This window comes from Haliotis cracherodii, unplaced genomic scaffold (genome assembly GCF_022045235.1).
Source record: "Haliotis cracherodii isolate W230 unplaced genomic scaffold, xgHalCrac1.p SCAF_1, whole genome shotgun sequence".
Classification (NCBI taxonomy): Eukaryota; Metazoa; Mollusca; class Gastropoda; order Lepetellida; family Haliotidae; genus Haliotis; species Haliotis cracherodii.
Window position 1 is genome coordinate 57,940,387 of NW_027266264.1, and position 106,970 is coordinate 58,047,356.

The window sequence follows — 106,970 nt, forward strand, 5'->3', positions numbered from 1 at the left end:
TAATGACAGCATGCCCGTTTGTAATAACTTTCCTATATTTGCACATACGCATTTTAACGATTGTCATTGCTGATTGCTCAAATGAAGATATACAGGTATGTCGTCACATTGCTTCATGGTGAGACAAATACGATATGAAGTCATCCACTTTTCATGACTTCATAAATTGATTACATTACGTCATTTGAACAACAGGCTGCCTTCAGTGAAGTACTAGTATCTCTGCATGGTTGACATTTCATATGTTTCTTCTTCATGTCTGCACTTAAAATGTCCACGAGTAATATATAGAATAACCAACTCGTAATTGCGGATTATCTGTTCCTGTGAATGGATGCTGTTAGTCCCTCGCCAAAGTTTCTGGATTAACATCTCTCACTCGGGACACATAATACGTAATTCTCCGCAGCTCGTTGGTTATTCGCGAATTGATTTTATTGTCGCAATGTTTAATGTCATTTGTTTGCACAAGCCCTTGCTGCGTGAGAACTACTTTTATATTATCCGCTTGTGTATATCTTTACACAGAATGTGTGAGCAATGCACGTATACCACGGCGTGCACCACCAGGGTATCTTAAAAGTGTTCGTGGATCACAATCATTTACTGACTATTCCAGGGTGTTACCGAAAAGGCACCTTACAAACACATGCAAAGGCTTGTCGAGTGTCCACCTCAAAATGGAAACATGTGGTACAAGTAAACATAAGCTCAAAACAGAAAATTACATGGACATATCAGACCTAATTAATCAACTTTAAGTGTGTGACTCAAGTTGGTTAGTGATATATATATATGTCTATCACATCCCGTTTACGATGCTAGTATTCTAATACAAAGCTGTCATTTCATGAATTGGAACTAATCCTTGTAAGGTGCTATATTTCCTGATACATTACAGGGATTTTCGTTAGGTATAGGTTGAGAAAAAATTTCCTTAAATGATAGTTTATGGCATTGACACTTTAACTTACTCGATTAAGCTGAAGACGAGTATCCGGACCAATAATAGTTGAACACCCGTGTATTGCCACTGGCTGTGCTATGTCAACTGATTTACATTAATATGAACCATTCTAAACCCAACGTCATTAAATATTCATGTGAGGGTAATTTTATTTAAGGAGGAAATATGACAAGGCTTCACTTAATTTGGACATCTTAGATCTAATTACCTTCATGTAATTTAGCCACGTTCACCTAAGTGAAGACATTATTATTGAATAATTTAGTCTCCTTAGTTCAGAAGTGGAGGCCATATGGCCAAGATTATAATATAGAAACAGGTTTTACAGTATGTGGACACCTTTCTTCACAACAGTTATCATAATTCTATATTTTCAAAGGTTGTTTTTAGTAAGATATGTTCATATTTGTTGAAGAAATAAGTTCAGTTACGTTTTGTCGTGAAGGGTACTTGTCATAATAACTCTGGATAACCCTTTTTCTACTTTCTGTATAATGAAGGCAACCCAGAAGAAAATGATCCTCATCTTTGCTATGCCTTTGCTAATAACCATGCTCTTCGTCTGGGTAACTCCACACGTGAGAAGAGTTGTCCCAGTATCACGAGTCCCTTTGTTCAGATAAGACTCCATTTAATTACATCATTACAAAAAGCAAACATACTTTACTACGTTCGAAACTTTCTAAATAAAAACATCATATGAATCGGTGACATTCAGTTATTAATGAGTTTAACGCATATTATATGCATGTAAGCCAAAGAGGTTGGAAAAGATATTCAATGCATGCAATCTGAACGATGGTATACGAAATATTTGTCAGCATCAAGAAATATAATTCCTGGACAGGAAAGATATAATTTGGGGCATAACATTGTAAATTGCGAGACATAACATTGTAAATTGCGGGGCATAACATTGTAAATTGCGGGACATAACATTGTAAATTGTGGGGCCTAACATTGTAAATTGCGGGACATAACATTGTAGATTGCGGGTAAACTGGCCTTTCTAACACAACAATAATATGTTGTCAAGGTCATGCTCATGAAACATTCCGAACTTAGATGACTGATTATTGAATATGTGTATAACGTTATTTTACAATATTCCCAAAGCAATGTGTTACATACGAGCCGTTGTCTAGGTTATGAATTATCAACGAATAATTATAACATAATATCTCATATACCTACACCTGCTCATGCAACGGTGGTTAAAACTGACTAAAGGCATATTGTTAAGGCCCGATGTTTCGCTAAGGGCACGTAAGCTGTTTGCTAACACCTAATTCGTCTTGTGAGCATGCTAGGTTGCTGATCTTTGAGGGTTTAAAGTACTATATCGTGTTAACGTCATCTCTGTAGGAAGGTCACAGCGAGCTCTTCCCTGAAAGTGTCAAAGTTAATTATCCTGCAATGCCTCGGCGAACAAATTCAGCTGCTTCAATATGGCAGGCGTTTGTTCTAGTTAGGTGGTAGAAAATGAACTCATGAACACCAATTTGAGATGACTGCCTGTTTATAGGAAAACAAAATGGAACGGGAAGCCGTAATTACCTTCATGTTGGTATATATTGCCCGATAGGCAATGTCGACGGATAAAAACCTGTCGTTCTGTTATTTATCAAGCTTTGACTTTGACACGTTTTTTGTCTGAAGTCTGATGTGAAGAGAGCAAAACAACTATCTATGTAACCATACGCTACATACATGTATATATTGCAGTGGACGTGGTGGCTTCCAACATGATGTTACGGTCTTGGTTCTTCAGGATATGTTCTGAAATAGCGGACATAGTCCTATCTACCACCACCACCAACAACAACTGGCGACAAATAAAACTACAAGAAACCATTGACATCAGGAGACACCAGACAGCCATGATTCGAACCGTGGCCAGAGAACCTATCTGCCCAGAGCGTGCGACGTAGTTCTTTGATTATTTCCTGTGATAATTGTCCATCTGGCTTCCATTTGTCCATTGCTATTTCCATTGCTATTACCTGTCAGTGCTAATTACCCCCTGCCTCCCGTTTGCCCATTGCCTATTACCAATCAGTGATAAGTTAGGTCCTGCTATTACCTGTCAGTGCTAATTACCCCTGCCTCCCGTTTGCCCATTGCCTATTACCAATCAGTGATAAGTTTGGTCCTGCTATTACCTGTCAGTGCTAATTACCCCTGTCTCCCGTTTGCCCATTGCCTATTACCAAGTTAGGTCCTGCTATCACCTATCAGTGCTGAGTAACTGTTAAGTGTTTGCTTCCATTTCTCCATTGCTAATGACCTATCACCGACAATTAACTGTTGGCTTCCCTTGTCATCTTATGTTATCTTATTACTTGGGTTGTTCTTACATATATATGTTCTCTGCTTCATGGCACTAATTGACCCGAATTCACTGAAGGGAGTAAGTATATACTCCGAAACGTTGTGTTCCTCATAATAAAAAAGTTGACATCCATAAATTCTTTCATATTTTTCAATTGAGCAACCACTTTAGAAAATACATAGTGACCTTAAGATAGATACCTATGGTCACTGACGGTCGATGATTGGAAACAGTGTATCATATACATGTAACTATTTAAATTTTGAGCACAGCAGCCAAAACGCATATCGCATTTCTTCTTATATACTCGCACCAACCTCATTATCAGTTAACGACTGTAACTATGTTTGTATAAGAAATTTAGTGTATGGTCAATTTGAAAAAGACGCAAAATTCATATAAAATGTCACTGGGATTAACAAAAATAATTTCACTGGGATGAACAAAAATAAATTCAATGTAGGTAAACGAGAATACGAGTTCAGTTCGACTGTCTGTCTGATTACCCTATAATTATCTATATGAACCCAACTGCTAAAAAGGATGTGTATTTTGAGTAAGACAACAACGAGAATGTCATTGAAGTTTGTATCATTGGTAATAACTGTATCATGTTCATATATACCTGATGCTTTTCGTGCATGAATATTTCGAATGCATTGCATTGTAGTCTTGAATCGCTTGCATCACTGCACCCTTACATAAACACTCTGAATACTGCATCTTTGATGACATCGGGGGTTGTTTATTCATGTTCTGATTGTAAACTTGCTGACAGCGGCATGACAAGTTCCGCGATTGTGATGCTGGAAATGTTCACGTTTCTCTCATTGTGTTTGTGAGTGAGTGAGTATGATTTTACGCCACGTTTAGCAATATTCAAGCCATGTCACGGCGGGGGACACCCGATATGGGCTTCACACATTGTACCCATGTCGAGAATCGAACCCGGGTCTTCAGCGTGACGAGCGAACGCTTTAATCACTAGGCTACCCGACCGCCCCGCATTTTATTTGTAGGTCCGGGGTTCGATCCTCGGCCGCGTCATACCAAAAGACGTTAAAAGATGGTACTTGTTGTTACCCTGTCTGGCGCTTGGCATTAAGGGGCTAAAACAAGGACTGGTCGGAATCAGTAATACTGTGTCTGAGTGGGGTATTAATGTTAAACTGCGGCATGGTATCTCAGTGTGCTAGCACCATAAATCGGCACCAGTCCGGACTAGTACAAGCAGCCACACACATGTGCATGCACGTCGCTATATAAGTGCAATAATCTTGGACGCGACCTTTAACCCCATTTCACCTCACCTACTAGTATACATGACCTATCTTCTCGAAACTAACAAGAATAAGTAATGATTTCCCCCAAAGTTACACACAACACTACCTGTAGCTATATGTGATTTTGGGGTTAATGGCAGAGCGATAGCGAGGGTAATGTATAATTTCTTACACGAGTTTAAAATCAATATGACACAGATGCGAGTGCAATAATTTCTTTATTACCCATTATTTCTTAATCGTTTTGCGCTCCCCTGTAGAAAAATACACTGATCACGACCGCCGTCTTAGAAAAGCACAGTTGTTGAATGACGTCCATAATCTTCATGACGTCGTTTATAGTTTGACGTCGTCCTTACGTAACAATAACATTCGACAATGCCGTCCGCATGACGTAAATAAAATACAGGTGCTAGTGAAGTGACATTTGCGCTAGATTTTTTTAAACTCGTTTTTTTTCTAACCCTACTGGTAATAATAGCGTTTAACCAGGCAAGCTAAGATGACGTTGCGCAATTTTATATTTTAACGTCACCACCATGACACATCACAACATCCTTTCTGACATAAAGTACATTTATGTGTGGATACATGATATATGCTTATAGCTTTGGCATCCACATACGGGCAGATTCACTGACACCTCGCCGATCGGTCAGTCAGAGATTTCATATCACAGGATACACATGTGATTTAAATAGTTGATTTCAGGGCCACATTACCGCAGAGGCATTGAAAATGGTATGAATGGATCACTGAAAATCAGTGAAGACATATCCTGGTCCACTTGAATCACATTCCACCCACGAAAACCCCATACATAACAGCATCATGGCATTCTGGAGGACATGTACACGATGAACACATGTGTATTTTCAAACAAAACTGATACTGTTTTGGGGAGCATGTCCTGTATCATTTATGTATTTGACAAAAAACAATTTGATCGCATGCATATATGATCGCATATGAACGTCGTCGTGACTTATACAACAGATTAAGATAACAAACATGACTGAATGTTTAAACAAACCTCTGCGTGGAATAACAATTATGTCAGTGACATTATTATATTACCCACAAGAAAAAGAAAAATATAGACGCATCCCAGCGTGAAGGATGATTGACAAGCAAGCAGTCATTCAGAGTATTTAAACAAAGTAAGGGGGCCATAGCCGTCACCTGCTACACTTCGATGACAACATGTAAACAAACATTCACTGAAATCATTACGATTTGTCTGGAAATCGTCAAGCCTAAAACCAAATACAGACAACCATACCACCAATGTCGTCAAGGCTAGTGAAAGCAATTAATTCCTAATCAATCATTTGAATGGGCGCTTCTTTGCCTGCGTGAGGGTATTGTATTATATTTCAGGTGTACAATATACTTGTGTGATATCGGGATGCTTCGTTCTGTGGTCATTGATGCATTCATTTGATTTCCTGTTCGTGCGCGAGCGCGAGAGGTGGTTTCAACCAGGGTTGTTCGGTGGTGCTATCAGCATAAAATCTTAATCAGATAGACTTAACAATGGCCAAAAACGCAATGAGATTCACCGAATTCCTGCACGCATTGAAATGTAACGTGATTCAAATATTCCCCAAAGTAAGTTTTAAAAATCAATTCGTCTTCGCTTAGATTAACACAGCCATTGATTATAGTGTTGTGGCATTAAATGAATCGCTTGTCATAAAAAGTACTCAACTGAACATTTTTGTTGGTTTATTAGTCTCATTATTCTACAACTGCGTCCTAGAATAAGTGAGTGAGTATGGGTTTATGCCGTTGTGAGCAATGTTCCAGCAATATCATTGTGGTGGACACCGGAAATGGGCTTCACCCACGTGGGAATCAAACCCAGGCCTTTGGTCGTGACGAGTGAACGGTTTGACTACACGGCTACCCCACCATCATTCTTCCATGAAGACAGAAAAACAATTACTACATTTAGGCATTACTAAATGTCTAAATTACTGAGGCAAAAAGTGAACTAAGACGAGAATCGGAACTATTTAAACATGCTTCTTAGAATGTATTAAATTTAGCAGTGTAAATAAAACTGATCGAAAAATCGGACCGAATCCCTGTATTGATCTGCACGAAAGAGTAGCTATTTTAAACAACTGTAATTTTGTCTTTTCTTTTCAACGATCTCCCTTGTTAATGGTGATGATTATTTTAAATTACCGTGTACGTGCTCGTAGGCGGAAGTTCTCGATCTCCCTATGGACCGACACTTATTGTCAGAAACTTGATGATAATTGTAACTCATACATGAATGTTGTGCGTTTTGTACCTAAAATTATTACATGCATTGGCGAAGCAGGTATATAATCTTAATATTTTGAAATACATTTTCATATCAAACTGATCTACTGATTCTTATTGACACATAAGTTGATACTACATCTTTCTCCGATCTGGGACTAGTTTCTGACCACATCGATCCCTTCGTGTTGATAACATATTCACCTTCTGAATGTTGCTTGCAAATAATCATTGAGGTCACCAGGGATTACAATTGGATGATCCATGGTCTGTTGCCCATTTTCAGTACAAGTCCGGACATTGTAATTAGTGCTTAATGCGAAACTAAGGCAATACTCGGATATAGTTAAAATATTCATTAACTGCATGCTAGGTTCGTTGTTGGGGTAACATGAGTTTTGTTTCAGATCTTATTAGTCCCTATTCATCTTTTAGATATAGCACATCTTCAGACCTGATTGGAAGAAGCTTGTATTGCCATAGACATAGTTACACATGTTGATACATTCTGCGTAACACACATGTACATGGAAGGTATGTACCACAGTGACACGATAACGCATTTAATAGATTCCAATATGTCTCTTCAAAATAATACTTATACATATTGACACGTCAGTACATTGTTAGTCATTCCTTCACAGAAAGTGCAAGTGCATCGAGTAGCGGTGATCAGGAAGAACTCCTGTGTTCTCTCTTTGTTTGGGAAGCACCACTGAATATCGAATTGATACATGAAGGGTCTGGCACTTCATCATGTTATCATTCTTGATCGATGGTTTGTGAAGGTTCATGGTAGAATGTTGGTTGGTGATATTTTAAAGCTTGATGGTATTTTAATGTTATGGTGATATTTTGCTGGTGGATTAGGTTTTGTTTCATTTTACCATCCTTGGTCGATTATTAGGAAAATATGGTTATTTTATCAATGTATTATCCTTGGTCGATGGTATTGAAAGGTTCGGTTATTGTACAACGTTAGTGTGATGGTGGTATCTTATGATAAACATCCTTGGTCGATGATTTGAAGGTTAAGGTAATTCATCTTGTCAGTATGCACGTTCGCTGATCTATGAAACTATAAGACTGGGTTTTTTTTATCTTTAGACAAATGTCACACACACAAGAGTAATTGAATGGCATCTTTGGTGAGGAAATATAGCACCATTATAGTGATTGCCTTAATAACATGGCTTCATATACATATAATGATAGCTGCTAAATTACGGTTCAGTTTCAGTTGAATGCGAATATTGAATTTGTCTTGTTGAGGAGACGTAAACATTGGCTGGAACATACAAACATCTCAATGAGTTATTGACATCACAAATAAGTAAACCAATATTATTCAACATTTGTTTTATTGCATAAAATACACAGTCTACCGTTCCTATTTTCCCCGATGTATTTGCCGGTCTCTATACATCTAAACTGAGCAAGGGCCCGTCTATGAAAATGTTGATTTTGGGTTCAACCACATCCATACGAGCGTATTTTGGAACGTTGTGTAACGAAATGTTTTCGGACGAATGTCAATCTTGCTCATGTGATAGTTTCAGTATATTTAAAATCTCCTTAAAAACATCAACATTTCTGAAAAACTTTTTTACCAAACAAATCCAAATCCAGACACTGATAATTTATGTTTAACTTTAGATGTTCAATTTCTTTTACCATTTACATTATATATATAAAGCAAAACATAACAATGTTTCACACCTGTGGTCTTGCATGCGCACTCTCTTACACCACTATTTTATGGTCTTCCATATGTTAGAGACAGCGAATACTTACAGACTGATAAATGTACCACTTCGACTTCATTTACAATGTTCAATATCCATATAACAGTATTATAAGTTGATACCAACTTCCCATAGGTATCTTCGGACTTGTTCTCACAGATGTATATTATAGTAACAGCAGTAAATATATAGCAGTACACTGGTGGCACCCGAAAATGCGGTAAATGTCCTTTCAAGGACAAGCCATGGAAACAAGAATTGGGACATGCGTCCACATATGTCGCTATTTCAAATACTTGTGTTGGTACCCAAAGCTGGAGCAACAGTTTTAATGTTCTGTTTAAATAACAAACGCTGACCTGAAAATTGCTTGCTTTTAAACAACATTCCACAAATATTATTCATTTGATAAGGCAAACAGCACAAACTGCATGTGTATCCATCGTCGTGTTGAGTATTCATACGTCCAGGTGCACAATTAACTAGCCTTTGCATGAGGTTAAAATAAAGCGATTATATACCTATACTCATAACAATTCTCCATGGTACGATTCCGATAAAATATGAAACTTGTGTTTATGATTCCAATGAACTCATCATGATATCAGGTCTTCGCGAAAGGGTGAGCGTAACCTACCCTCCCAGTATCCCCATCACAAACACATTCAAAGGTAAGTCAATTGTTCACCTTAAATGTTCACCTGAAACTGTCATTTACGGTTTATACATACTGAATACACGTATACATTCTTTAGATAAGACTAATTGTCGAAACACGTAGACATCGCTGTAGTTTCTGCAAGGAGACTTGAATAGACAGTGCCTGCCTTCCTGTCGACCAGATGTAACGACCAACGCTTACTGATTCACATACGAGATAATAAGACAACAAACAGATGAGAATAACAAACGGAGACGCTGTTTTAGTCTGAGCGTTTACGCTATTGAACATGAAGTATTATTTGATTGCATCATTATACCTTCAGAGATCCTATATATTGATTTGGTTTGTTGAAATCGCCCCATAGTCATAATGTGGTGATAGGAGTGCAACATTATTGTAAATACCATCGTTAAGCGTGATTTCAATGAAACGTTTGATCGGGTTTTATGATCATCTTATAATTCTCTTGCCGGGGATAGAATTACGTTGTCATTGTGGGGTCTTAGATTCAGTATCAGACAGGATAAATGTGCACACAGCCGAAAACCTTTGTAAATATGCACCTCGATCATATATAATAATACTTATCTATTGAAGGGATATTGTCCTTCACCAAAGAACGATGACAGCTTTGCACTTTTCAAGAATATTCAAAGTAAAAGTAACAGAGATCGTATAATAATAATAATAATAATAAAAATAATAATAATGAACGACCACTGCATCGAGTTTATGTGCAGTGTGTTGAGAAGATCAGCAATCCCGTAGAGTCCTTCGCTTGGATGATGTCGTCTGGCCTGTAAAGTGAAACAGAAGGCTTTCTGTTGGCTGCTCAGGACCAGTCACTTCCCACTCGAAACAGTCAATGTGTCATTTTGCATCAAAATGTAAATATGAAATGTAGAATATGTCATAAATTTAATGAGACTGTCCAACACATTGTCAGTGGGTGCCAAGCTTTGGCACAAACACAGTATCGTAAACGACATGATGGTGTAGCTCAATCATTTTATTACCGTCTTTGCCATGCTTGTAGTGGTCCATCCATGGTACGACCCAGAATATGTAGAGGGCGTCATGGAAAATGATACATACAAAGTTCTTTGGAATAGGCCCATTTACAGCCTCAGACGTATTCAGGCTAACAAACCTGATCTTGTCCTTTTTAATAAATCCAATGAAATCATTTATATTATTGAATTTTCTGTCCCTGTTGACACCAATGTGATTGCCAAGATTGAGGAAACACATATGCAAATATTCGGACCTCACTTTCGAAATGTCACGCTTGCATCCCAGGACCAAGTTGTCCGACTCCCCATTGTTCTCGGTGCCTTTGCTTTGGTACCTCCCTATCTATTGAATGACATTGGGAGAGTACGCGGGTTCGCTACCAGGAATACAGCCCTTCTGACAATATGGGTAATACAGAAGGCTGCAGTGTTGGGGAATCTTCACAAACAAAATTTCGTTGGGTTCGACTGGTCCCATTCGCTGTCTGAGCTGCGTGTAGAGGGGGCAAGGGCCTTGAGCTGATGATGAGACTTAAAAGCCTGACTGTGACAGGATCACCCAAACCCTCATTGCTGTATTTATTTAATATACATGTACATATAACACAAGAGAAACAACTTCTGCTGTTGGCATATAGTACTAATACAGATGTTGCAAATAACCAGATTTCTCACAATATCTTATGTAAGGCATTACATGAAAGTTTAGAACAAAATTCTCAAGAATACCTATTATGTCAGTGTTAAGCTCAAATTACCACAGCACATCAGTTACACAACGTATTGCTTAATAAGAATGTTTTGCCATTTCGGGTATATGTGTTGCCTCTATGTTATGGTTCTGGCAAGTCGTTATTGATTACTGAAATAGAGCACACCCAGATAGACTAGCAAGAATATGTACATCCATGACGGCAATGATTATGTCCGCTTTTTAAGCTTCCCTATATCGTACAACTTTATAGACTAGCAATATAAATCTGACACAATGAAACATCGAAAGGCAATTTAGGATAATGTAACAATTTACTAATATTTACGATAAGACAAGACGCATTTGTAAACTATTTCACATGAATGTGTAGGACGTTACCCTTGTACATGCATTTTCATGATTAATAATGCAGTTCCTTCAGCCAAAGTTTAAAGATATGAAAACAGCCACTCAAGATACAAGGTGACAAGATGAGACACTGAGAGGGAACTGTCAGTAATTAAAGTCACCATGTCGGAACAGTCATGACTGGTAATAGATAACGTGTGTACTGAGGCTGCTATAGTTCAAAGTTACTTCGGAACAAATATCAATATGCTTGGAGCAAGGACATTCAAATTGTCAGACAAACTCTTTTTAGATACAGGAGCAGCATTTATTGCACATCTCTATGGACAACAAGAAGCATATTTTTTCATAATTCATCAGTTAGGCGCCAGTGTACATCCCCTTTATCCGCTTTGCCGATAAGCGTTTTGGGGGATATAACATGAATCAATACTATCTATTTCTGTACAGCGTCAAATGGCTAACACACTTACGCTGAGGTTCTCTTATGTCAGTAGTTCCCCAGTGTACGAATATCTATATTTTCCATCACATACATCTACATGATGGTCCTCTTTAGCATGAGCTGACATTGCAGAATAAGAGATGTCCAGCGGATTTTTTCCTATCAATAGTTTATGAGAAACGGATTAATTTCCCGATTGCGATCGGCTAGGGAATGTAGATTCTAGCTTGGGAAGGATGTTAGTGATGTGCCGTCATGATATCTTTGATAACGAGCGCCAGGGGAGTCGAGAGCCTGCTCGTTACATGTCTTCACAATAGTAATGGAACATTCTACAACCACCGTGTAGAGGTTATCTTGGAGCAGTTGAGATTCTGTTGGCTGCTTGTCAGTTCATTTAGCTGTATATCTGATAGGGTTTGAATCGAAATTCCATTGTTAATAACATATAGAGCTTTCTTAAAGATTGGTGGAGATGTTGTTATGATGCAAATGGAAACTACGGCGGGAAAAAAACGGTAATTCAGAGTAAATGTACATTAAGTTTATATTATCATTGGCATACGTTATTTCTAATTGCGTAACCGGGGATGCTGTTACTTGATATATATGAAACCATTCAGAGAAATTGTGTGTGCGTGTGTGGAAATTTAATCAGCGGAGAAGTTCAAATCGAAGCCAGACAAAAACGGAAAAGCAAACCATCTTCTTCAAAGGCTTTGTTTGCAAACTCAGGTCACACGGGGCGTTAAATCCCTGCCTGGTACACGGGGGTCGCCATGCATTTCAGCATCCTTTCTCACCATACACTGAGTGAGCTGGCACAGATTCGTGTTTGCTTGTTGCTCAACGTAATTAATGAAGATTAATTGATCAGAACTTCGTTTTGTGCAATGCATTTTTGTAGGGAACAACTGTTACATGCTATTTCGTGTTGGATGGGCGCAATGAACGCTTAATTATTGTGAGAAATAAGAAACTAATACCATAAAACATAAGAAATATCATCTCGGAAAGTAATCGAAAATGTGCCAAAATATTTTCCTTACATTCAAAAAGAATAGATTGATTAAAATATGAATAAACAAGGTATTGCTGTGATTTTCTTAATCAAATCCTTACAATAGTGACACTTCAAAGAATGCACTGGATATTTCGATTAAAACTAATCAGCTCCCTAACATTTAACTGTTTCATATTGTTCACTTTGCAAAATGTTTTTCTTTTCAAGAGTCTGTTAGTCTAGATACCCAAATCAGAATACGAGAAAGGAAGGTATCATTTAGAGTTGTTATTTGTATTTGTAATATTTGTAAAGTAATGCCGTATTAGCCTTATAAGATATTGACCATTGATCATTTCCTGTCAAATCGAAATAAGAGAAAGGAATGAGATAATTAGAGTTATGCTATTATTTGTAAAGTAATTCCTCATTTGCCTCATAGAACATTGACCAATAATCAGCTCCAAGTCCATATATAGCTTAAGATGATGACTGACTATAAGGTGACTATAAGATTCCATCCGTATCTTAAGCAACTACAGAAATAGAAAACAAATATCTTTCTCTTAAATTACTACTAATATCATGGCATATATTTCTGGGACATGTTGTTTATTATGTTGTTCGTAAACATTCTCTTTTAATAATGATTAGAAGGACATTTCATAATAGTCAAGACTGTTGACGCACTGTAGATGTTGTCCCAATTTGAAACGCAAAGGTTAGCCCAAAAATCGATGCGGACAGAACTGTGAAATCAGTAAAACAAACACATAGTGAAACAATCAACAAATTAAATGGGTACAGCCAGGATAATAATAGCAACAACAATAAATGGCAATAACATAGGTTAAGATATGTGGCAGGAGCAATAATTAATAGGCCCTATTACAAAAGTCATTGTCACACTGGAATGTCCTGAGTGAGGCACGTACTCCGTTCTTGAATCCGGAAATTAGTGTTTGAACAAGGCAGAAACGTAAGTGTGTTCCGTTATGTATTCTGCCCGCATTGAGCAAGTGGATAAAACGCAAGTCAGGACGGACTGTAATCGGCCTCGTCCAGCACTGTTTGAAGGAACAACCATCCTCCTAGAAACAGCTTCCTCAAACAACGTAGTTTCTTCCGGAAGTTGATAACTGTAAACAACTAGATCTTAACAGTAATGCTCTCTATAATAGGAGGTTAGCGAAAGTGTCAAGCGTTGGGCCGGAGTTTGGACTGTAAAACAACCACGGGGGGTCACTCTAAATCAAGATTACCACCACAACTGAACATTGTATGAACGACTCAAATTAATTGCTGCCACTTACTCTCATCAGAAAAAAACCCGTTGCAATATACACTGCCATATAACAGTATTCTTTTCATGTTCAAAATATACGTTAGATATCCCAATGACTATTATGAAGACACGTTTTACAGTACATGTTCGTTGTAAATCCCTGGATTGCATACAACTGACAACATTGACTACATACAGCGAACTGGAAACTACGCCTCCGTTGTCTTGTGTGAGAGCGGAAGTTCGGGTGTTCGATCCCCGGCCGTATCATACCGAAAGACGTTGAAAATGGTACTTATTGTTACCATACCTAGCGCTCGGCATTAAGGGATCAAAACTAGGACTGGTCGACTCGGAAACCCCATTTCACCTCACCACCATGTGCGTGAAAATACTAAGCTAAACGTGCACACATAGACCGAGTATGGTCCAGATGGGAAATCATTTCTTGTATACATGTAGTTATTATAATTATTCCTTATTTTCTATCAATTTCGTATTCATAAAAGATTAATATCTAAATGAATTATGAGACAGACAGGCTTTTTTTTTATCAAAGTAGAGCTGTGTTATCTGTTAGATCTGACGGCGTTAAATTGAATTTGGAAACAAAAGCGCAGCGATATCTGAACATGTCTGATAATTTCCATACCCATATTTCAAACTTTCTGTAACTTTACAAATTGACAGCGGGCCATGAAGAGCTCTTGTTCGATATAGCCGTTTAATCTCTCAGGGGTTCGCAAATTTTGAAATACATGGTCTCAGTCGATTTCTGTCGTATTTTCGATCAAAACTGAATTTGCACACATGGTACTTTTAAATAACTGCAACTCTGCATTTCTAACACCTTCAAGTGAACATTTCTATACATATGTATCCGCTGCAGTGATGCGACCGTCAGATCAGCAGTTCCGATCAGAGGTGAGTATTGTGATTTGAAACTTCTGATTGAGCAATCGAAAACGAGAGTTTTGCAAAGACGTGCCTAGTAATCAACTGAATGTTGCTAATATTATTTAACTATGGAAGCAATTAAATCGTGAATTTTTTTCATTAATGAGCTGCTGTGGTTGCTTCACATTTTAAAGAGATAACATCATATTACCTATACAGTTTGTAAAACCGCCCCCGTTGTTTAGTGCACAGAGCGTCTGCCCGGAGAGCCGAAGATCGACGGTTCATAACAAAATACATTAAAAGATGGTAATTGTTGTTACCCTGCCTGGCGTTCGGCATTAAAACGATAAAACAAGGACTGGTCGGCTGGGAATCAGTACTGTGTCCGAGTGGGGTATCCATGTTAAACGGCGGCATGGTAAGTTCGCTTGCACTATAAATCCGGCATAAGTCTGGATGAGTACAAGAAGCACACATTCATGCACGTCGCTATATAAGTGAAATATTCTTGCACGCGACGTAAAAAAAACATTTCACCTGACCTCACATCAAGTTTTAAAGCATGATAATTTAGCATACTGACACTGTCACAAGGACGTAGCAATCATTGAAAATGTATCATTCCGGCTTGACAATCGGACCTGAGGGTCTTTTTATTTTATTGTTTCAACTTGCCGTCATTCTTCACCAGTGTTACTGTATATTAAGTGATTTCCATTTTCATACTTCAAAGAGTATTAAAGCCTAATATATATAATATATTTAATGCCCTTGAAATCAGAGTGTCTTAATTATTATATTTTAGGAAATTTATATCAATGCAATTTTTGATGATGATGATGATGATGATGATGATGATGATGATGATGATGGTGGTGGTGATGATGATCAAAGATTAATATGAGTCAATAGTTGGTTGCAATTTAAATAACCTTGAATATAAAACACATTTGTGTTTTATTGTGAAATTGCATGTTTATCTGATAGTGTTACCTGACAAAATTGATATTTTCATGAGTTAAGAAGGTCACCTTAGTCAGGCCGATAAATGATGTAAACATGTAGTTTGAGAATGTCATGTTTTATTATTTATGCATTTTCGTACTGCTCTTTAAAACCACAGTGTTATTGAGGCAGACTTGAAAGTAGTTATAGTGTTTTTTAAAGAGTTATTTCGCTCGAGTGAGATATTGATTTATTGTTCAGAAAAAATACGTCTCTGAATAAATAATAACGCATTTATATGTGGCAACTTTTTACAGTCACGTCTCAAATTACTTCTGATGGGACAAATACAAGAACTGTACTTCCCCAGACAGAGGCTTTTCAGTGATTAAAATTGCTATGCCTTGTTATCGACACAATGTCCCGAATTCAAATGGCTCAAATTTGGTAGAATGTGCCAGTAAACGTTGTCCTGGCACTCATTATATGCGGCTACTGCATAAATGAACGTCTACATACACGCTCGTGACACAGTCACAAACGTCACCGTGACAATGTCAAGAGATGATGTTCCAAAACATTAATACAGGAAATCAAGAAATTACTGATGACAATCCGCCTGGTGGGGATCCTGGAACAGAAGGAGTCCTTTGTAACCCAAGCTGTAGCAAGTGACCTTTTACAGTCCAGACTAGGCGTTACTACCACGATCGCACCGGATCATTCACTGCCGATACATTCCCTTACGATACATTAGGCCAAAACAATAACTATTTTTCGGGCATAGCGGGGTAAATGTAAAGGTCCAACTTACACGAACGTTTTCGAGATGAAAGGTATTTACCTGGTAGTTTTATGATACACAAACCACAAATAGCAAAATCTGTTTTCGTTAAATAGAATCATTTTTCTCGCATTGACAGTGCGTTCTTTTTCCATAAAATAAACACACAATGTCACTCGCAATATGACGTTATTGGTGTCAGTTGATAAACATAGGGCATCATTGGCTTTATAGAATCGTTCAATGTGTTGTATGTGCAAGTTTGTGATTATAGCGTCTCAGATTCTCATCTTACTGTTCTGAACATGGTTCACGTGGTTTAGTGAGTGAGTGGGCTGGGTTTAACACCGTTTTTAACAGTATTCCAGTTATATCACAGTGTGTAAGCTTAATGTGGGAGGAAAGCCCGAAGTGATGCAGGTCACAAGCACGGGTATGGTGTTTACAAACCTAGAAACATAATCGGGGCGAACCGGGATTCGAACACACAATCATAGGTTTCTGGCGAGCCCACGGGACGCAACTCTGCACAGCGAATCGCGGCGCCTGAGACGACTCTAAGGAGAATGACTCTACAATTAGTTATTTTAATGTTCCACGGAGATGACACCACTGAAAATGTACTTTAAGATTCACGATGAAGGCTATGAGAGAGTCCGTTGTGTGAATCGTTTGACACCTGCTCTCGTGTTCCAAGAGCGATGCCTGCTGATGTGAAACTGATGGCAAACAATTACTCCCGGATGCTGTATTATCTTATATGGAAACAGTCTAAAGGGACAGCACTCTCAACGAGACCCTGATCACTCTACTGTTTTTGGAAACAAACTGGTCAGTAAATAATCCTGTCTGGACCAGACAATCCAGTGACTGCTATCATGAGCATCGATCTACGCAATTAGGATACGGTGACATGCATCAACCAAGTCAGCAACCATCTCGGTAGTCGCCTCGTACGACATACATGGCTTGCTGAAGACCCTATGGTCAATTCACAGATACAATTTAACCACCGTAACCATATTAGGGATGTGTTTTAGCAGACGTAAGGCAATATTTGTTCACAGTTTACTAGATAATACTAAACAACCGCAAGTACAACAGATGTGTTTCTCATTCACCTGTTCTCTTCCTGGTTGTACTGGTACTCCGTCATCAGGTGATCATTGCAGTAGATGGATGCTGCTAGTTTATGGTATTGCAATGGCGAAACGTTTGGTAATTAAGCCACTTTGCTTCGGTTGTTCTTTAGCGCCGCACTCAGCAATGTTCTAGCTATATGACCGCGGTCTGTAAATAATGGAGTCTGGACCAGACAATCCACTGATTGACATCATGAGCATCAATCCACGCAATTGGGATACGATGTCATAGATCAGCCAAGTCAGCGAGCCTGACCACCCAATCCCGTTAGTCGCCTCTTGCGACAAGCATAGTCGCCTTTTACGGCAAGCATGGGTTGCTGAAGACATATTCTAACCCGGATCTTCACGGGTCGCCTCACGTACACGTTATCGTTGTCTTAGAGGCTACGTGGTAAACCACACAGCTAATATACACGGTGGTCATTCGTCAAGTTTTCAAAACGCTAACGCCAGAGAATAATCAGTCTTGATTGTCCTCCAAAACACATTCCATCAGGCATAAAAGGCAAAACTCTAGCGGTAGCAACCGCCACGCATGCATTTTGCATAGCAAATTGCCCGAAACAACACCCAGCTGTACGCATACCATGTGGCGGCGGCATGACAACAGTCGAGTGTGGACAAGTCAATCCAGTGTGACTTTCGCGCGATTACTGATTTTTACTGAAATTGAAACGAAAGTTAAACTTTAATTACTTCTGCAGCTGACAAACGAAGAGAATGGAATATGTTCGTTTGCAACACACTGAGGGTAAGTTTTAAGGTCTTGGCCCAAACATAGTTTTAATTGTACTTGTGTAGCACCACAAATGATACATTTCACTGCGCTCATGCACGGAGGATGGCACGGGTGGCCCAGTCGTCTGAGGCGCCGCGATTCGCTGTGCAGAGTTGCGTCCAATGGACACGCCAGAAACCTATGATTGTGGGTTCGAATCCCGGTTCGCCCCGATTATGTTTCTAGGTTTGTCAGAACCATACGCGTGCTCGTGGGTTTCACCTAAGTGATAAACGTCTGAAACCTGCATCACTTCGGGCTTTCCTCCCACATTAAGCTGACACGCCGCGATATAACTGGAATACTGTTAAAAGCGGCGTTAAACACAACTCACTCACTCAATCACTCATGCACAGAGAAAATCACGACAGAATTTTGACTGCATTGCGGTGTGGCATCTATTTTTGGGCCTAACAAAAAATGAAACGTTTCTCCGGCACTGGTGCGTCACTTTAAATCCCGCATGTTAGTGATTTTTTATTGCCAATAAAAAAGAAATTCACATTCGCCGTTTCATACATACTGTGTTACTATGCTTGCCACCTGGCAGTGTATAAAAGAACCACGATTGCGTGCCCTGTTGTCTTTGGTCGTGCATATGGTGGACAAAAATAATGGTCTTCATTTTTGTTCAATACAAATTAAAACAGCCCTTCCGCCCTCTTCTAAAAAAGGTATGCACGAGAAACATCAAATTATTTATGCAGCCTAAGATAAATTACAATAAGATGATCTTACCCGTTTGTTTTATTCTCGTTATGCTTGCCACGCTGTAAGACTAAAACTCGGAGGTAATAATCAACATGATAGATAAAATGTCACGACAGCAGACCAATTACAACATCAAATAAGTACACCATTGCTGGACACATTGCCGTGGTAAAGGTTAACTCAATTCCAACGGTCGTAATTGTTCTACAGGCCATGTGCTTGTCCTATGAAGCGTACAGGAACATTAGTCATAAGGGAGATGCCTGACGGGAACTTACTTGTTCGCCTACCTTCAGGTGGCATGCATCTTTGATCTTAACATGCACTAGAACTGGTCATTCGTAATTGGTAAAGAAGCAGTACAGACACGGCTGATTGGTACAACAAAGGGCGAATGATGACCACGTGCCGTATCAGCGTCTACTTCATGCACCTAAATTATTACAAGCACTAAACTAAGCCTTTTTCATTACTTATTCTGTTTTCTGATAAGGAAGATCATTATGAATTACTTATGTACTGTAAGAATAATGGTATTCGTTGACACATAAACACATGCTCATGATAAACATGAAATCGGAATCGTACAATGGATGCTACTTTTTTGCAGAGATTTCTTATGATTTGGGAATGCTTTTTTCGCTTTTATCTAGAACAGTTATTTGTTCCATCGAGTTTCAAGAAAACAAATTTACATCACGCATTATGTCAGAGCTATCAATGGCATCGTACTGCTGCTTTGTTCAACATGTTATTTGACGTTCATGTATTATGGAAAATTATATCAACGGTTTACTACAGTAACTGGAACACTGATGATTTTTATGTTCATTGTGCTTTTTATCGGCAAACATTGCAGCAACTGGTCTTGTTTGACATAAAATAATGTTTGTTTAAGAATAATAAATATAACTTTTATTCGTTTTTTTACGTATCTCTGAATTCATGCTTTTTTGTGAAATATTAATTTTGTGTATATTTGTTCTGATGGTTTATTCTTCCAGTACCAGGAGCTCAGAGAAACTACCTTGACAACGAAATATGTCACAGAGTAGCTATTCTGAAAATCTACCTTTGAACGGATGTTTTCTTAATATTACACGAGTATGATGACTTATTGATCAATGATGCAGCAATTCTGGAAGTCACAAATGTCATGCAAACTGTTAATAAAAGAAGTGTACGCGATTTTGTAAATTATTGATTTATTCGTTTCAATATATTTAAACGCTGTCTTTGTATGTTTTAGGAATGAAACGTGCTTCTTTTGAACGAGGGGATGCTCATACAAACCATTTTGCGCGCGTCTCCAGAGACATGTCGTGGCATCAACTCATTCATCTACATCAAAACCGTCATTTGGTTAGAACGATTACTGAAGCAGTAAATGAACAATTTGACTTTGACTACGTGTGCATATCTGTCTGTAGATGGTGCACTTGTGGTCCCGGTATGTGACGTCGGAGCGTATTACATACTGTGCAGCCATTTTCATAAAATATCCCGAAGCCAATATGATCAGCCTGATTGTTAAATGCTTTGTTCTTCCGATGCATTAGTTTAATGCCTGCGCCCATTAGGCAGAGTGTATTCGAGGCGTATCGCTTTACCCCTTAACGAGACATATCGTCACAAATCTGTCATGGAGTTCCGATGACCATACGATAAATTATATCATAAATCAGGTACTAACAAACCGTCAAAGATTGATTCGAACAGATTAGTAAAATGGACAGGATTTCACGTTGGGTATTTGACAGAACGGTGCATATTTACTGCTGTGTGCGTGTCAGGCTTGTGGTACAGTCAGCTCTGGTTACGTGGTGCAAGGTATTCGCACACGCTGCTTCTGTTCTGTATTGATGTTAAAGTGCTCAGATTTTCCGTATTTCATATTGTAAATGTAATTTAAAAATACCCTTCATGATTAGATCTTTGTGGAATAAAACAGAAGATGATTGTATTGGATTACATGTTGATACACCGATCAGGCTTCATGTTGCATTCGAACGTATTCAAGCACAGGGAAGGTTTACATTGACATGTAATACTTGTAAATATTAATAATAGGATGTGAATACACCTAAAAATGATTGGTGTTCTAGCAAGCTTGATATTCATGAGGGTGTCTCTGTCGTCTAAGCCCCCGCAATTAGCGGCGCAGAGTTGCGTCCCTTAGGAACGACGGGAACCTGTGATTGTGGGTTCGAATCCAGGTTCGCCCCGATTATGTTTCTAGGTATGTCAGCACCACAGAGGTAAACGTCTAAGACTAGGGATTTTTTCCCACATTTAGCTGACACGCTGTGATATAACTTGAATACTGTTCAAAGCGGCGTTAAACCAAATTCACTCACTCACTGTTATCCCTGAATAAATTAATACCTTTAAAACAAGGATGAACAGAACATTAATAATACATACATATTTGATATGCAAGAAACGTACGATGATCTTCAAGTTTAAATTGATATCACACATTTATGTAGTCTGCTGTATGATAAAGATGCATAATTTAACCGAGTATGCGTATTATTTGACTCCAAACTCAGAGTGTTCATATCATAATACAGATATCAAATTGTGTCCTTCACAAAATTATTTTTTTGTGTATGAATTATTTGGGACAAAGGTCTAATGTTACCCGTCAATCAATAACAGTTCTCACTGCGAAACATTACCATAGCAACCAGGTGATGACTTGTTGCTGATAAGTACCTGGTGCCAGTATGATTCAGCTGTTTATGTTTTAGATTTATCGATGTGTTACACAAGTAAGAATGTGCGCGTCGCAATATATAACTGATACCTTGACAATATATCAAAAACATTCATCAAGAGTGTGCAATCAATCAATCATATGGACTTTCTTACATATCGATGAAATCAAGCCATAGAAAAGCTATGATAGTCAAATGTTTTGCAATTAAAACTGTTACCTCGAATATTGCAACGCTTGTGAGTGAATGCTGATTAACGCCGCAGTGAGCAATACGCTAGCTGTATCACGGCACCCTGTAAATAATTGAGCTGGGGTCAGTCAAATGGACGACAGAAAGCATGAACATCCAACCGCGCCATTGCCCACAGTAACATGCAATCAAATTACAGAGCCAAACCATCCGATCCAATTTGGTCGACGCTAACGACCAGCATGGGAGTCCTTTAGACTTCCTCGAACCTGGGTGCCCCGGGGATGTGGGCCAATATAGTAGACTTACCACATATCACCATGTCACAAGATGTGTTCATATGAATTGTTTTGTTGAACTTAACCTCAAACACCTTTCAGTAACAGAGCTATGGCCTCCGTCCTTTTCACCAGTACACCTTATATGTATCATATGGGCTTCGTGTTTATATTTACAACTTGCTTTTGGTCAGTTCCATCTGTCACTTTCTGGGACAGACGTTACTTTATAACATACCGGTGGGGAGACCGGGTTAGAATTGGTCCCAAGCAACCCATGCTGGTGTTGTAATTGATAAGGTTGTCAGGCACGGTAACTTTTTGATTGCGTGCCTTGGCAACCGACGGCAATTTGTCAAAATATCAAACCTGGATTGTCTGGTCCAGATTCGATTATTTTCAAGTCGCTGAATTTTTGTCTGAGTGCGGCATAAAACGACAAGCAAACAAACTTTATCACTTAAACTTTCCGTCTTTGTCCATAACAGTCCAACCAAAAGTAGTCGCTACTTGAAGACTGATCCGTCATTAACGACCCATATGTTAATCAAGTTGAGCGAAAGTTCATAATCAGCGGGCCGAAAGACATTCAATGCTGTGTCATTTCAAAATATGCACATCACATAATGAGCAATTATAAACACGTAAATCTATTTTGAGTATACTTTTTGTCTCATGTGTAATTCCCTTACATATTACACGCAAGAGCTTTTACTTGAATTAAATTTGATAAGTCACACTACCGAATGCCTTGGAAATGCCAAACAAACGAATCCCGTAAAGGTCCGCGTTAGAATTTGTCTTTACCAACCGATGCTTATCGAAAGAAGCGGCTAACGGGTCCTGTGGTTGGGCTCGCTGATCTGGTTGATGCTTGCCATCGTATCCTAATTGCGTAGATCGATGTTGATGCGTTTAATCAATGGATAGTCTTGGTCCAGACTCGATTATTTACAGGCCTCAGTCATACAGCTAGAATATTGCCGATTGTGACGTTTATATACAACAAATCTGACAAACAAACAAAAGAAAGGCAGATAAATCTTCAGTCGGCGTTATAGTAGCAGTGTTTGGCCACGTCTCGGGACACAATGCGTCCATGCATGGTCGTTGTGTGCCAGGTGTCCAGTGCCAGACAGTATGTCATGTTCGGAACCGCTGCTTTACAGGGGCATGTATGTATGTCCATGAAATCGAAATGGCCTGAAGAAATTCTGGTTCCGTTGTGATGTCTTGGAAACTGGGGCAGGTGTAATCCGACAATCATGTATAGTCGCAGATTACATAAACATGGCTACCGCAGCTGCTTTCCCCACAACAACATTGATATGATAGGGTAATAGTTGGTGGAACGATGATGGTAGCCTACTTGCTGGTGGAGGGTGGATAGGGGTATCGTATTGATTAGTAGGGCAATGGGGATGCCTGCTGGTTGGCAGTACGATTTGTTGGTGAAACGATAGGGTAGCCTCTTGGCTGGTGGAAAGATGGGACAGCCTCTTGGTTGGTTGAGCGATGGGATAGGCTTCTGGTTGGTGGAAAGATGGGATAGCCTTTTGGTTGGTGAGAGATGGGGTAGCCTTTTGGTTTGTGGAAAGATGGGATAGCCTTTTGGTTGGCAGAGAGATGGGGTAGCCTTTTGGTTGGTGGAGAGATGGAGTTGCCTATTGGTTGGTGGAGAGATAGGATAGCCTCTTGGTTGGTGGAGAGATGGGCAGCCCATCGATTGGTGGAGAGATGGAGTTGCCTATCGGTTGGTGGAGAGATGGGATAGCCTTTTGGTTGGTGGAGAGATGGGGTAGCCTCTTGGTTGGTGGAGAGATGGAGTTACCTATCGGTTGGTGGAGAGATTGGGTAGCCTCTTGGTTGGTGGAGTGATGGGGAGCCTATTGGTTGGTGGAGAAATGGGGAGGCTATTGGTTGGTGGAAAGATGGGGGAGCCTTTTGTCTAATTAACTGATGCGGGTCAGTTTGCACATGTTTTCAAATCAATAATCCTGAAAGAAATAAAAAAATAAAACAACAAAGAGGCCGAAGATATTCTGATACACATACTGGTTTTTGTCTCCACATTCTCGCCTTCCTGATGGGATGACATACGGACAAAACACTTGGCGACAACATACGACCAGGACCATGCAGAAAAAAAGATTCCTAAATGGAACCTATGACATTACGTTAATACAAAAAAAGAAAAAAATCTACAATGGCCTCGCGAGCGGTTGATTGTCACTAGTACTGACAGAACTTATTTCTTCCTGTGCGATCAATAACGATTTGGTTCGCGCTGAAAAGAAAGTTGCATGAGGTGCCTAAGATATGATGAATTGAAAGTCTTCCTCTTTGCGCCTGCGAGAGAAAATAAGATTTATAGAAGAAACAAACTGTTTTGCGAAGTGTCTTGAGCTCTTGAACACATCTGCATGGTTCAAGCCAATCATGATTCATTGCAAATATATTTGCTTATCCGTTCACAAAACAAGGTTTATCTTTATAGAGGGAATACATATGTAATTGTCATTCAAATGGAGAAATATATGATAACAATAAGATTTCCGATTCATTATTTATACATTATGTATACGTGGCGTCCACCGCCTGATCGAGACCGATCGATGAATATTCTCTGTAAATAGATAGACACAGAGTTGCTAAGAGGCCGATTACTAGGGAATAGTTATACAATTATCAATATTTTTACAAGTACAGTTAACGAGCGAGGCGACTCGTTATTGGCATCTGAACAAATCCAGGATATCACTTCATTCTGTTTTCTGAATTAGTGAACAAATTACATTAGGAAAGATCGATATTTGAATGTTTCTCAAGAACACATAACATGGCAATAGAAACACGCTTTGCAATGACATTTGTCACTTTTTCTTCTCGCAATAATGTAAATCTAATATGTAATAAACACAATTAGAGCAATAGGATTATTCACGTTACATTAACAGATAGATTTTTGCCAAAATAGTTTTTCACATATTATCCTTAGTGGAGAGCCTGGCTATGATATGTTACCAATTACACAAGCGTGTTTTATGGGCTCGACAACGGAAAGCGAGAATGTGAAATAAATCAGCTAGCACAATCCCTGCTACACTGGTTTCATGTTCCTGTAGGACAAGGAAATAGAGACCTGCTTCATATGAAACACAGGAGCCCTAGTCACAGCTACAAGCTTTCAATCAAACATTGTGTTATTCTGTGTCGCTGAACATCGACACCCACTGTGCATGATTTTATTAGATAATCCAGGAAGCGAGCGTCAGCAAGAGAGAGTTGACAAGGTGGACTCCGCTTAGAGTGTGTGAATTAAAATCATACCCACGTTGTTCTTCGTACGACGGTGAGCTCGATAGTTGGCGGTATTTGCCGATTCGTCTAATTTGAGGCAGTGACGGAGAAGACGAAATATTGATACGTTGCGGAAACAGGTTGGGGTCTTTATCTCCTTATCAAATTGCTAAGCAGTACGATCGTGAGGAGCTCTCTAGAATTTCGATACACTAGCTTAAAGGAATTTGATTGCACTTCAATACTGAGTCGAGTGTAGCCTTGTCTGAGATACTTATGAGCCAGGGTCTTGGTGCCTCTTCTATCAGTTGTGTAGCATGGCCTCTGCGTTAAAGATGTCATAGCGGTGTCAGTGGAAATATATCATCTGCATCACAGCGCTGTTGCAACAAACGGGAAAACACAGTTGCGAAAGGCAAACGGACATATTTTGCATAGAGGAAGCTCATTTCTTGTCCCAGATGACATTTGGGGATATTAAATATTAACTCCCAAGCTAAGATTCTATTTTCAACCTTTGACGTGTCTAAAGACGGTGTCAAGGACGGGAATTACTGTTTAGTGAGGTACCGCTAATGATACAGTCGTGCCTACAGGGTCTCCACATCATTGAAGTTGGACGGGTTGGAAGCGATTCTGTGGTTAAACTGATTTATTGATTCTCTTTATCAACAAATTGTAGAGGATTAAATTATTGATGGGGGTCGAAGAGGCACCTTCATCTTTGACACAGACAGACGCTATCTTTCACTGCTGAACCCATATGTTCAAGATTATTTGGATCATGCACACGATTTGAGCGTTCCTTAGTCTAGCGGTTCTGAGGACACACGGCAAGACTGGTGGCTTAAGTGCCCCCGCGTAATGAAATTGCGTCTCCGAAGATCAATGCACTAGATCCAAACCCGTCATAACAGCGAGCCCACTAGCACCCTACTGCAGATAAAAGCTCTGTCTTGACTACCGCGCCTAGGACTGATTGTCAATTTATCCGTTCCGTCATCCATGAGTGCCTGTTGACAGATAGTCAGTGTCAGTGTTGTGTTGTAGAATCGTTATTAAAGCCGCTGATCAGGATTTGAGGAACATCGCTCTACCAACCAGTGATGTGGCAGAGCACAGCTGTAACATTGTGACAGAAGCCTTATGCGGAACTGTTGTTACGATCTACGTGACGCGAATTCCTTCATGGATGCTCATTCTCCTACAACCTGAGTCCTATTTCAGTCCTTAAGGAAGTCGTCTACGTTTTTACCAAATACTCACCCACTGATAATTATCTTGGGTGAATGTGTGTTAAGCGCGGGGGTGGATCGGAGGTGTCTCCAACGTGGAGGTGAAGTGTTTCATAGACAGCTTACTCTGAATGGATCTGAGTAGGCCTATGGAAATCATTTTACAAGACCTGATTTCACACGGACAGGTATCACACATTCAGGTAAATTTGCAAGTAGTTTTATTTCCTTTCCGTCCTTAGTCCTTCCGACAGCTAAACGATAAGGTCGATCTCAGTCACTGCTCGTTCAGCACTTGAAATTTGAACGCCGTGAGGATGGCTTGATATTTAATTGAAATTTGAAAGCCTTCTTGACAGCGTCAACATCGTCTTGGTGTGTTTAAATTGAAGATCGTGGATTGTACAGATGTGTGACACCTTATTAGGTTTGAGCAGGAGCTACTAATCACAAGAAACGCCTGATATCAAGTTTCCATTAAACACAGGGACATAATCTATCCATCGTCCAAAATGTCACACACGAAGACGGAGACAATCGTCAAAGAGAAGATTCTGAAGGAACCGCCGAACATTATTGTTCATATTCGTTTGTTATATATACTTACTCTCATATTAACAACTCTGTTTGGAATTTCAATCTGGTTTGGTTACACAGAACTTAAACGGCTTGAGGAGGAGTTGAGAAGTAAAGTGTACCAGAGGCATTTTGAATCATGGAGAAAGCTCAATAGTATTTTGCGCCAGGACGATGTATTAAACTTGTTAGGACCATTAGCAGAATCAAGCCGTGATGTGTCCCTTAAATCAAGTATTAGCTCGAAGGATAGACGAGAAAAGCGCTCATCATCTGACGGAAGCTACCAGTATGATACATTTGAATGGTGGAAGAGAAAGCCCCACAATTCGGTGAGTGCTTTTAGTTTTATATAGCCGCGATTTTATTGCACACCTCGGCTTTGGTGATCGTGTCCGAGTGAAGGATTTAGTATGATACGCAACAGAGTTGATGATGTCGATGTTTCGCAGGCTAATTTAGTATTGTTTTTGTAACTGTTAAGTCATTCATTCTGTTTGATCTGCAAAGCTTGAAATAGTATATCGTGCTGGAGTGAAGGCGTTAAATCGTATCTTAATTTGATGTCACCTCTGGAATTAAGCTTATGTTGTATATATATATATATACTTTCCATGTTACTGATATATATTTTTGGTACCTTTTAGGTGTTAATTTGTGCAGATATTTCCTTATGTAATATGAACCCATTTTTTAAGTGTACTATTTGGTCTGTTATCATGAAGACCATTTTTTACAGAGATTGAGTTAATTACATTTTAGTGTTGTTTATATATTGAAATCCAATATAATCGTAATAAGCCAAAATTAACTTTGACATTTTAAAATGTCAGTAACCAGTTAAAATTACGTCTGTGCTGATATAATGCTTCAATTTACCACAGCAAACAATAACCATGACAATGCCATCAGTGTAAAAGGTGAAGCTTTGTGTGGTTAAAAAGGCAATCATGGGCGTTATTGACATAATATTTTGCCACATCAAAGAGCACAATTGTTTCACTATATCACACATTCTTTATACAGTGTGTGTTTATACTGTAAACACTATAATGTAGGCACACCACTGGGTGACTATCCCATGGTTGTCTCATATAACCTCATTGATTTCTATTCCCACTGCACCAGTATAATAGACACAGACCCATTGCCTGAACTTTGAGGGATTGCGAAAAATAGGAAACATATTTAGTAAACTCCAGTGGCGGTTTTGTGACTGGTAAAGCCATTGTCCTGAATGAGATGCTAGTGATGTAATTCAATATGCGTGAGTGCCTCAACTGATGGATATTATCACATAGCGGCTTTATGCAATATGTGAACATCGTTTGTCCAGTCAAACTGATAATTATTTATCATGACAACTCTAAAGCTTATTGGGTATGTTGGCCATGGTTTCCAACGTATTGTAACGACAGTTCAAACAATCCAGTTCACGATGGACATTTGAACAGTTTCAGAATCAGTAACGAAGTACATTTTCGTTAGGAAGGGAATTCATGGATGTTAACTTCTTATCATGAGGAACACGACGTTTCGGAGTATATGCTTACTCCTTCATCAGGTGAATAAATGAATCACCTGATGAATGGGTAAGCATATGCTCCGAAACGTCTTGTTCCACATTATAAAGTAGCTGACATCAATAAATTCTCTTCCTTATGTGTATCACTTCTAAATGCCTTTCAAAGACTACATTTTCGTCATAAATCATTTAACAATAATTCTGTTCTCACAATTTAAATGTAGCAAGGATTTTGAAAGTTGAATAAAGATGATATATATTTTCTCCCATATGATACACGGAGGGATATTAACAAAATGAGCTGATGTCTGGAGGAGATAGTTCCCCGACAAACACAATCATCATATTAAGATACCTATGGGGGATTGTAAGGGCAATGAACAGTGATATAAATCTTTACCAAATGAATATCAAATGAATATGGTCCAGGGTGGTGCCTAATACAATGTGGAAACGATATGCTATATGTATCAAGTCCTATTAACCTCTACAACGCATGATGAAGGGACAGTGAACCTGTCAAAGGGTTTTGTTAAATAAGAGTTATGCCAGACTATAGTCATGGGATACAGGAGTATCAATTACTCATATACCATTCTGAATCGTTTGTGTTTGTATATCATCTTCAAACACTGTAAAATGATTAAATGTATCAAAAGGAGTAAAACTATTGACATCATTCCTTCAATGGCATCTGACCCATACAACGCTAATGGGATGTGAAAATACCAACGCTTACATGTACGTGGAAATAGAAGTGCACGTATGAAATGGTGTAAACCCAACTGGAATTTGTACTCAAGCTGATGCGAATTTAAAAGCGTTTATCAAATAAGTTTATAAAATCAGGATAAAGTCTGATTAGAAAAGAATCATTTACTGACAGGCCATTGAGGACGTTGCCGTCACACAATAACATTAACAAGTATTTTCACGTTCCACAACGCTCATCGCTATTTTTTAACTTCTTAATGGCATTTCAATTGGATGTTTTCGCTCATTAAACTGGCCTTCAGTGATTTGAAAGGATAGAATGGTAGGTGTCATTGTGACTACAACATGGTATTTACATCCCAGAAATGGCAAGATTACCATGGTAACGTGAAATCAATCACAATCAGGATAATGTATTTCTTCTTCAAAAATGCTACGTGCTCTGTTTACTTTTTTTAAAATGAAAAATAGTTTCTGGCAATCCTAGAGAAGGGAGTGAGACTGGAAAGCGATATTGACCAGCGGTATACAATGTACTGTTTATAATGGCGACTGATGATCTGTCACAAGAAGCTGGCTCATTCTTACTCCTGTATCTAAATCCTGCTGGGGAATCATGCAGGAAGCAGAGGTACCCTATCCAAGTGATCCCCAGTAAGGTGGTCATGTTGCAGGTGGTCAATAAATTTGTTATATTTGATAAGACTTGATGTATAGAATAACGATGTGTTTAATATGGTGTTTAATTTGATTCCAAAAATGTGATATTAACCTATCATAGAAGGAATTGAACTGTCCTTTGTCGACCTTTGCAAAATCACCACTCATTCACTCACTCACTCACTCACTCACTCATGGGTTCTTTGCAATTGTGATGTCTACACGTGTTCGGGTCAGTCAACACACATAATGTTGAACACAAGTGACCAGAATGGACGGTACACCGCCCTGGACTATGTTGAATGCCCATTGACCGAAATCCCCGCCGGGTACCTTGAATCGGCTGACCTATTCAATTTGGAAATTGTTCAGACACAAACAATGTGATTGGATGAGTCAGTTTATATCGGGTTTGCACCAATACAATTTACACACAAGTCCATGTGATTTATAAAGAGTAGAAATTTGTCCAAAGGTCTATCGCTCCGTTATCTGTGTCATTATGAAAAGATTAAGCCTGTACGTATTCCATAAACAGTAGTAATAACATTTCTGATCTCCTTGTCGATTGTTAAAGCGACAAAACCCTTTCCATATTTAGTGGAAATCTCTGCTAAAAGCAGTGTCGACTGTCCGATTTCGACTATATCTTGAGCATGTGCTTTTTAATCACTGTCAAATAGTGAGTGAGTGAGTGAGTGAGTGAGTATGGTTTTACGCCGCTTTTAGCAATATTCCAGCAATATCACGGCGGGGGACACCAGAAATGGGCTTCACACATTGTACCCATGTCGGGAATCGAACTCAGGTCTTCGGCGTGACGAGCCAACGCTTTAACCACTAGGCTATCCGACCGCCCCCTGTCAAATAGTGACGATACCAGGTGCAAAGGTGACACGTGTCACATGCAAAGTCAAGTCAATTGGTCACTGCTGAAGGCAGAGTCCATTGTACGATTCCGTCTGTATCATAGACATGTGTTGATGAATTACCGTCGTGTAATGATGATACCGGGTGTTCGCGAAGAGGTAAGCGTATCCTGCACCACACGTCACAAAACCATGCAAAAGCTGTCAAAAACACACGGTCGAATAGGGAATGGCAGTAGAGTGAGTGAGTGAGTGAGTATGGTTTTACGCCGCTTTTAGCAATATTCCAGCAATATCACGGCGGGGGACACCAGAAATGGGCTTCACATATTGTACCCATGTCAGGAATCGAACCCGGGTCTTCGGCGTGACGAGCCAACGCTTTAACCACTAGGCTACCCGACCGCCCCGAATGGCAGTAGACATCAACTTTGTCACTGACGCGTCAAATTTGGAAATGTCCTCCACATGTCTACCATACAACATTTTAAAAGCTTCACTGGGGCATTGAATGTAGTAACCTTGAGTCGTATGACGATCTTTGAAATTTTCAGTTTTCAAAGGTCAGGTTGTTTCCGCTTTATAAGTAATATATATATATATATATATTGATGGTGATCCGAACGCAGGCCTAGTTGGTGACCAACGAACACCCTGACCCTTCGGCACCACCACCTTTCCAGTTGTGGACAAAGTTAAAACTGTATTTTGAATAAATCGTATGAGATTGCTTTGTACAAGATGGCAAATAACAATGGAGAACAATGGAGTATTTCATGTTATAAGATTGTTGTATCATGACGCCATTTCTGGCGATTCGAACATACGGGCAAATCTTAATGATGACATTATTTTCTAGAGGGTAGTGACTTGTTCCCCTTACGTGTATCTGGGCAAGGCAGATAAATGCAGTGGCCCAACGATCGCATCCGAAAGTGGCGAGATGTGGGAATCTGTATTGTGAAAAAAGGTAAAGATAATCGCCGTGAATTGTAAAAATATTCAGAAAATACCAATCTTAACCCCCCTCTTCATAAAATGGAAGGGTCCGATATTGCCGAGATTGGATTTTATTTAGAGAGTCATCATTATTTAGATGCGGGTAAATATTTTTGAAGCTTCTAAATGTCATTTACAACATAAGGGAGGATTTCCCATGTAACAACCATGTTTGTGATGTGATACCCCAAAGCCGGGCTGGCCTTAATGTGTATTGTGTTTGGAATGTTTGGGCTTTTAAAATGCAATTCATAGAAAAACAAGATGAAAACTGTTCACTGTGTTTACGATTAAATATATACAAATAGTAACGTTTTGTCTATGTGTTTGGTGTTGTAAGCGGCTAGTTGTGACGGCGGTATGAAAGTCACCAGGCTTGACCATTCGATCCGTGTGGTAGCCACGAACGATAGGTATACCTCACAAGGGACCTATTCTATCGGCGGTATTTGTAAACTGAGGCAGTTTTATTATATATGTGTACATAACAGACGTTGCGCTAATCTCGTCTCCTAAGGTTGAACAGGTTATAATATTTCCTTCCATAAACCATTTGGCAATACCACATGATGGTGTTGAGTTGACGTGAAATGGCTTTAAGCGTAGCGTTCAAGATTATTGCACTTATATAGCGACGTGCATTCACGCGCGCGCTTGTGTGTGTGTGTGTGTGTGTGTGTGTGTGTGTGTGTGTGTGTGTGTGTGTGTGTGTGTGTGTGTGTGTGTGTACTACTCTGGTATTAAAGTGATAACCCACGAAAAATCATGTTTAACTTGTGAACGTTCCCCACTCAGACACAGTGTACTGACCGGTCTATGCTTTATCCCCGTACTGCCGAGCGCCAGGCAGGGCAACAACAAGTACCCTCTTGTGACAAAGTTTGCTATGACAGGATCGGGGATCGAATCACCGACCTTCCGCTCTCCTTTGAAGATGGTCTATCCACTAGACCACGGAGGCGGTCTGAAGACACTTAAAACAACGTGAATGCTGTTATTTATGTCACCTGAAACATCGCACGCAGTTTAGTGATTTATTAATACGCATGAGCTTATTCAATTTATTCTAAAAGGAGGGTGGAGTAGATCGTCTGAGACGACTGTTTGACAACCTGTCAGATTCGTCGTAAATCGCTTCATGCTTCCCTGCTCCGAATTGGACTCGGTCAAAAGCACTAATCAATTTCATCTCAAGCAGCGTCTATCGGTGTTAAGCCGTTTACTAATACAACAACATAGAGGGAACTCTTTCATTTGCAGGTTCCACTAGAACGGAAAAGAAAATCCCCATTTCGATTTATAAAATTGGATCATTATTCACAATGAGTTTGCTAAGAGAGCGACCAAATTGAATGTATCTCCGCATTCCAACACACTTTCCAAATTCACACCGTAGCGTGTCTGTCGACATTGTCGATTCCTTTATTCCGAATTAGCAATGGGTTTTTATCGCTTAAAATTGAATATTTGCTGGTAATGATGTTCTGGTTTATTTGTTAACCGAACACAGAAATGATTTTGTATGCGAATAGCGCAATCATGGGCCTCACATTCTTGTTCCGCTTAGCGTGTAGATTGTGTGTGATGATAGCTTTCTAGCTTATTATGTACATATGTATACCAAGGGTGGTCCCAGTGACCTACCAGTTTAAGGTGTCGTAAGTCGATGAGAAGAGTTGCGTACCTTAGTCGTACAAGGATATGCTGACCGTGTTTTCTCATCTCCTATAAACCTACTTTCTCCCGTTCTGTGCCTAATACTTATATTTGCATTCTATAAATCGATGTTTGTCCCAGATAAAAATAATGCATTTTTACTTACAAAACGATTTCAGCTCTGGGTTGTGACTATTTCATCCCTTGAATTTGCCTAAATTTCTCGTTCTGTACAGCTTAGTACATCTTAGAGGGTACAGATAATAACAGATCTTTAGTAGAAATATGGGCAGAACATATGCAATATTGATAGTATAGTGTTACAACAGTCATAGCAATTGCCTCAGTGACAGTTGTACCGGTAAAGAGTAGGTACTTATACATGTACCCACAGTCTGTGTTATGTACGTTACATTTAGTTGCCAACATTGTCATTATAACAGGACATGTTTTCAAACCAACAGTAACATCAAACCACAATAACTAAAGTAGCTAATACATATATGGCCCTAAACCATTGCCTCAACAGTCAGACACCAGGGGTTCTTGGAAATCTTTTCGTCAGATTCTAATATTCCACTTATAACCAAATCATGAGAAATTAACGAGCATTTTATGTCATGTGGAAGCACCATCATAAAACCAGCGTGGATCCGTCATATGGTATATGCCTACGGTACACCACAAGGGTATCAAGTGTCAGACCTTTCAATCAATGTTTCTGTTTTCATAGAACGAGCTTGTAGAACTGCGGACCCAGGATAACCAGGACTGGACTAATAATACAATTCACTTGGAGTTCCTGCTTCATGCTTTCCAACATTTCAGGTCAATGAATTACCATCCCTCAGCGCTACTGAAGCCGCTAAATGGCCTCTTATTTGTGCGACAGTGTGTGACAAAGGGATCTCCCACTCTTTTCAACACCATATTTGCACGATGCGTGAAGAGCTTTGAGCTATCTGACATTGATTAACCAATAAGAAATCAGACTTCTGTTGATAAACTCATAAAATAAGATATGACTTCCTCAAAAGCCCGACTAATGTTTACTTACCACGATTGGTTGATATTGGTGGATGTCGTTACCAGCACACTATCACGTATCTGTGGTGATTATTGCGCTCATCAGATGAAATCAAAACTTTATGACTGATTGAGTAGCGAGTATGTCGATGGACTATTTCCAGTGAAACGTACACCTGTTGTGTGTCAGTTTTTGCTTATGGCTGAATAGCTGCCATAACATGCATAGTAGTAATGGGCCAATTTTATTGGTGGATGAAGTGTCGTGCATCACTGGTGATAGAACGTAGTTCACAATACCAACACGTGGTCGGACATCTCACTGACACAGGATAGACACATGTAGGTAACAGCTGGTGGTAGTGGGGATGCTGCTTGTCACGCTCATCACATGAAAACATAAAACGTCAAAGATAGAGAAATATTAATCTCGGTTATCAGATCCCATTGGTGGTAAAGGCAAAATCGGGATGAAAATCATATGAATGGATAACTGGAAATCAGTGATGACTCCACGTGTGCAAAGGAAGATGTTCAATGGTTAAAAGACCGCCTCCGTGGTCTAGTGGTAGAGCGTCCGCCCGGAGAGCGGAAGTTCCGGGGTTCGATCACCTGTCGCGTCATACCAAAAGACAGTAAAAGATGGTACTTGATGTTACCCTGTCTGACGCTCGACATTAGGGGGCTAAAACAAGGACTTGTCGGCTCGGAGTCAGTATACTGTTTCTGAGTGGGGTATTCATGTTAAACTGCGGCATGGTATCTCAGTGGGCTAGCACTATAAATCGGCGTCAGTCCGGACTAGTACAAGCAGCCACACACATACGTGCATGCACGTCACTATATAAGTGCAATACTCTTTTACGCGACGTTAAACAAAATTTCACCTCACCTCACCAATGGTTAAAATAAGAAGAAATATACAAAATTTAAAATGAATCGCCAAGACAGATACAATACCTTCATGTGGTCAAAATAGGGCCGATATTATTAAAACTGGACTCGCTTCAATGCGTTTCTGGATTAAGATCTAACTAACTTTACACAGAACTTAAACGAAAATAAACGTTTGACAGGCAATTCCAAGTGAAAAAAACCACGCCCAGTGTTTTTCTGAGCGTCTTGTTATCCACACCAACATTTGTGTTTTGTGAGAGTATTATATTGTTCAGACCAATATGTCGGAATCAGGGACAAAATACTGAAGCCAAATCGTTTCAGAAAGCTGTCATCTGATCAGCTCATAAACACACGGATCGTTTGGTTTGATTGGGCGGTCAAAGTTCACTGAGGGATCACTTGAGGTGACCTTCAATAGAGGTTTTGTCAGATCTTCGCGCAGAGACGTATCGAATCGAAATAAAAGCTATCTTTTAATGAGATTGGAAATAGGGTCCACCATCATGCTTGTCACAGACCTGCCATATCTGCAGAATGTCTCAATGTATTTACCATAAAAGTTGTTGACGCTTTTGTAAGAGTCCCATAATGTTATATCCTTGATCAGATAAAGTTCTAATCATCACGGCGTGATATTTGTTGAAGTCAACATAAAAGGAACGTTCCGTCAAGTACCTCAATCAATGTAAGAAGTAAACACCAAATGCTATATTGCCTAACATGAAGGGGCAATTGGCGATTGAAAAATTGAAGTCATCTTGACACATATTGCAGACATATCCTCTATCTTGCATTTCTATGCATAGGTCGAGGTATAAAAGGAATAAGCTAGACTTAGTTGTTCCTTTGATTTCCAACTCTGGTGGATAAATCATGGAGATTTATTCCAGTACTTGGCTGTTATTAAATGATATTAGGCCAGCCATGTTCTGGAAGGCTTGATACTGAAATATGAGTGGTTTCGAAGGTGACAAACACACAAAGGTTGTATGCTTCCGACTTACCCTTTACCGGAGACTAGTTCAACACATTCCATCTTTTCAATAATCTGAAATAAAGACATAGATTAGTTGAGTATAGTTGCATGATGGGTTCCAACGAAACAATACTTAAATAAATTAACAGAATTATCGTTATAGTCGCCTGTTCATGTAGATGTAGAATATATCACGCACTTGTCAATTGCAATAACATTCAATTTGTATGTTTTATTTTATCTAGGGGGCGGTCGGGTAGCCTAGTGGTTAAAGCGTTCGCTCGTCACGCCTAAGACCCGAGTTCGAACCTCGTCATGGGTACAATGTGTGAAGCCCATTTCTGGTGTCCCCCGCCGTGATTTTGCTGGAATATTGCTACAAGTGGCGTAAATCCATACTCACTCACTCACTCACTCATTTCATCTAGTCCGACAACTGAAGTTTCCGATTTCACTCGATGAAATATACATACAGCAGGGACATTTGACAAACTGACTTAACTGATATAGGTGTAGTGGGGTAGCCAAGTTGTTGAAGCGTTGAAACGTCAGATTTCGATTTTCAATGTGTGCAATGTGTGAATTTTATTGTTGATGTTCCATGCGTTATATGACTGGGGTGTCACAAACACAACGTAATATACTCACTCACTGATGAAACATTTTATACAAGGCCAGTAATCCCCTTAGGCACCGCAATTCGCTGATGCCCCATGACCCAAGAGTCCTGGGTTCTTATCCCGTTTAACCCTTCTTGTGTTCTGGTTTGCCAGCACCATGCCCGTGCTCGTTCTTTTCACGTTGTAAACGTCTGAGACATTCATCACTTTGAGCTTTCCTCCCGCATCAAGCTGACACGTCGTGATATGAATGAATGAAAACCTCCAGGGGTATTCAAATATTTGTCCTAACAAGATGGATTTCTGTTTACTATAAAGTGAGACTTATGTGCACATCGTTTAGCTGCAACATATACGCGAAATGGTGGGTAACATTATAACGGGTGTGTGCATGACCAAAGATGTAACGACTCAATGCAGTTATGTATCTCATTATAGATGGCGCCATGTAGTACTATGAGCAACACACAGCAGGTTAGGAGACAGATTTATTGATAAGTGGGTGACTCGTGGTGCTGGTCTTCACGCGTCATACCACAATGGTACCCTGTCTGAAGCTCGGCATCAGTGAGATAAAGAAGGGCTGGTATGGCTCGGAGTCAGTATACTGTGTCTGATTGGTGTTTCCATGTTAAGTTGCGGCATGTTTATATAAATCGGCATCAGTCCGGACTAGTATATATATATACGTACAAGCAAACACACACACACACACACGCACGCACGCACGCACGCACGCACGCACACGTGCACGTCAGTATATAAGTGCAATACACCTGAACTTTGACGCTGAACTCCCTTTCACCTCAATTGGTTATACATAACCAAACTATTTGTCGTAAAAGTGGGTCTCGAGAGACTTGTACATTGTCTCTGTATTTTGCTATTAAATTATCAACATTATTATTCATTATGGAATCTGTATCATTATACTTGCTCTCTAGATGCATGACGTTTGATGAACATAATTATAAAGTGTGTCCGTACGTTAATCATTACGGTTTAGAGGACGAATTTCACTTTCAATATTTTATTTCATATTATTATGATCTTCGTATTTTTTTAATATCCTAGCTTAAATATACTTAAGTCAGTTTTGGGTTCTAACAATAAACATTTATTAAAAGATCTATTACATTACTTATTACATGCTTATGAAAAACGAAAACGGCTTGTAATGACCTGACATAGTGTGTTTGTATATGTTTTTCTGTATGTATGTATGGTATTATGTACGCACTTGATGTGTGTGTTTGGTTTTGTATTTAGGACAAGGGCCTTCTTCCGTACGCCATAATGCTCTCAGTGTCCTCGTGCCATTACACCCACACGCCCTGCTGCTAGAAGCTATCTATGTCACTCTGTGTTTTAACATCTATGGATTCATCACCAGTGTAATCTGAAATCGATATGACGTAGTTTAGAATAGAACCATAAACCCTCGAATCTTCAAATTTTCAAGTCACGAAAATCAATTTGCAGAAAAAAGGACAAGATGTGTGTTTCTCCTGTGTCGTCAGCTATCATTTTTCACGACTGACTAGATAAACAATTATATTGGAAAAGGGCGTGTTGCGCGTTTGGTTAGTGTTATCCTATAAATGAAGTCGTAATTGGATTCTGTATTTGAAATTGCAAGTGAAATCAGAAAACGTCCAATTGAGTCGATTAAAACGTGATATATAAGATTACAGGAAGCAGAAACGTTCAAAGTTAAGGTGACCCAAGATGGCACCATCCTAAAATGACTGTCAGCACCATACCCGTTCTTACAGTTTTCACAAAGTGGTGTACGATTTGCGTCAATTAGGGCATTATTCTCACATTATGCGGTAAAACACAACTCTCTAACTGTTTTATGATAATACCAAACGAATGTTTCAACCAAGAAACTGTTTCCGAGATACGTAATTGTCACATCGATATCTACATGGGTCATGGCTATGAGAGGGGTCACTAAAAAATACAAGTAGCAGTATATATACAAATTATAATATAGTTTACCTCTTATCTTATTGAACGTCGTATTTGAGCAAAAGTTTCTATCAGCAATATATTACTCTTTGACGGGCTTCAGTACGTACATTGTGCTCAATCGGAATCAGGGGAATGATATAAATGACATGTTTACAAAGAGAAGTCGAGACGGCGTACACAGTACATATCAGCAGATGGTATTTTGGAAATGTTTACAAGGGGAGTTGAGACGATATACACTATATACATAAGGAGAGGGTATTTTGGAAACGTTTACAAAGAGAAGTTGAGACGGTATGCACCGTATACATAAGGAGAGGGTATTTTGGAAATGTTTACAAGGGAAGTTGAGACGGTATGCACCGTATTCATAAGGAGAGGGTATTTTGGAAATGTTTACAAGGGAAGTTGAGACGGTATGCACCGTATACATAAGGAGAGGTTTTTTTTGGAAATGTTTACAAGAGAAGTTGAGACGGTGTGCACCGTATACATAAGGAGAGGGTATTTTGGAAATGTTTACAAGGGGAGTTGAGACGGTATGCACCGTATTCATAAGGAGAGGGTATTTTGGAAATGTTTACAAGGGGAGTTGAGACGGTATACACCGTATACATAAGGAGATGGTATTTTGGAAATGTTTACAAGGGGAGTTGAGACGGTATGCACCGCATACATAAAGAGAGGGTATTTTGGAAATGTTTACAAGGGGAGTTGAGACGTTATGTACCGTATATATAAGCAGAGGGTATTTTGGAAATGTTTACAAAGAGAAGTTGAGACGGTATGCATAGTACATATAAGGAGATGGTATTTTGGAAATGTTTACAAAGAGAAGTTGAGACGGTATACACAGTCAGTATATATAAGGAGATGGTATTTTGGAATGTTTACAAAGAGAAGTTAAGACGGTATGCACAGTATATATAAGGAGATGGTATTTTTTAAATGTTTACAAAAAGAAGACGAGACGGTATACACAGTATACATAAGGAGATGGTATTTTGGAAATGTTTACAAAGAGAAGTTAAGACGGTTAGGACAGTATATATCTAAAACAGTTTTTGTGTTTGTTGTTCAACTCCACACTAAGCAATAGTCCAGCTCTGTGACGGCATAGATAATGGTTGATATAGCTAAGATAGTAGATAGCCAATAAATATATAGATATGTTTTAGACAAAGAGAAATTGAGACATTCATTAATTCTTCCATTCACTCAATCGGACATAGTAACCACCATGGCTGTTCTAAGCTTGAATACTCTGATGGTTTAAAATGTAATGGGGGCTATTTTACCTTAACATCCACACTTCATTAAACAACGGTGGCTGTGAGCCAGTTGAATGGGTAGTGCATTTGCTTGTCACGTCGATGTACGGGAATCGATCTCCAACAGTGTAGTACACGTGTCAAAAGCTTTCCCGGTACACGTTGTCCCGCCTTGATTGCAATAACGTTACTATTGACGACGTCAACCCATGTCCACAGTCAGTATGTTAAACAAGCGATCCATTGCGTGGCTCGTAGATACTGAGTTGATGCTGTGTATATGGTATTCCGTGATGAATCGTCCTATTTACATTTGATCCAGCGTGAGTTCTCACTTGTTTTCTAGAGCTTTCCAGACTGTGGGAATCTGGCGGATTCGTTGTTAAAAGAATTAGGGAATGGCTTTTCTACTCCTTGTAGCGGACTTGAGTACTTAGCGATAGGAGACATGTACAGCAATATTCACACTTGTGCGCACTCCCTCTGACATGAAAGACTATAAAGCTGATGATGGTAAAACGTGTTGATGTGTAAAAGCCTTGAATCAACACTTTTCTCTTAGAATATCGATTCCCGACGTACAAGAGTATTTTAGCTTACAAAAATAACACATCCAAATTTCAACTTTAACGATTTAATGTTACATTTTTCACAAGATGAAAGACGATATCAAACAAGTCTTAAAAGCTCAACATTTTTTAACTCGTAATACCCTTCCACTGGCATTATTTCTGAATGGAGCTGCTATACGTTTCGAAGGGGTATTGACTTGACGCAATGTCCTCCATTCATACAGGCAACTGTATCACCTGAAGTCGGCGGTATAGTGTAAATGGACAAGACGCAGTGCGTTGCTTGTGGGTTGTTTCAGTTAACTGTAATTATATTATGTTATCTTTCGTCCGTGTGATATCTGTAAAAATCATAAGATTAATATATTTGGGAATTCAGAGTTTTCAAGAATGTGGATACCATGAAAATGTGATTATCGATATTCTGTTGGTAAACAGTACAACGTCGTTTATCCGGATGATGCTTTATCCATCAGATTAACGAACCTTTATTGCATGGTTAAGTCCCTTTTAAGGAAGATTATCCTCAGTCAGATTGGTAGTCATAAATTTGGTTCAAGTTCTTGAAACCGCTTTGCTTGTCAACGAATCAGTAGTAATTAGCAATATAATTACACAGACCCAGTTTCATGTAGGGTGATTATGCCATCTAAGCCTAAAATAGAACGACACTGTGAAGTATAGTCCCTTCTTAACTATGTAGAGTTTTCCAATACTATTCACTTCGGTGACCAATATTCCGGTGACGAAGTCCGGACAAACGGAATTTCGCTCTATAAAAGAAAGTGAAGATGACAAATAATAAAAAGATCACGCCATTAGCCTTATTGGGTTTGTTTCAGCTCATACGCATAGGCTTTCACTGGGGAATTGCCAGGAATGATCATTAGATAAAAGTTGTGATGGTGAACCATTTCACAGCATACACCTTCAGACTGTCGATGCTCAATTTAGCGACTTGTTATAGGACACAAAATAGATCTAACGCAAGGCCAAATAAAGACAATTACATTCCACGCACCTTGCGATAATACGACTGGTAAAGAGCGTAAAATACCATCGGCATTTTGGACAGGAAGGGTAGCAGGGTGTCACACATGGCTGTACTTAACACTTGAATATAGCACGTGCAGAAAGCCTCTATTTCCATACGGTTCCAGTATTGGAATATATGAGTCTGGTGACTGGTGCCTGCAGTGAAATGAATGTCGGACACTCACAAGAATATCTTCTCCTTAAAACTATTGATTTAGTCATGTCGAAGTAGAAATTATCGCAACCATCTCAACTTTCCTCCCTGGAGTAAGAGGTTCTTCCCAGCAGCCGGGCGTCGAAAGGTCGCGTAGCTCTACAAATAATTGCAGGCCAGCTCTGAAAGCTATTTGTTGTTTTTATCAACTTATTGTGTTCTCTCCTCACCCAGCCTGAAATAGGGGCCTCGGCGCGAGAAGTGTCTGTCTCATACCACATGACCAGTTTGATGTTACCAATAGTGTTTTAGCATTTTTTCAAACGAGAATTGATCATTAAATTGGCTTCTTGAAATTGCTTTGAGAGAATTTCAGAACGTTTACTGGCGATGTTGAAATGATTATTGCTCCTCATTGGAGGGGTTCTTTTAAACAGAACTTGTTGAAACGACGTAGAATGTCGCAATGTCAATATTGTTGGTTTAGGTTTTGGTTGAGGGATAATGAAGTGTTCCATCCTGTGATGCATTAGTGGTATTAAGTGGTAGTGAATGCGGGATCACAAACTATGTCAACACAAACAAGTTAACAAACACATCTAGATTTTTGCCATTTATCGTCAAAAGTAGCTTAGCACCTATTGAATATTCATTAATGATGCTGCGTAGCAATTCGGCGCCTTGCGTAACCTACAGTAACCTTCAATATTAAGTACAATGAATTATTTCATTTGCTTTAAGGATCCCTAACACTTCAAAATCATCAAAGAGGCAATTGCTATATGCTGGAGCAGTTTTTTTCACAATGAAGTAGGTGAGTTGGGCGAAACACCGCTTTGAACATTTTTTTCAGTTATATTAGAGCGTGTTAGAGAAAAGCCGGATCTACACAGGTCGCACATGTTAATCAGTTTCGTGAAACCCACAAGCACGGAGTTGGTGCTGACAGACCAAGGATCATTATCCCGGTGAATCTTGGAGTCAAACGGGTCAGCGGTTCCTGGTTCGTCAAAGGACCGCAACTCCTCCCAATATGAACGGCAGTTAAGACTGCTAGACCACCAGACCACCATGCCCATGATTTGGTACTTCCCACTATCACTGAAGGTATATCGCCTGGAAAACACACAAAATAGATTCAAACACAGCTTCCATATAAGGGAGGACTGATAGGATTAATGACACCATCAACAAAATTGGAAAAGATAAACTTCCTGTAAGTACTCCCTGTAAGTAACATTATCACTTAAAATACACCAGTATCCGCCACAGTCGATATTCTGGAATACATAAACCATCAAGCCTACGATAGTGGTTGAAATTAAATTATGTTAAAGTTGAATATTTCATGAGTATTGATTTTTGTGAATCGATTATTCGAATGTGGGGTTGAAGACACGGAAGAAGTATATTGGTATGCAAAAATGTTCCGAGATTAAAAAATGAATTCTCTGAATCAAATAAAACATTGATGACCTGCCATAACCGTCCATATCATTTATAGTCCCAATTTGACCAAGTGTATTCTGTGACAAGCCAGTAGAGCTTAGAGCCGTAGAGTTGACGGATATATACAGCACTATTCTGGCGTTTCCCACCCCTCCAGTAAACTATGACGTCAATTCTTTATTTCGGCATTTATGGGCCAACTGCCCTTGGTAAATATATGATCCACCATAAAATATTTGGTCCAAAGTGATTACAGGAATGAAGCAGATGAGATAACAGTAAATATTTTAAATGAGTTGCTGGAGTTCTAGAAACAAAAGAAGCAATAACTGACTAGCTTCTTTACATGAAATATGAAGCATGCTGTATTTCTCTTTAAAGAGTCTTATTTAGACGACATAAACATATTGTATTTAACTAGATTTGGGATGTATTATATATTTGCAAGAGATATACATCATCGACATAGATCGTCAGATGCCCCACAAAAAACAGAAAGTGGTATTCTTGATATAACCCTTATTATTCACAGAGACGCATCAGGAACAATATGTACCATTGTTTAGCAGTGAGTCAGTTACGATTTCTTGCCGCAACTGCTATTTTGCAGCAAAACAAAAATGGCTACGCTTAAAATGAATAAAGGTCATTTGTACAAGAAACGGTACTTGTATCACCATTGTGGAATAAAAAAATATAAAAGGATAATAAAAACCTTCAGTTTCATTTTGTTGTTGTTCTGATGTCCGATGCAATCGCCCATTTTGACTTGTACCATATGTTTCTATGTTGTTGTTTTTCAGAATAATTGACTTGCCTTTGTATGTGTTTGTGGGGCAGTATACGCCCACCTTTTCGTGAACACTTGGTATAATCACTATTTGATCGTGATTCAAAGACACATGCTCGAGATAAGTATAGTCGGAATCGAAGAGTCGAGTCTGCATTTGGCAGAGATATATGAAGGCTTTTGTCGCTTTTATTTCCAGCTTGGGTACAAATATGATTTACCTGAACCTCGTTAAACCGAATGAGATTGTTTCACGGAAGGAATTATTAAAATATAACAAATACAATTAGGGGCCGTGGGGTAGGCTAGTGGTTAAAGCTGCGACTCGCCACGCCCAACAAAAGCATCCGGTTACATTTCCCACGTTGCGTGGATACAATGGCTTCATCCATTGTTTTTGTATTGTCCGTTGTTGTATGACTGGATTCAGTAAGAGCGGCGTAAAGACCAATTAACTCTATCATCCCCAGTAAAAACGTCCGGATATTAAATCATGTGTCTCTAGCAATGTCCCATAATCATATGAGATTGGCATTAATCGGGCGGGTTGGGGCGCATCCAGACATTTTCTGGCGTAACGAGATTGCACCCTACACAGAGCCCTTACTTGGATATATCACGAATCATTGAGCAGGGGATAGGATATATGGATCCCCAAATATTACCTCTGTACAACCGAATTCAAGCGAGTACCTGAGTGACTGCTTTATCGCACCTACTTGAAATTAAGATTTCGCACATCCCACCCTCTTCTCATTTAAATCATTAAAACCGTCTCTAGATAGATATTTTGTTTGGAAGATGGTGACTGCCAGGTTCGCCAACGCTGTGATTGTAGCAGGAAATTACAGCAGGTGTAACTGAATTGTCCCGTTGAGCAAATATATCATACAATACCGCCGAGACTGCGATTGATGACTGCAGCAGAGCCTCACTGGCCCTTAAATCCATGTGGTTTGGTCATCTCACCTTCAAACGGATCTTATAAAACCCATCATGCGTCAAATGAAAATGCCGTGTAACCAAAGAGTTGCCGGAGAATAATTCATGCAGTGCAATAAACCCCTCATGATAGCGGCCATGTTAGGTGGATTGGTGCTTGTTGACATGTGTTAACTGACCCCCTGTCTGGATCAAGGGGTAAATTACTGTTGCATTTCTCCACTAAAATGGTTCAAAATAGGCAGCAAGATTATCTCATTAATTGGACAATGAATTATGGAGAACGAAAACCAGTTATGGAAGGATATGTTTATGTGAGGATTGTTTTGGAAGAATACCACTGGCAGTAAATATTCCCGAAAACTTGTTACTGCTGCTACCAAATACTATAATAAACTAAACTGGCGGGCAAGAGAAAGGATACACCCTTGTGTGATGGTGGCTAAAATGAAACAAACAAGAAATGGTTATTCGATGGTGATGGATTTGAGATGGGTATCATAGCTGTGGTGTGGACCTTAAGTTTGCTGTGTTTCGGCGACTGTTTTCAGCCTAGTACCGTTTTGATAACTCATGTAATTTTTTGTCAAATCCGATATTCAGGTGTATACTTTCTTAAGATCGGCAGTTTATATCAAATCACAAATATGCACAAATGTAGACATATGTTTTACTGTGAAGTTGATGGAGCGTAGACCGACACATGTGTTAAGGTGGGTGACTGATGGGTTTGGGAGTGTGTGAAGGTGATGGAACGTAAACCGACACATGTGTTAAGGTGGGTGAACGATGGGTTTGGGATTGAGTGAAGGTGATGGAGCGTAGACCGACACATGTGTTAATGTGGGTGAACGATGGGTTTGGGAGTATGTGAAGGTGATGGAGCGTAGACCGACACATGTGTTAAGGTGGGTGAACGATGGGTTTGGGAGTGAGTGAAGGTGATGGAGTGTAGACGGACACATTTGCTAATGTGGGTGAACGATGAGGTTGGGAGTGATTGCATGTTGATTCAGCGTGAAGATACGTGTTTTCAAGTTGATGAACGATGGGTGTTTTGAGTGAGTGAAGTGGGAGGGGTACAGACTGACACATTTGTTAAGGTGGGTGAACGATAAGTTTGGCAGAGAATGAATGTTGTGTGACGTTGTAGTCAGAAGTATTCAAAATTCAATTTTGTCACATGATAGTCATAACACCTCAATAAATGAAAATAAAGTTAAAGTTCCAGGAACTCTTCAGTCCATATACGCTATAAGTATTCTTTTAGAAATCTTTAGTTCATATAGCTCATGTACGGTTAACATGCTAAAATATAATCTCTACGAGCGCTATTGGAGATTGGGCTCTTAAATTTTATCTATTTTTTATGTGTTATCTAACTGTATACAAGTATCTATTGAGGTACAAATGTGTGTTTTGTGTTGTTAAACGGCACAATCATCATTTCCAGTTGTATCGCGACGGTCTGTATGTAGTCTCGACAATGTCAACCCTTGACTGAAATCATTACCATTAATCATCGTCATCAGGACACAAAACATCCGCCAATAGTGTTCGTTTGTTATCGTCTATAGATTAACTGTGAAACTTGAATGTATTAACGATTGCATGTGAACTATATTCTGTGAACGTATTGTTTGGTTACTCCAAAAAGAAATAAAATCTTACAAAAAAACATCCGCCGGCACAAGTAAATATGAAAAAAGGTTGTGTCCTGAAGATCCAAGTTCGATAAGTCAGAGGATGTGCATCATCGATGCTACATGGGGTGGGGTGGTGAAATTGGGTTTAACGTTGCGTCAAAGTTTATCGCACTTATATAGCGATGTGCATGCACGTGTGTGTGGCTGTTTGTACTAGTCCAGACTGATGCCGATTTATAGTGCTAGCTCACTGAGTTTAACATGAATACCCCACTCAGACACAGTATACTGACTCCGAACCGATCAGCCCTTGTTTTTAGCCCCTTAATCGCGTGCGCCAGGGCAGGGTAACAGCAAGTACCATCGTTTACCGTCTTTTGGTAGGACGCGGCCGGTGATCGAACCCCAGACCTTCCGATCTGCGGACGAACGCTCTACCAGATGCTACATGGTGTTGGTAATATAATGGTATCCATGATTACTCATAGGCGGAGACTTTCTTGCTTAATTTAAATCCTCTCGTCTCATGCGGCGGACGTATACACAATGATTGATGAGTTTAAAGTGAGTAGTATTATTAGTCGTACAAGATGTCGCGATTAATTAAATACCACAAGATTAATACTGATGAGAAGGACCAGATTCATAATGTAATCTAGTGCAGAGAGAACAAGAATTGTTAAATTATAAATATATCCTGAAAAACATTACATAGAATGAAGACGTGTGAATATATTTACGTGTACATTCATACCATAGTGGTAAGAATAGGTTCCCAAGGATAGGTACATATGTTTGTCATACCTATTATCATAAGTTTGTTGTTCGGAACCGTACATGTGATGAGATGGATGTACCAATGTCTGTTAATCTATGAGTGAGTGAGCATTAACGCCGTAATAATAATGATAATATTTGATTCAAGTGGTCAAGCTGGGTGATTGGAACATGCTTGGTTGGGTACTCAGACGGTTGAGGAAGTGGGGCGTTGTTCATTATGTCAACCAATTGCCCAGAATCTTTGTAAAAGTGGCGTAATTGTAGCCCCTTGAACATATCTCTGTTTATTCAGAACCCCGAAGGTACCCACGATGGAATAGGTCCCAAGCACCACATTGCTCCGCAAAATTGGTAAGTCCTTGCGAGAGATAGGTCACCGCTGATGTTTTCACTCACTGTTTTGCCTGGAAATTAACAGGCCTCATTTATGTTGCCTGCATACTGCTTATAGCGGCAATAACAACATTCACACGTCCACCCGCCGTATATACACAAAACGGGTACCCGTCAGGAAGTCAGCTTTATCATAAGCATCACTCATTCTTATTGTTATTCATTGGTATAGCCATGCGAGAAAGATATTCATCGCATGTACAGAGAGTGGTGAGATAGGAAATGAAATTCCCCCATCATGTCTGCATATATCAATGAAGTGCGTGACAACGTGGTCCTGGTACTTTCGGATATCCCAACACAATGGCTACAAATTACAAGTCGTGTGAGTTCAAAGTACCGCCAACGTCTGTTCACCATGGCAACAGTCCAAACACGAATGTCTTCACATCCCAATATGAATGAAATATGTATCGTCCTGCGCTAAAACTGATTGTTGCAATCAGTGGCAACGACTGTGTTCAATCACACTGACTGACTGCACGGACACTGTTAGGCAAACCAGTAAATATGACATAATCAATTTACGCAGTGACGTGGCGCGTTTGGAGACGCTGATCAGACATCATGTGCCACAAACACAAACTGCACCTGCAGGGGCACTGGCGTTTGATCACACAATTATCAGAACAGGAATATCGACAGATAGAAATAACATACTTACTTTGGTTCTTGTGAGACTGAGCCGATGTGGTCTAATGAAAATGAACGCCGATGAAAATGGCCACCTGAGGTTGGCTTTAACCATGATAATTATCTCCGTGGTTTGGCTCCCTCAAGACATTGTCCACCCCTGATGAAACCCAGACCCAGAGAAGGCGGATTTAAGCGTTAGCATTTGATTACAAAATGAGAATATAGTGAAAATGGAAGATACACTCGCATTATCCCCTGTAGTAATTGAAGTATGCGAGAACTCGATAAGTTGTCTAATCAGATTTTGCTCGGGTATTCCCTGTGTTTAAATTAACGTTCCCGTTGCAAATTGCGTTTGTCGAGGTCAAGTCATCTCAGCGCATAGCATCCACTACCACCTGGGTCATTGTTTTTTTCTCACTTCATACAATAGTTTCTTTCTACAAACATCACACTTTACTTAATTCCATTTGGAAGATGGTCTGAAACAGATTGTTGCGTTTGAGGTTCGTAGATTAAATCACATATTGCTTATGTAATGTGTGGTCGTGCCTGTATGGGTAACCATGCTGCAGTATGTTTTGCGAGTTTCCTGCTCCAGGGAAAATATATAACAATGATTAAATTAATCAATGGTTGATTCAATTCATTACATGTCGCAGCATGTTGCGTCCTTCCAGAAAGTGAATTCTCGTAGGAATTTCGCGGCAGAATGGGTTCCCTGTGACCAAAAGAAGCCCCTTTGTCTCGAACTCCATTATTTCAAAATCGTTTAAGACGATGTCCTGCTGTGATATTGGCAAAAATAGAATATAAAATGTGGATTAATATCAGAACCACGTTATCTGGAACAACGAATAATTGGAGGGATCGACAAAATTTCGCTGAATTTACAAGATTTGTCTAAAATGATAATCGGATGGCTGTTTCACTCTTTGGGTGCTGATAGTAGATAAGTTGGTTAAGGAGTTCATGCCAGCAGACAGAGGGTGTAATCGTGCACTGTGAGCGCTGATCGATGTTCTTATCGTCTACCCGTCTCCGACTTAACCAAGCTTGATTGAACTTTTCCTTTATTGTTGACAACGATGTAGAACCCCTGTTAAACACTCAATACAGGAACAGTAGTTCACCTTTTGAAGATATTATCGGTTGAATTATTTCATTACGCATTACCCTGTTTCCGCGTTCCAGTATGTGGCTTTTCACGCCAGAATTAACGCTTTCGCCTATTACCATGTACTTATTTCAAATGGTCGTGGTTGTTGGACATGCTTATCCCACAGCCTCATCACTTGAATAATCACATCAATACACTCTTCCCTAGATATATTAAAAATCATTGAAATCGTCCTTGTCCTGTATCCAAATCTGTGTGTGCCAGTGCTGTTTACACACCGGTGCATGTAAACACTAATGCCAACCACTCGATGTCACTTGTATTTACACGGCAGTTTCCTGCTGAGAACCCAGCTGTAGACATTTGTAGTGTTGTCATCAAACCACACAATAACACGACACAATCCAGCATTATCATTACTTGAACATCCTGACACATACTATTCATGGGTTTCTGTCTACCAAGTGGTCCGAGGACATCTACGCAAAGGCCATTTGCTTTTTAGTCCTGGAAAATAAAACCTGCAGAGGAAACAAATAAAATGCTCAATTCAATGTTATATCCTAAATGAGGGAGAGTGCTCAATAAACATACGAAGCGGCTGCTGAAAAAGACAGTCTGCAAGGAAAATCGATACTCGGAGCTAGAGAGCTTCCGGAGCATCTCTGGATGCCCAGACTCTGGAAGTACAATTAATGCCAATGCAGCCATACTAGTGCGGTTCGACTGTAGATTGATGGCTTGTCTGAGACTCGGTATTTGGGGTGTCTCAAACAGTATCATCATGCACTGGATTTGTAGGTAAAGTAAGGTGCCTCTACGACAGTTTACAAATGGTTTAAGCATGACAGGAGCAAATGGGAATTAGAAGTTGTAATCCCCGGAAGACTGTGGAAACAGGATTTGGACTTAGGGACCATTTTCAAATAAAGTGGGAATTAATGCACTGGGTTATAGTGCAGTTCAATCTCTTTTACGTCTCTCGTCAATGTACTTTAGAAGAGGTATTTCAATTACGGTCAGACAACAAACGACGACTTACAAATGTTTGTTAACACTATTTATCAAGTAGGTCGAAGATGATCTATTTTGCGAATATTTGGGATATATACTACACATACATATCTTTAAGTGGCATTATAGAAGCTGTATTAAAACCTGTTTGAGACTAGCCTCTGTACCGAAATGTCGCATTGACAGAATAAAGACGTTACGATCCGTAAGTGTGTCTTCCTTGATACATATACATATCTTTAAGTGACATTATAGAATTATATTAAAACCTGTTTGAGACTAGCATCTGTACCGAAATGTCGCATTGACAAAACAAAGACGTTACGATCCGTAAGTGTGTCTTCCTTGATACATATACATATCTTTAAGTGACATTATAGAATTATATTAAAACCTGTTTGAGACTAGCATCTGTATCGAAATGTCGCATTGACAAAACACAGACGTTACAATCCGTTAGTGTGTCTTCCTTGATAGACATACATATCCCATGGTTTGTAGCGACAGAGGTTGTCAAAAGTCAAAGTGATATATAGGTTTTGTATGAAATTGACAAAACTGAAATTGAAATGTAGCCATTAATCGACACAGATATGTTCCCATAGAATTTCCTCTACATTCGAAAGTGCTGCTTGTGTTGTATGTTTGTAGTGTGAGAAATGGTTGAAGTGCAAATTCGATATTGTTATTTTCTTACAAAGACAAATCCAGTTTCAAAGAAGACGAGGTCAAGTCGCTTGCCATCCTAGGTATAAATGCATCCGAAAGAGATTATGTTTGAACATAGTTCCAGCTATGTATGGTTGAATTGCAAATGTGATAATGTAAGTTTTAAACAACTTTTAAGCCTAAGCAATTTCAAGGGTAGACGACTCCAAGTCGATTGCAAAGTTTAACCCAGGACATCGTTCAGCAACGATGTGGAGGAAACATATTAACACAAAGAGGACAAATGCTGTATGGACAGGCTAATCACCCCGAGACGCATTGATTTCCAACAATAGGTGTTAAGCCTTGTTCCAACATGATAGAACCCCACGCAGTAGAAACCTCGACTGCAAATTAATTTTCTCAGAGGGTGAAACTAATGAAGCGCGTACAGAAATACCACGGTTTGTTTCTAATCAAGACCAAGAGTGCGCTGTAGGCGCTTTGCGAACATTTGATGTTGAAGACAATTTGAAGCTTGGCCTACCCTGAATACGAATGAGAGTAATGAAGGTCACGGTAGAAAAGATTGTAAAGCAGAAAAAGAGATATGGGTCACAGATTAAGCTTTTGAGAGGAAACGAAAACAATATATTGATTAGAAGAACATTATTTAAGAAGCAATACCCTGTGGGCGATAATACTGACAAGATGCTTTTGATACTCTGAAGAGTAACTTGTTTAACAGCCTTTATTTAAAAGATCAATCTTGTAATACAATATTATTAAGTAATAAAACTGCCTGGCAAAAGTAAGGATGTACCTATGTTTGTTGGAGACTAAAACTGAAACAAACAAGAAGTAATTATTAGGTAGTGATGTTTTTGATACGGGTATCATACTGGACCTCATGTTTTGGACCTTATGTAAGCAGCGACTGTTTTAGCCAAGTAACGTTTTGAAAACGTTTGTAATAATTATCGAGTGCATACTTCTTTTGCCCGACAGTTATGTTAAAATTATGTATATTTAATTAATCATATCTTATGTGTTGGAATCGGCTAGTTTGTTTGTGCATGCAGCCGTTTGTCTACATGGTTGTGACGTTGAAGGCTGGTATTATATTTGCAGCACTCATTGATATTTTAAATCACGGCGCTTCAGTTTAATTATGGACGAAAGGTTACGCAGTGAATACGTTTACCATTTTGCGAAACCAGTAAACATATGTATATGGTGTTACCAAACCAAGGGTTATAATCGGGACGATCTCACGTTCAGCGGATCAGCGTACACGTGCTTTACTGTCTACTGTGCCGTCATAGGTACCTACAAAGTACCATGACCTACAGTTCACTTCTTCTTGGTCTTTAGGTCCACTCCAACCCCAAAACCCAACGTTACATAGAGCATTGGCTTTCTCAGTGCTGAGTGAATGAGTAGTCACTAAAGTGAGTGAGTGAGTATGGTTTCACACCGCTTTTAGCAATATTCCAGCAATATCACGGCGGGGGACACCAGAATTTGGCTTCACACATTGTACCCATGTCGGGAATCGAAGCCGGGTCTTCGGCGTGACGAGTGAACGCTTTAACCACGAGGTTACCCGACCGCCCCAGTAGTCGCTAAAGTCATACACACACTGGCTAATATTATACAGTATGTAATGGTTTGTAAACATCCTTTCTGGCATCTACTGACTTTATAATGAAGAAGACAACCGTTCTTTATATACTTAACATAAAATGTAATATCTTTAACCTGAAATGTATTGATATCGATTAAAAACAGACGAACATTGTTTAAATGATGATGTGAATTTTTTTCTGATTTGATATTATCTTTTCAGAATTAATCTGTTAACATCCTTTCAACCTCATAGAATATTCATGATAATGTTCCTGATGTTCAGACTTTATTATCCCATAAAGCGATAGTACTGTAAAATTATTGTCGGCACTCCCATTGCCCTGCTCGTGTGTCTTACCAGTGAATCACAATAGGCGCAGGTTTTAAGGAGGCCATACTCCGGCAAAATACAGAGCCCAGCAAGATTGATTCTAATCCCCAAAAGCTCTCTCTCTAAGTCTGCTGAAATTATGTAGATCAATCTGGCAGTTTAAGATTACCCTGGTTACGATTGAGACGACATCACAGTTTCACACTTTGAACTAATTACATCCCCAAGACCTGGCCTGGAAATGGACATCAATGGAGCATCTTGTCTCTTCAAGACAGCGCTGAGCAACAGGGTGAAGGTCAATGAACATATAGACAAGGCGCGTTTCCTAGAAGTTCAAAACTATTTTATTCACGTCGTGAACGGGATAGGGTTATTGCAATCTGAGGGTTCACTGTGTGAATATAGTAAATATAATCAATCAAATCATGCATACACTAATGAAAAAAAGGAAAGTAAAACGGAGATAATTAACTATGCAACACAGGTAAAATGCCTTCACGTAGGACTTTCAAATGTTTGCGTCTTTATACAGAGCTAATTTAAATGCATTAGGGTAAATTGTGTAATTAGCAGTTGAAATTAACAGTTAGAATCTCGATGTTTCGAGTTTAAATTATCTGTTTCCATGCAAGATAAAGCTGACTACATCCACATGCACCTTGCAACTTTGGTCATATACACACCGGACAAAAGGTGAAGCACCTCTTCCTTACATGTCCATGTATAAAAGTCATGTTTACACACATTTAGTTTTGTTCACAGCATGACATACTCATATTGCAATACCGAAACTGAAATCGATTATCCAATAGCATGCTATATAACTGTTTCGAAACAATAACAATCTGAGTACCCTTTCAATAGCTTCCTCTGCTTTTCATATCATGTGATGTGAATCAGTACGTGTGTCCATAGAGCATAACAGTGTTCGCGTCGCAAACACATAGTATCATCACTATTTGATAGTAATTCATACACACATGCTCATGATACATTCGGAAGCGTACAATGGACTCTACTTATAATAGACATTTCTTATGATTTTGGAAATGGGTTTTGTTTAAATACTGTTTGTCAGGTAATGATGGTCTCTTACACATTCATGCATATGAATATCAAATCAATATCCTTTGTAAATGTTTCCCAAAGATGCATGGAAGTAAAGGAAAATATAAGGCATTTTCCAGGTGTATTTATTGTGTACACCGAGTGCCTTGTCAAATGTCATACAACTTACATACGGATCTGTACTTGTTCATGTGTGTTATTAGTATTGATCTCACTGGATGTTTAAACATGTGGGACTTGTGCGGGGAATAAGGTTATGAAGGTTATAAAAGCCCACCGTTGTTGTTTATGTATACATTGATAATTAATTAATCTTTATCACTACAGTACATGTACATGTTTGTCAGAAAAGAGAGCAAGCATTTCAGTGGCAAAATCATACCCAGTGCACCTGAATACAATATTTGCATTCCATCTGTAAGCAGGGATAACTGATTTTATTTGGTCATCAAGCATTATCATACGGTGTCTACCTACTTGATCAGGCCCGTGAAGATCCGGGGTAGAATAGGTCTTCAGCTACCCATGCTTGCCGTAAAAGGCGACTATGCTTGTAGTGAGAGGCGCCTAACGAGATCGGGTGGTCAGGCTCGCTGACTTGGTGGATGCAATTCATCGATCCCAATGGCGTGGATCGATGCTCATGTTGTCAATCACTGGATTGTCTGGTCCAGACTCAGTTATTTACAGACCAGCATATAGTATAGCTGGAATATTGCTGAGTGCGGCGTTAAACAACAAACAAACAAAACAAACAAAAACTTGATCTAATTTCCCGTGCAGAGGTACTGAAACACATATTAGATAATCGGAACATGTTACGGGTGGCTAGTTATTACTTTTAGATCAAGTGGGGAGTGGATACAGATTATCAGTATCACTGACAGTCTCTTGGTGAAATTTCCCACAAACGGAATTCGACTGATGCAGTGAGATGCTGCGGTCCGATCTTTCAGTAAAATATTAATAATTATCTGGGAAATTGGTTGGTGTTGATTTTAGAACAAATTGGCGGGAACCGTTTATGTTGCATTATTCTATCAATGCTCCTGATCCTTCGATATGACGTTTGATGCGTGTGATGGTGTAATGAGAACAATAATGCCTCTCAAATCTTAAAGGGTTTCTCAACACCATTTTGCATCTAGATTGAAAATGGCTGTGTATACACATTACGTGATCTCCTCTGTCCGAATCGTCAAATCTAACGAACTCGTCCCCTTTTTAATTCTGGAAAACAAATAGTCCAGAAACTCTACGGTCTTTGCCCAGTCTCGGTCAAAGGTATTTACAACAAAAAAAACATGCTGTTTTCATGGGAAAAGAAAAAATGAAAAAAGCATTGTTCAAAAACTCAATATTTACACTATGTCGAGATAAAGGTTTGGCCCATGTGCGAGAATATTTTCCTGCGCTCAAAACTCATGTCTTTGTTTTGCAAATGCATACAGATGTTCTTACAAGTTTCATGACACATCATGTAACTCATTTTAACTTAATTTGACGAGTTAAAAGCCTTATCGAAATATTTCGCCAATGGGCCAAACCTTTTCCTCGCACATGGGCGAAATATTACAATATCGCTACAAAATCGTTGAATTAGGTAAAAATAAGTTAAATTTTGTGTCGTCATACTTGAAAGAAATACATTTATGTATTTACGAAAGAAAAACAAGAGTTTTGAGTAAATGAAAATATTCTCGCCCATGGGCAGGCCCATGGACGACACAGTGTAAATATTGAGTTTTTAAACATTTAAAAAAAACATTCTTCCTTAGTATGTTCCCATGAAAACAGCATGTTTTATTTTGTAAATACCTTTGACCGAGACTGGGCAAAGACCGTAGAGTTTCTGGCCTATTGGGTTTCCAGAATTAAAATAGGACGTGTTTACGAAATATATCAAATCAAAAGTTAACAATTTCACTCTTTTCAACGAAACAATGGGCTCATTTTCACAGAGAACACTGATTATATCATCTAGATCTGAACAAGAAAGGGGATCCAGACAGTGCAGCATAGTCAGCACGTTACCTTTGTTTTTATGTGATTGACATATCACGTTTTGTCACTTCCGCTCTTGCCTGACTAGTACAACTAGCGGGGAAAGGCCCCACGAATCTGTCTATGGCGGTTAAGTCTCAACCAAGCTGAAATCGAATTCTTGATACTTGAAAGCTTATAGTATTCCCCAAGTGTCCGTGCTCTGTTAAATATCGAGAAACTTGTTCGTTTGCATGTCGTATTCCATTACTGTTGATCCGAAAGCTCTGTGCTGCATCTGCTGCCTCATGTGCTACCAGCTGAAATCCGTACTTCGGTAGAAATGCCCTCAGCCAGGAGCTATGCCCCATATTGTAACATATATCCATGTCTGAAGGTGTGCGCCAATCGGTCCTTACCGTCATGGCTAATCAATACAAATATTAAAACCTTCCCCTTGGAGCAAAGAGCTAAAAATATGTACAAAACTTTGCGATATATTTCACACACTACTTTTGTGTTTTCAAGGAACATAATTTTAGAGGTTATTTTTTAAATTATAAGCAGCAGATTCTCTGCTCTTGTACACAGCAGACGTAATTTAAAAAATAACATAAAATCAGTAAGTGCGCTTTCGTGTCACTGGATTGTCTGGTCCATCACTTGAGTGTCTGGTCAAGACTCGATTGTATGGCTGGATCACTGCTGTACGGCCTCCGGCAACAAACAAGCACTTACCTTTGTACGCATATTGTTTGAGTGGCGGGCGCTACGGGTATGGACAGGACTTGCTTACCCTTTTCTCGAACGACTGGTTTCATCGTTGATTTTCAGTGATCCATTCACATAATTGTCACCGCTGCCTCGCCTTTCGACAGATAATAGAGACTGATCCTTCTCTTGCGTTGACGTTTTATATTATTCGTACAGTTCATGGTTAGTGTACGGAGCTGCAAGCTTCGTTAAAATGTCATTTATAACGTATGTTGTGAGGACATGAAATATACATGGAAATCGATATTTCACTCGAGAGAAATAATATGTTTTATTACTCAAGTGCAATAAACGTCATGTCGGAACTACGTCACTCTGCCTCCTTGACACAATGGTTTTCAGAGAAGGATTATGGAGTTCAATAAAAACATTAATGATAAATAGAAGCTTTATCGTTTCTCGTTTCTTGTCAAGAGCCATGTTTGTCTTTACTCGTTATCTGAGATTGTTGACATATTCCCTCGTGACTGTGCCATGCATGAAAATGTCAATTGTTGTCAGGTCACGAGCTGAGAAAAACATGTTCTTTGGCTAGAAAGGACAAACATCCTCTACAACTTAACGTTTCGAGTACGTGTGATACAATCTGAACGTTCAACATCCGTTTCAGTGAGTCAATGCGTCAGTCATATTTACGTCACAGGCAGTTGTATAACAGACCACGCTGTGGATGGTTGTCGGTAACCGAGAGATTTTGATAATGTCATAGAGACTTGTGGTGGAAAGCATTAGTGAGTGAGTGAGTTAATGTTTTACGTCACATCGGCAATATTTCAGCCATATCGTGACGAGGAAAGCATTAAGAAAGATTTCAGTTCGATGTGTGATAATACACAGTGTCAACCAATACACAAAGTCCACGTTTTAGTTAGGTTATAAGCATGTGATGTGTGGTCCTCGTTCTGCACCGTAATCCATACATTATAACAAGCAGAAGATTATCTATCTTCTTGTTCCTGAATACCTGGGATGATCTTTTATATAAAAAAAACACATAAAGGACACGGGTGGCCAAGTCGTCCATCGTCAATCGAGCCAGAGTCCGATGATCGTAGGTTAGAATCCCAGATTTACCCGTATAATTCTTAATTTCTCATACCTGTGATCGTGGGTTTACCAAAGAGGTTAATGCAACTGCTTATAGCAAGTCTCTCACTCACCTATAATCATAAACAAGCTTTAAGTCCCCCAACCCTGAAACGAGACCGCTTGATGTTTGTTTTGTTTGTAACAGATGTATTCAGGCAGATCTTGCATGTTCCATGACTTTAACTTTAAACACCGTTTTTTTATAATAAGAAGAAAGTAGAAGCCAATTTAAAAAAAGGCATATATTGCCAGCCTGTCAAAAAGTGTGAGTTAGTGAGCTGAACGCCACTTTGAACAGTAGAGCCTATCAAGTAGGTCAGAATATTTTCATGTTCATATACCATATATGTAAATATGATGATGTAGACACGGAACTAAAATTCTCATTATTAATAAAACATTGTCAAGTATGCACATCAGTGTTGCCATATTTATAGGTTACAACATATTCTTCCAGGTTTCACAGACTGACTCCAGACACACGTCTTTATCTGATTTAATTATGCTGGCAATGCCCCTGCAAAATACTAAGACAAATGCATGATCTTTAATCCCATCATCTCTGCATTTTTCTGCATCCACCACACAGAGAAGCACCGGGGGTTATTGGAACCCTGCCAAACGGAGACTTTTTAGCTCCTGTGGCGAGGTTGAACGCTGGGGACACCTAACCAGGTCACGTAAGGTTGTTTTCGGATTATGCTGCCGCCAAGCCAGTAGTTCGAGTCAGCTGTTGATGCTGTTGGAGAGCGACGTGTCGCTTTTAACAAGTTTGAAGACGCCACTGTACATTCCATGATTTATAGAACCTTTCGTAAAAGAACCCACCGGAACAATCTAAGCAACTACGTAGAACAAAAGGAATTTACACTCACATAGAAATCTTAACCTGTGAAAGCCTTGTGGTTAAAGCGTTGATTCGTCATGTCGAAGATCTGGATTTGATTCCCAGCGCAGGTACATTTCTGGTTTTACGAGTCGCAATAAGGGTGAAATATTGCTAAAAGTTACGTAATCTGGAAATCCACCTCACTCACTCATGCTCATATCTCAAATTAAATGAGAGCACCAACTTCGTATGGACCCATGACCTGTATTCGCGAAATGTATCTATTTAAATGATGACAAAACGATCATCAGGTAGAATCCGTTGTGAGTAAATAAGTTTGGTTTAAACAGTATTCCAATTATATCACGGTGAGTCAGCTTGATGTTGGAGGAAAGTCCGAAATGACCCAGGTCTTACATGGATACCCCTTTTGTGAAACTACCACCATGCGCTAACGCCATGGCGACTCTGACATTCGAACCCGCGGGCATAGGTTTCTGGCTTGGCTTAGGGAAGCACCCGTACCCCTGAATTTCTTGCGAGTGAATGCCGTGGTCACTACGACCGTCAATGCCCAAAGAAGAGCTTTCTGTCAAGAAGGGCGAGATTATTAATATGGCAAAAATGTAAGTTAATCTTGGAGATGTGTCATTAGGAAGTCGGTGAGAGAAACAAGTTGCTAAGACCAGTGCGACGTCTGAAATGCATATCCCACCCTGCACCAGATACCTATGAAGGAAAGATAATTCAGGAGAGACTTGTTGATCACTGTAACGTTGATTACATTGGCTAGGGGATTGGAAACAGAATTGCCTTGCCTCAGTTGACGTTTCCTTTCATTCAACCAGTTATGTCCGAAGTTGATGATCGTAACTCGACAGCCGAGTGTCTTTAATGAAAACTGGCATGTGATGCACAAACGGAAACAACCGAGTGTGACTGGCTTTGAAGAACATGCTGGATTTATTAGCTCTGTTAATGGTTAATAGTATGAATAATCTGTTATTTTATTCACAAAGGGTTATTTCAAGGCTCAGTTTCTGGTTCAATACTGAAATAAAATGCAATAGTAATCAGATGAAAACAGCTGTGTCTTTCAGTTGTGACAGCCATTGCGAAGCGTGGTAATTCCTGAGTGAGGGAATGAGTTGGGTTTTACCCCATTTTTGTTCCGGCCACAGCGATGATAGTTCCAGACAAAGACTAACGTTCACTGTTCAATATTAAAACAAGATGCTATCGAAAATAGCTGTTATTTGGAAAAGTGTCATGTTATTCTAGACAAATGCATCATATTTTTGTAATGTTAAATAACCGAAATACTGAAATCCGATGCCATCGACAACAGCTAACACTCAATGTGAAAATTGTAAGTCAATTCTACAGAGTAAACTAAAAAGTTTCTTGTGAAGAATAATGATTTCCTTCTGCTAGGGACCCAATTTACTATCCTCGACGCCAGATCTCTGTTTCGCACGATGTTGCGTGAACAGCGAAATTGCACTGTGGAATTAACGGACCACAGTCGCACCATCTGATCTACGACCCTGCCTTTAAAAGTCAATATAAATTTCAACCGATATGTTTACCTTTCCACCCTGCCGACACAGGAGTTATCAAAAAGTGGTAAATTCAATTCACAAGCACATTGCCTTCACTCTAAATTAAGACTTTACACGATTGAAGGTTTACTGTGGTTGACGTAACGCTCTGAGGTCTCTGCTGTACTTCTGAGTCCAAATACCAATTGTCTGAGAGCGTTGGCGGGGTCGATAGTCAGTCCGCGTCATGTGTCCGTCCATTACATTAGCCTGCTAATACATGTTCAATATATCTCCTATTAGGATTACATAGATGTATCGCAATGTGTCACCTATATTTGCTATACCTTTCATATCACGCCCTTATATGTGTCCTTGAGGTTCTTGATTTGATGATGTGATCATACTGCTTCTTTGTCCACTCTTCCTATCATCATTTGCTATTTTTGAAATAAGGTCGTTGAGTATCGTTGTATGGGATTATCATATCATTCATCTTTGATCATGGGTTGTAGGGCACACTCGTTACTCTAATACTCGCACTGGTATTTAATGGTAAGGTCATGTTACCTTGTACCAGCAATAGGTCGAAACCATTATCCTCAATAACTAAATGCTTCTGATAGAGAGACTTGCTCAAGCAGAGTGACGCTATGCCCGTCACTATATAACATAAATATATTAAGAGGCATCGTAAGACGTTCACAGTTATATGATTCGAGTAGGTTAACTTACATTTCAGCATTTGTGTTAACCTGCATGTAACCACGGCACCATCCTGTATATAAAGACAAAAACCCAGTCTGTATACAAGTCATGTTCCAATCTACATACAAGCCATGTTCCAATATGTATACAAGCCATGTTCTAATCTGTATACAAGCCATGTTCCAGTCTGTATACAAGTCATGTTCCAATCTGTATTCAAGCCATGGTCCAATCTGTATACAATCCATGTTCTAATCGATATACAATCTATGTTCCCGTCTGTATACAAGCCATGTTCCAATCTGTATTCAAGCCATGGTCCAATCTGTATACAATCCATGTTCTAATCTGTATACAAGCCATGTTCCGATCTGTATACAAGCCACCTTCCAGTATGTATACAAGCCATGTTCCTAATCTGTATACAAGCCATGTTCTAATCTGTATACAAGCCATGTTCCAATCTGTATACAAGTCTTGTTCCAATCTGTATACAAGCTATGTTCCAATCTGTATACAAGCCTTGTTCCAGTGAGTATACAAGCCATGTTCCAATCTGTATACAAGCGATGTTCCAATATGTATACAAGCTATGTTCTAATCTGTATACAAGCTATGTACCAATATGTATACAAGCCTTGTTCCAGTATGTATACAAGCCATGTTCCAATCTGTATACAAGCCATGTTCTAATCTGTATACAAGCCATGTTCCAATCTGTATAAAAGCCATGTTCCAATCTGTATACAAGCCACGTTCTAGTCTGTATACATGCCTTGTTCCAGTCTGTATACAAGTCATGTTCCAATCTGTATACAAGTCATGTTCCAATCTGTATACAAGTCTTGTTCCAATCTGTATACAAGCCATGTTCCAATCTGTATACAAGCCTTGTTCCAGTGAGTATACAAGCCATGTTACAATCTGTATACAAGCGATGTTCCAATCTGTATACAAGCGATGTTCCAATCTGTATACAAGCTATGTTCTAATCTGTATACAAGCCATGTACCAATATGTATACAAGCCTTGTTCCAGTATGTATACAAGCCATGTTCCAATCTGTATACAAGCCATGTTCTAATCTGTATACAAGCCATGTTCCAATCTGTATAAAAGCCATGTTCCAATCTGTATACAAGCCACGTTCTAGTCTGTATACATGCCTTGTTCCAGTCTGTATACAAGTCATGTTCCAATCTGTATACAAGTCATGATCCAATCTGTATACAAGTCATGTTCCAATCTGTATACATGTCATGTTCCAATCTGTATACAAGTCATGATCCAATCTGTATACAAACAATGTTTTAATATATATGCAAGCAGTATACATGCATAGAACGCATAAGGTCACATGAGCGGTAACAGATGAGAAGAAAAAGTTTCAGCTGCTGTTGTCCTATTTGGCTATTATTATATATAAACTATATGTACATAAACATAAACTGGCAGACATAGACGTTCATATTGAAGACTCATGACTTCACTTGCAATAAAAAGGGCAACGTTATGTAGATAGCTCATGACTGGAGAACATCAACACATGATATTTACATACATTCAAAAGGATTCATGTATATTTGATTAGTGTCGTATTTACATATCACGTGTTATTAAGGCGTCCATGAAGGCAGTATGTGGGTTATTCCAGTTGACTAACCACTGCTTACATCTTCATTACTTAACATTCACATTAAAGCCAACCACTGCCTAAACATGCATGGGATGTAAACATAATGGTCACTTTGCGCGAAAACCATGTCGCTAATTCTATTGATCATGGGCTGCAAATTAACTTATTGAGCCCCCTTTCCTATATTAACTTTTAACCGTATTTTGTATGGCAATGTCACTCGCGAAGGTACAAAGGAGGCAATCAGTAATTGAATTTGTATGCTTCAACGGCCATGATTAACTATAGTGCCGTATATATACATGTATACGCAATATACATGATTTGGGAAATAAAGTATAAAGTAATAATAATAATGTATTAACACACACATAAAGCAAAGCTGTTTAAGAAAGAAGTTGTCTCGAAAAGGTAAAATGCACATCGAGTGAGTGAGTGAGTATTGTTTTACGCCGCTTTTAGCAATATTCCAGCAATATCACGGCGGGGGACACAAGAAATGGGCTTCACACAATGTACCCATGTCGGGAATCGAACCCGGGTCTTCGGCGTGACGAGCGAACGCTTTAACTACTAGGCTACCCGACCGCCCTTTAAATGCACATCGAAGAAACTCAAATTATATCATCACCAATGCGAGTAACATAGAAGGACAATTTGATGGTTATGGTTTAAAAAATATGTTATTTTTTGTCAAAATAGATTGGTCAACAGGCGCTATGTCTATTTGTAGACCTCCCCGGTACAAGAATATATACTAGTGTATATAGCATACGATGGATGAGATACAAGGTTCAACGTGAAATATATAATTATATATTTTTAAAAATGTCTAGCATTCTTTAAAGGATTTCAGAGCGTTTTATTACGGTAAAATGTATGAACGATGTTCGCTTCTTATGACAGGCATAGTCGCCTCTTACGACAAGAATGGGTTGCTGAAGATCAATTCTAACCCGGATCTTTACGGGTCTCTTGAAGTGAGACATAAAGATACCTGATGTGTTGGTATATTGTGAACTGCAGGTAACAACATTCACTTACTTAATTATAGTAAACGCCAGAGATGAAAAATGTTATCTTAACTGACTATATAATATAAATCACGAATGCTATTTAAATCCAAGTTCATTATGGTTTGAAATAGTCTTACTTCATAAGTTATATAAATATAATATTTTTTAAAGCTCAAGATCCATATATGCAGCTGTAAAGGGGGTTCTTTGAGAAAGGGCTGCTTTCCTCTGTAGCGCTAATGGCCACTTCCAGATGCTGCTCTGGGATCTTGGTCCTAGCCCCTATGTTTATAGACGTGTGTTTATAACCCGAAGCATATCTTCACCTTCATCCTACGGGGATTCAAGAGTAGAATTAGACCCAGAACCACTTGAGTGTCGTAAAAGGAGATTTGACTTAGTCTCAGGTAATCAATAAGCCTCAACAGAGGGCAGTATATGGACACTCAAGCTATGGCGTGGTTGTGTTAATGTGTGATCGTACCCCGTTGATTTCACCTAACATCGGCAACCACTGATTACACAAAAACGACATTTTATCAATAACGCTGGCGCTCTGGCAGATGGCGATACAGACGATGAAGACTCCTTGATGTCACCTCCCTCTTCACTACGCGGGACTATGGTTGTATTACACAACAGATAATGGCTTTTTCATGCATGGTGGTAGTGAGTGAATTTATTCATACTCTGCTTTTAACCCAGCGAACACAAACATTTTAAAAACGTTTTGAAAAACCTAAAATCCTTCTCAAAACATTTTGAAGACGTTTCCATATGGTTACAGCAACGTTCGAAAGAAGGGCTGGACCATTTGATATTCTGGGAAGGGTCGTCCCACAACCTCGGTCGGAGTACAATGACACACAATCAACCTTCATTTTGTCTCCTCTTAGGCAGCTGTTAGTACAAACATGGATTATTGGGGATCAATTCCAAACGGCAATAGATATATTGAACTGGCTTCGCAACTAATTACGACTCACACCTCTACAGTACAATTTAAAAACATATATCATTTAAAATTCATTTGGTACTACATTTATTAAACATAATATAGTTCAATATCCTTAAATATAGGTCTGTACAGTACATGGCAAAATATGGAGATTGAAAGTCGAACGAATATGTTTGCTTTCAATTTAATTGCATGTTTCATTGGTGGACATTGGCTACAACTATCACACCTTAATAATCGACAAACGATGACCAACTCCCTGACAATATATTGTCATATCTTTTGAAAATCGACTATCTTATCAACACACCACCGAGGACAAATTGCCGCAAACACCCTGTTATGGCGCGCGACGAGAGACTCGTTTTTCTTTTGCTCGTTTTCAGTAGAAAGGAGTCGGACATTTCTATCGTAAAATGATGAATTGATTGTTTTGGAGAAATATTAAAAATACACATTGTAAGCGCCTTGCTACAATATAACTTTAGAGAACACCAACAATCACATGATCCACATTCAGTCAGAGCTTATTAGGCCTATTCGTAATTAACAAGCATGTTTCCGTCTCTTCCCGAAAATACAATTGAATTACATCATTGAGCGTTAAATACCTCAGTTGTTTTGATCCCCTCTTTTCGCTGTATAACAACAATCTACTCAATGTTACCCACGGACTGAAATGAGCGAAACTGTTCCACAAAAATCAAAGTCACTGGAATTGTACATGTACAGTAAACTTTAAATAGAAGAGATTTCAGAAATAACACGGAAGAGATGGCGATAACTGTTAGCGGTCAGTAAGCGATGCATACGTTAGGGTAGAATTGGGTAATTTCGTTGAGTAGGGATCGAAAACCGAACGTAATATGACGGCAACAAAACGCCGCCCGACTGAATTCTGAGCAAACTTATCCTGTTATACCCTTTGTATCCAGCATAATAATTAAAAAACCTTGGGCCTCCTTCACCACTATATACATCATGGTCTGTGTATCAAATATTAATATCAACACAGGCGCTCAGTGAAAGTGACCGGCAAAGTGCATTCTAGCCTAAACCCCGCCACTTCTGAGAAACACGATACATTAACCGACTATCTGCATGTACAGAAACATAACAACTAGCGGAGACTGCTTTTGAAAAAATAACACGGTTTCGGTAATTCAGTTTCAATCTAACAAAGGAAAACCTTCGAATAAAGTTTCAATAACGTTTCTACAACGTTAGCGTTAGTGTATAAAAGTTGTGGATTTTTTCTAGGCAACGTTTTTATAACTTTACACGAAACGTTTTGATAACGTTTTGAAATGATGTCCAAAAAATGTTTTCAAAACATTACAACAATGTTTTCATGAAACATTGCCATGTAAAAAAAAACAGAAAACGTTGTATAAACGTTGTGTGTTAGCTTTGAACAATATCACAGACATGGCACTGCCTAGAATGGACATCCCAGTGGTGCGAGGGTGCCATAGCGCTTTTGAGAAGTATAACAAGCATTTGTACATTCAAAACTTGTTTTGGTGCTGGGGTATATTCCATGCAAATGTGTTACGACTTAAACGTCAACACCGGAGTATAATCAGTCTCCATTTTCTGCCGAAACAGATTCCAAAAGGCAAAATAACCAGGAAGTGTTCTATGTTTGGAACACTAAAGATCAGTGTTCACCAAGTGTTCACGACAGGGGAAGACATGTTTTGCCTAACTGATAGTACCAGCCACTCTAACAATTTCAGATTGTGCTCGCCACGTCATTTTGTGCTAACACGGCGACCAAAGACCTGATGCCTCGCGGTTTATTTGCATATATCTCATACATATGTCAGACAAATCGCAACACGAACTCTGATGAGTTTATATATTTATCTGGAAAAAAGAAACGTCAAAACTAAAAAGAATATTATGATTAAATATGTATAGAAAGATATATTGATTCTAAATTCGACTTCCCAGCAAATAGTCTGTATGAATGTAGATGTTGGCCAGTGGATTAAGGGGTCGAGCGAACTTCTTCTTGTGAAAATGTATTGTTAAAGAAGTCGTCGGGGAAAAGTGTGCCTACTGACTATTGATAAATCAAATCGGTGGGGAAAATGTGCCTGCAGACTATTGATAAAACAAATCGGTGGGAAAAAGTGTGCCTACTGACCATTGATAAAACAATTCGGTGGGGAAAATGTGCCTGCATACTATTGATAAAACAAATCGGCGGGAAAAAGTGTGCCTACTGACTATTGATAAATCAAATCGGTGGGAAAAATGTGCCTACTGACCATTGATATAACAAATCGGTGGGAAAAATGTGCCTGCAGACTATTGATAAAACAAATCAGTGGGGAAAAATGTGCCCCTGTGTGTATGAATGTGGCAAAAGTGTGCCCCCGTGCGTATGAATGTGGCGTATATTGAAATACAGAATCCGAAATCGATTATGTATTGACATGCTTTGTGACTGCTTCCTGCTTCCTGTGCATCTTTGTATTATGTGATGTGAATCAGTGTTACCATCCGGCTGGTGAACTACATTGTATGAAATGTTTCCTTCCAACTTTTCAGCAAATACCAGACGTACATGTATCTGTGACGTTTATCAACATGACACCAGTGTCATATCAAAATTTGTCCACAAAATACATGTTAGTTTGAGATACATCAAAATTAAGGGGCGATGTTTAACTTAATTCGACGTGTATATATCACGTCAAACGGTGTATGTTTATGCTACTGATGTATCGCTTTGTGTCAAAATTGGTATTTATAAAGTGTGCCCTGACATGACAATATATTCAAAATGAATATGCGTTTCACTGAAGAAAGTGGCGAGTTAATTTGCTCATATTTGGCAGAATGATGTATATTCACACCTAATTCAACGAATTTAAGTTATTTCAAAAAAAGATATAATGAAATAAATATCTGTTAACATTATTACAACCTATTGGCAATATCCAATACAGTTTTCACGATTTTGATCGCAATTCTAAATGAAACAAAACGAGTGCCGATTGATGCATTTTCGATGGCCGCTTCTTTGCGTATTTGACGAACCTAAGGAGACACAGCAGAAACTGTCTTCACCCTAAGTATCAGAAACCTTGGAAGAAGACCTTATTCCACCAGATCAATAATTACATATGTGACGGCAAAGAACCAAAATTGGCCTGGCTGACAATTGACTTTGTCCATTTTCACAATGGGTGCTAGAGACACAATCACAATATTGGCAGTTGATCTGCTTTCTATGGCTAAAACCTGCAAGGACATGGTAATGGAAATTTCATTTAGAAGATATTGATGGAACAAGTAGACTGATCCATGGCCTTGGTTTGCCTTTAAAGATGAGTAAACATAGCCCCTAACTGGATAACGAAAGATCCACATGAAAATGAAGGAAGTCTTCACCAGTGTCGATTTTCAATTCTCATCACGTCCCTGTGGCTGACGAGGGACCGTACGCTGCCACCAATATCGGGTGTGGTAACAACACGTTTTGTTCGAGCGTATGCTATGTTCCACCGTTGGGGATATCCTTAACACTCTCTGTTTGCACAGTGAAATTGCTCCACAATGTCGCTTTGTTAGCCCTTTTTGTTTACCTGCATTGCACCACCGAGATTATTTGATGCCCTTAACAAAAGAAGGCGTATTCTGAGAAATGTCATACGTCATGTTGATAATGTGGTTATCTGGGACGCAGTGATAAAAATAAATAAATACGATTCCACTCTGGTGTGTTGAATATATACCGCGTTGTATTGCCGCTGGCAGATTAATTGCATACAAAGATTACTAAAGGTTATTGTGAAATGTTAAATTACATCTTACACCTACAATAGGTTGCGTAAGCATATACGGCATTTTATTTGCCTTGGGATAGTGTACATGTATTGAGTCTCACACATTACATACAACTGTCAAGTCACGAGTACATAGTGACAAATGTGTTGGACTGCACATATATATATGAATAGACATTCAGAATTATTTGTCTGATGGCATTTCCTGCAGTATGAATAAGCCATACCAGAATGAATCTAGTAACCATTCAAAAGAGTCACATTGAACACAACCGCTGGCACATTGACCCATTGAATCCTAAAGGACATCTGAAGCACAACAGACCAAAGCTTATGAAAACACTGTAGTATATATAAAACGTCAGTGCCAGGAATAATCAGTTTCGACTAGCTGCAGAAACATATTCCATTTGGCGTAAAAGGCAAATAATTTAATACCAGTGAAAACTATATGAATCGATCACTGAAATCAGTGATTACACCCGCATGTCCGGTATTACCCGCAACTCACATTAAGTGATTAACGAAGAAAGAATAAAGAATGTCTGCAATATGAAAAAAGTGTCTTAATACACGTGTCAGTAATATGTGCCTGCGCCACTAATATTACTATCATTTAAGAAGAACTATGCTGAACAATACAGGCACAATTCCATTTCAACATCTGGGTGTTTTAATTAATGCCTTGTAGGTAACGTAGGAATAGTATATAAGTATTCAAGGTAGTTAATAACCTGAACACATGACAATTTGAATAACAACCTCTATATATATATTGTTTGTTAGGACGCTTCGGTATTGCCGATCTTCAGGTGAACTTCCAAATGCGTATAAACGACTTAGGAAATAACTGATAAAATGTCAGTGAGGTGACAGACAGGAGGGGCTACACTGTCTTTATGAAATTGGCTGGGACTGCCAAATAGCCCAAGAACGGGCGCCCTTCAATGTCCGAATAAAACATTTCCTTTGATAGAATTTACTGTACCAATAGCTTAAATGCCTCTGGTATACATTTTTTAAATCTTAGTGATACCAAATGATCTATCCATATTATGTATTGATCACTTTTATACAACCCAGGGAAGCGGTAACAGAAACGTTTTAAATTGCCTCTTAATGCACATTAAATCCAAAAGTGTAATTAGATTAAGACGTTAGGAGCATCGGAAAAAAGATTTGGATCAATGTAGGTAATGTATGACTCTATTGCCTGCCTCTGTGCCTCTGTTGGAGGAAGCATCTAGTTTGACATGGAAGACAAGTTCACACGCCTTGATGAGCCAGAATGGCTTTCTTATGGGCAATCAATACCCTCACTGATCGACTATAGATCATTTTCAAGATAGCGTTATGCTTTCTGACATTCTGTTAGTGTCAACAGTGCCTCCTAACGTGGGAGTTATTCAACAGTGCCAGATTTCGTCAGGTTTAAAGGATGTAAATTTGACAAGATAATTGCCTGTCCTTTTGAAGGTCAGCCAAGGTGAAAGTATATAACCAAGTTATTGATGAGTCTTGTACACGCACAGATTCTCTAAGAGTATTGTTTTGTTTCAGTAGAATCTGTTTTATTGTCATTCTTAAGCAAAGCGAACTGCCACTGAGTTTGTAACACGATGCCGATCAGGTAGATCAATGTTGGACGGATTACAGTAACGTTTCCATGTTTTAAACAAGGTTGATTGAGCCTTAGCATTTCCAGCAGTATTTTGTTTCAGACGTTCGAAATAGTCCTCAATAGTAAGTTCTAGGGTATACAAGATCTATATGTCACCAACTTGATGATACGTTTAAAACTGAATGTTTAGGTATATGTAAACATCCTGAATCGCTTTTCTTCATGGAGTTACAGTGACATTAAAAGACCTAGAAGAACGCTGCGTTTGTCAGACACGTAGGCGAAAACACGATTTTTGCAATGGCCGTGTCAGCGGATTCTCTGCTACGTACGTCTTACTGTAACAAGAAGAATGCTCTCAATTCGCTATTGGTGCAAATATTGACATGTAATGTTTCGTGCTGTAAGAATATATCAGTAACAAATTTGTACGAGACAAGAGGCATGTGGCCGGAGCGATACAATGAACAATAAAGGTTATTTGAACTCGTGCTTCAAACAGACCAATATAATAAAACGTGAGAAAGACTATCTATGAATCCCTTGGTAAATATCAGCTCTGGTTAAAGTGATCAACCGTGTGCTGAGTGATAACTGATCACTGCTAGTCTAATTCAATAAGAAAAAGAACAACCGTACTGAAAAACATAACGTGAAAACATGGCCCGCCTACGTGTAAAACTCGTTACGTTGTTAAAGACGTTGGACTCGTTCGTGTAAAGAGGCAATAACTTCATGTGGGGAGGGAAATCCTGCCCCAGTCTGAGAAAGATATCACTATTAGCAAGCATCATTGATTATCTCATGGCGCGGTATTAGTTCTTAACTCCTGCTATAACTGGTGCAATTGCATGTATAGATAGAACTAACAACGATACGTTACTTCTGTGGGATGTGGTTTATACATGCACAAGCTCATTTAAGCTAAAGTTTTAAAGATGTCCACAGACAAATGGATCACCTTCACCTTTCCTCTGTGTTCAACACGTATTGCCTGATTATGTCATATTAACGCTGGTGTTCCTGTAGCGTGTGTATGCATCATGCAGATGAAGATTTTAAGCTTACAATATTATATCGTGGTATGTGACGTTATCTTTCAATCAATCACTATAAATGTATTACGAGAGCGGTAGATTCTTTATATTCTTCGCAGATCGAGCTAGCGTTACAGAAGAAAACAACGTAATTTACAATCAGGACAAAATCAATGTTATTTCCCCAAACAATTCCTCAGTATTCTGTTTTGTTTGCTTTTTATGTGCATTGAAACAAAACAGTGACTGGCAGAATGTCAACCGGAAGGGCGATGACTTGAATAAAGCAGTTACAGGAACATGAGAGCGTGTTCAGGGAACAGTTTGGAATTATCAACAGCCTTCCTTCACATCCGTAAACCCAAGAACATAACACTATAAACGTCATACAAACATAAATCTATATGTGGCATGAACTGAACTATCAAAGGAGTAGAGCAGTCAAAACACGCGCTAGATGAAATGCATAATTAAGGTCCAGCACACAAATAATACAATAATTCAATGCGTCTTTGTGGTTTTGACGCAAAAATCGAATATGGTCAGTTATCTGAATCTCACATTGAACTGGTCATGTGTGGCTTGTGGGTTGATTTGAGCTAGAGTTTGTGTATGCATATGGTTACCAAGGGCAGTAGGTGTGTAGACAATGGACAATACGATGGCTGATTTTTATGATGCCAATACAAACAATGTCACCACCATCCTTGCCACCAACAGCACCTGAACCGATGATGACCTTTTGTCTAGATGTCCGATATCATTTCTCCAGTCTTCCAACGTATCACATTTTGCCGTACAGAGTTGTTTCCCTCAGATGTGCCAAATACCGATGATCATTTAGACCAGATTCGTGCTGATTATGTTTCTAGGTGTGTTGGCACCTCACCAAAGTTGTAAACGTGTAAGATCTGCATCACTTCAGGTTTTCTTCCCATACCAAGCTGTAACACGTTACAAGACTGGAATACTGTCCAAAGCGGCATTAAATCCAACTCACCCACTCACTCATTTTGATTATAAGTTTAACCCCCAAATCGCACCAATTCGGCATTACGCCTACGATCGTTGCTCTTTTTCTGGCTGATTATTGTTTCTAACGTATGAGGACGCCGTGTTGCTATCTGGACTAATATATTTTTGTAAGACTGTTAAAATTCCCTTTTATTTTGACGTTCCCACAGTCATCGCTCAGAAGGCGTGATGTCCGGGTTAAGGAGGTATCACTGTTTCTCCAATTTATGGGATACCAGAGTTTTTTTAACATTGGGTTAGATTTATCACATGCAATGGTTCAAAGCTCAGGCTTGTTGTCTCGATAAGGATGGAAACAGAGGAATACACTTAATGACGTACTCACATATGACGCAAGAGCAATGTCCCATTTGATCAACAAAGGAATAATAGGTTTTTATGATTTAATCATGCTTAAGCTTACGTTACATATATGTGGAAGGTTTACAATGCTACCTTGATGAGCATAAGAGAAATGGAGATTGCTATAAATAATGAGGAGAAACATATATGACGAATATGATGAGATTCAATCTTGATGGAATGTGAGTGTGGAGGAGTAATGGGATTCTCCGTTATGAAAGTGAACGTTGTCAAAACTCTTAGGAGGTTTTACTTCGCAGGTGGTCATTGCGGTTTTCACAATCCGGTACAATCAACTGGAATTAAAACAACGCTTAACGGCATATCTGAATACAATAACCACGTGTCAAGTGTCTCAAATAGTGACATAATCCATAATTAATATACCGTTGTATCGTGTTGAAATACACGAACGTATAGGATGGTAACAAGACGTTTTATGATTTTCCCAAGAAAATATGGTTGCTTGCAATTGGTAACAAGACGGTAGATTCTAATGGTTAATATTTTCAAATTTGCCATAGTGTACAGAAACGCATTAGCCATCTGTGATGATTGAGGGTTAGCAATTGCGATACCGAGTTAAACTGAAACACATCGATCAGTGACCTCAAGGTCGGCGTTACGAGTTAGTTGTGCGGTAACATGTTTTCGTTCCTTTTGTTTCCAAATTTGACACTTCAGTGATTCATCGGTGACATAAGTCATGTCTGATGCTATTTCAATTTGTTTCTCTCTTAAGGTGAACAATTTACTTGCTTCTGCGTGAGTTGGTGACGTGCCACTGCAGTTGTGTGCAGGGTTTCGTCCTTAGCCTCACAGGGATTTCGTTCTTAGCCTCACCGGGGTTTAGTCTTTAGCCTCGCCGGATCTTCGTTCTTAGCCTCACCGGGGTTTCGTCCTTAGCCTCACCGGGGTTTCATCCTCAGCATCACCGGGGTTTCGTCCTCGGTCTAGCCTGGGTTTCGTCCTTAGCCTCACCGGGTCTTCGTTCTTTGCCTCACCGGAGTTTCCTTCTTAGCCTCACCGGGGTTTCGTCCTTAACCTCACCGGGGTTTCGTCCTTAGCCTCACCGGGGTTTCATCCTCAGCATCACCGGGGTTTCATCCTCAGCATCACCGGGGTTTCATCCTCAGTATCACCGGAGTTTCCTTCTTAGCCTCATCGGGGTTTCGTCCTTAGCCTCATCGGGGTTTCGTTCTTAGCCTCACCGGAGTTTCATCCTCAGTATCACCGGGGTTTCATCCTCAGTATCACCGGAGTTTCGTCCTTAGCCTCACCGGGGTTTCATCCTCAGTATCACCGGAGTTTCCTTCTTAGCCTCATCGGGGTTTCGTCCTTAGCCTCATCGGGGTTTCGTCCTTAGCCTCATCGGGGTTTCGTCCTTAGCCTCATCGGGGTTTCGTCCTTAGTCTCACCGGGGTTTCATCCTCAGTATCACCGGAGTTTGGTTCTTAGTCTCACCGGGGTTTCGTCCTTAACCTCACCGGGGTTTCGTTCTTAGCCTCACCGGGGTTTCGTCCTTAGCCTCAGCGGGGTTTCGTCCTTAACCTCGCCGGGGTTTCGTCCTTAGTCTCACCGGGGTTTCGTCCTTAGCCTCGCCGGGGTTTCGTTCTTAGCCTCACCGGGGTTTCGTCCTTTGTCTCACCGGGGTTTCGTCCTTAACCTCACCGGGGCTTCGTCCTTTGTCTCACCGGGGTTTCGTCCTTAGCCTCACCGGAGTTTCGTTCTTAGCCTCGCCGGGGTTTCGTTCTTAGCCTCACCGGGGTTTCGTTCTTAGCCTCACCAGGATTTCGTCCTTAGCCTCACCGGGGTTTGATCCTTTGCAAAGCGGCGTTAAACTCAACTCACTCATTCACAAATAACGGTTTCCAAGAATAGTAAAATGAGGAACTAGGGAGGAAGCTTCATAAACAATGTTTCCGATTTGAAAGTTTTCTGCAAAGCATACTCTATCAGCTGCGGGAAGACCTTGACAAAAATGTTCAAATCACGCAATGGTTTCAATTTGATAACTATCGACAAAGTATATTTCATGACATAATGAACGAGCGTCATTCAAACTAATGTTAAAATTACTCACTGTAAACGTCACGTAATATTATAATACATTTCCAAACGTATAATCAAACATAATTAGTCTTCTTTGATGTAAGCTCTGGGATAATAAATCTGACATTGGGTAAGGTTTATTCCAACACGTGACTGACGGTAATCGTGTTTCGATATATAAATCAATGCCAGAATCACCTAATTAATCATCTATATCAGCTAATATACCCAAACACAATAAACAAACACGATCACAAAACCTATAATGTGTCCCACGCAAGACAGATAAGTATATTACGTCAAGGCATCCACATATTTATGCTATTCAGTATAACCAATTATCGAGACATATAGAAAGCCCCATAAACGAACACTATTAAAGGAGCCGACAGTGAACATTATGATACATAACAGACAGAACAAACTATTTCGTTGTTGCTCTACCTTACGTATATACATTAGTCACGTGGACGGGTGATCCAGCATCAGGGTGTGTCTGTGTGCATATCCGTTATTGTACGGCCAATCGATTATCAAGACAAAAGACACCAGTTTAAGGATGTCAACGGGTACTTTTTAGTGTTCACTGCGCAACTCGAGCTGTCGTATGTCGGAAATATTTTAACGACATCTTTTAAGTCAATGTAATTCAATCTGATGCTGATATTTGACGTTTTACGTCAAACGAATTTAATACCACTTTGGTTCATGTTATTGCTACCAGCTACAAAGAGAATGTGAGAAGCGCCGCGCAACGTTTTTTGACTTTGACGACTTCACAATTTAACTGTTTGAATGATGTTAAAGGAACGTTTATGCATATTCGAAATAGGGGAGATAAATACTATTTTCCCTGGTAGAAGATCATGTGTTCGAGTTCGACCAGATTACGATCAATTGTTTTTCAGCACCATGATATCGCTCGTGGGTTCAGTGGAGAGGTGAAGTCCACATGTGGCACTTTCTTTTCAGAATATTTGGACACACCGTGCTATAACTGAAATAGTGTTCGGGGCAGCGTTAAACTATTCTTAATTTCTTAAAGATCAGTCCAGATGGCTATATGAAATAAACCTAAAAAAGGTTGTTTAGGAGAGAAAAATCGCATCGTGCAATATATGATTCCATAGACTATATAGGCTAACTGATTTGGAAGTGGAACAACTTCATAACACTGAATCTGGAAACTTGTACACATACAATGATGACACTAGGTGGTCATGTCCTACCGATTGTAACCGTAGGGGTGATGTTCGAGGTCATGCGACCACTTCAAGAATTAGTTTCATGTCAAATCTAGGATGACATTTTCAGACATATGTATGTGATGGCATTTTATGTTTTTGTCAGAACATTTTTAATATTTTGCCTTTCAGTAGACAGAGTCGATCGGCATCATACTAAATACAGTTTAAGCGTATATTGAAATCGATCTCCACCTATTCCCTTGGAGTTGTCATGGAGACGGAGGAGTACATTTCATTATTTTCTCTTGCAGGAAACCTTCATACACACATACTGCAGACAGGCACAACTATATTGTGCAGCTGAAGGGAAGCCAGGTGAGCTAATCTAATGTGTGTGTGTGTGTGTGTGTGTGTGTGTGTTTGTTTGTTTGTTTGTTTGTGTGTGTGTGTGTGTGTGTGTGTGTGTGTGTGTGTGTGTGTGTGTGTGTGTGTGTGTGTGTGTGTGTTTGTGTGTGTTTGTGTGTGTGTGTGTGTGTTTAACCCCGCCTCCAGCAATATTCCAGCTATACGACGGCGGCCATACAACCAAGTGATTGATATTCCGAGCAATGAGCCACGCTCTCGGGGACACCGAACCTGATAACCAGGGTTCCGTTGTACAAAGCGGTCTTAGCACTAAGGAGATCGTAACTCCCATACCGTAACATAGACTGACGACAGTCGTAGCGCTAAGGTTGTTCTGTACAACGGCACCAAGCTCTCCTACGATCACCACAGGTTGCTGGGGTCCACTTTTAACCCGGAATCACCACGGTTTCTGGGGTATATGTTAGAGAAATAGTGGAACCTCGTCAATCCGGAATCGCCCGTTCCAAGTGAAATTGCCCATATTAACAAATATTAACGCATAATGAGGTCGGATTCAAGGTGAGTTGTACGGGGTGTGATCTTAGCGCTATGATGAGTAAAGCTCTCATTCCTTAACATAGACTTACGGCAGTCGTAACACTTCAATGTTGATACCTTGTGTTGTTACTGCCTTGAAACATCACTGTACATATATACGTCATAATAGCTGGCGTCAGATACTCCCCCTTAAACCGTAATTCCATTGATAAACATTTTCAATTTGCTATTTCAAACTGATTAAGTGCTCAGCTACTGGACATTATGTTACTAAAAAGTCAATTGCTTTTGCGATATTAATAATGGAATCAACAGTCTTAAAGCTTTGGTGGCCAGGATCACTACTGTAAAACTGCTTTATATTCATCTCCAAAAAATAGCTTAGTAATCATTTATCGTTTCCTAATATACTATTGCAACGTCCTGAAAATTACAATTCTCTTTTGTTGCCAACGGCAAAGCCATTTCATAGCATGCACAGAATAATTACTTCCACATTCAGGCTTGCCAAACATTCAGACAAACAGTCCTATGGATGGATGTACAGCGTCACCAGTTTCCATAAGACCTGCATTTCTCATAATAAATTATTTACATATTACATTTTAAATTCATACACTAAAAATATCGAGGCCTCGGCGTAATGACATATCTGCATCATTAAACAACAACTATGTATTTATGTACAAAACAGCCTACACAGTAACTATCGTTTAACACACTATAGAAATAAACTACACAAACTTGGCAAGTTTCCAATAAAGTTTAACAAAAAGGAACCTGCTAAATCTCATATTAGTATTGCAATACTGACGGGAAATTGCATTGTAATTGCTTTCTTTTTGTCTTCCATCCGATGCTGGTTCCCTAGAGGATATAGCATTTAAGTAAAGAAAGCAGAAGTTAGACACTTTATCCATTATGGACCACTACCCACGATGATAGCTAGATATTAGACAGTTTCAAATGACAGCACAATTGAACAGAGACAAAATGCAGCACTAAATATGGTAAATTTCACTTGAAACCGATTTCTGATTTTCTTGTGAAATCATAGTGTCTTTATGCTAAATGTAGTATCTAAGGAAATATTATATAATAGTTCCATAAGCAGATCCCGTATTGAGCTTTATTGCACAAAAGAGAAGTGATATATCATGTGCAAATATCAATTTCAATATTTTCGATGTGGAAGTAATTTTAACTTTGTTTTTATTTCAATTGCCACCCAAGCTTCAAACTATCAAGGCAAACACAGGCTGGAACGCTTTATGTGATAACATAATGTAGCCTTCTAGGAACGTGACATTTAATGCGACATTCGCTTTGAAGAAGCACTTGGTATTTTGATGTGAAACTCAGAAAGTAAATATACTATCGCTAGTAAAATACATCCGTTGATAATGTGAACAAGCGAGCTACGTGTATCATTGCCATTAGTTTGAACCCCCCTTTAGAATATAGTGGGTCAGGGATGGACCTTTTGTCGCGTGTCATCTATGTATTTACTGCGCCGGGGGCTCCCTGAGTGATTGTCCATTGTGTTGGAAATGCACTGCATATGGAACAAACAAATAGGATTGTTAGAACTGTAAAAGGAGTCCATTAGTTGACAATCGGTGTGTCGGCTTGAACCAATTTTCACCGCAGCCTCAGTTAGAGACAGGCTCGTAAGCACTGGCATGCAAATCTCTTAGGAGACTGTCGCAAGCTCACCAACGATCTCCAGCAACAAAAACAGCAATACGGGGTTGCCATTTGCGATAAAAATGTCCTTGGAAGAGTGCGACTAAGTGTCAGAAGTACTTAACCGTCTTATATTTCAATGACTCCTCTAATGAAAGCGTAAAATTCCTCAGAGATAACCTTTGATCTCTGAGGAACCAACGTAGACTGTCCGAAATACAATATTGGTGAACTGTTAGAGCGCTGTCATCTCGTCTCCCGTGATTTGAAGCGCTGTGATAACAGATATGCTGAGAACACATAAGACATGTATTGCATTGTAAGTGGTATACACAGTACACTTTTTCGTTCATGTTCACGTCCCGGGAGTTGCATTAGTCAACCCATTTCTTGTATATGAAAAAACAAGAAACATTAAGTCTGCTGTATAAACAGAGTTGTGTTTTGAAGGAGTAGTCTTGTGATGTAATCTGACAAACGCCTCTCCTTTGGGAGGAATTAATTCATGTATGTATATTATGGTTCTTACTTGATCTAGACCTGGTAAGGTAAAGCCCGCTTGAGACACATACAGGAATGCAAGGACTAACTTGGCCAAAGTAATCTAATTAGCATGACTATTTTGCCCAAAGGTATCTGTCTCGGAAGATAATCCAGACTGGTTATTCTCTGGCGTTGATGCTTTGAATTTGCAATGAATATTGTTGTTTGTTTCTTGTTTGACGCTGCAGTCTGAAATATTAAACTGTCCAAGTCTGCGACAGGCAACCAGTGTCCGAGACAGTACAGTATGAGCATCGTCGCTTACCATAGGATACGATGACACACAATGCAATCAGTCAGGTCGCATGCAGAACCTGGCTGTCTATTTTGGTCAGCTTATACGACATGCATCGGATACTGTGGACTAATAAATCCCGTATGCCAAAATAACTTCAAAAACAATGGATGGAACCTATCATAAATATCTTGTCATATGTTCTGTAATGTTGGTCTTGTTGCCTTGCATTGAAGACATCTACGAGAATAATACGATTGTACCGACAGATTTCAACTTCAGTTTGTCACTGCAAGCAGAAAAATAATTGATTTGTAAGCTGTAGGTAGGAGAATAGTTTGCGGTACATTAACCTTCGCGGAGTAACTTGAAGCGAAGATCGCCATACAACAATCGATTTTAAGACCGACATTCAGTTATACAGATGCAATCAGATTTTCGTACAAAGGTATGCTATTCTTGCATAAACACTAAATACATAACATCTGCTGTCTGGTGAGGAGCTTACGTGTAGTGTATCTTAAGTTTTAATCCGAGTCAAGGTATAATTAAGTGCCTCGAGTCCATGTCATTTGATTTGTCATTTTACAGCCAAGTATGTCCAACTATAGTACTAAATACATTGTGTTGATAGTCTTATTTGATATCGAAAAATACACAGCTACTGCATGCAAAAGGTTCAGCAGAGTCCTTCCGGTCTTGACTGCCAGCTGAGGTTTAGTGGATAGAGCGTCTGCCCGGAAGGTCGATGGTTCGATCCCCAGGCGCGTCCTACCAGAAGACGTTGAAAGACTTGTTGCAACCCTGCCTGGCGCTAGACGTTAAGGAGGATAAAACAAGAACAGATCGGCTTGGAGTCAGTATGTTGTGTCTGAATGGGGCATCGGCGTGAGATCTCAGTGGGATAGCGCTATAAACCCAGCATTAGTCCGGAATATGACAAGCACACACACACGCACACGCACGCACGCACGCACGCACGCACGCACGCTCGCACGCACAAACCACGTGTGTGTGTGTGTGTGTGTGATGCATGTATATGACTGCAAGCAATAATGTTGAACGCGACGTTAAACCCCAAGTAGAACACTCCAAGTCACGGCGTGTAAAGGGCCCAATAGAACATTTCCAGTTATGGCACGCACAGCGTCCCACAGGTCTGGAACAGGCAAGAATTCATCACACACGTTTTTGAACAATGACACACAAATATCTGTACATATTCGATAGTCAGCTTGAGCTGCACTTTCTCTATTCTTTTAGCAGCTATATATTTGAAGACGTGGATACTGAAATTTGCAAGAGTAATAGTACGTGTTCAAAACTTTGTGACGAAATAGAATCAAAGATACAAATACCGCTCAGATCCTGCAGACATTGACGATGGCAATACAAGGCTTCAGAGATGTACAATTAGAATGTAACGTGGAAAGGAATGCTTGCAGTCAGAGGAGTTTAATCTCCTATCGGTTGGTATTATTTGCATTTTATTATTTTCACTTCTTCCAGGGAATGATTTAACACAATGGAACATGATAACTACTGCCGGGAAGCGCAATCAAATGCATGATCAAATTGGCATAACTGCCCGATTTAGGTCGTGTTTCTTACCGAACATATGGAGAATATAAGATTAATATTCCTCACTGGCAGCGTTTGAGACTTGAGCAGTAGATCACGACTTTCATTTGGTTTGGCCGGTTTAGTTATTATCAAGCTTTATGCATAAGAAAGACAACACCTGTAATTCCGATCAAACGGAACATTTAACGTTTACAACAGATAGCTTTTAGCACCATATGTAAAGAGCAAATCTTTTATGAACCTTCGTGTATTGGTGTATTATTTCATGTTTCATACTTCACCCTCCTCGACATCCTTGCGACATAGTGCCCACATGAAGATGAGCCAACGGATAGTCACCAATTACAATTACGAATGAATTTCCTTGTCAACTAAATAATGAAACTTCTAATTTGAAGCAGCTAATTGAACACTGCAGAAATGCACAAGAGAAGGGATTGAGTTTATGATTAGAAAATATAGCAAATCCGGCATCAAGTTTCAAAGAGAAAATGGGGGTCGCATTACCACATGGCTGTCAGTGGCAAAGGGCTTTATATACTGTACTTCTTAATGATGCCCAGAAGTATCACAGTGACTGAAATACATGTAGTTGTCTTTATTGTATGAAATGGCTACGTTACAGTTAAGCTGTAATCCTCGGTCATATAGGATGACGTTCTCTAGGTTTGATTAGTTTGAGGGATCGCCGGGTAACCTAGAAGATAAAACATTCGCTCATGACTCCAAAGGCATGCGTTCATTTCATCATATGGGTACAAGGTTTTAAGACCATTTCTAGTGTAACATGGCTGAACTATCCACACACACACACTGACTTGTTTGAAACAAAGGGACTTGTACAAAATAACAAAACGAAACAGCAATCCATTCACGATAACGCTCCTTTTCATTTACCAAGTAACTCGTGTGTCAAATCAGCTGCACACAACTAATGAGGAATAATGAAACAGTTATTTACTTTTTAATCATGTGCTTACTGTAATAATTGACGCGGTACTTCACATGACTAAAAGGATCAACTGATCTCCTGTTTCAATTGAATTTTAAATCGGACGTCTTTATGCTTTGGTTTATATTTGGTTTATGGCTTGTTTTGAAGGTTAAGATAACAAAGAAGACACAATTTATGGATAACAACTTTTTAATACGGTAAAAAGCGACGTTTCAGAACAGATCCTTATACCGTTGTCAAGCAAGACTGAATGAGGAACATTGTACAGAATATACATAGTAGGTCGAGGATTAACAGAAACAACAATTGTGTACATGAGTGGGATAACATGAGTAAGTAATGACAACAGAAGTATAATACTGTCACAACATGATTGACAGAGAACAGATAGATGGAAGCCAATGAGACATACAGCCGATGGGACATAAAGCCAATTAAACAGGATAAGTTACATAGGTGTGGTGATTATTGCTTAATGAGTTCAGAGTAGGCGGATGGGATGAAATAGCCTTGAGCTCTGTTGATTGATGGCTTGTGGCTGCAAATGTGGACTGCTTCTGTTAGTTTTCTTTTTTATGAAATCATGGAGGTTGTTGGAGAGGATTTGGACGTTGTCCCAGTTGATGTTGTGAATAGGAGAGTTGCGGATATGGTCCGAGATGGCTGATTTTTTTGTCTGATTTGATTGTTGTGGTGTTGTGCTCTTTGTTTTGTTGGGGGAGGGGGGGGGGGGGGGGGGGGGGGGGGGGGGCTCACCTACGTAAGATTGTCTACAGTTGCAGTCAATTTTGTAAACTACACTTTTAGGCTCTTGGGATTTGGTTGTGTTCTTGTCGTTGGCTCTTAGCACGGTGTTGAGGGAGTTGGAGCTGGTGAAGTGGGTGTCAATATTAGCTTGAGGACGCGGCTGATGAAGTTGATGGATGACAAAGTCTGTCTGAGCCAATGGAGGTAATATTGTTGCATCCTGAATTGAAGTATGACATTCTTCAAGTTTATGATGCCTAATCGAACATGGTGTTGACAAACCAAGAATCATAAATCACGTGATCGAAATCACAAACGTCGGGGGGCGGTCGGGTAGCCTAGTGGTTAAAGTGTTTGCTCGTCACGCCGAAGACCCGGGTTCGATTCCCGAAATGGGTACAATGTGTGAAGACCATTTCTGGTGTCCACCGCCGTGATATTGCTGGAATATTGCTAAAAGCGGCGTAAAACCATACTCACTCACTCACTCAATCACTCGCAAACGTCGGATTCTTGAACGCCTAAGAGACAGCTCTGCACTGCGAATTCCGGCGCCTCAAATTTAATTTGCTCTTATATTCCTATACCTACACAAATACTTATTTCGGTGCAATTTTGGATTCAGTGATGTCATCAAACAATTGGTGACACAATATGATATTCTGACAACCAAACATGCTGGATTACGGAATGCAGAGGACAAAGGAACTATATGCGTTATTTAGATAATTATTAATAGCAAAATCAAAGTTTAGAATATTTAACCAATCGAAATGCGAAGCATAATTTGTTTAATTTTCAGTGATCCATTCATGTTGCCCTTTACGGTGGCAAAAGGAATCTGTTTCCGCGGATAATCGAGACTGATCATCTTCTGGTGTTGACGTTTTATATTTAACAATTAGACATTAGACATTAGACATGGATGTTTGGTATGATGAGGAGGTTTTTGAATATCTTTGAAATAGTCTTTCTAGAAATTATATATATTTTCAGGTCCCCCTGGAAGACCAGGCAGGAGGGGTTCAAAAGGAGAGTTTGGCTCTGCAGGTATGTATTGAATATAGTAAACTGGAAATCAATGGTTTTCCCGAATGCAACGATCTGATCTACAGTTTGCTATATTTATATTATACATCATATAATCGAGGCGAGGTATATCTGTGGCACACAAAGAGGTCGAGAGCGGAGGGCCGATGGCTCGATAGTATATGCAGCCACACACACACACGCACACGCACCTATTAACCATTGCTGTCCATCTACCGTAATGTTTCTTTCCCATAACCTACGAGAAGTCGTCTTGCAGAGGATCACAGTGGGCCTCAATCTTCATCTATAACTGCACGTACGTGTGCTGTGTCCTAATTACTTGATCACGCAGTCAAACAAGTGATTAAAATACACCCTACATTCTTTACTGTATTGGGGCGGTCGGGTAGCCTAGTGGTTAAAGCGTTCGCTCATCACGCCGAAGACCCGGGTTCGATTCTCTACATGAGTACAATGTGTGATGCCCATTTCTGGTGTCCCCCGCAGTGATATTGCTGGACTATTGCTAAAATCGGCGTAAAACCAGGTCACTCAAAATATTCATTCATGTGTTTAGTCTGGGTAAGGATCTGTGTCTGGCAATGATACACAGCATGTTTATATAGCGTGAAGACATTGATCTGATAGAACATGCAGTGCCTTCTTGAGGAATTCGAATGAATAGTAGACTGTTTATCAGTTGCATCTTACATCAAACCTTTGTACAAGCATATTATTTAACGTTAACAAAGACATTAAATCACGAGCGCATTCCTCGGTTCTTAGCCTTAAACTACATTCATTCCAATGCCAATAAAGGATTATTCCGGTCCGCTATCGATTGGACTTTGTACTAAGTACTGAATTATCCAGTACATACATTGAAATCACTATGCTGATGCACACACAGTCTTTCCACCGCGGTCTTAAACCCTTCCGAGAATTCTGAAACTGATGGCGCTTTTACCGTTAGAAGTAGGTTGCACTGAAGTGACTTGCCTTGAGGAAGCCAGAGCCCCGGGCAGTTTTTGTTCGTTTATGTGGATTCACTGAGAAAGTGGAGTGGTCATATAACTTTAAACAAACTCTAGAATATTGGCTCTTACGTTCATTCTTACATAGGAGAAGCGCTGGACACAGTATTGATTTGCAGTGTTTGAAAATAAGCAAATGCTTATTAGAATAATAATTTGCTTGTTATGTGGAAGTTTGTGGCTTGTCGATCGTATGTTTGTTAAGTGTTCGTGTTGATTCGGCATACCTACGATGAGAATGATATGTCCCTCAAAACACACGAGAAATTTGGAATAGACCATTAGTTGTCTTTTTACAGCCTAAGTTTTATTAGGTATTGTAATTGTTCGCTCGTCACGCCGAAGACCCGGGTACGATTCTGAGGAATCCGACTATTTCGGCAGATAGTCGAGACTGTATATATCTGGCGTTGAAGCTATATATAATTTCGAATGTTAATCAGTTTTTAACAAATTTAAAAAATAAATAAGTAAAAACGTGCTTAACATAGCATGTCTATCTTACAATCCTCATACAGATCTGGGCGGTCGTGTAGCCTAGTGGTTAAAGTGTTCGCTCGACACGCCGAAGACCCGGGTTCGATTCCCGACATGGGTACAATGTGTGAAACCCATTTCTGGTGTCCCCCGCCGTGATATTGCTGGAATATTGCTAAAATCGGCGTAAAACCATACTCACTCACTCACTCACTCATACAGATATCTACTGGTTTTCATACACTTCATCATTTAAAATACACACATAAATCCGACAGCTCTGGGGACAACTCAATTTATTTTTACGCTGATGTGGACTCGACCTTGTGCCCATAAGGTACACCATTATCTCATACCCAGATGGACGAGGTTAAGCTTTTATAACACATGAAGTGTTTTTGGAGCACTTGAGCGTTTTCTTTAGCGGAGTTACTGCAGTCATTAGCTTCCAAAGTCACTGTGACGGTCTCCCTCGGGGCCTAGGCAGCACACTGAGCCGAACGGGGCCAGCCATCAGCAGCTTAAACCGAAAAGACTTGGTAACAAGATAACGTAGAGACATTTATATCTGGAAACCATAGCGAAACATACTGGAACCTCATCCGTTTAGCTTTTGACTTGTCCTCGCGCTGTCATCAATCTAATATTCTAGTGCTTGTTTACCGATGTGCTTTCAATATTGCAAAAGATACGGGAAGAATTTGAACTTTGACAATGATTCTTAAAAATGTAATTGACTTTTAGACATGAAGTTATTCTTGAAACAATTGAAAGTAAATATGAATAAGGTTATTCCATTGGATACTTGACGAACTCATTAAAAGGCTGAACTTTGATATTTTGCAAAAGATTATTATTTATTGGTTGATTGGTTTAGATTCTGAGCACATTTTCAAGCAAATATGCATGGGAATTTTGACTGAAATTGCTGAAATGAGCGTGAGTAGTTTTTTACGCCGTTTTAAACTGTATTTCGGTTATCTCAAAGGCAAGTGATTGTTAACTTGAATGACCGAGGTTCTTCGGCTTGATTCTCCGGCCGCGTCCTCACCATTGACGTTAAAAATGTTTTTGGTGTCCCCCCACCCCCACCCCCTGACGCTCTACATTGAGGGGAAATCACAAGAACTGGTCGGCTCGGAGTCAGTTTACTGTGTCTAACTGGGGTATCCATGTTAAGCTCAAACGGATTGCAGTATAAAGCCGGCATTGGCTAACAAAGGCAGCCACAAACATACACACGTACATGCACGTCGCAAATGCATGTAAGTGCAATAATCTTGAACGGACTTTCAGCCCCATCTCACCTCACCTCACCTTAGACGGAACCCAATGGAACGACATGTATTCAGTATTTTATCAACTTAAACTTTCCACCGACATTTCTTTTGTATAATAGTTCATCTTATTCCCTTATAATCGGTTTTATTCAATGTGTAATGGTGGAGTGTTCAGTCCCCCGACGCGAGACTCAGACAGTGTATCCAAGCGTTGACCCAACAGTACTGTTAACGTATTATCCTAATTGAAACCACATTACCCTTCCAGTCTAATTTCCTGATGCCAGTCGATAATATTGGATTTGCTTAGATTACTTTATCTTGCTACTAGGCTGGAGGATGAGAAATGTTTTCTCGTTTCTGTCTTTAAAAACGCTACATCCGGCTATTGCGTGCAATGTTCTTTTCGTTGTATCAGCAGGCCAGGATGTAGAAACACGAATGACAGAAAAACGCGACGGAAGAGAGCTGGATGTGGTCTATTATTTAGTGATGTCACATTGAATGAAACATTGAATAGATCATGCACTGCATGCACATTCAAGATGAGTGTGTGTTTACGAGTGATGAAAGGTCAGATGGTACAAGATTGATACGATGTCTTTTTGACGCCATACGCGCTTTCAGTAACCTGCCAGGTGTTCACACAGCAATCATTTGTTTCCCAGAAAGAAGGATCAGGTCGATGTTCGGGTGTATCAATTTAACATGATAGCAGAGAATCTAGGAAGTGAAATATGTTGTGCGTAAACAACTTTAGGGATAAATGACACGAATTTGCATTAAATAATTGACGTCCCGGTATTCCCTATGCTTAAGTATGAAGAAGGGTAGAAAGTCATTTTTTCACAGGATGTTTACACCTACGACATGACGATCACACGCAGCAGAACCTAGAGACTTATCTCAGTTCACAGTCTAGGGCCTGGGAGGGATTCTCAGACAGCACAGTGTTTTGTCTTCACGCCCCTACAGCCTTTGTTTCAAGAACTTCAATCCAAAGTTTCACTGTCTTCAGTGGGGCTCCTGCCATTTTATTATTCCAAAGCGTCAATCAAAGGCCTCCACGTTTATTCTATCAAGTGAGATTGTCTTGAATCAAACCATGCTTACAAAATATCTTAATTACAAGATTGATTATGTGATATTGAAAACAAATATATGTAAATACAGGTAGAAAAGATGCGGCTAACGCGATCGGATGGTCAGGCTCGCTGACTTGGTTGATGCATGTCATCGTATCCGAATTGCTCATAATGTCAATCACTGCATTATTTAGTCCAGACTCGATTATTTTCAGACCGCCGTCATGTAGCTAAAATATTTCTGAGTGCGGCGTAAAACAACAACAAGAAGTACAGTTAGACCTACAACTCGAACTCTTTAACCCAATATATCCTTTAGAAGAATGGAACTTCTTGTCTCAGACTACAGATTACTGGATGTCCATCACTTGTTTCCAAGATTTCCAATCAATGACGTTTAACAGTATAGTATACTTGCATATGTAACAAATTTGTGGTCTAGGTTTACCAGGCCAGAAGGGCGAACCAGGAGTGGCTGCACTGTCCTTATATTCCGGTCTTCCAGTGGAAAACCTACGGACTCTTGGAAACTTGAGAGGCCCGCCAGGGCCGAAAGGTTTGTGCAATTTACACGATGTACTCAAAGATATTATTTTTAGACACGCTTTTGTTTTGGAATAGTGTATTTGGGTGAGTTGGGTTTGCACTGCTTTGAATAGTATCTGCAGTTAAGTCACGGCGTATTACGTGTATGTGGGAAAACGTCAAACCTAACACAGATTATAGACGTAATACATTGTGGTGCTGACGATTGACGTCATCACGGGAAATTCTTAAATTCGACAAGGCCAGTGGAACTTGGCGCGGCTGAAGGAAGCAACGTTTCACAACGAGACCACCTTGTCGCCTGTTCAAACCAAATAACGTTTGCCATGGAAATGAAGGAAACGACTTTAACAATGGACAACATAAATGTATGCTTTGATAAAGTTTGATAAATTTACATTTATACGGATTACTTAGTGACAGTATCTTTTAAGCGTAGCAAGTCAATTTTCAAGTCGTTTACACCAACAAGAACATGACGTCGCTATCAGGAACCCAGGCTTGTCGCAAGAGGCGACTAACGGGATCGGGTGGACAGGCTGCTCGTTGATGCATGTCATCGTATCCTTATTGTTTAGGTCGATGCTCATGATGTCAATCATTGGATTGTCTGGTCCGGACTTGATTAGTTACAGACCGCCGCCACATAGCTGTAATATTGCTCAATGTGGCGAACAAACAAACCCCATGTGGCAGCATCCATTTCATCTGGAGGCCAATCTCAGTTCCCCGGCTCGGTGCCCTCCTGGGTTGCCAGACAGTGCAGTGAGTTGTCTTCACGTCACACGTATCTCCGAAGAGTCGCTGTATTCAGGAGGCTCATTTCCTTTACTGCTTATTGAACCACTTCATAACGTGCTAGGGCTGGGAGGCTAAATAAGCATAAAGTTGAAACAATACTTCATAGCTCGCCTGAACATTTTGTCATTAATTTTGCACTGTTACCATAACTGTTGATTCACCCCCTAAATATTAACCCAAGTGCAGTAGCATACATGCTAAAGGAATTAAATCGAGCTGCAAAGCATATTTGCAATATTGAAGAAAAGATTCCTCTGCATTATATGAACGCCACACATTCAGATGAAAGTACGTCTTGATGCTTTTGTAGGGACCGACAGCATTTTCTGGGACAATTCATTTTTTCTCAATAAAATCCCAGGCTCCCTGCTATACCGTTTTAAACGCAACAGTTACTCCGAGTTTTCTTTTCTACAGGTGACAAAGGTGAACTTGGCCCATTTGGTCCTAAGGGGCCCCCAGGTAACACGGGTGTGCCAGGACCCCCGGGGCCTCCTGGTCTGGATGGCATGCCAGGGATTGATGGACTACCTGGTACGTCATTTGGTCACTTCTTGTTTCACCTTCGGCCTTTATACTACTTGGTGCACAAAGAAACATACCCTTTGTGTTGGGGTGGTACAGTAAATATAAATTGTCAATGCAAGATGATAGCCAGCCTAGACTTTCTGCCGAAATAGATTCCCCTTGGTGTAAAGGGGAAATTGCTGTGGAAATTATAACAATGGAAAATCAGTGGTGACACGGATAGAACGATCCTGGAAAGAGTTGGGTTGGTAATTGGCATCTGAGTGCACAACTGCATCCTTGAAATGATAATGATGCTGATTCCATGTACTGGTACCTTTGGGAATAAAATGAACTTCTGCGATGATATTAATTCTCAGTGAGTTCATAACAGTAATAGAAAATGAAAATTTAATGTTATTTTTCCAAAGTGTTCTAAGGAATATTTACATGTTGCGTTTTGCCCCGTATCTTTTTCTCGGTAACTGTTAAGACTGTTGGCATCCCTCGTGATAGAAAAGGCAATGTTATTGAAATGCGATTTACCTTTTAGACAGACATATGAATCTATGACATCATCTATACACAGAAGAACAACTTGATGGACGCTAAGGGAACATATGATTACATGCATAACCTGTTAACTAAAAACATCCTCGTGAGCCATTACTTGATCCCAAAGGCCGAGAGACTAGGATGTAGTCCCTCACCAACACGGCTGTCAACACCAACACTTTCATCAGGAAATTCATATCAGGAACCGATTTGTTTTTCTTCTTTTCAATTTGACGTATGTGATAGAACATTTGAAACACGATATTCTTGGCGTGTTTATTCCTCGGACGTCGGATTTTTTGTATCATTTCGTGGAGCCAGGGCGAACTATTGATCAACTAGTCGCTGATGACGAAATGCAAAACTTAATTTCCAGAGAGTTGCACGTTGGGGCTTTGTTTTTATTACTTCAAGGGATGCTACGACACGCAACAGATTCCTATGGTAGCCCTGTAACTCGCACAATGGCAGTGTAAGACACAATTGCCGTTTGTCTGGAGATATATTGTTATATCATGCCTTATCCCGGCGTCTGTTCCATTGATTTTCATCCAAAGTCACCCTTTGTTAAGGCTTCTCTTTCCAGTGGGGAACTTGATGTGGAATGGCTTTATAAGCGAAGGGTTGCAGGTACAACGTCGTTATTAACTGTAGCTGGACACTTAATCTTGAGGTTGCAATTAGTTTGAAAACTGTTTCTTCTGCAATATTGCCTTTTGTGTGCATTATCAATAGAAAGCTGCTGAAATAGCCATAGATATGTAGGATAGAATTTCATGACCTTACTATAAATCTTTTCTATAACAAGCTCATAAAAAAATGTTTGTATGCATAATTGATAGATAGATGGCTGTCTAAAGCTACTCCGTGTGTTCTTACAACCTTAATTTAATATTTGTTTAGGCAAAAGTAGGCTGATTGTGAAAAAAACGTTTTAAACAGTGCAACATTATTTTAAAATAGAAATAATGAAATTATTATTTGTTTCAGTTGCGGATGTCTGTAGATATTTCCAGATAAATGGTCATTTTCTATCTTTTTTTTCCTCTCATACAACCTTTGTATGTATCGATTATTTTAATAGGTGTTCCGGGAGTGAAGGGAATGAAGGGGAATAAAGGAGGACGAGGACTGCTGGGATTCCCCGGCAAGAAAGGACCAATGGGTAGGCACAGTTACTAATCAATACAACACCTTCATTTCTGTATTGCACGCGTGAGATATTAAGAAAATAATCCATTGTAAAAATGCATACAATTCACCCGCATTCTTAATAAAACGTCTATATATGGCCCCACGTTCTTCGTGAAAATATGTTATCTTTTGTTCAAATCTAAGATTCAAATTCAATGCAGCCAATCATATGATAAGTAGAGTTAGTTGTCGCTGGGTAAATATTCTAACTGAGCGCTAATGGGCGGTTGTAACATGAAAGGAAATAACAATTATTTGTCTTAGAGGAAATGTAATCTTCTTGTGTTTGAAGTGCCTGGAGGAAATCAGGGATAGGAACACCGCTGTGGTACCAATCCATCTTCAAAGTTTCACGGGTCACGATGCTACTGGAAAAAAAATGTTATTCTGATGTGTGATATTTACTTAATTATTTAACAACTTTTGTAAGCGCCCTTGTGAACAAGTATTTCATCAAAGAGAATGCTAACTGTAACTCGTCAGTGAAAATTAAGCACAGGGGAAAAAACGTCCGACACCTGCTAGATTTGAAAAAGGAAATATGTTTTTGGCCGATTTGGGATTTGAATAAAACATGCCACTGACAGAGAGCAGTCATCTCGGCGGGGAGGTTTCCGTAATCCGAGGTTCACGCGTATTTATATGCCCTTTTAGCTTTTTTCTTTGACAGTTTCATCCTGATCATTACGACTTGGTGAACAGTTCCTTACACATCTAACAACCTGGTAGATTAGAAATGACACTATCATTTGTCGTACTACAAAGCAGTCAGGGTTATGTGTCATATGCTTTTTAATTGCATACATGCATGTATGTACGAAAGTATATGTGAAGTTGGTAATTATGTTTGTACTTTGCATGTAGGTTTAGATGGGCCCAAAGGACCACCAGGACCGATGGGGCCACCTGGAAAGGATGGACTGGATGGATATCATGGACAGTCAGGTGAGGATTGCGCCGCATACATGTTCCCATCATAAACTACCAATAGCCCTGGGAAATATATGTACGCTTATTGCAATACATGTATTATGTATCACTTCATCAGGAAAAGAAGAATCAAGGTTTTCCATTTTTGATTTTATGGTCTTGGAAGATTCTTTATCGACACATTGGTAAATCAACTTGTCTCGAACCAAGGATAACTCGATGCATTGTCCATGTTCCATAGATCTCCATGTTAGTCAGGTCTCATAGTGGTTTTCTTCTTATGCTCTTCGTTAGTTTAAGGTTTAGGTATTCAGTGGGAATAAGATTTATGTTTTGACCATTTTAGTGAAATATTCACGCTCATGTAATCATCGCTTTGTTTCCTTACGATTTCAGTATGAATCGTATACACGAACACACATGTGTGTCTATCTTTATAAAATGTTGCGGTGGGGTAGCCTAGTGGTTAAAGCGTTCGCTCGTCACGGCGAAGTCCCGGGTTCGATTCCCCACATGTGTACAATGTGTGAATCCCTTCCCTGGTGTCCCCCGCAGTGATATTGCTTGAATATTGTTAAAAGCGGCGTAAAAACCATACTCAATCACTCAAAATATCTATCATCCTTGTGTTTAGTCTGGGTAAGGATCTGTGTTTGGCAATGATACACAACATGTCTATGTAGCGTGAAGACATCGATCTGATAGACAGAACATGCAGTGCCTTCTTGGGGAATTCGAATGAATAGTAGACTGTTTATTAGTTGCATCTTACACCAAACCTTTGTACAAGCATATTATTTAACGTTAACAAAGACATTAAATCACGAACGCATTCCTCGGTTCTTAGCCTTAAACTACATTCATTCCAGTGCCAATAAAGGATTATTCCGGTCCGATATCGATTGGACTTTGTACTAAGTACTGAATAATCCAGTACATACATTGAAATCACTATGCTGATGCACACACAGTCTTTCCACCGCGGTCTTAAACCCTTCCGAGAATACTGAAACTGATGGCGCTTTTACCGTTAGAAGTAGGTTGCACTGAAGTGACTTGCCTTGAGGAAGCCAGAGCCCCGGGCAGTTTTTGTTCGTTTATGTGGATTCACTGAGAAAGTGGAGTGGTCATATAACTTTAAACAAACTCTAGAATATTGGCTCTTACGTTCATTCTTACATAGGAGAAGAGCTAGACAAAGTATTGATTTGCAGTGTTTGAAAATAAGCAAATGCTTATGAGAATAATAATTTGCTTGTTATGTGGCAGTTTGTGGCTTGTCGATCATATGTTTGTTTAGTGTTCGTGTTGATTCGGCATACCTACGATGAGAATGATATGTCCCTCAAAACACACGAGAAATTTGGAATAGACCATTAGGGAGACTAAAGCATCACAGTCTGGTGTACCCTTCCCGCCTAAGTCTAGATATTGTAACTGTAATAGCGACCTGTGTCACAATGTGAGACACTGTATAATGAACTGATCGATTGGTGTTCATAATAAAATTTGAGTTTACATTCACACAACGTGAAATATTACAATGGAACTTGCTGGGTTTTCCCAATAGCCCCGGCCTAGTCTGTTTTAGAAAACAAATAAGGTTTTAGGGTAGTGACAATTGACACAAGCATAATAAAACGAGGAACAACAGATCATTTAACATGAGTGCATGGTGTTTTAAAAGCCATTAAAGACTGATCGTGTCCTCAGGAGACAGAGTATGTATCAAATATATATAAAACCGCATATATAAAACGATAAGAACTCTTGAAGTATTTTTCCTGATAATGTTAAAAAATGTCTAGATGTGACACAGTACATGTCCGTCTATCTGTCTCAAATAATTTTCCTTTTTAAATGTTCATGATGCATTTCTTCTAAATTTAAATAATCGAAAATCTTTCACGAACAACTCAAACACAAAATATTGATTTCTTGAAGTCTTACCCAAGCTACGGGACAACGTTTGTCTCACAGCAACAGTTTGGATTTGTGCCTACATTTTAGGCTTCATTGCCTTTGTACTTCATAAAGAAATGTCAGAGAGCAGACAAGCGGATTTCTGATTAAAATATCTCGTTAGTAATGGTTCAGTCAATATTGGATTGGACTCCGACTCCAGAGTCAGCCTGCTTAGGTTTCTCCTATCATGGAAAAAAACATGCACACAGTACTTTTGGCAATTCGCCTTTCAGAAACTGCATCGTGATTTCTTCAAACTATGAAACATTTAAGGTGATGTACTTTCTGTTCGATTTGTCAGTCGATATGAAGTTTAAACTGTTTTGTCCCTCTGTCCACACTGGAACTGAATTCAAATTGCAATATAGTTTTTATTGTAAGAAGTACGGTAGTTTATATGAAAAGATCCTTGGGGCACAAACCAACTGTGTTTTCAATGTAGGAAAAGCTTACCTGTAGATTTAACCGCGCTATATTGAATTTGGAACCGAACGTGCAGCAGTAGTACTTCTCTGTAAATACTCTCGTCTGCGGTTATGGGGTCCTCAAACCTCAAATCTGTTTCAATCGGAGATGGTAATTGTGATTTGAAACCTCTGATTGACCAAACAGAATCAAGTTTAGATACGTAGTGCTTGTGCAGATGGCATATTATAGTGGTAGTGATAAGCACAGACCAAAAATATAATCGTACTTTCGTGTGTGATGAATCTTAACTAGGTTTGAAAAAATGTTAGTGAACATATTCCTTGCATATAAGACTGGTGAAAATATTGTATTTTAACAGACTGAACGGTAACCGTACAGCTAACGTGTGATTATGTTCTAATCTTTTGACATTTGCGTGCCATATTAATTTCTAACGTTCCATGCAAATTCATCTTGTTGTTAAAGATTTCACATTGTTAATCTACATCCTTCTGAAATAACATCTAAATTTGGAAAAAAAAGGTTTGCATACTATAAACTGTGTGCAAACAGTCAAGAGACATGATTGTTAGTTGCACAGTTCACATAATTTTAACAAATAACATATATAACTGTGTCATTTCTTATCAATACTAAGGCTTAACCTTTTAAAGAAATATGTCTTGGAATAAACACTTTAATAGTGTATTTTGCAATCCAAAAGATCGTTATTCGGTATTTTAAGAAGTTCTATCAATACTGAATCCTATGCTATATGATGTTTTTTTACGGTGTATGACAGCAAAGAACTGCCAATGTTATTGTAGGGCCTGGATTGAAATTTATGTTAGGTTACAAATCTTGTCTTGGTGTTAAGACGTCTACTTCAAATCATGTTGTTTGTAGCAATGCCAAATATATCCACTTCATATTTAATTATTGTCTTTCATGCAATGCAATAACTCATAAATTGCAATCTGCTGCCCTGTAACCCATGCTGAATGATGATGATGATGATGATGATGATGATGATGATGATGTCATTAGAAGACAGCGGTATGATGACATCATTGAAATTATCCCTCTAGACATGTTAGCCAAATGTGATTGTCAGTAAGGAATATATGATTATATATGCCCTCAATATAACTGGAATACTGTTAAAAGAGGCGTTAAACCCAACTCACTCACTCACTCACTCAAAATAATATAAATGGATGATATACGAATGTACATTTACCAGGGTTGCCTGGTCGAAACGGAACAGACGGTAAACCAGGCAGGAAGGGAAGAAAGGGAGATGATGGTTTGAACGGAACGCCTGGCACTAGGGGGATGAGTGGAGTCCCGGGGGTACCAGGACTTAAAGGAACGAAAGGAGACCAAGGACAGATGGGTTGGCAGGGCCCTCCCGGAGTGTGTACATGTGAGTGTCAAAACGAATTTAACACTATATAATAAACAGCTTTAAGATCGATGTATATGGATACACACGTTATCATGGAATGTGTTATAGAATGTCTCGTCACGATATGGCTGAAATAATGCCGATGTGACCATTATTTTCTTCTCACTCACTACTCGTTATTTAGTGTTTGTACTCACTAAAAACACATATTAGCCTCTATTATGCTGGAATGATGCAGATGCCACGTGCAATTGTAACACACTCGCTGAAACCTAAGTGTGTTATGTGTAATAACGTAATGCTGGACTTAATGGCGATGCACACTGTAAAGGGTTCCACGTTATATGTGGGGGTAAGGATGGCCCAGTAGTATACGGCGCCGCGATTCGCTTTGCAAAGTTGCGTCCCTTGGGCAGGCAAGAAACCTATGATTGTGGGTTCGAATCCCGGTTCGCCCGGATTATGTTTCTAGGTTTGACAACACCATATCCGTTCTCGTGAGTTTCATCGAAGTGGTAAACGTCTGAGACCGGCATCGAATTTTCCTCCCACGATAAGCTGACACGCCGTGATATAACTGGAATACCGTTAAAAGCGGCGTTAAACTCACTTTCTCATGCTATGTGTTCACCGGATATCCACCAAACTCCCATTTTAATTCTATAATGTTACCTTGTCAGTCCAATATCATGGAATCAGTTTTGTGAGTCTCTTCGTTGTAAAACAACCATATATCGTTAATATGTTAAAAATGATATACCTTGCTCATTCTGAGCACGGTCTTCACATACTGAGATTTAAATCTCTCTTCTTTTATATAGGTTTACCCGAAGAGAACTCTGACCGACTACAAAGACTGGGATACCCATCATATCGAGGCATGAGTAAAATTTCATATCCTCCCACACCTGTCTGTTCGGCCATCAGTAAACTTGTATGCAAACCTTGTAGAGTTCAGACAATGTTGATCGATTTCGGTCACTGCAAAAAAGAGCTTTGTAAAACCACAGTGGAATATGTTTAACTGATCGGACGAACAAAAAATAATGTTAAGCAACGCATTAACTGTATTAAATTGGGGTAATCTGCAGATCACAATGCGGTAATGCAGTATTGTCCCTTGTGAACTCATTCCTTCAAGCAAATGTTCATCGTAGGTTAATCATCGTAACAACACCTAGCCATAAAATATATGACTCTCGGGGGACGTCTCGCGTCTCCCTTTATGCCTGTGTAGAGCGTCCGCTTTACGTATTCCATGAATTGTTCACAGAGAATGTGTTATCGGGCCCAAGGGGTCCTCCCGGACAGAAAGGAAGCAAAGGTGATTCAGGGAGTTGTGAGGGTAAGCCCCCTACATGGCAATTAACCGCCGCCATGGACTTCCATGCATTATACATTGGACATCATAAAACAGCCTTTCAATGCCTTGGGCGAAGATATTAACCAAAACATTTCGTTAAGGAAATTTGTTATTTGTTATTATACTTGTTAACTCGCTGATGAGCGCTCGTCATTACGCTTGCCAACATAATTAAATTTCTTTTTTTAATTTCTATCTTCATTTTGAAAATCATTAAAAGATCGGTTGCTAACATGTTTCCTTCGTTATTACTCAATTTGTTCGACATCAGTAACGGACAAGTTATTTAGACAATGCCTTTACATTATAGCTCACTGCAATGAAAACGCTAGACGACCTAGAACGACAGCTATATTTATTAAAGGTATACTTGCATTTATTGCATGACACTATGAATCATTGCTTCTAGCATCCCATTTTCCCTCACCTTCCGCCAACCTCACAAGCATGGCCTACAATCTGACCAACATTTCATGGCACATATCCTTGACGTGGTCAGTGTCCTGTTCAGTAGACCAGCTAGACGATATCGGCCATCAAATATTGGTCTCCCTGTGACTCTGTCTCGCTTATACCTTTCTCTGCCACTTTTGTTTCCTTTCACTGATAGCATTTAGAAGGTCGTGTAGCTAGACATTACCCTGTCATCACCAAATCTGTCGCCTTGAATTGGGTCTGAACGTATTTCTGTGGATAAATAATAGTCGTATATCTCAATGTTTTAGATGGGTTTATTTTGTCCCTCTCACGCTGTTTCAATCGGTCTCTGTTGATTAATACGTTATTTACAGTGCCTTAGAAGATCTGAATTGATTGTTGCTTGTACCGATGATCGTAAGAATTCCTGCCTGCCAACCCTGTCTTTCGTACGTGACGTGGGGGTACCTCCTTGACGTACAATATACATAGTTATAATTGAGACAGCGTTTGTGTCAATAGAAAATAACATTTCTTTTACACGTTCTTCGGATTAAGGGTGGATGTACCACAGCTCGCTAATTGTTCTATCAACGAAAAGTAAACAGAACGTTAGTACCCTACTGTTCTTAAGGAACACATGAACACACTTTTCAACAACCGTACTGCAATCTACCGTTGCATGGCAACCTGTTGGTGAGCAATATGAGAAGTCCCTGGGGCTTGTATCTCTGGGGTTACATGTAAACGACCATCTGTTCTTACAGGAGCCAGAACCTCAAGCGTTGCCAGCAGCACGGGTCACGAACCAAGACTGGATATGATCATCATGACCTTAACATGCGTGTTTGTAAGTATTTAAACCAAGCAATGACTGTTACGGATGTACAGTATACACATTTTGTGGGTTCATGGTTACGTATATTTTGTAAATAGTTATATTAAAATACAATACAGTCAGCGTTTTGATAGCATCATGATTATTTTTTTTATCATTTATACGTTTATGTAAACAGGTTTAATATTATCCATAGCTATTTCATTCTTTGCGAGATCCTATAGACAGTTGACTTCACATCAGTGCATTATCGTGACTAATAAAATATCAATGTCAAATGAGGATTTTTACTCTTATATTAGCACTTAATAATAAAGATCATGACAAAAATCCTTTTTTACCGGATGACCTTTATAAATTGTTCAAAGTTAAACGGGAGCCTTTCGATCTACAACATAATTGAAACCGGCACATTTGAATACTTTTGAAGACATAAGTCTTTGAATAAGACTTACATTTATGAAAATATATATACGGATGACACTTGGTGTTCGCTGAGCTGATGCACATGTCCTGCACATTTGCTGGTCGACGTCATGGAGCAGAAAACGGCAACGTCAGGGTTGGACTTACATTACTATAATATATTTTCATTATTGTATGTCGAGGTCGTAATTGTTTGTTACAAAACCAGTCATTTGTCAACTGCAGGTTATATTTATCTTGATAAGCATATCACACTAATACTTTACGACACTCGATGGGCAGATGGTTAAAGTGCTGGTTCGTAATGCCGAAAACAGAATACTTTTATGATGTTTATTCCATATGCGTTATGTCTGTCGTCTTAACATACGGCCACAAAGGGAATTTCCTGTTTCTCATCACCATTCAAACCCATGGCTTTGACCTCACCCTATATGTTTTTTAGATTTTATTCACCTGCTAAATTTGGTTCTGGTTCCGCATTTTCTTTTCGGAAGTTTCACTTTTCGTTGTATCACAACCCGACAACAAGTAATATAGCCCGTGAGTTTACAGATCAGGGACTTCCACAGGAAATACAATATGTTCGGTGGGGTTTTTTATCAGGTGAACAATTGCTTTGCCTTTCCATGTGTTTGTGACGTGTGCCACCGGTGGGACAGGGTACTTTTAGCGAACACCTGATAGTGGTTCATAAACACATCCTCATGATATACACATGTAGTAAGAATCGTACAATGGACTTTGATTTTAATGGATATTTTTCGTGATTTTTGAATATTGTTTTGTCCTTACAATTACATCAATGTTTCCATTTAGTTCAAATGTGAATATCAGGTATGAGTGTTTGGGTAATCGAAATATAAACTAAAAAAAGTTCGACATACCTGCCCATCAAAATATGATAAATGATAAGAAACAAGAATGGTTTCTGTGACCTAATATCGTGAACTGTTTATGCTTATACACCTTTCCTGCAGGTTCTGACAACAATATCGACACTAGTAGCAGTACCATTCAGCATCCAACACGACCTAGGATGATGACAGAGCGATACTGTTGATACAGAACGTGATGCTATCAGAAATTGTGAAAAACAGAGTGTAGACATTAGGGTGGCTATAACATGTGTTTTTCAGGTACGTGTCATTTAGTTTTAGTAATGACAGGTATGAGCATTCTATGCAACATAGAATATGTAGTGTACTGACACATGGACAGTACATGACGCTATAGGCTGATGCGTAGTTGGCCGAAGACTTCCATACAGATGGCGTGTTTATGTCACGAGCATGAACGCATGTACAGATTCTGCTTCAAGAAGGATATAAATTGTATGTAGCAAATTAATCCTTTGGAAAAATGTCATGGATGAAACATTGACAGGAATATGCTGTGTTGGGGAATCACCGAAAGAGTAAGCTCAACTTCTTCTCGTTTTCAGTGTACCTGTGATAAAACGTACCATATTCCGTGTCACTGTCCATATTGTGTGTACGTATGTTATCAAGTTCAACAGTCTGTGAATAGCCATGTTAATATACATTAACAACATATTCTACACATGTATTGGATTACACTACATACTAGCATTGTATAATTACATAGATTTGGTTTCTTTTGTATTACAGAAATAATCAATCTGTATTACGAAGGTGTGTAAGTTTACGTCATTTTGAAGGGTAAGGACAAAATAAAAACCTAATTTTATCAAATAACTAATCTGATTTCATATGGTGTCTAACGGTTGGTGTATTGTGTTTCATTATGCATGACTTACAATTTGCTAAAATGGGGTGATTCTCATTGGTGTCATCTTGTTGAGTGTTTCTGTATATAGATGTGAATATACAATGCATAAGTTGAAATACCATCCTGGAAATCCTACTTGAACTTGTCATTAGTCCTTACTGAAATTACAGTTCGATAGACAATTCTAGCCAGGAATAAGTATTTTAAGTAATACAAGTTCCCCGTTCCTGGTTATAATGAATTATGTTGCTGTTTATTGTTTTTATATTAGTACGTTATATTTGAATTTTTAATGATTTGTTACACATATTTAAAGAGAAGTTCATGAGTTTTGTTTTGCTCAAAAGTCATTAAATATGTTGTTATATCATGTATATGATATGATTGATATTACCGTTTCATTGTCATTTGGCACATGATGATCATACGATTAACAATGTTATATTCATTGTCATACGAGTAGCAAATCAAATAAAGTGAAACTGACATATTATGCTTATGAAATGATAAGAAATATGACATGACACTTATGAAGGGTATAATATTTGGCGAGACGTATCACTCAAAAAAATATAAATTGATATAGGACATTTGTCATGTAATTGTGAAGAATCTGACATGGCAAACATGGGGTCTGAAATGACATGACATTACAGCAACATCAAAAGAGTTAAACAAATCTGTTTTGTAAATGTATGACATTAAGCTTGATCTTTACATGTTTTTCATCTTTATCAAAACAAACACACGGTAAAAGAAGCAGGATGGTCATTAGTTTGAGCCTCTTTGTATAAAACTCAGCTTCTGAAGTATCGTTTACTAAAGTTTGCATAGAAGTAGTCATGTGATACAACCTGTAAATATATTTGTTAGGTGGAATTAATGCGAATATTTTGAATGTGAGCACTTGTTAATGGTCTCAAGATGTATTGGTTGTCTCAATGTTTTAACTAAAGCGTACCAGGCATATTGTGATGAATATACATATTATCGCTCAACAGAACAATTTGTAACAATGCTTTGATACGCCATATCAACCCTGAATTTATTTTGTCGTTAATGTTTATGCGGTCGCAATTCCGGTGTTGCTGAGATGCCATGCTCCCTACTTATTTCAAAAGACACATCAAGGCAGTTAAAATGAAACATAAATAACGTTTATCTGGAAAGCTGAATGAAATTTATCCTCACGTAGATTTATGGTTTCTTTTCATACCTTTATCGAATCATTGTTACAGTTTGTTCTGCCACGTGTGTCAGTATATATATTCATTTCACTACTGTTTTTCACGAACTGTGTGTGACATTTACTGTGAATTATGTTCCTGATTAGTTTTATGTTTAGACCGGTAGACAGAATGTCAGAATTGCAAAGACCGATGGCTTCCACGGGCGAGATCTTGTAGAAATGCTACCTTTCATGAAGAGAGTTTGTATATTTTTGTATAAACATTGGGAGGTTGTGTGAAAGGTTGTGACTCGCAACGGAACACCGTGTCAATGGCTGTAACTCATTGTTCATATGCCTTACTGTTCAATTGATGTTTACTTTTTTATTTGAATAAAGGACTCCTCTAAGGTGGTAGAGTTCTTATCTTAGCTACATATACAGGTCAATGCAACAGAGATATAATCTCTCCGTCACTTACACAAAATCGAGGAAGCGACGAAGTTGTATATGTTCACGTATGAAACATGCATGGTCATGATGCCACGTTAAAGTTGCATATGGATACGTACATTGCTTCATTCATGAGGAAAAGTATCTCTATTCATATTTATTTATTAATAACTGAACCTTAACAGCGATTGTGATTATGAAAATGTATTGATGCAAAAGCCGGTAAGGTTGTTCTATGACACAAAAATTGAAACATGTCATTACATTTGCGCTGACAACTAGCATGTCTGACGTAAACATGGCTTTTAAAAGATCTACAAGATCTGAAAAGAAACAATAACAATGTATGTCCCTTATAACAAGTAAATTCAAATTCACGCCCCTCTCAAAAAGGGAATGTAATTATGTACCTCCCTCTCAAAACTGAATGGTATAAAGTCAATCCATCTGAAAAATGATTGCAATAATGTACGCCTCACGCAAACGTGAATGCAATTACGTACGTCCTTCCCAAAAGGGAAGTGATAATGAAATGCACGCCCCTCTGAAAAGGGAATGTAATAATGTGAACCCTTCTCAGTTGTGAATGGAATAATGTACGTCCATCTCAAAAGTGAATGCAATAATGTACGTATCTCGAAAACGTGAATGTAACAATGAAAGTCTCCCTCTCAAACGGGAATGTAATACGAGGGCTGGTCAAAAGGTTCTGAGCCTGACTAACTTTCAACTATTGGCCATAACAAAGGCCTATGTAGTACATTGTTTGAGTAGTTCATTGCAAGTGTATTTGGTCTGTTGGGGTTTGTATATTAGTGACAGCCACTTTAACGTCATAAGGGTCCAATGGACACTGAAATCGAAAAGAACGAGTACCGAGCAGACTTTTTTCACATTAGAGAAAAGTACTCCCCACGAAATTCATGACCGCATATCACAAGTGCATGGGGATACGTGTCGTAGCTAATCCACTGTTAAAACGTTGGGTAGCTATGTTTAAGACTGGGAGAACAAGCATTGAAGATGACCCTAGGTTTGGACGTCTCTCAACTTCCATCAATGAAGATCCAATAATGGATCCATTGAACCTATATATTCATGAATAATTACAGATGAATAAGATATCTGCTTGTTGGGCCCCCCCCCTAAAAAAAAGAAAAAGAACTGACATTGACAGAGAAAATTTAGAGGTAATTGATGAGGATTTCGTCAAATTCAAATAGAGAGTGCCTACTGTGCTGATTTGCTCCATCGACTGAGAGATTCCATCGAAGAGCTTTTTCATACTCCATACTCGCCAGACCTGGCACCAAGTGATTTCCATCATATTCCTAAACTGAAAGAACTCCTTCATGGAATGCACTATGACAACAACGATGACCGCAAAGCTGCCGTGAATTGCTTTTTTCAGGATGGTTTCAGAATACTTCTTCCTGACCGGAATTGAAAAGCTTCACTAACGATATGAGAAGTGTATTGAAAAAAGCGACTAAACCCTTTCCATATCCAATAGAAATCTCTGCATTAAAGAGAGTCGATTTTACGATTCCTACTATATCATGAGCATGTGTTTATGAATTAATATCAAATAGTAATGATACCAGGTGTTTGCGAAACTAGCCCCGCCGGTGGCACCCGTCACAACCAGAAATATTTTGTTGAAACATTACATTAAAAGCACTTTCACAATTGGTTTTGTTTGTGAGGCTTTGAACCTGTTGACCAGCCCTCGTAATGTGTGCCCCACTCAAAAGTTAATGCAAACATGTACGCCCCTCTCGAAAGTCAATGGTATAATGTACGCCCCTCTCAAACACGAACGCAATTTTGTACGCCCCTTTCGAAAGTTAATGCTATAATGTACGCCCCTCTCAAACGTGAATGCAATATTGTACGTCTCTCTCAAAACGGGAAGTAAAAATGTACGCCCCTCTCAAGAGGTACAAAAATACAGGTCCCTTCTGAGGGCTGAAACAAAAATGTATGTCTTTCCAACTGGATTCCACATTAACGAAGGTCGTTCCTTGAAAGAAATACTGTCGTCATATTGCCGATATATTGCGAATAGTAGCGTACGCTTGTACACTGACCTTTCCACAAATACTACACAGTTGCTGTATTGTACAGTCGTCATTTTAGAGTGTTCAGTTGATTAGAAACAATATAAAAGGCTGTCTTGGACTGTTTATCACACAAGCAATAATGTACCCCGTCGGTTGGATTGATGCAGGGCAGTGTGGGATGCAATAAAGAGCACAATAAACAACCAAATTCTAAAAGTTTTATTAAACGATTTCAACTGCATATTATTTATACAACAGAGTGTTTACAATAACTGTCAACTATGAGCACTGCCTGTGAAACGTGATATGCACATTGGCATGATAATTTGATACCGCTATATGAGCTAATCACAAACCATATTCTTCACAAGTGACTATAGGTATAAAGCTAGTCATACAACGTAGGTAATTTACATGGACAGAAACGTATTGGTATGCTTTTCCTTTACAATATTGGGCTACTCTGGCAGAATGTAACCAGTTACTGATACCCGGTGGCCACCGGTTTGCATATATAACACCATAGCCACAAGACCTTTACATGTACATTGTAGATGGTTGATTTTTATTCATGATCATCCAACAATTTTTCAGTTCTGTTTCCATATTCCCAATTAAAATCACTGACAGGGTGATATTAATTAAATATCGGGTTACTTTAAACTGTGTAATCCGATAAATGAAAACACAGCCACATCAGCTATCTACCTACAGTTCACAAAAGTCAAATCCACGCCTAACTTCCGTCAAGCAAGCAACTTGGTTCACACACTGAATGGAAGTATCTGGTAACAAAGACGAACCGTATGTAATGGACGCCTGAACTCACTTACCTGAACTCACTTATGTTACCGTCCATAATATGAACATAGCAGCAGTACAACGTTGTGTCTCTCGGGGGAGTTATGATATGAAGGTAACATTCACATACATTCGCATCAGTAAGGCATAAAAATGTTGATCCCCGTACCATGCTTCTGCTTTGCTTTGTACATCTCACAACCAATACAAAGGTGGAATAGAGAACAAAACGAGTAAGCGAATATCAATTACCCCCACGCACATGGGTCAACAGCAAGAGCGAACTCTAGCACATAAGTAAACCTACCAACAGGAAACTAAACAATAGCAAGAGTGACCCTTAGTCCGAAACTAAACCCTAGGAAGAATGACCCATAGTTCATACCTAAAGAGCAAAATCCTGGTCCATAACTAAACGCTAGCAAGAGTGACCTTTAATCCATTTCTAAACCCCAGCAAGAGAGAATACCGGTCCATAATCAAACCCCAGCAACGAAGAAACCCTGACCAATAATTAATACGTAGCAAGAGTAACCCTTAGTCCATACCTAAACCCTAGCAAGAGTGACCCTTAGTCCATAACTACAACTACATTGTAAACCCTAGCAAAAGTGACCCTTAAACCATACCTAAACCCTAGCAAAAGTGACCCTTAAACCATACCTAAACCCTAGCAAGAGTGACCCTTAGTCCATAACTAAACCCTAGCAAGAGTGACCTTTAGTCCATTACTAAACCCCAGCAAGGGAGAATACCTGTCCATAATCAAACCCCAGCAACGAAGAAACCCTGACCAATAATTAATCCGTAGCAAGAGTGACCCTTAGTCCATACCTAAACCCTAGCAAGAGTGACCCTTAGTCCATAACTAAACCCTAGCAGGAGTGACCCTTTGTCCATAACTAAACCCTAGCAAGAGTGACCTTTAGTCAGATACTAATCCCCAGCAAGAGAGAATACCTGTCCATAATCAAACCACAGCAACGCAGAAACCCTGACTATTGATTAATCCGTAGCAAGAGTGACCCTTAGTCCATACCTAAACCCAAGCAAGGTTGACCCTTAGTCCATAACTAAACCCTAGCAAGAGTGACCCTTAGTCCATAACTACAACTACATTGTAAAGCCTAGCAAGGGCGAACACCGGTCCTTAACTAAACCC

General features: G+C 39.3%; 1 protein-coding gene across 2 annotated transcripts; it reads left to right on the forward strand.

The window, feature by feature from the left end:
• Nucleotides 1-26,482: 26,482 nt before the first annotated feature.
• LOC139465917 (collagen alpha chain-like) lies at nt 26,483-101,573 on the forward strand. Of its 2 annotated transcripts, XM_071247921.1 has the most exons (13): nt 26,483-27,970; nt 76,961-77,024; nt 84,302-84,355; nt 88,656-88,769; nt 89,978-90,094; nt 91,707-91,787; nt 92,681-92,761; nt 96,363-96,545; nt 97,349-97,405; nt 97,801-97,872; nt 98,201-98,254; nt 99,075-99,157; nt 100,552-101,573. In XM_071247921.1, the coding sequence occupies exons 1-13, from the start codon at nt 27,575-27,577 to the stop codon at nt 100,612-100,614; spliced, it is 1,419 nt and encodes a 472-aa protein (XP_071104022.1). In that variant the 5' UTR covers nt 26,483-27,574; the 3' UTR covers nt 100,615-101,573. The 2 variants fall into 2 exon arrangements, with proteins under 2 accessions (XP_071104022.1, XP_071104030.1); XM_071247929.1 differs by lacking the exons at nt 97,801-97,872; nt 98,201-98,254.
• Nucleotides 101,574-106,970: the final 5,397 nt, after the last annotated feature.

What these genes read in the sequence shown, in the direction of transcription:
- LOC139465917 (XM_071247921.1), top strand. Translation starts at nt 27,575, where the DNA reads ATGTCACACACGAAGACGGAGACAATCGTCAAAGAGAAGATTCTGAAG. An exon ending in TGCAGCTGAAGGGAAGCCAG is followed by an intron (nt 77,025 to 84,301) that starts GTGAGCTAATCT and finishes ATATATTTTCAG; the next exon opens with GTCCCCCTGGAAGACCAGGC. An exon ending in AGGGATTGATGGACTACCTG is followed by an intron (nt 90,095 to 91,706) that starts GTACGTCATTTG and finishes TTATTTTAATAG; the next exon opens with GTGTTCCGGGAGTGAAGGGA.